This window comes from Sinohyriopsis cumingii, chromosome 1, assembly GCF_028554795.1.
Source record: "Sinohyriopsis cumingii isolate HCF-2022 chromosome 1, ASM2855479v2, whole genome shotgun sequence".
In the NCBI taxonomy this organism is placed as follows: Eukaryota; Metazoa; Mollusca; class Bivalvia; order Unionida; family Unionidae; genus Sinohyriopsis; species Sinohyriopsis cumingii.
The window spans coordinates 82,868,426-83,012,604 of NC_142961.1; the positions used below are offsets into that span (position 1 = coordinate 82,868,426).

The window sequence follows — 144,179 nt, forward strand, 5'->3', positions numbered from 1 at the left end:
TGGCCAGGTGGCTTGGTGTATTTTCCTGTTGCTCAAGGATTGGGAGTTTCTCACTTAGCTCGAGGACTAGTTTGCTGTCTGGTATATTTGGTACTAGTTTGTGTATAAAAGTGATATTACATTTCTGTATGGCTATTTTAGTGGGGTGTGTCTTTGGATGGTTGTTTAGACGAATTGAGTACCTGAGTATCATTTCTTGCCTTCTCAGGTGTAATGGAATTTCCCCAGTGAGAACTTGGAGCTCGTCTAGTGAGGTGGATGGTAGTGTTCCGGTGCACACGATTAGTGCTTTTCCTTGGATGATGTTAAGTTTTTGTAAGAGTGGTTGCTCTGCCGAGTTGTAGACTTGACAACCATAGTCCAGTTTGGATCTTATTAGGGATTTATGTATCGTGAGTAAGGTTTCCTGTTCGAGATTATGGTTTCCATTAGTCTGCAGATATTATTGGTGAGGGAAATTGGTCTATATGAATTTAAGTTATTGGGGTCTTTGCCTATTTTAAGGATGGGAATAACTATGGCTTGTTTCCAGCGGTTGGGTAGTTGACCATCATTCCAAATCCTGTTTAATAGCTTGATAATGGCTTTTGTTATGTTGTTGGGGAGGTTTTTGTAAATTATGTACCCTATTTGGTCTTTACCTGGGGATGTTTTTGGAGCCAATTGCTTTATCCCATAGGGTGATCTCGCAGTTTAGGTTCGGATCATGGGTTTCTAGGTCTTGAAAGAGGTGGTTTTGTGTTTTTATACTTCTTGCCTATATTCTTGAATTTTTTAAAGTATTTTTACTATTGCTGCTCATTTTTGAGAAATGAATGGAATATCAGATTTTTCGTTGTTGTTGGTAGTACCTCTTAATTTGGGGGTTGTGTAGTTTGAAAAATACCAAAGCATTTCGACACAGACTATACTCCAGGGAATTTCTTGAGAATTCCATTCTGCGGCAAGTTGACATTTTGGATAGCAGAATATTGTGTATATGTGGGACAACTGCTTGCAAATTCTGGGTTAAAAGTTCAAAAATGTCATTTTCATATGCGTTTAGGGTAGAAATTGGGATATTTTGTACACTTTATGAAAAACACTTTCCTTAATTAAGGGACGATCGTTCTTTCTTGATACAAATTGGATTTTCGACCAAAACCAACACGTTATCCAATGTTTACAGGAATGCTGTATTGTTGCGCAGAATTACCCGCCCGACGCGCAGAATTGGCAGACATGGTGTGTATATATTTTAAAATCAAGAACGATCAATAAACAGAGAGAGAGAGAGAGAGAGAGAGAGAGAGCATCTAACTGTGACCTTTATTTTTATTTTTAAATTTTGAATTAACAGTAAATATGTTCCAGTACCGTAAATGTTAAATGTCTCTGCACCGTCTTTACACTGTCTTTGCTCGTCTTTGCGTGCCTTTGCCAAGCTGTTTCAATGCCCGTCTTAGCCATGTTCTTACATGTCTTTGCTAAATGTTTAGTGGGACGAGCTGCAGACAACTTATTGATTTATTATACACGCACCCACTCATGTAAAGACGCCTCATCGAATCACTCACTCGCTAAATAATAATTTTTTTTTAAAAAATGCATATATAAGTAACTATCATATAGAACCTGTTTAAATCTCTGGCATAGCACCGGAACACAGTTTCGAGGTAGTATAGTTCGGTAAGTAAATTAAGTTCAACCCGAATACGAATCTATCAAAGAAACTAACTTTACAAGCTATTCACAATACTTCCGGAAAAATGCAATGTGTTTTTCTGCATTTATTCTCAAAATTCTTGACTTTTTCTGACACAAAATAACATAAGTAATATATAAATAATGAGCATACCAGCTTCTAGACGTCGGCTTGCAAGAATTCGATGTTTGCAAGAGTGCATACAATGCTTCAGGGAGCAGAAGAAGTTTCCTGAAAGCCTGTGTTATGTCCCATCTGAGGTGGAATATTGTTGCACAGGCAAAACTGTTATAAAAGTATATGGGGAACCAAAGAAAAATAGCAAGAAAATACGCGATCTTGTATGTACATCAAATTCGAGGATATATGCAAGTGGGGAAGAGCACTGCAATTCATCTGGTAAATGGCTCAAAATTAAAAAGGTAAAATGAAACTGTCAAACAGTATTTTAAGATTTCAAGCAACAGATAGCATGAGCTCTAATGAGCTTTTTTCTGAAATGACATGAAAAAGCAATCAAGAGGAAAAATAAACATGATTTGCAAGATACATAAAGAGTTTAAGACGAATACAGTTGGATAAAATAAAAAACATGACTTAAAAATGCAAGCAAACCATTTTGAAAAGGTAGTAATTAAAATTGTTTTTAGTATTTAGGTAACTAAACAACCATACGTTAGGATGAAAAAAATAAGACTAAAAGTGTGATGAGATGATGGGTAAGTCATATTTAAAAGGAAAGGAGCTAACAGTAGGGGCGTTGATGTTACACAAAACACGAGTCTGATGTTTTATCAATAAAGTTTGATGAAATTTCTGACAACGTGAAATCACCTTATCAGTACTATAAATTAACACGAGGAGTGCAAGCGTGACCCTGACACTCCACTCGATTAGACTTTTGTCATGCATCTTTTATCACTTCAGAATCGTAAAAAGACTGAAAAAACACATATCCACTCAAAAGACAGTAACATACGTAGGCATAACTCGGACGTCCATCGCATGAATCTAATCTGGCAAATTAACCTTTGTTTTCACCATTAAGGTTACAAAGTTTTCCTACAGAACTCCATCAGGCAGAAGTAGCCGATTCTGCCATTAGATGAATAATACTTTGAGAGTAATTTCACAAAATAAAATGCTTAACATGGCTTTTATTTCAGATTGTATCATACAATAATTTTATATGAATTTTCTGAATAGAATTATCTAGTGAAAGGATATTAGAAATGAGTAGGGCTGAAAATCCTACCTGCAGCAACACAAGTTCCTTGCGGTAATGTGTATCATCGTGCTTTTATTTTAGTGCAAGTCTGGACAACCTGCTTTTGTGTCCTTGACTTGCCTTGGTTTGTGTCCAAAATATGAAATTAATTGCTTGCATAATATCATGAGAAACTTTTAAAATCCTTATAGAACAAATTCAACAATGTGTAATTAAAAATTCATCATTGATATATATATATATATATATATATATATATATATATATATACACATACACACACACACATCAGGGCTCAAATTTAACAAATTTCTTTGTAGCCAGAAGGACTAGTATATTGAGAAATTAACTAGTCCTGCCAAATCTTTACTAGTCCTGTTCACAAAGCAATGTCACACAGTTTTCGTGTACGTTTACCAATTCAGTTTTAAATTTCATACAACCCGCAACAAAACTGAATGCTTTCTGTGTGTTTGTTTTTGCGAATTGCATACACCACTTACACCACATAACGTTCCTTTCCTCGTCATAATTCAGCCATTACGCTTTTCCCTATAGTAAGAATTATTCCTCATCATTCTCATTCAACTTTTGCTTTTTTTTTCAGTGGCTGAACACCTTCTATCAAATGCCACATTTTGCCTATCTTATAAGGAGGGAATTGTGCCTTGTTTTGAAATATGAGATGTTATAGTATAGCTGACGCAAATTATTTAAAGCAAGAAAAGTCAGAGCAAGAAACACGTTTCAAAACACATGTCTTTGCCCCCTCCCACAATTAAATGGCCTCACCCTGACAAAGACTTAACTTCAGCAGATGTTATGCATGATCAAAGCAGTGGCTATTGTAAACACAGTTATAAAATATTAGCATCTGAAGATAGTGTTAGTTTCAGCTTGGAAAAGGTGATGTTCCCATCAGACGAAGCCAACTGACACTCGACGCGTTGTATTTAACAGCTCCAATTACGGTATCTTAAGTCGTAAGTTTGGTAATTGTTCCTAATTAATTGAACCTCAATGTATTGTTGATATGAATAATAAGGCGGAAAATGTTCAAATCTTAGATGCCCATGCTCAGAGATTTTAATTCCCAACAAGTGTACGGTATTCTGCTTGGATATCTCCATGTGTATTCAATTATTTGTTCATTCTTGTAAGGGAAAAATATAAAAACTATTCTTATCATCATAGAAAAAATAGTTGTATGGAAAGGATGTGTCAATAACGTAATCGTAATAAATTGATCAAATTCTTATAATTATTTTGATGGAAATGTAAAATATGTAGTTTCATGTTTGTGACTGTTGGAGTGTTTGGGTAGCAAAAAAAAAAAAAAGAACCTTAAACAAAAAAAACTTGCAAACTAATTTCTTTGAATAGTGTTTGCAGTGTTCTTTTGTGTGGTATACTGCTTTTTTAGTTTGTTACTGTGGTCAAGTGAATAACGTGTGATACCACATCATTTTTTCATTTAATTCCTTATCAGATTAATTAGGATCAATTACCAAACTTCCGTTGTTACTGACGGGACCATAATTTGCGCTGTTAAGTGAAATGCACAAAATCGGATGGATTCTTGTTATAGAAACACACCTTTCGGAGGCAGAAGTTGACTTCATCTTCTCATGATAATATTCTATGACTGTGTTTACAATGGCCGCTGCTTTGATTCTTCAGAACATCTGCTAAGTCAAGTCTTTATTAGGGAATGGCATAAACAAACACTGACTATTGATAACCAAAACTTAGTAGCCCATCGGACTATCAACATTGTGAAAGTTACTAGTCCGACATGAAATCTGCTAGCCTTGGGCTAGCGGACTACCGCTAATTTCGAGCCCTGGTACTGAAAAGTAAATGTGCATTATCATTTGTTACGTAATTGTGCTATTTTTGTTTCCACTGAATTCAGGCCAGTATGACCTGCGACAAAGTTATTGAATATATTGAATCTGTGTATGCATATTTTTAATGGAATTACTTGTATTGTGGATTCAATGTATGTGATGAGATTCGCGGGTGAGTACACGGTGTTGATAATCTATTCATGCTGTACATTTGACATCTATATATAAACAGTATAGTTTTCTGAATAAAGTAAAATATTATATATGCCTTTTCTATTTTCACTACAGGTGTATTTCTCATTTAATATGCGTCGATTTAAGATGGTAACTATGCCAATGAAGCACGTATTTTTATGCCCACATTTATTACCTAACCCACTCCCACAAATTTTTGGGGTACATGCATCATTTACACTTAGCTAACTGACCTGGTTGCTTATTATTTATAACATGGTTTAGTCTATAACATGGCCAGGATTTATGGCTCCCAACAATCCAGTGTTATAGCAGGGTCACACTGTGTGTGGGTGTCTATATATATATATATATATATATATATATATATATATATATATATATATATATATATATATATATATGAACTTGTTAATTCTTTGTGAGCTAAAGTTTTTTTTCAAGTGTGTCAGAATGTCTATTTCCAAAAGTTTAACCATGGTTTGTGTTGCTGAAATTAAGGCCCTATATAATTTTGGAATGTTACAGTTAGCCCAAGGTGTATAAGTTGATCGTTTTTGTTGTTATTAATATTTGCATTTGTAATATATTTGCTATCAAGCACATATCGACTAATAAACACACATAAGTAATGATGACAAAAACTTAGAAATAAAAAAATATGCATTTTGTAAAAGAAAATGTAAAGCTTTTATGATAAGATTATCACATTTAATTATGAATTTTTCAGATTGTTTTAGGTTTTTTTGCAACAAAAATTTTTTTCTTATATTAAAATAATCCAGTTAAAAATTTAATTTTGTGCAGTATTTAGATAGATTTTTTCTATCATGATATAAAAAGAACGTGGTAGAATCTGATTTGACATACCTTTAAGTGACAAGTTTTTACTTCATTTGGATTTGTATACATCCATATTCCTTTGGAAGGTTGTTATTTAGACACCAAGAGGGGTGCATAAGGCAAAATCAATGTTAAAGTACGAAGACATTTTTGGATGAAATGAACCGAAATGTGTGATCCAGTACAATCCGGATTGAATGTCATGTGCTGTGTTGTCACAATGAAAGCTATGCATATTGAAAAACAAATTTGTACTACCCTTGATTGTGATGATTCTATTCAACATGCTCTTATTTTGACCCAAGTTTAGCATATGGCCACCATTGTAAAAGTCCATAGCAATGGATAAATTTCATCTGGGAGTTTCTTGGTGACAGTTAAGGTGCAGAACATACAATAATCAGGATTGAATAGACTTTGGTTACAGAAAATGAGTGTTAAATATTGAAAGAACAATTTATATTTAATTTAAAATGAGTAAATGTGCATACATCGTTCATGTGACTTGTACTATAGTTGTGGCTATCCTCTAGTAAAATTACTGGTTACAAACCTTATGTTCAAAAAGTGTCATGAAAGTCTAAGCTCACTTTCAACGAGTTTCACAAGTATTGTGTCAGTTTATGAAACTATGAAAGTTTATTAGTGCAAAACAGTAAGATCTCTAATCAAAGTTCATCAGTGTGTGACAGTAAGATATCCAAAGTTTATAAGTGCATGACAGTAAGATATCCAAAGTTTATCAGTGCGTGACAGTAAGATATCGAATCAAAGTTTATCAGTGCTTGACAGTAAGATATCGAATCAAAGTTCATCAGTGCATGACAGTAAGATATCCAATCAAAGTTTATTAATGCATGACAGTAAGATATCCAATCAAAGTTTATCAGTGCATGACAGTAAGGTATCCAATTAAAGTTTATCAATGCTTGACAGTAAGATATCAAATCAAAATCGATCAGTCCATGACAGTAAGATATCCACTCAAGGTTTATAACATGTGACAGTAAGATATCCAGTCAAAATTCATCAGTGCATAACAGTAAGATATCCAGTCAAAGTTCATCAGTCCATGACAGTAAGATATCCAAAGTTCATCAGTCCATGACAGTAAGATATCCAAAGTTTATCAGTGGATATCAGTAAGATATCCACTCAAAGTTTATCAGTGGATGACAGTAAGATATCCACTCGGAGTTTATCAGTGGATGACAGTAAGATAACCAGTGAAAGTTTATCAGTGTATGATAGCAAGGTGTCTAGTCTAACTGTCATGCAATGTGTTATGCATATTTAATTTATTTTGTGTGCTTGACCTTTTTCCCTTATTGAGGGTATAAATAAATATGGCCTTCTTGTTTTTTATAATTTTTTAAAATGTTGTTTACTGATAATTGAGTTCAAGGTGTAGCCTTGTTTAAAAAAACTTAGAATGTTCTCGAAGCAAACTTTTGACCCACATCCATGTCATTTTATTGTAGCTTAGGTTTTTATATAAGTTTGTTATCAAAATTATTCATTCCTCTAAGTTCAGTCTTTGGATTTTTTTACTGTTGTGTTCTGAACTAATATGATAGAAATCAGTTATCTAAAAAATTATTTATTAGAATTACAAAGTGCTCATTGACATTTTAGACAAAATCACTATCTTCGAATTGATGTGACTTCATTCAGAACATTATGGATTAAATCACTGATACATCAAGCTCATACAAGGCTATTGGTACATCAGCACATTCGTTATTGGAATTCATTGGAACCACTCTGTACATTTGGACTTTGTGTTAGAAATTTTAGGATTATTGCAGATTTACTTCACAAAACTAACAATGAGCCTAAAAACTGCTACAGAGTAATATTTTACGGGTTCGATCCCCAGCCGAGTCATACCAAAGACTTACAAAAATGGTACTAACAGCTGCCTCGCTTGGCACTCTGCATTAAGAGGTTAGTGTTAGGATGGGTCAGCCTGGTGTCAGGATAATGTGACTGGGTGCGACATCATGCTACATGTCTGTAGCATGATGCCCCAGTTCTAGACATCACTATAAACTGTCACACTGCAGACATTGTAGCGATATGACTGAAAAATTGTTAAAGCTACATTAAAAATCCAAATCACACACATTTAACGCTATGGGCCATTTAATGGTGGCTCCATTTAACTCCCTTTATTTTGCACAACATTATTACCAATTTTGTGTCGCAGTTACACTTGGAAGACATTACAATGTTATCTTTAGAACAGAAGAAATAATGCAATTTCCTTGTGCAAAAAAAATCTCATCTAGAACAAATCTGGGCATGGGAACTAAGGTTGAAGACCAGCAAAATCTATCATATTTTATTTCCTGCAGATGCAAAAGACTGATGCAGCCACAGGTACTTGAATTTGTTAGTAAAGAAGGAAAAGTACTGACTACACCCATTCCTATTCTGCAATTTTTTAAAACTTACACAAGGTGATAATTTTAAGTGTTTGAAGTATGCACCATCACTCAATCTATGCTAATTTCATTTATTTCATCAGCACCTTCATTCATTGATTAAATATCTCTGCATAAAAAAATAGGAAATTCCAAATTTGTTTCCATGTGTACAATTTAAGGAGAAATGATGACAGAATTTTATCTTAAGGGAGACATTCCCATTTGTCAAAGATAAAAGGAGGGGAGGAAGAAATGGTTATAGGTCAATATTTATCTAAACATCAACATCTCTTTCTTCCTGCTCCACTTATAGCTTATCTGAAATAACATCTTTGACAGATATCACCTCTAGTTGTATAAGCATTAATCTGTTAGTTAATTCTAAGCATACTCTGCTCCTTGTCTTTGTATCGGTGTTGTTCTGTGCTTCTTTCTGAAGGGGCATATACATAGAGAGCTTTGTCAGCATGAATATATTGGGAAATTGATCTTTGTGACTGTTATGTACAATTTTCCAGAGATGACAGATATTATCTTTTGGATATATCTGCTCCAAAATAGGATTTTTTACTAAACTTCCTTTATTAAATCATCAGTTTACTGACAATTATGCTAAATTTCTTATCAGTTCTATAATGCTGTATAAGAATATTTAGTCCATCAATGCTTGTGCAGACAGAGGTATTAAAATAAATATATTTACTTCTTAATTGCATTTTATAACCCTTATTTTATTAATTTATTTTAGCCCTGATATGGATACATGTATATTGTAGCATATGATCCACAGGGTGAATTTGATTAATTAAAAAAATCAGACTTGCTTTTTACTTTAAATTGTCTGTATTTTAATTAGGCTCAGAATTCTGTGCTTTGTACATTTAATTTCAAAATTCCACTGAAAGGGTCGTGCCGTCTATTTTTTACCCATGCACCATGTACATCTGACTCGTTTTCAACACCATTTATGGGCTCAAAATCTCTCACTGGTATCTCTGTTAACACTTTCCCAGCTCCAATAATCTGATATACTTCATAACTTTAAAAATTATTGTCATCATCATAATCACCAGCAAGTATTTGCCTCACAAAATAGTCATGAACCATGCAGGGAATCATACATTTTGAGTTTTCTAGGTAGCCTGTATTTTAAACACGCATTTTTAAAACTTTCTTCGTGAATGGCTAAAACTATGCCATAATTTTTATTCCTGGGCATGTTGTTCTAATCAAATTTAGTTTCACAACCATTCATGCCGTACTTGAAGAGCCCAGGTGTGGAACAGTTGCTATCCAAAAAACATGTTGCGACAAGAATGGTTAAATAAAAATTGTATTCTTCGTTGGGCACATTTACATATGTGGGACTTTCAACGAATTTGCAGGAGTTATTGTGTTTCACTGTTCTCTAAGCACGCAAATTTGTACAAAATTTTGCATGATTCATGCAATGGCATAACCCTGACAGCATCTCCACTTAAGTACTTGACATATTTAATGACTTTCCCACACAGTCTCTCTGTTGCTCTGCCAATACTTCCATTTTGTCATGCAGAGAATAAGCTTCATTGATTTCTGATTGTTTGTTATTTTTTAATCTGGAGCGGAACAAGCAATAACCACAAATGAGAATTCATTGTAACATATTTCAGTGTGCAACACACCGGTAGTGTAGCTTTTAAATCGACCAAAGGAGTCAAGATACAATTCTATTTCATGTGAAAGTGGTTATTAAATGATGAGTAAAGCACTTCATTATACATGTGGAACACGTTTGGAATGTATAGTATATGCTGAACATACTTCTTTGTTAAGATAATTAGCATGGAATGGGGGTGGGCCAGATTACAAGCGATATCACTTTGTGTTAACTTGTAGATGGCAAGTTGGTATTCTCTAATGATCTTTTTTGTTTTTACTAATAAACATGAGTGCATGTGGCTGCAAATGCTGTTTTAGGTGGATTAGAGTTTTACAGAATAACAAGGCAATGAATAATAATTATTCATGACTGCTGAAGAATAAAATAACATGCGTATGGTAAGTATTGCTTTGTATAGATTCTCCACCTCTTGTATCGATACGTGTATCATTTCAGCAAAAGTATTGATATATTGATATGTCATTGAATCGTTTCACCCCTACAACTGATATTATAATCAATATGCACAAGGCTTTAGTCACCTAGAAGTTGGGAGGGGATTGTGGACTTGAGAAAAGGCAAAATTGACATTGCCTGTATCCAGATATTTGGGTGATCTTACAAGCAACTACTTTGCCTGAATTTCCCATTAGTATGAACCCTGTTTTTTTTTATATATTGGGTTCTGTGTTTGTAGCAAAATTGCTGTTTTCCATGATCAGAATTTTGCATAGTGCTTGTTATTGACCTATATAAACATTTATCACTGCTAACTCATGCATTTTCCATGTGTGTAATGGATCTTACCTTCATACAACCTTAACACTTGTATAATATATTAGCTGTAAACCTTTGGCCATTATTAAAAATAGAGCTTCATTGACAGGAACTAAATTATAAGAAAATGCTTAAGTATAAGACAGAAATATCATAGACCCAGAGCTGGGAAAACGAGCAGCAAAATAAGACACTACTGTACATTATTATACATGTTGAATAGTTATCAGATGTAGTTATTAAAAAGGCACTACTATATTACAATATTATACATGTTGAATGGTTATTAGATCTAGTTATTAGAAAGGCACTACCATATTATACATGCTGAATGGTTATTCGATGTAGTTATTAAAAAGGCACTGCCATATTATACATGTTGAATGGTTATCAGATGTAGTTATTAAAAAGGCACTACTATATTATACATGTTGAATGATTATCAGATGTAGTTATGTTTGTATTTACAAAGATTGTGATGTATCATTGTTGGGTTCAGTGTGATGACAATATAGGCAAGTAATATACAGAGCTGTAGATAAAATATAAAATCTTGGATATTTTACATAATGGTTGGGAACTAAATAAAGATTTAAGAATTTTAATGGGTATTTTGTGAACAGTGCTGAAATAAGTTATGATATCAGAGTGTCATTAAGACATTAATCATGCCTTTTAGATTGAATCAAAAAGCATCGTATTCATGGTCTTTACTGATATATTAGTCGGAGTGATTCTTCTTAGAGTGATCAAGTACTATCATTTCAAATCGAACAAAACATCCGGAACTTGCCCCTGTAGTTTATACAGAGTGATTGCACCATAAAAGAGAGCGAACTCTGATTAAAGCATGAGCATCACTTTGGCATCTTTGAAATGTTAAAAATTTGATTGTTTTGCATTATTTAATTGTACATGTATTACAAATGTTCTGTGTTTTGGGTCAATTGTTATGTGGAAAAAGCACCAATATGCTACATATTTAGTGCTGAGAATACATTAAGAATAGATCTGATTTGATAGCATTTATGAATTTGTACAGTATTCCCCTGATAAAAGGCTTAAAAGAGGACAGGTAATATTTGGTCTATAAAATTGCATATATATATATATATATATATATATATATATATATATATATATATATATATATATATATATATATACTGTATATATATATATATATATATTTGAAGTTATTGATTTTTTTATAATGATTTTTTCAAAAATTATGATTGATACTTTTATATTTAAGATGGAGTAAGTTAGAACAATAATATATTATGTCTGAATTGCCCCCAATTTTTACTTTATTTTATCATTAATGTTTAGTTTAAGCCAACCCAGACCAGTGATCCAGAAGAATTTGATTCAGATGTATGGATCCTATTGTGTGGAGGGAAAAGTAGCACAGATGAATCCCCAACAGTTGTTCCTACAGATTCCATTAAAAAGCCATTTTATGAACCAAACAAGAAGATCAATAAGTATGTTTTGCTATAAATATTGTAAGTCACAAAATGTTTACAGGAATACAATTTTAACTAATTTCGAAAGGCTGAAAATTGTAATAAATGTTTTTTATCTACCTTATATGCCAAGATTTAATGACAGATGTTATTATTGACAGTATATGCATAACAAATTTCCAGAGTGGCATAAAATGCTATTCTTTATAGTTGGGAAATGCTTCAAATGATAAGAGAATTTGTCATTAAAATGTCAAAATGCGAATATATTTGTTTCTTAGATACATGTATTCAGTCACCCTTTTAGCTTTTTCTTTCTTCACTGAATACATTACCTAATTGCATCAACAGTATGAATTAACTTAACAATAAAATGCACCTTTTGACCTTAAGAGATGGGAAGCAGACAAATGCAGAGGAAGTAGGAGTTTGTCATTTTGTGTTGGTTCTGTTGTGTATATTTTTCTTGTTCACATTGGATAAAGCAACAATTTGTGTTCAGTAGTTATTATATGTATTTTGTATTTTAAAAAAAGTTTAATTCACTTTTATTTCAAGTTGGAAATTACTTTTTTCCATGCCAAATCCTAGGAAGACAACACATTCTGTTTGTGTGGTCTTTCTTGAGGCATGGACCTTAACTTTCATATGTCTTGTGTCTTCATTTTAGTTGGGAAGAAGTTGTAGAGCATACATGTTCAGTGGCTTTTCCAAACAAATCTCTGGAGATTGTTCCTCCTGATGAGGATGCTGTTAAGAAACTGCTTAATATTCCTGTCAACTGGACAATGGAACATGATGAGGCTCTTGTCCGACTGATGTCACATCACATCTCCCCAGAGAATGACCAGCTAGGAACCATCAAGAACTATGTTGAGTCAATAGATGTCTCTTCCTATATGGTATGCTAACAACCTGTCTAAATTATCAATATAGACTTGGAATAAAGTTCCATGTCATTTAACTTTTACATGTGTCTTTCTATATGGTATGCTAACAACTTGTCGAAATTATTAATACAGGCATGGAATAAAGTTCCATGTCTTGAGACATTTAGAACCACACCGGTGGCCTAGTGGTTAGAGCATCTGCCTCGGAAGCGGAAGGTCAAGGGTTCGAACCCCGGCTGAGTCATACCAAAGACTTACAAAAATGGTACTAACAGCTGCCTCGCTAGGCGCTCAGCATTAAGAGGTTAGTGTTAGGACTGGGCGTCCTGGTGTCAGGATAATGTGACTGGGTGGGTCATCATGCTACATCTGTGGTATGATGCCCCAGTGCTAGGCATCACTATAAACTGCCACACTGCAGACATCGTAGCGATATGTCTGAAATTTTTTTGAAGCTACGTTAAAAATCCTAATCAGACACACACTCACACTCAAGACATTTAGATGCATCTTATATGGTATGCTAACAACCTGTCAAAATTATCAATATAGACTTGGAATAAAGTTCCATGACATTTGAATTTTATATGTATCTTTCTATATGGTATGCTAACAACCTGTCTAAATTTTCAATATAAACTTGGAATGAAGCTCCATGAAACAAGATGGCCGCTATCGCTTAACGGCTTTAAGCAGCTGTTCCGTTTTTTAGTGCAGTTTTCATGATATTTGTGCTTGTTGCCAGTCTTCATCTACGTTATTGTGTTCATTATGTATTGGCTGTTCAATTCATATGTGTTTCTTCATCTCCTTGTTTTGGAAATGAGAACCATTAGACTTTTTCTCAGCTGTCTTGCTCCACTGTTTTTGAACAAACCATCATCACGTGATACTCGCCAGTCAACCCGTTTATGCTATGATGGACCCTCATTGATTGCTTTAAATGATCACTCCTTGGCTGTCCACACTACATTGTGCTCTAGATTAAACGAACTGGGACCACATTCATCATTACCTAAATGTAAACAGAAGCGAAAAAAAGAAGCGTTGTTTCAAAGCTGGCCAGCGTAGAACAGGAAGAAGAATTTGACCATTAATTTAGATAACCTAATTCAAATCCCTATTAATTCATTAACCTTTGTGTCAACTATCCCAGTGATACCTCTGCATATTGCATTATTCAATGCCTTGTCAGTAGGACCACCGGAAAAGTGCACAGATATAGTTAATTTTATCAATGACCAGGATATTGACATCTTTTTCCTGACACAAACATGGCCAAAAACATCAGGCGATGAGCCCAAGTGTGTGGATCTAACACCCACTGGTTACTCCATCAAGTCATTCCTCCGTAACTCTCGTGGAGGTGGAATTGCTGTCATCACAAAGAACTCCATGATCAAACATCTTAACCACACCACAACATTCAGTTTCGACCACACATCGTTTGAACTAGTCCAAACCACACTCACACTGGAGCAAAGGTCGGTCCATTTTTTTCTGCTTATACCGCCCTCCTCCTAGTAGAAAAAAAAAGCTGGCTGATTCTCTCTTTTTGGAGCAGTTTCTGAATCTCTTGGAGTATGGAAATTCGATAGGTGGCAACCTGATTATTCTTGGAGATTTCACCTTTCACTTTGACTGTCCTGGAAACCCAGACACATCAAAACTCATAGATTTCATTAATGTTTTCAACCTCAAACAGTCAGTTAACCAACCCACCCATAAACATGGTCACATTTTAGACTGGATTCTTCATAGACCTGATGATAACATTCTACGGTCCTCCCTCGTATCCCATGACCTTGCATCAAATCACCTCTGCATTATATGCTGTCTTCACTTATCAGTCCCTAACCCTCCACCTTTACCTGCTACTAAGAGAAACCTCCATATGATAAATAGAACCAAACTAATGCAAAAAACCTCCAATCAAACCTAACAACTTGCTTACCTCCTACAGCAGAACAACTTGATAACTGCCTGCGTTCATTGTTCGACAAACATGCCCCAGCTACCAAGTGCAGATTATCAATTCAAAAGTGTTCTCCATGGTATAGCAGTGTTAGGGACCAGCTTCGCACTGCTAAAAGAGACCGCCTTTAAGCTGAGAGGCTTTGGCTTTCCACCAGACTCACTATTCATAAGCAAATCTATGAAGCCGCTAAGAAGAATGTCACAAATATAGTCCATGCAATGAAATCAGCCCACTACACTACTAAGATCATGGAAAGTTCCAGCTGCAAAGAGCTCTTCGAGATTACTAACAAGCTAACGTCAAGGAACAAATGTACACCACTTCCAACTACCTTCTCTCCAGTCGACCTTCCGGACATGTTTGCAAATTTCTTCCGTGACAAAGTACAAACCATTAGAGATAAGCTTGACAACACAATTTCAATGCACTCGTCACCATACAGTTGGGATACAGAATTTGAGCGGCAGCCATTAGCAACATTTGAACCTGTCTGTACAGATTTTGTACGTACAATCCTGATGAAGAGTGCACCAAATTCGTGTGAACTTGATCCAATTCCAACATCACTGCTGCTTGAGTGCTTAGAACCAGTATTGCCTTCACTAACTGATGTTATTAATACCTCTCTCTCATCCGGGGAATTCCCATCATTTTTCAAAACTGCCATTGTAAAGCCTCTGCTGAAGACACCATCACTAGACCATAAAGATTTAAAGAACTACCGTCCAGTTTCTAATCTCCCATTCATATAAAAGGTCTTAGAAAACGTTGTTCTATCCCAGCTTGTATCTCATCTAAATTCAAAGTCTTTTTAGCAATGTACAATCTGCATATTGCCCCTGCCACAGTACTGAAACTACTCTTCTAAAATAGTTAATAACATTCTCTCTGCGCTGGATAGTGGAAAGATTACAGTCCTCACCCTCCTTGATTTGTCTGCAGCATTTGACACAATAGACCATATATTACTTCACTGTCTCCAGCATGTATTTGGCATTCATGATACAGTCTTACTGTGGTTCAAGTCCTACTTGGTCAACAGGACACGAATTGTGTCTGCAAATGGAATACACTCCAGCCCAGTTGATCTATGTTGTGGTGTTGCACAGGGGTCTGTTCTTGGACCTGTTCTCTTCATTCTTTACACTCAGTCGCTCTCAAGTGTCATAGATCGTCATCCAGTGTCTCACCAACTGTACGCTGATGACACCCAAATATACAAATCTAGCCACCCAACTGAAGTTGATGCTACCATCCAAGGTGTAGAGAGTTGCATTTCTGATGTGAAATCATGGATGACATGTAACAAGCTGCAGATGAATGATGATAAAACTGAGGCCATTCTGATCACAACACAAACACTTTCTCATTCACATCCTTTACCTTAAACAATAAATATCAGCAACACCAACATTAAATTCACACAATTAGTACGAAACCTAGGTGTTTCTCTGGACAGTACTCTCACGTTGCACCAGTATGTCATGAACATATGCAAGGCTTCATATCTTGAGCTGAGACGCATCAGCTCCATTCGCAAATATCTTTCAGTTAATGCCACTAGAACACTTGTGTGTTCATTAGTACTTTCAAGACTGGACTATTGTAACTCAATTCTGTTTGGTTCATCTCATTATCTACTCCAGAAACTTCTAAAAGTTCAAAACACAGCTGCTCGGATCATACTTAGAATACCGCGATCAGAGCACACCTCCCCCGCTGCTCTGTACCCTACACTGGCTATCCATTTGATCCAGAATCAGAAACAGAATGTGTTCTCTGTGCTACGTTTCACTGTTGGACTCTAGTCCAACATACCTATCCGATTTCACCTATGTGTACACACCAGCAAGATACTTAAGCTCCTTTTCTGACAATCATATACTCATTATTCCCACTATGAAAACAAAGTCATATGGACATCGTTGTTTTGCATACCAGGGCCCAGCAACATGGAATGAATTGCCCACTGAACTTAGACACAAAGACACAGTGATCCCATTCAAGAGTGCTCTCAAAACTCACTTATTTCGACTGCAAGAACAAACTTAAAGACCTAATAATGTTTCCTGCCTTAAATATTCTCAGCATGTTTTTTTAATGTTTTCTAATTTCATGGTGTTTGTTTTTGTAATCATATCATTATATGTTTTTTATCTTATAGGTGTTGTCTAATGTTGTAAAGCGCTTAGAGCTTCTAAAGATTAGGTGCTACACAAAGTCCTCATTATTATTATTATTATTATTATTATTTAACTTTTAGATGTATTTTCCAATATGATATGCTAACATCCTGTCAGAATTATCAATAAAGGTTTGGTTTAAAGATTTGGACTAAAGTTCCATGTCATTTAACTTTTAGATACAGCTTATCTGGTATGCTAACTTCCTGTCAAAATTATTATTACAGGCATGGAATACAGTTAATGTCTCTTGACTTTTGGATGTATTGTCGTATATGGTATGCTAACAACCTGTCTGAATTATAAATAAAGGTTTGGTTTAAAGTTCCATGGCTGTTGACTTTTAGAAAATACCAAATTTAATATTTGTCATAATAAATGATTTGCCTTAAATATAGATCTTTCTGGGTCATGGTAGAGAGCATGTTGGGTGAAGTGTTTTCTCACTAATGTCTTCCTCAGGTCTAAATAGGGTTCATATATGGAAAAATAGGGAGATGTGAGTTACTGGTCAAATTTTGTAATGGCAAAATATTTTTAACAACTGGTGTTGTATTGTCTGTGCAAATTAAATTGTATTAAAATGCACAAAATACTACTTGATAAATAGAATTAGTAATTGGAAGGTCATCTGAAAAATACATAAAACTGTTCCTGTAAATAGATGACTGATATTTTTTATAGGAAAATTATCTTGTCCCAATATATTTTCAAATGAATGATTGGATAAATCCATTACTTTCTTCATTGCATTGGTTTCCAAATTTTTTTAACAATAGTGTTAGGTTTTTAGGTTAGATAAAGCTCTGCTCCTATAGTTTCACATTGTTACGTTTGGTAGTAAAATCATAATTCTGTCATTATTTGAGGACACAAGAAACTACAAAATAAGCAAGACGGTAGATTTTAAATCATGTATACTTTAAACATAAGTTGTTATAAAAACTATCAGGACTTTAATTGTTGTTGTGTTTTAACGCCTTTTTTCAGCACACGTTAGGCTATACATAGCGGCCAGTATTAATGGTGGAGGAAGAACCTGGGAAAACCCTGGAAAGAACTTTAAACAATAATAATCCCTAAACTTTTAATAATAATAATAATCCCTGAGCTTTTAATAATAATAATCCCAAAGCTTTAAACAATAATATAATAGGTAAATAAGCTTTGCCATTTCTTGGATATTACAGTCTTTGTAATAAATATACAGTGGTACCTCGGGTTACGAACTTAATTTGTTCCAAAACTCGGTTCGTAACCCGAAATGTTCATAACCCGAAACATTGAAATCAATGAAATAGAGACAATCCGTTTCAGGATGAAAGAATCGTTCTTTTTTATTAACATCCGGTCATTTACCTGACAAAACGCAAAGAATACGTGTACTTCACGTATTAAATAAAGAGAAAGAAAACAACCAAATAAATTAAATGTAAAATAAAAAAAAATTTAGTCCATCTTTCTTACCAAGAAAACGATCATGGGAAATTTGTCACTTTGTTTGCTATTCTGAATCATTAGTTTCAGGAGTTTCTTGGCAGCCAACTGGGAATCTTTCTGCACCAAGAAACTATCAAGGGAAATTTGTCGCTTCCTTTGCTGGAGAATCTTTCTGAAGTGGGCCATCGCGTTTTCATTCATCAGGTTTACTGCCCTGTTAGCAACAAGTTTGTTTGGATGATGGTTCACAATGAAGTCTTCGACATCTGCCCACTTGCTGCAAATTTCTTTAATCCTGGCAGTTGAAACGGTCACTGGCTCCTCATCATTGGACGACTGCTTCTCCTTTAATGTCTTTAGCTGTTCATTCTGAAGATCCACAAGCTCATCTGTAGTGAGCTCTCCACTGTGGTCCTCAGTCAGCTCCTCCAAGTTGTTGCCATCGACTTCCAGGCCCATTTTTTTGCCCAAAGACACAATCTCATCCACTACAGCTGTTGCGTCTGCCTCTAATCCTTCAAACTCTTCTCTCTCTGGTACACACGATGGCCAAACTTTCTTCCAGGCAGACTTCAAGGTACGGGTGGAGACATCATTCCAGGCCTTGTCATGGAGGTTGATGCAGTGGAGGATGTTGAAGTGGTCTTTCCAGTAATCTCTCAGAGTCAATTCGGTGTCATTAGTGACCTGAAAACACCTTAAGAAGAGCTCCTTTGTGTACAGTTTCTTGAAGTTGGAGATCACTTGCTGGTCCATGGGTTGAAGCAGAGGAGTGGTGTTGGGAGTTAGTACTGCGTGGCCTTCGTTTGTACTGTACGCGATCGTTTGTCTCCAACGTTAAACTTTGCTTTCTCTCTCTCTCTCGCCTTCGTTCGTAACCCGAGGCACTGTTTGTTACCCGAGATAAAAAAATTTAGAAGTTGTTGTTCGTAGCCCGAATTGTTCGTGACCTGAGGCATTCGTAACCCGAGGTACCACTGTATTGCTATTAAAACACCCATCTAAAAACATTAATAAATTTGTAGTAAAATTTCATAAAGTGAAATTCATTAAATCTTGAGTTTTTATAAGAAAAACATTTCTCAGAAAGAAAAACATTAAATGTTACGATTAATATTGATCAAGCCTAAAATAGGTAGCTGCGTATAAGTGCTCTTCTCTCTTGCAGGAGGAGTTTGGTCCCAGTTCGCTGACAGATGGAGATCCAGATACTTACTGGGAGAGTGATGGTAGTCAGGGACAACATTGGATCCAGCTTAGAATGAAGAAAGGAACTATTATCAAGTATGTATTAGTATTGAATACATTTAAAGTTTCATTAGAATTGTTGGGAACTATTATTTTCCCATCTGAAGTTCAGACTTCTCACACTTTTTTCATCCATCTCTTTAACATTTACATGCTTCCATTTGTACCTGTAGAGTTGATATTAGTCCAAGTGATCCAGTAGTCTTCATTTGACACACAGATAAGTTGTTATGCTTTCTTTATTCACTTTAGGTTTTGATGGGTTATTCTTTGTGTGGCAAGCATTTAAGGTGTACAGATATATTGATTCATATTTACTTATGGATGATGTTGTATCTGGTAATCTACTACATAATATTGTGGTACTGATCAGATTGGGATACTGTTGTGCCTGGTAATCTACCGTATCTTGTTGGGATACTGATCACATTGGGATACTGTTGTGCCTGGTAATCTACTGTATCATGTTGGGATACTGTTGTGCCTGGTAATCTACTGTATCATGTTGGGATACTGATCAGATTGGGATACGGTTGTGCCTGGTAATCTTCTGCTTCATATTGGGATACTGATCAGATTTGGATGCTGTTGTGTCTGGTAATCTATACTGATCAGATTGGGATGCTGTTGTGCCTGGTAATCTACTGTATCATATTGGGATACTGATCAGATTGGGATAATATTGTTCCAGGTGATCTGCTTTATTAGAATGGGATAATAGTGTGCCTGGTAATCTGCTGTATCATGTTGGGATAATAACCATATTGGGATAATGATCATCCTGGAAGTCTACTTCATCATATTGCATTTTACCAGCAAGAATATCATGGTGAGAATTGATTCTGAAAATGTTTTGATGTTGTAGCTCTTAAAAAGGACATATTGTGATGAATGAATAAAATGAGATACACACTTTAACTGCTTTTCTTGATAATATATTGTACAAATAATAATAGTCTGTATGTGTGCTTTTCTCTTGAAAGTCATCAAGTTGTTGCATACTGGCTGGGAATTTAGCTTAAATAAAGCATTACCATACTTTAACCAATTCGTGTAAATATATTTTAAATGTTGACTCTTTTTTCCCAAGCTGATGTAAAGTAATACACATTATAATAAAATTAATTTTCAGCTCCTTTATTATTGTATGTTTTTCAAAAGATTTTTTTTAACCATAACCAAACAGCATATCAGTTTTGATCAGGTTGTAAATGAAAAGTTTTTGAATTTGATCTTGTATTCACAAAGACTTCATTTAAAGAACCTTCTTATTTTTATAATTGCAGCAGTTTAGTTTTGATTGCCACACTGGTTACTAAAAAGTACTTGATTACAACACAATAAGTATGTCTATTCAATACAGTTACTCAGTTGAATACATGTTTTTGACATATGATCTTATATTGTTTGTTGTTTCCTTGATTGCATCTTTTTATTAGCTCTGCTGGTGATAAAATAGAAGAGCTTAAGATTGGTCTGTTGTCCAATGTCCATCCATCTGTTAGCACAAATTTGTTATTGCTACCATTCCAAAACTACTTGGAGGAATGCCATGAAACTTTACACACACATTCATCCCATGATCTAGTTGGTCCTAGATCAAAGTGCTGTTACAGTCCAATATGTTATCACTAATCATTCAGAGTGGATGGGGTTTTGCTTATGATGTGTAGTTCATCCTAAATAAAATCATGCTGATCCAAGGTACAATATCGCTCCCATGGCATCCATCTTGTAAATCTTGTTGTCACTATTCCTGCATGGATGGTCATATCAGCATAGTGTTTTCACTAAAAGACTTGGTCTAGTTGGTCCTAAATGACAGTGGTGCAGATCTGAGGTCCATTGTGGCCACAATAGTAGCTATCTTTAAAATCTTGTTATTGCTACTTTGAATGGATGATTATATCAGTATGGAGTTTTAATTGAAAGTCTTGTTATGATGTCTAGTTAGTTCAAAATGGATATGGTGCTGATCTGACGTCAAATATGGCACCCACAGCAGCCATTTTGAAACTTGTATCACTCGTCGTACTACCTGGATGGTCATATCAATCATCATGTGATTTGAAATAGAAGACTATTTATGATGTCTAGCTGGTCCTAAATGAAAATAGTGTTTATCTGATGTCCAATATGGCCACCACAACAGCCATTTTCAAAAGCTTGTTATCACTAATCCTAGATGGATGGAATATCAAATGGGTTTTTCACTAAAAGACTTTTTATGGCATCTTGATGATCCTGTATAAACATGGTGCCATTTTGATGTCCAATAAGGCTATTACAGCCTCCATCTTGAAAATCTTCTGATCACAGCTCCTCCAGAACAGAAAGCTATATTCATGTGGGGGTTTTCACCACAAGATTTCTTATGATGTCTCCTTTGTCCTAAATGAAAATTGTGCTTATCAAGGTCTAATTTGGCTGCCAAAGTGGCCACTTAAATATCTTGTTATCACTAGTCCTGAATGAATGGTCATATTATCATGGGGTTGTCACTAAAATACTTCTTAGAATGTTTTGCTTAAATGAAAATGATGCTGATTTGACATTCACTATGTGTCCATCATAAAAAAATCTTGTCTTAGCTACTCTTCTTCAAGGAATATATAGTCATTTTGACATTTGTTTTCATCAGAAGAGTTCTTACAGTATCTATTTGGTCCTAAATGAAAATGAATGACCATAATATGACCACCTCTTTTCCCAAATGGATGGCTACATCAACAGGACCAGTAGACTTTTTGTGATTCCTAGTTGGTCCCAAATGAAAATGGTGCCGGTCATACATCCAGTGTTGCTGCAGTGATGGTTGTTGTGATGAACTTGTCACTACTCTCTATTAGTGGATGATCATTATGACATGGTGTTTTCACCAAAGACCTCTAATGATGCCTTTTTTTCCTAATGAAAATGGTACTAATCTGAGATACAATATGTTCACTACAGTAGCTAATTTGAAAATCTTGTTATCACAGAGCAATATTAGAAATAGTTTCAATAATCATCATTTAAAAGGAAGAAATGGTCTTATCTTGAATTCCTGGAAATTCTTTTCACCCAGTAGAGTGTCACTCCCTTCAGTGACTCTTGTGTTAATTTTAAAGGAAGCTGCAGATAACAGTTGAAGGTTCTGATGACAACTACCTACCTTCCAGACTTATAATTCAAGGTGGGGAGGCAGACAATCCGAAAACCCTTAACACAATTAGTGTGGACTGGTAAGAATCTAATATCTAGTGTATTAACTGTCATGTCAAGATACATATTAAGAAGAAGGAATTTACAGCTATACCAGATATATATGAATGAACTAGAAATGTGCTTAGCAGACACAGTTCCTCTGCCACTACAGTGTATTTCAATGTCTCAGATGCAGTGCCATATTTTTTAAGTCAAATAGAGCAGTTAATCTATCACATGTTTACATAATTAAGTGATAAATTTACGTGTTTCCAGATCTCAACAATATACCAAAGGCCAATATCAAAGTTTGTTTCAATAATTGAGGGCTTTAAAAAGTTATTAGTCAATAGAACTTGTTTTACAAACAAGTGCCATAAATAGAATAAAATCAAACTTGATCTAACTTTTGTTCATGGAAATACTTGTGCTAAATTTGCCACCAGTCCATGTAGTCTTTCAAATATTATTGATCAGAAACAGATGAGGAAATTAAGTTTTTTAAAAAGGCCACAATTTAGTAAACATTTGACAAATAGATTAAATCAAACTTGATTTAAGTTCTGTCAATATGAGACCCTATGTTAAATTTGAAGGCTGTCAAAAGTATTGAGTAAAAATGGAATTGATTATGGAAGGGCCAACTTCCTGATCATACAAGGACCATAAGTCAATAAGATTTTGGGTGAAGCTTGAATGTGGCACGGATCTTGATACAGGAAAGCTTCATACAAAATTAGGTTTCAGTTCTTAATTTCTATCAAAGGTTACATAGCAGAAACGAAATTTGTGATGGATGGAATGGAATAGTATTGAACATGAGTAACACTATATGCTACTGCCTTAAAATATGTTGGGGACAAAAATATTATTATTTTTTGTTTTAGATTAATCTCACTTTTTAGTGTACACAGTACACCTCTCCCTCAATAAGTCGCACACAACAGGGTCCACAAACATAGACCGCATTATAAGCGAGGCACGAGTTACCGAGGGACCTCCAAAAATTGGAAAAAATGCTTTGACATCGAGAAAACCGTGGAGGGGGGTGGGCGACATTAGGGAACTGGGCTGTTTATTGATTGAATTCTCATTTTCGAATCACGTCGATGATAATTTTTAAAAACGTGCTCTTTCTAATGAAGTTGTTCATTATTCTGTTTAAATGACATTTATTTCTAAAATGTCCAACATATGTAAGATCGTTCCAACTGGTCTCAACAACCATCACGTGTATGTGAAAAAATCTGTGTATTACATCACTGCTTTTTGTTTTCTTGATGAGCCTGGTTCCCGTAGTGGTATTTAATATTATGATGCCAAATCGGGAGTCCCAAGAGCAGGGAACTAGACTAACTGTTGATACAACGCCAAACAAGATTCCTTTTTTTCTTCAAAAACACGTTACATTTATTTAGTGTGACAATCGTCTGTGTCGAAACTCAATTTCTGTCTTGTTCAATTAGTACAGTATTGATGTCATGATTTTACTGGAAGTAATAATGAAACTTTTTGTCATCCTTGAGGATATCTCTAAGTGCCAGTTCAAGAATTCTCCGAAACTAGCTAGCCGACAATGGAACATATCTGTGAAATCAAGTTCTTTATTTTACGAAGTACTCATTTCGCTTGGCTGCCTTGTTATCTTTGATCACAGTTATGAAAGAGTTGGTTAATTTAAGGCAGTTTATGTAACATACACAATAACATTTATAAGTGTTCAACTGATCAAATGAAGTGAGTTCACCCAACATACGATAGGGGCTGCTAGATCTTACGTTTGTTGGATTTTCTTTCCTTTTAACTTTTCTTTTATTCCACCTTCTTTATTTGATTCAAAACACATAATTAATGTGATAATACAAAGGATGCCAGCTTTTAATTCAGTGCAACAATAGAACAAATACTTCCAGAAGTCAGTTATCAAAACAAGGTGGGCACTAAATTAGGTTCTCAGAGAAATGATTGCGGACATAGCTGTTATGGTAGATTGATGCATTTCACGTTAATATCAAGAGGACACAGTGCATTTATGACGATTACACTTAAAGGAACTAAAAGATGAAACTAGAAAACAAATTTCAATTGATCATTTTTGTTATTTAATTTGTATTTATTAAAGTACTGCCTTCACTCGGCATAATTGACATTTTCATTGATCAAAATTTCCTTACATATCATTAATTGCGGTGTACTGGGAATGTTGTTTGGAAAGAAAATGTAAAAAGATTTTATAACCTATTTTAAAATTTGATATTTCATAGTGTTTATTCAAATTTCCAGGTCCTATCTAACGTTTTCGACGATAAAATGAGCGATACATCAGTGTTTCCGTTACCAATTTTGATCACGATTTTCTTCAAGTTAAACAAATAGGAATCAATTTTTTTGTGGTATTTTCTGGTTTTAAAAAATGGGATCCATGCCTGACCCCACGTTATAAGCGGCTTCGCGAGTTATCGAGGGAGTGGTGTATTTCTGTTTGATTGTTTTTTTTGTGGTATTTTTTGCTTTAATTTTTTTTAAACATTATCTTTTGGTTTTTTTAAAAACTAGGTGCAGTTTATATAGACTCACTGAGGGTAAAGAAAGTGTTGAGTGACAGAACATAACAAATGCATTACAACTTTCTTACATAGATAATTTAATCAGTATAACTTTGTAGATTTTAGGTGTACAAATTTCTGAACCTTGATAATTGTCTTATTAGCTCATAGAGTAGCAGGGGTCACAATAATAGGTGAAGTGGGTGACAAACTTGCCTAAAAGATTGCCTTCTTCTCTTAGGAGCATGAAAATGACTTCACCCTATGATGTTTTAGATGGACATTAAGTGACAGTAGTTTAAGACTTTTTAGATGCTCCCACCCTTTAGCCAGGTAGTTCCGAGTTGTGTTGTAGCTCCAGGTAAAATGTATTGCATGCATCAAATAGCTCGTGTTGATATCAATTGCACCAACAAACAAATTCTTGCACATTGGCAGGCATGTGCGTTGATAGCTGATTGACTGTTAACATTTTCCCAACTATCACTGCTCGATTTCCACAAGTTATCATTTGATGATGAAAACAGACAGACTTGTGTTTCAAAACTTAAACATCAATTTGTGTTTTAAGAATAGGTTTGGTTAAAAGCCCCCTGTAACTTTATAAAACAAATGAATATGATATGTAATTATAACCATTCTACTGGTAGTACAGTGGTCCCCCTCATGAACACCCCCCACCCCAGTGGTCACCCACTCTTTATGGCCAGAATAATTTGGCACTGACAAGTTTGTGTTCAAAAGTACCCCTCAAGAAAGGCCACTCATCTAATGTGATCAAGGCCAACATATTAGTGCACAAATGTCAAATTTAACCATCACAAGCAGCCACATTTTATTAATAATACATGTCCATAACCAATATTTAATTACGGTAAAGTAAGTAATCCTATTATCTTTCCTGATGTCGGTTTCCGGATGTCAGGTTTTTGTTATTGAAAGAAGTGTTCGCTAAAGTACATGTACCACTAAGGTTATTATTATATCATTAACACCAACGTTTGCAGGAAATGGGGGTCAGCAATGTTTTGATAGAGCTTTGGAATTCACACAGCGGAGTTTTTTTACTGATGATTATGACCGAATGTAATGGTCAAGATCATGATAAACATGGTCAGATAGAAATGGAGTCAGCAATGTTTTGATAAACATGGTCAGATAGAAATGGAGTCAGCAATGTTTTGATAAACATGGTCAGATAGAAATGGAGTCAGCAATGTTTTGATAAACATGGTCAGATAGAAATGGAGTCAGCAATGTTTTGATAAACATGGTCAGATAGAAATGGAGTCAGCAATGTTTTGATAAACATGGTCAGATAGAAATGGAGTCAGCAATGTTTTGATAAATATGGTCAGATAGAAATGGAGTCAGCAATGTTTTGATAGAACTTTGGGATTTGGATTTTATTATTATTATTTTTTTTTAAATTGACGATTATGACTGACACAATTGTCAAGATCATAGTGGGGTCAAACTAATAGCAGAATGTCATAATTATTACATGTTTTTGACTTGAATAAGGAGTAAAACAAAATTCAATGGTTTTATGTTATGTTCTTACTCAAACTACCAGCAGATTGTAATTATATAACACATTTCCTACTCTAAATACTAGCAGATGATCTACATTTATGACATTTTTCTGACTTGAAGTACCAGCAAAATATCTAATAATATAACATGTTTGTGACTCAGTCTATCAGCAGAGGATCAATAATTATTTGTATGAACTACCAATCTCTGAAACTGATCACTGTTATCTAGGTTGTACTTTAAAGATATGTGTCAGTTAGCAAATAAAATTGATTCAACGTTCGGTATTAAGCTTTATATACTCACTTATTATAAGTCAAGTCAAACTGCAAACAACAAAGATCCATAGCTGCTGTAACGTAATGTGCCTGTGGATCAAGATCTGTGTTGTTTGATGTACTAATTACTTTTTAACAAACTACACAGACCCAAATCTACCAGGGCATTATGTGATGGAAGATCTATGTCTGTGCAGTTTGCAGTTGGTTTCATCTTATAAACAAGTATATGCACTATTCCAAACCATATTGTTCTCCTTACAGGGAAATCCATGACACAACTGATATTACGGTATTGGAGAATATGACAGAACACTTTCCTGTTGTTACCATCCGCATTAAAGAATGCAAAGGTTTGAGAATCTGTCTGTCTGCATGGATTTGCTTATATTAGAATTGCAATTTTAACAATATTTCCCCTTCCTCCAAATATTGACTGTTCCGATTGACCTAGTGGTTAGAGTGTCTGCCTCGAATGCGGCAGGTCATGGGTTCAATCCCCGGCCAAATCATACCAAAAACTTCTAAAATTGGTACTAACAGCTGCCTCTCTTGGCACTCAGCATTAAGAGGTTAGTGTTAGGACTGGTTGTCCTGGTGTCAGGATAATGTGACTGGGTGGGACATCATGCTACATGTCTGCGGCATGATGCCCCAGTGTTAGATATCACAATAAACTGCAGACATTGTAGCGATATGACTGAAAAATTGTTAAAGCTACATTAAAATCCAAATCACACACACACACACACATCCCCCAAATATCAAATTTGTTTCATTAAAGTATAATATAATTTTATGGCCAAAAAAGTGAGACTAAACATGCCTAACATATTAATATGTATGGCAATGTTGCAAGGTGTTTAACCATGCTTGAAAACTGGTACTGACTGCAGGGCAGATTTGCATGGTTTTTAATGGTGTTTGTAAACTGGTGCTGTTTGTCAATGTTTTGTGTTTTTAAAATTACTTTTAAACTGGTAATGACTGTCAGTCCATGTTGCATTGCTTTTAATGTCTCTTCAGTTTTAAACTGGTACTGACTGCAAGGCAATGTTGTATAGTTTTTAATGTCACTTTTAAACTGGTACTGACTGCAAGGCAATGTTGCATGGATTTTAATGTCACTTTTAAACTGGTACTGACTGCAAGGCAATGTTGTATAGTTTTTAATGTCACTTTCAACATCTTATGTAGCTATATCAAACTATGGAAATGGGAGCTAAGTACCTATTTGAAGAACACAATGAGGTTTCGGATCCTTCTTGGTCTGGATTGGTATCAAACCTTCAAGCCCTGGATTACAAGACTGCAGGACAAGGAATATTTCCATCCTTGTTATGATATTTTTTGTTAACAGAAAGGAAATACGCTGCAATATCTTCCTGATAATGCTTATACTTCCACATGTAGATAAATATCTATTGACACAGGCTAAGAGACTTCAGAAAATATTAAGTCCTTGACAGTAAAGACATTTCTTCAAAAAGGTAAGCTATTTGTCATGCCAAGGATAAGAACTCGATTGATTAATGGGAAGCTTCCTATAAACTGTTGATCAAATTAACTTTGAATAAAACCTATAAAAAAAAGTGCAAAAGTCATTCGTTCCCCTCAAAAGAAAATTCAAATTTTCAGGTGCATCATTTGGAAAAGCCAAAGTTTGCATGTACCATTCATCTTATAAAAAAAGCCTGTGCTTTTGTATAGGATGCAGACAATTTCTTTAAAGCTTGCTTTTTGATAATATTAAATGAACCAATCAATAGTTGCAAAACTTTCATGAACATCAATATCATTATTTGATCCTACTGGTCATAGACCAAGAAGCTTATGGGATAGCATGTTGTCTGCCATCCGTCATCTGTCCATTATCACTGCTTCTCCTAAGGAGGAATGAAATGAAACATTCATAGAAGGTCTAATTGGTTCTTAATAAAAAAAATAGCAGCTGCCATCTTCAACATATTATTTCTACTTCTTCTGAAGAAATGGCCATATTAGCATGGGGTTTTCACTCAAATTTTTTTTGATCTCTAGTTGGTCCTAAATGAAAATGGTACCCATCATACATACAATTAGGCTGCCATAACAAAAATTGCTACCCCTTCTGGGTGGATTTTCATATTGACATATGGTTTCACCAAAGCAGTACTTATGATGATTAGTTGGTCCTAAATGAAAATGGTGCCAGTCTGTAATCTTGAAAATATTGTTATAGTTGCTCCTGCTCAAAGGAAAACCAAATGATTTCACTGTATGACGAATGAAAAAGTTTTCAACATATGACAAATGAAAATGTTTTCACCATATGATGAGTTATATTGTGTAGCTGGTCCTAAATAAAAATGTTGATGTGACATCCAGTATGGGTGTAATGGTGGCTGTTTTGACAATATTGTTATCATTGAATGCATGCCCATATTGTCATGGGGTTTTCACAGAAATGAAAATGGTGCCAGTATTGCATCCAGTATGGTCACTGCAACACTTGCCTGTTAAAGGCACTCTTGGTAGTTTCTGGTACTGGTTTGAATTTAAATTTTTGAAATTTAAAGATGGCAAATTAGGGATTACTGTATGTCTTCCCCACATTTTTACTAAGTGTTGGGGAAGTCTGTCCTTTGTACTAAATCTTTCTTCAGTTTTAAATGAAAATTCATAAAACTGTTGAATATTTACCAGCTCCATATGTGGAATACACACAGAGTGCAAATACTGCCATATTAGACAGTTTTTCAGTGAAATTTATTATTCAAGGTCAAAGGCCATGATAAAGAATTTTTTACTTACAGGTGTCTGGTGAACATGTTAACTTGGATATGTAAGAAAATACATGGAGTTTGTCAAAAATATAGTTTCAGTACTTGGCAATTAAACCACTGAAGTTATTCTTGGAAATTCTTTTCAGCCAGTAGAGTATCAATCACTTCGAGTGATGTTTATTTAGACAGGTTGTTTTATTATATGACAAAAGGAAAGTGCCCCATGTTGATGTGGATGTCAGCATTTTAATGAGTTACAGGATATATTTAACCAGTATATGAAATGAAATTTAATGAAATAGAGGTTGCAACATATCAGAAATGTTGCTGCCTGAAAAGAGATTATGGTATGCAAGAAACAGTGGCCCATAAGTGTAATCACACACACACACTTGCACGTGTGCACACACACACATGCAGTCAATCCCAAGCTTATTGGCATGCATTGCAAATGGGCTTATCAACTGTATAATCACATGATGACCATAGATTTTCAATCTTTATATAGTCACACGATGACCATAGATTTTCAATCTTTATATAGTAACACGATGACCACAGATTTTCGACCTTTGAGAGAAAAATTTGAAGAAGATGTGATCCATTAAGGATCTCAGATTTGTTTCAGAAATGACAATTAACTTGTACTGAGTTAACTGTTCATTTACTGCTTGTTTAAATTGTTTATTATTTAAGTTTTTAAATTTCCTTATATCTTAATAAATATGGCATTTGTACATGCATTTTAATAAACATCTTGTCAATTTTATTTTATCACAATGCATTTATTGTGTGATGTATCATATGTGAACATGCATTTTAAAATAGATATCAGCATGGTCTATAATTTGTCTTTAAACTAATGTTACTACTGGCATTGTAGTGTTTCTGATCTGTATTGTTTTACTGTAAATATCTGTACCTTTCTATTAAAATGTGTACTATCTGCACCTATATATTGAAATATATACCATCTGTGTCTTTCTATTGAAATATGTGCTATCTTTGCGCCTGTCTATTGAATTATATATTATCTGTGTGCCTGTTGATTGGAGTATGTATTCTCAGTGGGCCTGTCTATTGAATTATGTACTCTCTGTGTGTCTGTTTATTGAAGTATGTACTGTTTGTATGCCTGCCTATTGAAGTATGTACTATCTGTGTGCCTTTCTCTGGAAATATGTCATATTTGTTTTATTTCACGTTGATTAAAAGCTTGTCCATAGCTGGTGTTTTTATGCTGTCCAAACTATCAACATTAAATAAAGTTATTGTATGTTGTATCTTGGTAGCACAGGTGTAACCTGACATCAGTATATGGAACTTTATTGGCATCCTCTGTTGTATAATTAAAGGTGTTACAAGATTTTCATTTCTAAACAGACATTCTCAGAACCCTAATCTTTGTTTTTTGTCTTGGAATCTGTTTCAGAGTTAATGTCTTAATTACCTGAGGTGCAATAGTGTATTTGAGAAAAATTCAACTTTGGTTTGGTTAATTTGCTATGTACACTTTAAGATGAAAATATTCATTGTTTTGCTATCTTTAATGTAAATGCATCCAATACGTTTGGAAGCATTATTTACCATCAGATACTTTTAATATTTTCTTTACAGCAGGCGGCATAGACACTCGAATTCGTGGGATAAAAATTACATCCACAGAAGAGAGAGCCCATGGGTTTGATAGAGATTTTTTCAAGGGAGATAACTTGGTACGCTACCCAAAATTAGAGACCTATTCACCAGATGAATTGTATAGAAGATCCACAGTTTTACAAAGGTGATAGAAAATTATAGTAATATTATCATGACTGTAATGTTACAAAAGGATGGATATGTATTATCACTGTATATTATCATGACTTTGTTTTATATATATATATATGTGTGTGTGTGTGTGTGTGTGTACATTGTGATCCCGCAAAAACACAGTAGTTGAGAGCCATAGAATCCGACTGTGTTATAGACCAAAACATGTTATAAGCAACCAGGTCAGTTAGCTGAAGAAAATAATGCATGTACACCCCAAAAAATTGCGGGTGGGGGGTAGGTAATCAATGAGGGCAGTAAAATACGTGCTTCATTGGCACAGTTACCACCTTAAATTGATGTACATTAAATGAGAAATACGCCTGTAGTGAAAACAGAGAAGGCATATATAATATTTTTTTTTTAATTTAAAGAAACACAGATTGGTACATGTATGTGAATACTGTTTATATATATACATATCTAATGTATAGCATGAATAGAGTTTCAACACAGTGTACTCACCTGCGAATCTCATTATATACATTGAATCCATAATACAAGTGATTCCATCACAAAATATGCACAGAGATTTAAAATATTCAATAATTTTGTCACATGTCATATTGGTCTGAATTCAGTGGAAAAACACAGCACAATCATGTAATGAATGATGAAGCACATTTACTTTTCAGTACATCCCAAGTCTGTAAAAGTTTTGTGTTTTAAGCTGCTGTTGGTAGTGTTCATAAGCATAAACTTTTTCCCTGCAAAAGGAAACTTTCACGGCATAGTTAAGGTGTTCCAGTGATGTTGGAAAATGCAAAACTCCATCAGATTCCATTACTTTTATTTTAGTTTGGTACTGACTTCCTTTGAAGAAGAGTTCTTTGTTTTTATTGAAGGTTGTAGTTGACTTTCTTTGTTGACAGGTGCATGCATTATTGAAGTCACCGCTGAAGGACAGCTTTGGAGAACCAAATAAATGCTGGTTTATTTTTGTGGTGGCAACATCAAATAATTGTATTGCATGATTGAGACAATTTTTTTCATTTGCTGAGTACGTTTTCATAACAATCGGTGCTTCAAAGGTAATCAGTTTCCTTTGAAATTTCAGCAAACTATTTTATCTGGGTACATTTTTAAAAAGGAATTGGCCGTTATTTGGTCTATTCTACAGTCAAACCCACTTATCTCGACCTCGGTTATCTCGACAACCCGCTTATGTCGAGCGTTTTGGTCCGGTCCCGAAAAAATTCTTCTTTGTTATGCTATTTTTTACCCGCTTATCTCGACCTCTGTTAAGTCGATAACCCAGTTATGTCGGGCATAACATGTGGACCCGCTTAATTCGACGAAATGCAACTTTTTAACGTCAATCTCACAGAAATTGTACAAGAAATAGTCAGCAAAAGCGATCGATTTTCAGGCACAATTTTGGTCCGTTACGGCAGTAGTCACGTGTTTATTTCATATTCTTTCTATTTTTGGTTCGTAAGAGTAGCTTAATCGATTAGTTTATTAAGAATATATCATGTTCACTACATAAAATATTCAAGGATTCACAAAGACAAGAGTGTGTACAAATTACAATGTAACTTTATTTTACGAAAACGCAGAATCTTAGATGTCAGCTACATGTGTATTTTATCATTTCCCTTTTATTTCTTAAGGTACATTTCAGATATGAATTATGTTCCGAAGTACATGTATACAAGAAACAACAATCAAGGAGATACAAGTAATGAAATATTATGTACATGTACACATTAATAATCAATGTGCAGACGGAAAAGTGCTGATCGGCTGAATATTCAGGTCATGAAATTGCTCCATATGCACGTAATATCATGACGATTTATTGTATAGCATTTTATGACAAAATAGCCAAACATGTCAGCAATATTTTCAAAATATCTAGGAATTATAAACTGAACATAATGTAGTGGAAATACAAAAAATTACCTACACGTACATGTACAATAAACGCATACTATATATGAATAAAAAAATGAATACATGTACTTTTTTCATTTTGAATCTATACATCTATAAAACACACAAGTACATAAACATATCATAATGTGCACTACATTATTTTTGTAGAAAATATGAAGTAATATCAGTCTGCTTTTGTTTACTCCGGTGCTGATTTGTAACAAACGATTCAAAAGCACTTACGTTTTCATACATATGCTCGGCACCGTCGACACTTGCCACAAACAATTTCATTTTTTTAATGCATTCAGCCATTTCACTGTAGCTTGGGATAGTGATAGGCTGATCATCATCATCATCATCATCATCTTGCTTGCATGATTGTATCTGCTTCGTTGTCACCGATTGGATTATTTCCTCATCAGTAAGTTCACCATAGGCATTGGCATCATCATCCACGTGAACATAATTAGAAAATTCATCCCGAGCAATGCCTATGGAGTCCGCAATCTCATCAGCCATCGCTTCAAGACCTATTTCTGATTGAGGCTCTTTAATTTCTTGTGCAATTAAACACTGCTGGTGAAATTCGTCATCAGATATTTCCGGAAAAATACAATGGAACCAGCAGTTTTGAATGGTTTTCGGCGATACACTGTTCCAAGCTGCACGGGCATACATGATGGCGTCTAGCAGAGTTGGTTTATAGGATCGCTTTTCCTCAACTGCAAGCAAATAATTGCAAACTAAAGCTTTCCGATAATGGATTTTAAAAGCCTGAATTATTCCTTGGTCGAGTGGCTGAAGCTTACTGGTAGCATTGGGAGGAAGAAAATACACTGTGATTGCTTGTAACCCTTCTACACGTGGGTGAGCACGGCAGTTGTCTATTATCAATGCGATCTTTCGTTTTTCAAACTGTAAGTGGCGATCTAACTTGCGTAACCAGCTGGTAAAGATATCACCTGTCATCCAGCTATTTGACTGGCTTTTATAGTCAACGGGGAGAGAAGACCTATTCAGGTTTTTGAAGCATCTTGGATTTTCTGATTTTCCTATTATTAATGGCTTGATCTTGTCACTTCCATCCATATTTCCGGCCAAAAGCAAAGTTACTCTCTCTTTGGATTTTTTTCCTCCATGGCATTTGTTTCCTTTGAAATCCATCGTCTTGTTAGGCAGACATTGCCAAAATAGCCCCGTTTCATCAGCATTGTATATATCGCATGGCTTGAACTTGTCTAAGATTTTTGGCAAAACTTCTTTATGCCATTCCTTAACAGCCACATCTGAAACAGATGCACTCTCTCCACACACGGTTTTAAAACATATATTATTGCGCTGTTTGAAACGATCTAACCAGCCGTGTGATGCTTTCCATGTTTCGTGTCCCAAGTCTTTTGCAAATTTCTCAGCCTGTTGCTGGATACGAGGGCCATCTACTGGGATATTTTCGGCACGGACGTTTTTAAACCATTTTAGTGTTGCCTCGTCGACATCATCGAACTTTGCGGAACGCATTTTCTTTCTATCGGGACCAAATTGTCCAAGTTCATAAGTAGTTTTGATTTTATCAGCATTTTTCTTCCAGCCTGAAATAGTGTTTGATGGAATGTTGTACTTGTTTGCCAAATCAGCACACTTTTCGCCTTTTTCAAGTTGTAGCAAAATTTCATACTTCAGTTCAATGTTTTGGTTTGAAAGCTTTCTCTTTTGGAACATTTTTTTCTCTCTCATGAAACAGCATATACTGTACATGTACTTGTCAACAGAAAATAAACAGAACAGATATATTTCTAGGCAGAATATCACCCTATATATATGCTCGTATATATGCACGCGAATGGATAATCTCAGGCACTTGGCTTCTATACAATGGCAGTCGAGGCCCCATAATTTAGTTCTCATGCTTGAGGTCTTCTTAATTTTGTTTTGTTTTCTTATTTGTAATATATCTTATTTAGGTCTGGCAGAAAAATTGACTTCCATTGTTTTAATTTATTTTCAAAATTCCTGTGAATACCAGTAAAGGGGAACCCAAGTCGGCAAAAAGAAAAACAGAAAAGAAAATAAGAATCGGCACACTTGAAAGAATCAAAAGTCAGTTTCCAGTTTCCGGTTTGCTTTGCAATAAAATAACCTTTGTATTTGATATCCTGCCGGTAAGTTCAAAGAATTAGTTTACTGCTCGCTACCGGATGTGTTTATTCACCACCCGCGCATCTATTTATTTGCCATCTGGAATCATAATTGATACAAACTCGCATTGATGCCTGCGGGGTAAGTAGTCTACTCAACATTAACTTGCTTTAATAAATACTCTTTGTAACCTATGCTAGCGAAAGGAGTGTCATTTGCACTCACAGTCAATGTACATGTACATGTACATGTATTTTCAAAAACATATATTGATCTTTATCTGCGAGATACTGTCATATATTAACCTGGATATAATACAATCTTGGTTATTTTGCACCTAACACTGCGTTATGCGTGAATGGCAGGTGCCTGAAAGCAATCGGTGGATGTTTCTCTCTCACTCTCTCGTTTGTGATTTTCTTTGATCCATTTTTCAATCTGATAACATATTCAAACCTCTGAGTACAACCAAACATGATTTGTTTTTCAATATTCACATCAATTATAAAAATGCGTCGTGTGTTATCTGACATAAGTGATGCACACTACAGTAATGGATGCATACGCTACATGTGATATAAAGAGTTCATAGATATATTTTTTCTTTAATAAATTACTTATGATGATAAAAAAGGAATAAATGATAACAACACCAGGTTAGTTCATTTCATTTTATTATCAATTAAGCGTTTTGTTTATTTTATTGTAACATGCAGTGGGAGGGGATTCCAGTAAACACCAGCAAGAGACAGGAGTAATGCTCAAGGACATTTTTAAAATTACCGGTTTTTATGAACCCGGATATCTCGGGACCCGGTTATGTCGACGATTTTTTTACACCCCCGACGTAATCGAGATAACCGGGTTTGACTGTAGTTACTGTTCCTTCCTTCCTATTGAATAAACCAATAAGTATGATGTGGGGTTTTTTTTGTGGTAGCAGCTTGATGCTGCCTTCCATGCATGCATCAGAAATTTAACAAAGGGGTGTTCTGAAGGATTTAATTCTGACTGAATTCATGGTTCTTTACCATCCACATACAGGTGTCAGTCTTCGTAAATATATTAATTACTAGCAAGTGGCCAAAAATCTGATGAAAGATAGATTACAAGATAATGCCTCGTCCAGTTGATCTCCGTTCCCAGAAATTCCAGCAACAAAAAAAAGTGGCTATCTCACAAAATACAGAACTCATGCTAGATGTCAAGATGAGCGGATTATGATATAACAATGCACTGTTTAGATGGTGTGTCAGTATGGACAAAGAATTGGTTTGTGTAACAGTAGATAAATTTCAGTGCATATTATATCCAGTTTGCAGCCTCCTTTCATGGGGCCTCTGAATTTCTCCATCCAAACCAATGGTTGTATATACAAGTTTAAACATCTATGTTTGCAACATTGGTGAAGCCTTATGCAATCCTAGAATAAACGTTTTACATGTTATTTTTTGTACTTTTAAGAAGAAAAAACTACTTTTTCATGTACAAGAAAAATATGTATAAAATTTTAGGAGCCATGCCACGATCAGCTTGTATTATTCATATGTGATCTCTTCCCCAAAATGATAATAAACTATTTACATTTTTTGCATAATTTTAAGAAAGATTTTTTTGTGTACGTGAAAAATACATGTATATGAAATTTCGGGAGCCACACAATGACCGTGTTATATCTGACTTCATGTTATAATGGAGCGTGCTATAGTGGGGTCACACTGTATATGGTACATTTACAGAACAGTTTCTCAATATTTGAAGCTATTCTTACCTTTTTTAGGGAAAGAAACATGAAAACAAACAAACATGTAACAAATATGCTGATCCAAAGACGTAAAAATGGTACTAACAGCTGGCTCACTAGGTGCTCAGAATTGAGAGGTTAGTGGTAGGACTGGTCGGCATGGTGTCAAGATAATGTGACTGGGTTTGACATCAAGCTACATGTCACAGCATGATGCCCAAATGCTAGACATCACTATAAACTGCCATACTGCAGACATTATAGCAATATGACCTGTAATTTTTTAAACAAAATTAGATAATAAACATGTGAAAATGTGTAAGCTACATGTCTATATTTTTTTATTGGTCAAATAACAAAATTCTATTAAAAGTAATCAAAGGTTGGGGAATACATGTAATACATGTTATGTAAATGGAGAAAAAATTGCTTTGACCTAATTCCAGGCAAAAGACAAAGTATGGAGAAGTTGTAAATGAAATGCTTGATGTAAATGTTGTTCGAGATAGTAAGAAAGAAATTATAAGGAGGAAAAAAAAAAGATGACGAGTAATACACAAAATACTTGTCTTTTTTTAGTGGCATCATAATAGGAAAAATATAACCATAATAATTAAAGGTGGGCTGATACATGTAAATGTGTGTTATACATTTGGAGAACCAAATCGCTTTGACCTAATTTCAGACTTAAGACAAAGAAACAGAAACGATGTACAAAGAAATACAATATACTCTTGTGACGTAATCGAGCTAACACTCTTCGAGACTAAATGGGATTTAAGAAATAAAAACGTATGTGAGTGACAGTGAAAAAAATGTACTATCCTCTCACACTAATGATTGTAAAATGGAGAAACAGGACACTGAAATAAATACCAAGGTTCGTAGTATGGATCCAATGGAAAACAACGATGAAGAACAAATAGATCATTATTTGAAATATTCATTAACTCTATGCTGTTGTCTTAGATAGTCAAACACTACCGTGTCTCTTGTTTCTATAGCCAACCACTATACTGACATTTCTCTTTATAGTCAAACCCTATAATGACATTCCTGTTATAGTCAAACACTATAATGACATTTCTCTCTATAGTCAAACACTATAATGACATTTCTCCCTATCGCCAAACACTCTGACATTTCTCCCTATATTCAAACACTATAGTGACATTTCTCCATTTAGTCAAACACTATAATGACATTTCTCCATATAGGCAAACACTATAATGATGTTTTTCATACATATGACCAATGTTTACTTGACACTTCATATGATGCTCTTGACCCATTTTCCCGGCTCTGTCACTTTAACCACCCAGGCCTTCCATGCACACATACGTTAGCACTTCTCCTGGTGGTCTTTCATCACTACTGCAGTGGCCTCTAGCTACATCTAGTCAGCTCGCACCCAGTTAACCAAACCTAGTTATCTGCACTTAGCTGAATATGAGAAAACAACTTTCCAAATAATTTGTTTTCTGATTATCATTCAAGTTAATAACATCTGAGCGTTTTAAAGGAATCAATATCAATACACCTGACATATTTCCTTATGTACGATTTTCTGTAATGTACGAATGACATACCATTGATTGGCTAAATAAAAAATCTGATATACTAAAACTCTAATATCTATACAGACATCTTCAATATTAGTTACAATAGTGACAAAATAACCTACAAACAGGAGTACTGCACATATGCTCATATCCGTGTCAATAATCTGAACTGTACTATCTCTCGCTACCAAATTACATAAACCATACACTCTTGGTGAATTAAACTAAAAGTATGATTGGACAACACAAGCATATAACATTGAACATGTTTTGCAAAACTGAACATTAATTTGAACTGAAAAGAAGGTAACTCACCAAAAGTCATTGGCTCAAACTAGGCAAAATATAATGGTGATCCCACTCCAACAGCTAAACGTACAAAGAGCATCCCTCTAATGGCTGTCCCTTTCAAGATCCTTAGGTAACATACATAGTCGCACACGGTAACATATTATGCACGTGCCCCACAAGCAATGTAGGCATCATGCGATGCAAGGAAAAAGTATATTTACAAAATACTATGGTGCGCCAAACACATCACCATAATAATACTGGAATCTATTGTAGTCTAGCCAAGCCATATCAGGTATTTTGTAACACCCCATAAACCAGAAACGACAGTATTTACTAAAAATTATATCCTGATTAATATTTATATGGAGAAGGTAGTAAAAGGAAAAGTTTCATGAGAATGATACTAACAAAGTATTGTACAGAGTGACCCCAGTAAGAAGTGTGTGCTGTTTTAACTTGACAAGGGAACCACAAACGCTAAATTGTTATGGTCTTTGACTCATTGCCAGAATGATGTTAGTTCATTTCCCATTATCAGATCAGCCCATATCAGCTGCCATGATTGTCTTTGGCCAGTGCACTTGCTTTAACATAATATAGCCTTCCAGATGTTACCATAATATTAAATGCAAAGCCATACAAAGATAAAGTCAAAGAAAGACAGTTGAGGGACCCCGGATGGCCGAGTAGTTTAAATTGTTCACTGTTACCAATCACTGCCATTTCACGTCACATGGGCTGGAGTCTCGGGCTTGGCCAGTGTGGTTATGTGAAAAAGAGCTGCCTGTAGCTTCCAGTGTGTTGGTGGTTCTTACTAGGATTTTCTCAGGTTCTTCCTGCTGCAGTTATACTGATCATCACATATAGCCTATCTTGCACAGAGAAATGGCATTAAATCTGACCCCCCCCCCCCCCCCGCCCTGAACAAACCTGAAGAAAACAAACAAACCAGTTGGCTAGACAAATGCTAACTTTAATGATCCTAGTTTACCCATCTTTATGCATGTTTCTTCATTTTTTGTTCTTAGGACTGTGCATTAGTTTTGGGTACTCCCATCCAGACTTGACCTCAGTCCATAGTTGTTCTCCGTGACAGTAGACTGCATCATCTGTCACTTAAGATCTATCTCAACAGCAGCAGTTGTGGTGTACCTGGACAGTATCTTACAGAAACACTTAATATATTCACTTCTTGTTAAAGATATAACCTGTTGACTCTTCATCCTCACTGCTATGGGCTTTGATGTTGTGAACAGGGAGAAGGCAGCCTCTCCCTTTCCAAGTATTTCGTTCATCTGGTATTGAGTTCTTGATTTCTCCTGATTTAGTTCACCTTCAGCCAGATGCCTTGAACAGATTATCTAACTTGCATTGATCTCCAAAAAGACATGGATTTCAGCAAGGCACATTTACACAGAATGGGAGGATATCTGACTGGGCCTAACTTGGGCCTGATCATTCATGGTGTCAAATGGAATCTTTCCGGGGTTCTTATAAGTTTGATCCTTTGACTAGAACATGCACTGAAGCTACTATTAAGACATAATTCCTGATATCCTCTTTCAGGCAGAGAGAATTGTAGGCCGTTTCAGTTGACCCAACTCTCTTCAGTTCTGCTCTAATCAGCATTAATAATGTTGCATCAGAATTCATGCCATTTGCCATCCATGGGTAATCTGAAGGTGTTTATTTACTCCCTGTGCTTGCTAGACAAAGCCTTGCATTCCAATGCAAAACTGTTAATAAGAATCATTATCAAGACTGGTACACAGTCAGCTTTCTCTAGCTTTTATCTTCATGGTTTATCCTCACAGATAAAGGAACTGAATTTGGTAGGTCTGGTGGCAGTTGCTTTCACTGGATTCACTGTAGTTTTTCCTTAGTAAGGAAATGTCATAATGTCTAATTACTCTTTTTGTAAGGTTTCACAGTTACCACATTTTGCTAAAATTCTTATCCCTCAGTTGTCCTGGATCTCAGTGGAAAGTGGTTTTACACATCACATGAGGATCTGTACTAATGTGTTTTCTGAATGATGACCAAGGTAGAGGTTGTATGCTTGTTGATTAGGCTTAAACTGAAAAATATGTACATACTCTTTTTGTTTTAAATCTGTCTTGCATATAGATGGGAAAGTCCCATTTTATTGTGTTTTCATGAAAGGGCTGGAATCAGAAAGTAGCAAACTCTGATTCATCATGTGGCAATTGGTAATTATTCTCTCAGCAAATAATTTATGGTAAAACTATCCTATTAATGTGTTGATGCTTGAACATTAGAATTTTTAGGTTTGTTAAAGACTGTTGGAATAATACGAGATCCAAATAAGAGACTTTCCTGTTCTGAGTTATGAAAACTTTTACAAGCCAAATTTTTTTGATACTGAGACAGTTTAAGTAGCATTTGCAGGTCAGTGTTTTGAGTGCATGTTAAGTTTTGTGCTCCTGCCTTTTCTTGACTTTGCCGCCTGGTGAGAGTGACAATTCATTGATAAAGCTCTTTTGTCTGTGGGCCTAGTGAGAGTGACAATTCAGTGATCAAGCCCAGTTTAGCTGTGGGCCTAGTGAGAGTGACAATTCAGTGATCAAGCCCAGTTTAGCTATGGGCCTAGTGAGTGACAATTCAGTGATCAAGCCCAGTTTAGCTATGGGCCTAGTGAGAGTGACAGTTCAGTGATAAAGCTCTTTTGTCTATGGGGCCTAGTGAGAGTGACAATTCAGTGATAAAGTTCTGCTGACTGTGGGGCCTAGTAATAGTGACAATTCAGTGATAAAACTCTGTTGACTTGGGGCCTAGTGACAGTTCAGTGATTAAGCTGTGATGCTTATAGTTCCTGGTGAGAGTGACAGTGCATTGATAAAGATGTGTTGACTACGGTTCCTGGTGAGAGTGACTATTCAGTAATAAAGCTGTGTTTAGCCATGCCACCTGGTGAGAGAGTACAATTTGTTGCTGTTTTCACAGTCTGGCAAAGATTATATGTTTCTATCATATTACAAGATGGACTAAATTTTTATGTTAAAATCACCAAGAATCAAACATTCGGGTTTCAAGATGTAACCTTAATTCTTTTATCTTCAGATTGATCGATCTGTGAATTTAGATTCATGCCATTGTTTATGTACAAGTAGATTGCATGTAGATGCACAGGTTCATGTACAAGTTGATGTACATATTGATATACATGTTGATATTGGGCATACATGTTGTTAAGAATTTATACTAGTACAATTACCATTAGAAATTTTATTTGAAATACTGGGAATTCAATTTTCAGATGGCATATATTTTCAAATGTCATATATGTTTTTTAAATACATGTTATGAAAAAATGTAATATTTAACATTCACAGAAAGTGTTAACTTTCATGTACATGTACCAGCTGGTGAATCATAAATATCACTTTTATGTGAAAATATCTCAATAAGTTACTGACTAGTAAATTAGTCCTTTGTTCATTTGGATGGAAAAAATTACCAATAGTCATCTGTTTTCTAAAATATTAATCTGAGATTATTTGTGGATATATTTTTCAATGACATGCGAATACTGATGAAGAATATCAGGTGTGTCTCTCTGAGTTGAACTAAGTTCATCAACATACATTATGGTATACAATGGTAGTTAAAGGATATTTTTTCAATTATTTGGTCAGAAAAGAACAAAACAAAATATTTCTTTTCATGCCATATTTACTTGGAACTTGCAACCCGTAATTTTGAAATGATCAATTATGAATGATGTGTGATATTAGATTTTATACCTTTGTTATTTAAAGAATGACCAATGTTTACTTGGCCTCTGCACATCAGGTGATATAAACATCATAACTGAGCTAATATTCTCAGACAGACCACACAAACGAAATGATGTAGTTTATTAAACATTTTAACAAAGGAGCATTTTAAAAAAGCCTTTGGAATATAAAATATTTTATCCATTCTCTACTTTACAAGGGTCTGTGGTCACCTATCATTGACTATTGCTCACCTTTCATTGGTAAGTGGTCACCCAGTAATTAGCCAGTGATTTTCTCTGGATATCCTGACTTTCTTCAGTGGTTGATATAAGTAATTAACATTAATATTGATTATTTATCTGTTAGCCTTATATAATCATTCTTGAATAATTATTTTCAGGAAATAATCCGTTAGATGGTATCCTTATACTGTGTAGCTTACCCTAACATTGCTATTATTTCTTATTGCAGATTTATGACAATTGTGGATAGTGTATTACAGTATGTTGTACCTACATGGGAATACTCAACAGGATCTTATAGTTCATTAGAAGTAAGTTTACTCCGTGTGTTTGGGGTTTTTTTTGGGTTTTTTTATGTACCGGTAAATCATATACATTACTCCCTGATATAGAGATAACTTAACCTTGCCAGTGCCAAGGTATCTTGGGACAAATAATGTATATATCTAAGTTTCAAGAGTGTCTGCACATTCTAGCGCCATATATGACCGGATACCAAAACATCATTTTTTTGGTGAAGTTGGAGGTTGTTGTGGTAGTATGGGTGCTGGAACATGCAGGCAGGCAATAGTTGTCTTATCTCACATTCAGAGGTCCTAGGTTCGATACCAAGCAGAAACCCAGTATGGAGCAAATTATTGATATGCTTGTTTAGTGCTAGGGTAGGAAATTTTTTGTACTATTTGTGGTAATCAATGTCCCGACATTCGTCAACCATAGGGATTTTAATATACATCCTCGTAATATTTATATATAAGTATATAGTCTTAAGAGTAATTCTCCTTAGGCCAGTGCTTGGAGTAATGCTACATTACTCCCTTAATAGATATGACCTTGTATGCTTTCAGGTCCTAAAATACATTTTGAAATAGGTTCCTAAGATAAGGGCTTAGAAAGCAAACTTCAATGCACCTACTCCCTAGGGAGGGGCTAAGAGCTAATTTCAAGATATCTACTCCCTAAGGAGGGGCTGTGAGAGCTGATTTATCAAATAACATCAACCCCTTCTACGTTTTTGCATTCAGCTTATTTTTTTACCAGATGTGGAGCATTGTGTTTTATAGAGTTACAGACCTTGGTGAGGGGATCTGTCGAAGTACTATACCTTAAGCATTTCAAATCATTTTTCATTCTGTTCAGTAGGTCAGTCTATCTTTTAAACATTGTGTAATATTTTTTTTCATTTTAGTATGTTAGACAGCTTCTTCCACTTTCCAAGAAGAGATTAACATTGATAGAAACATTTTTAAAAGAAACTTCCTCTGAGTAAGTATTCTTTCTCTTTTGTTTTGTAGTTTATATATATGCCTGTTTCCGTTTATTTGTACATGGCCCATTTCTGCATATTTGTACATGTATACAACTGAACTTGAGAAACTCAGTTCCTTCTGACCAGCCAATATTGATGAGTAGTGGTAATTTTTGGTACCGAAAAGGTATTTTGGATGAGAGAGAATGTCTGCTGAGGCAAAAGACAGTTTGGGGGAAAGGCTTCTTTTCTCAACATTTTCTCACTTGCTCTTATCTGGATATATACATATACATATATAGGGCTGCATTGTTTACTCACGTTAATGATTTTGTTTAGATGATGTAAATATTTACAAAACTCAGTAAATATAAAAGAACATACTTCTGTTAATGTTTATATCCAGTTGCATTTTATCAGTTTTTTCAGCGGTACATATGTGTAGCAGTATGAAACAATATTACCATGATGTTTTACCTAAATTGTCAGAAAATGTATTAATAAGAGGTAAAAGACATATGGTAATTAAAACATTTGCATAATGAGATAGGTATGGTATGAATATTGTTAGTGGGTTACTTGTAAATAGCTGTCAGCAGTTAGGCTAAAGTGCAGATCAGGGGAATGTTTTAGTTTTGAATTGGTTAGATTTAATGGCTTGGTACTGATTATTGTATTTCATGTACACATTTGGGCATTTTGGTAAATATTGCAGCTTTTATAAGAGATAGTTGTCTTTTGCTATTTTGTTGGTTTAAATGGCATGTTTATTATGTTATTGGTTGTATTTTGCTGAGGAAATGGGAACTAAAGGCCAGGTAAATGTAAAGGCAGTTGATCAGGGCTGGCTTGGATGTGTATCAAACCTGTGACCTGGGATAACAAGTCTGATGGTCTACCAACTGATTTCCTTTGGCTCTCTTATAAGAGATATAAATGTATAGATCGACATGCATATATTCATACTTGTATATCAGAGACAAGTTTACACTTATACACATATCATAGACATGCATAGACTCAATAACTTCTATCATAGACATGCATACATTTGTACTCATATCATTGACATGCATATACTTTTATACATATAAACATGCATATGCTTGTACACATGTATCATTGACATGTATATTTATTCACATAAAGACATGCATGCACATGTACACAGGTACACATAGACATGCATTTACTTGTACACATAGGTATATATGTATTTGCACACTTAGACATGCATATACATACATACATACACATAGACATGCACACTCATACATGTGTATCATAGACAGGCATACACTTGTACATATATGTCATAGGCTAGGCATACACTCATATCATAGACATACACTTGTACACATATTAGACATACATTCACTTATACACACATATCATACACATGCATATATTTGTACACACATCATAGACATGCATATACTTTTACACATGTAGCAAATATACTTAACATTGTATCATATTTTAAGTGACATAATAAGCATTGTTAATTCAGAATGCAAATATAGCTGCATATTTACATACAAGGAAGAGTATTTTTGTGTGAATGGGAGTTTTCTTGTAATTCATAATATAGCTTCAAAAGTTCAATGATAACTGTCTTGCATTAATGCATTATGGCCCATAAGACAGGGAATTAAGATGGTTGTATGATTCTTTTTTACCCAGTTTAAAGCATCAACAATTTTCTCAGATGACACATAAGATGGGCCTTGCCAGCATGGGGACCTTGTTGTTGAAGTTGTCCAGCCAAAAAGTTCATACGGGGATCTTAGTGATAGAACCATCTGTCTAGCCATGCCACCGATGTCTTATCCCTACTGTACCAGAGATTTCAATGAGAAATCGGTCTGTTCAGCCAGGTCTTCAGAGCGGCTGGTACTAGTGATTGTCGGACCATCTTATATGCCGCTAGCATCCAGGCCAACCACACGCATATCACACCAGCCAGCATTGCTGGCTATGTCAGACTTTCAATTACTCACTTCCTAGCATCAGTGGAGAGTTAGTGACATTGCCAAATAGTTTGTAATTAAACAAATGCCTCTTCCTTCCAGTGAAAGCTGGGAAACAGGATATCACCCCTCAAGCCCTTGTTTCTTGGCTGAAATGGGTTATATGCTCAATATATTCTGAGACCAAAGCCACCTCATGAAGATTTGAAATGGGTTATATGCTCAATATATTCTGAGACCAAAGCCACCTCATGAAGATTACAGCTCATGAGATTCAAGCCATCTCTGCAAGCCTCACATTCAAATGTAATGTTTTGATCCGAGATATAGAGGAAGCTGTTGGCTGGCATGCAGAGTCAACCTTCTTGAGTGTCTGTCTTAGAGATTTAGCATCACAGAGGAAAATCTTGGATCTGGTCAGGCTGGTGGCAGCAACCCAGATGGACACCAGACCCAACTAAATTGATTAATACAGCCTGTTAACTGAAATTTTGTAGGTAAGAAGATTTCAACATCATCTATGTAACCAAAGATAAAAGTCACAGGTCAAGGGGAGCAGGGCACTATTGATCATGTACTAGGAGAACAAGTTATGATTGACATGGAGAATCCAGCTATTCTTCCCCAGAAGGATACCCAAGGTAGAGGTTGGAAGCTTAGCATCCCCTCCTCCTATTACTTATTCTCCTGACGTAATGTTATTGGTGAACGTATTCGAAGGCAAAAGCAAATTTTAAATAGATTGTGTTTCGCTGAGAATACTTACCTAATCACCTTACTTAAAATCGTCCCAGCCACCCTGTCATGTGAGCATCCTCATTAGCATGTCACTCGGCTAAAAACTAGCAACACCTGATGGTGTCAAGGGGTGGTAATTGGCAAATGTTACTGCCCTTTGTCTATTTAAAATAGACAGGTAAAGACAATTTTCATCTTTTAATAGGGCTGGAATCATGAGGTAGCAGGCTAATATTCCTAACATAATGTGATTGGGGAACATATTCAAAGAACATAATTCGCTTAAAAATTTGCTTTCTTAATGTCCAGCTCTTGTTGGGAGAGATTTGTGCAAAAAGAAATTCAGCCCCTTAGTCATGAAAAAGGATGATTCAAGCTAGAAGGACCTTCAGTTTGCAGGACAACAAATTTCTTGCCTTGCAAGCCACACTTTCTGCTATTAGTCTTCTCTGTCTCTTCAAGGAAGAATGTTTTCTTCTGTTAGGATCAGAGGTTATCATTCCATGAATCCTGGCACATTTAGACATTGTTGGAGAGGGGATCTTGGCCTTGACAAGGACCTCTCAAACATGCTGTTCAATTTGATCTGATTTGGCCCCAGTCACTTTTCCTGCTATCCAGATTGATCTCTCTTGTGTTTTTACATGACTCAATTCTGATTGTTCAGAATTCATGTCTGGAATGTCACTGGAGCTACTGTCATACAAGGCATATGTTTTAATAATCCTAGCTCAGTGAATGAATCACATGCCCTCTCTTTAGACCAGAATTATATTTATATGTTCCGTCACTGTAATGACATGACCAGGCTTTGTAGCTAAGAACAGGTTGCTGTCTAAAGATAATCAAAAAGTGACTCCATTGGCTCTCCGTGTGTGTTACTTTAAGAGAGGCAACGATGCAGGAGCTGATATATGGTGTCAAGTGCTATAGTAAATGAACTGAAAGCATTCGTGGGGCCTGATGATGAATCTTTTGCCGTTTAAAGCAAACGAAGCAAGATGCAACTCTCCAAACCATGACTTCACGTATTTAGTGGCTGATACGATCAGAATACTCTGACATTTCATAAAATTAGACAGTGCCCCATGATAAGTTTTGCACATGAAATTCAAGTCATCAATGCACCTTACTTTCAGATGCAATATTTGGGTCTGAGACATCACTGATGCTTTTGGCTGTCATGTGCAATTGACCTTTCAAGCTCTTAATGATCTAGCACCGCAGAGATGAGAACATAATCTCATGGGACAAATGGCTGCTGCCCAGGTGATCAGACCCAATTAACAATAACTCAACCTCATCATGGGCCTTGAATTCCTAGCTTTTGCTGGATTCATCCCAAATTTTTTCTTGGTTAGGAAATGCCCTTCTTTTTCTCATTATTTTTTGTAGTCATAGCAGTTTACCTGACCCTCATTTGTGTTGATGAGCTTGGATGCTCATGTATTTCATATTCATATAAAGTATTCTTTGAACGTCAGTTTGATTGCATAATGTATTTGACAGAAAAAAGTAATTATGTTTCTCAGACAACTTACCTGATCACACTACTATTGCCCTTAACTCTTCTCTTTGCAAATATGAGTATACTTATTGATGTTTTGCTTAAACTAAATGACATCTATTATATGTGTAGCCACCAAGTCGTTTCAGATGGAAGTAATTATATGATCTTGGTAAGATTTAGTCATGCATGCTATTAGGCTGTATGATATTTCATTGGGAAAGACATTTTTTTTGGTCTTTCCTTAAGGAGTGGAATTGAGAGGTAGCAGTGTTTACTTATAAAGATCAAGTTATGTCAAATTTTAGGAAGAAAAGTTTGCATTGAAATACTGTTGAAAGTATTTTATTAAACGTCTCCATTTAGTTCACTAAAAATAAAATACTGATTTAATTATGATTTTAAATGGTGACTGAATACCCCATGGGGGAAACGAAACTAAGTTTCAGTAAGGATGAGCAGAGTAATAGTTCTTAGCATTACATCATTGGTGCTGCTATTCATTTAGCAATTATCGCTGTTAATCTTATCACTGATTATCCCAACTGGTGATAATATTCTTAATGTCAGGTTACTTTCGGAACATCAGTTCTAAATAGAGGACTACAATTTTATATACTTTCAAATCTGGGTGCTTGCTCTCATTTCACCCTTGCCATTTACTTTTTTGTTAAAAATTAATTCCAGCCTAACTTTTTGTTCCAAGTGATTTTCAGCTTGCCTTAAATACATCTAAGTAGCTAATTATTGTCAGTATACTATAAGTAAACAAATTTTATTTAGATAATATTCACACTAAGTCCATCCTTTTACTATTTAAAATTACAATGTGTATTAAAAGACACATGGATAAAATAAACATCAGACATGGCAGGTTAAGGCAAACCAGGTGTTGAAGATTAATAACAATGTTTTATTGTCTCAAAGTCTCTAATTAGTGGCTTGTCAGCTATATTCAAAGTTCACTGTGTGCACCCAGGGGTGATATTGTAAGAAGATAATAATAATAATAATGAGGACTTTGTATAGCGCCTAATCTTTAGAAGCTCTAAGCGCCTTACAACATTAGACAACACCTATAAGATACAAAATATATAATAATATTATTACAAAAACAAACACCATGAAATTAGAAGAACATTAAAAAAATGAAAAACATGCTGAGAATATTTCAGGTAGGAAACATTATTAGGTCTTTAAGTTTGTTCTTGCAGTCGAAATAAGTGAGTTTTGAGAGCATTCTTGAATGGGATCACTGTGTCTTTGTGTCTAAGTTCAGTGGGCAATTCATTCCACGTTGCTGGGCCCTGGTATGCAAAACAACGATGTCCATATGACTTTGTTTTCATAGTGGGAATAATGAATATATGATTGTCAGAAGAGGAGCGTAAGTATCTTGCTGGTGTGTACACATGGGTGAGATCGGATAGGTATGTTGGACTAAAGTCCGACAGTGAAACATAGCACAGATGACAAATTTTGTGTTTGATTCTGGATTGAAAGGATAGCCAGTGTAGGTTACAGAGCAGCGGGGAGGTGTGCTCTGAACATGGTACTCTAAGTATGATCCGAGCAGCTGTGTTTTGAAGTTTCTGGAGTAGATAATGAGATGAACCAGATAGAATTGAGTTACAATAGTCCAGTCTTGAAAGTACTAATGAACACACAAGTGTTTTAGTGGCATCAACTGAAAGATATTTGCGAATTGAGCTGATGCATCTCAGCTCAAGATATGCAGCCTTGCATATGTTCATGACATGTTGGTGCAATGGGAGAGTACTGTCCAGAGTAACACCTAGATTTCGTACTGATTGTGTGAATTTAATGTTGGTGTTGCTGATATTTATTGTTTGAGGTAAAGGATGTGAATGAGAAAGTCTTTGTGTTGTGATCAGAATGGCCTCAGTTTTATCATCATTCATAATTACTTTATTCCTTATGAAACACTAAACCACTATACAAAATTAACATCCATTATTCTTGTAATTTACTTGTAGATAATTGTTTTATTACTTATCAAATGAAAACACAACCATTATACAAAAATTAACATCCATCATTCTTGTAATTTGTGACAACTGTAAATGTATATCAAGTCTGGTCTGACTATAGTTCCAATATCCACATGACAAATGAAGTGTCTATTTGTGAATGAAAATGAGTAATATTTTTATTTGATATTTAATTTCTTGATCTTTTTATTTATTCTTGTTTGTGCATTATTAAATGCAGTATTTTTTCCATACGTCTCTCTCCTTGTACATTCATTTATTCATTATTCAGTCATTCTTATACTACTCAGCTCTTACTACTTTTTCTTCATTTGTTTGTACATTCCCTTTCTTAAATACATATATTAATCAAAGGCTGACTGGTGAAATCACAGATTGAGTTAGTTATATTACTAATGACATTAATTAAAGGATGACTGGTGAAATTTGGATTGAGTTAATTATGTCATTAATGACATTAATTTAAGGATGACTGGTGAAATCATTGAGTTAATTATATCATTATTGATAGTCTAATAATGAAAGAAAAATCAGTTATATAAAAAAAACCTAATGCCCATAGTGTTAATCAAATTGAAACTTCATCCATGGATTGATGAAGAATATTTTGTAAAAAATGTATACAAGGGAATTAGAAAACAAGAAACTGTCATTTCAAAAGTAAATTTGAAAATAAATGCTTCTCTCTCTTTGTTTCTCTCTCAGTATTTTTCTTGACCATTATAGCAGTGCATACTCTGGACCATGCTGGCCTCCATTATAGTAATACATGATCTCGACCATGCTGACCTCCATTATAGTAATACATATTCTGGGTTGCTGATCTCCATTATAGTAGTGCATACTCTGGACCATGTTGACCTCCATTTTAGTAATGCATACTCTGGACCAGGCTGACCTCCATTATAGTAATACATATTCTGGGTTGCTGATCTCCATTATAGTAGTGCATACTCTGGACCATGTTGACCTCCATTTTAGTAATGCATACTCTGGACCAGGCTGACCTCCATTATAGTAATACATATTCTGGGTTGCTGATCTCCATTATAGTAGTGCATACTCTGGACCATGTTGACCTCCATTTTAGTAATGCATAATCTGGACCATGCTGTCCTCCATTATAACAATGAATATTCTTTACCATGCTTACCTCCATTATAGCAGTGCTTACTCTGGACCACACTGACCCCTATTATAGCAATGCATAATCTCGAACAGGCTGACCTCCATTATAGTAATGCACATTCTGGACTATGCTGATCTCCATTATAGCAGTACATACTCTGGACCATGCTGACCTCCATTTTAGTAATGCATAATCTGGACCATGCTGTCCTCCATTATAACAATGAATATTCTTTACCATGCTGTCCTCCATTATAACAGTGAATATTTTGTACCTTGCTGACCTACATTATAGCAATGCATAATCTGGACCATGCTGACCTCCAATGTAGCAGTGCATACTCTGGACCATGCTGACCTCCATTAATAGCAATGCAGGCTGCAGTAAAAAGAAAAACATTTTGGTACCAGTGATGTCACACATGTTCTGTGTACTAGAATTAAATGAAAACTCTTAATTCAGCCATGTAAAGTATTGTGTAAAAACTTGTTGTATTGGCTGTATTGTTTAATGACTTGCACCATATCATGAAGAAAAAAAACATTTACCGCCCAAGGAGCTCATATGATAGGGTAATATTAACAATCAACTTCACCTTTAATATGATGAGTTAGTATTCTCAGAGAAACAAAATTTCTTTTAAAATTTCTTTTTGTGACAACTTTTCAGGTTCAGTTAATAATAATCCATTCACCCTATATGAAACTGGTTCATTGCATGCCATCTTACTGTGCACATATATATATATATATATATATATATATATATATATATATATATATATATATAATTAGTTATAGATCTAACTTGTGTCAATAAATTGTTTTTTCAACTGCCCTTTGTTTCAGTAGACCGCCAGAAATGCCTAAGCTATACATAAATAGAAGGGCTGCCATGGAACATAGATGTGATCCTACACAAGATCCTGAGTGTAAAAATTCTATATTCATGCAAATCTATGAAGGACTGAAACCAAGAGACAGAAACTCAAAACCTTTGAATTATAGATGGTCATTTCGTTATGATCAGTGGTGGGAGTGTAAATTTTTGTTGGAGGGGGTCATTGACCAAGGAGGGGGATTTAGAGACAGTCTATCAGATTTAGCTGAGGAACTCTGCCCTTCTTCAACAGAAGGACCAGTGCCATTGCCTTTTTTTATCCGATCACCTAACCAGGTGAGTATAATTAGCAGGTTGTCTTTGTTAGATTTGTCTTCATCACATGACTTGCATTCATGTTATATCTTTGTTTTGGTTACACTGTGTATGTTGAGACAGAGGTATAAACTTTTATGGTGCTGATGGCATTAGTTTTAAGGTCTTGTGTTAAAGTACTGAAAGTAACATAGCTTCTTCATTTGTTGCATTCAAATGAAACTATTATACAACATTACTATATTTCTGAAGTTTGTATTATCTTGTTAAACTAAGACTTCCTATAAACAGCAATCAAGGCCTAGGGTCTGTCAGAAGAATACATCATTGCAAGTACAATAGACAGCAATCAAGGCCAAGAGTCTATCAGAAGGGTACATCCAGGGCTGGCGCTACCATATAGGCAAACTAGGCAGCCACCGACGGCGCTGATTTCAGGGGGCGCTTTTATCCAAATCAACAACAGTTTTGAAAAATAAATAAATAAATTTCAGTTTTATTGAGGGTCGTTTTTTATCCTGGTTTATTTCATACAGGGACAAATAATCGGGTAGATTCAGTCTGACCGAAACACCAGGCTGACCACAACAAGCAAAATGAGTGAGTGAAAATCACACGTATATGAAACTTTCAGGATGTAATTACGTTCACGTGTTTTTATAGGCCACTGGTTTTTTTGGTTGGGGGGGGTGCACTAGAATCTAACCTTGCCTAGGGCTCCAGATAGTCTGGCGCCAGTCCTGGGTACATCATTACCAGTACAATAAACAGCAATCAAGGCTTAGGGACTATCAGAAGGGTACATCATTACAGGTACAATAAACAGCAATCATGGCTTAGGGACTATCAGAAGGGTACATCATTACAAGTACAATAGACAGCAATCAAGGCCAAGGGTCTATCAGAAAATTAGCAGGAAACCATCATAACTCTGTGAAAAACAATTTTGTTCCATTCTAATATGGAATAACTTAATTGCCTACAAGCATTTGGGACACAACTTTAACTTGTATTTATCATAATTAGTCCAGAAAATTTTACTCACATTTAATTTTGGTATTATACCATCGATATGTAATTTATAATTTGGGATGCTGTGTATTTTGCTCTTGGTTAATTTGCACAATCTTAAATTACATAGTGCTTGAAATTATTAAGAATTAATTCAAAAGTATTTTCATTTTGTTACATTTGTTTTGTTATTCCAAGCCTTGAATGTATCTATCTAACCATGTTCTGAATGTTTGATTAGCTAAAAACTCCTTATACTGCCAACCTCATTACAATGTCAGTTTTAAATGTGGACAAATGTTTGGTACTGTACTAAGTTTAGACTTATTGTAGAGAATAATGTACAGTGAAATGTATATTTTGCTAATTAGTTATTTGTATACATACATTCGACAGTTTGATCATATGCATTATATAGTCTGTATGAAAAATATGTAATGTATACCCTCCTTGTTTTGCAGTTTTGTGAAGACTCTAACATCAATAGAGATGTGTACATTCCAAATCCTTCATGCAAAGATTTCTCTAAGTATGAATGGATAGGTCAGCTAATGGGTGCATGTATGCGGGGAAGGGAAAATTTGGTAAGCAAATGAATGTCTGTTTTTATCCAGATTACATGAAGATTCAGTTGGCAAAGTTCAGAAATTTACTTTAAAATAAGGTTATATTTCATACCCTGATGTAAAGCCTGTTGGGGCAGGGTAGCATTCCAGCAAACATTTTAAACACTATAAGCCATTTACAATCCTTATCCATTCTAATCAGTTACATTATAGTTATTTTCCACCAAAGTATATAATACAGTGAGATATAGCTATTGTTATGGCCGTCAGTCTCTCTGTCCATAGTCTGTCTTGTAAACATTTTTTTTGCAGAACATAACTCTAATACCAGTAATAATTGTCATAAGAATAAATACTTTATTTGACAAGGGTGACTCAGATATTACAATAAACTGTTTTCCCCTGATGCCCTCAGGATAATCAAACTATTGTAAATACAAGAATTGGAGAAAAAAAATAAAAAAAAATAAAAATAGTAAAAATGTATACATTTATCAAGTATAAAAGCATAAAGTATACATGAAATACATAAATTTCAATTAAAAAAATCAAGACTGGACTTTTTATAAATCAGTTTTTTGAACAAAGACACTGCACCAATTATTATTATTATTATTATTTTATCAAGATTGTTTTTGTGTGTATTATTCAACAAAATCATAAATATGCGTATATGTTCTGTCCCAAATTTATGTTCCATTAGAGATTACTATATCCTGCTCACTTCAGTCAATCCAAGAAATTAAATCACCATGGACTTTAAATAATCAAAGGTCTTTGTTTTTTTGCTCCAGATAAAACAATTATTTCACTACTGATTGACAGCTTATATGTGACTTTAAAATAGAGGACTGATTCTTTGATTAGCCAGCTTGTGCAAGATTCATTTGGAAATGGCTGTTTGTTTTAAAAATAATACCTGGAAAAGCAAGTGGCTTAGCTCACCAAAATTAAAGACAGTGAAGAACATGTGATGAATAGGATATCAGAATAAGCTATAGCTACTTTTTTGTGTCCCATGAACAACACCTTTTCTTGTCTTAAGACAAGTCTTAAATATCAAATGATACCTGGCCATAATACAAATATATATTTCTTCTCAAAGACAAACTTTTTTCTTCAGAAATAGTTTTAATTGACAGGCAAATAAATGACAATATCGAACTATACCTGTCACATGTGCACAAAAGGCGATCTCTATTTATGCTGCAATAACACAACTGCTTTTCCCACCATCCAGCAAGTGAATTGCTTTGATCCTTTATCCTGATGATAAAAACTGCATCACTTCGAATTTGACATATTGAAAACTTTCAGTTACACTGGAGTACAAGTGAGCTAAGATAAATATCTGCATTTCAATTCACATGATATTCTTTTGTCTAAACATCACTTTCCTCATGATGGTAAAATTTAGTTTCCACAGACTGAGCGGTCACTGTAGATATGCATCACTGAGTGCTTAAGGCAATGAGAAACCACTATTTGACTAGGAAACACCTGGCTGCTCCCCATGGAAGGTGGGTAATAGTTGCTCCCTATGGAAGGTGGGTAACTTCTATATGTAGGACAGTTATGTAGGAAATTTGCCATGGGGAATTAGAATGGACGTTGTGAACAGGTGACTGCTGAGTAAAGGTTATTATTAGGACAGGATTGACTGTATCTTGGTCTTCTTGTTGTATGTAATAGATAGAACATAATTAAATAATTTCTCCCTCCTTTTTCAGGTTTTGACATTACCATTCTTTGTCTGGAAAAAGTTAGTTGGGGAGAGAGTGACCTGGAGCAGGGATTACCACACTGTGGATGCAGCTGAGGTAAAAATCCTTATATACAATAATACATAGTTGGCCTGATTGGGGAAGTCATTCATAACAGGCTTATCTTGCATAATTGCCATTCATCAAGCATACAAATTCATCAGCATCTTTTGTGTTCTCATTAATTTATATAGAACAAAATAAATTGCTGCATATTATAAAACAATTCAGTTGAAAACCAAACAATATGCAATTCCAGAAGGGGAATGAATTTCCAAAAAAATTGTTTTTTCTTCAAGGCATTATTTCCACAGATATCCTGCAATTTTGCTTTCAGCTACTGTTTTGGGGGTTCTGTATAGAGATAAATTTGGGGGTGGGATGGGAAAATCCTCTCCCATTAAAAAAAATAGAATGTTTTTGTAAATGTTGATAGGGAAATGTCATAAACTACTGTCATTAGTGTATGCAAGGCTGTTTGACATAGTCTAACAGTTAAACTTCTGGTAGACTTTTCTTTTTTCATTGATGTAAGACTGTACAAAAGATTGTCATTGTATCCATCCTTGCATGCAGACGACAACTTGAAAGGGAGATATTACTTTCCTTTGTCATAAAACTTCCTTCCTCACAAAGAATTGGTCTAATGAATCATCTGCTTTGTGATTCACTGAGAGCACCCATATATAATACAGGGCTCGAAAATTAGCGGTAGTCCACTAGCCCGAGGCTAGCAGATTTCCTGTCAGACTAGTAACTTTCATAATGTTAATAGTCCGATGGGCTAGTAGTTTCGGTTATTAATAGTCAGCGTTTGTTTACGCCATTCCCTAATAAAAACTTGACTTAGCAGATGTTCTGTAGAATCAAAGCAGTGGCCATTGTAAACACAGTCATAAAATATTATGATGAGAAGATGATGTCAATTTCTGCCTCGGAAAGGTGCATTTCTATAACAAGAATCCATCCGATTTTGTGCATTTCACTTAACAGCGCAAATTATGGTCACGTCATTAAAAACGGAAGTTTGGTAATTGATCCTAATTAATCTGATAACGAATTAAATGAAAAAATGACGTGGTATCACACTTTATTCACTCGACCACAGTAACAAACTACAAAGCGGTATACCACACAAAAGAACATGGCAAAAACTATTCAAAGAAATTAGTTTGCACATTTTTTTGTTTAAGGTTCTTTATTTTTTTGTTGCTCACTTCCCAAACGCTCCAACAGTCACAAACAGGAAACTACATATTTTACATTTCCATCGAAATAATTATAAGAATTAGATTAGTTTATTATGATTACGTTATTGACACATCCTTTCCATACAACTACTTTTTCTATGATAAGAATAATTTTTGTATTTTTCCCTTACAAGAATGAACAAATAATTGAATATACATGGAGATATCCAAGCAGAATGCCGTACATTTGTTGGGAATTAAAATCTCTAGCATGGGCATCTAAGATTTGAAAATTTTCTGCCTTATTATTAATTTCAACAATACACTGAGGTTCGATTAATTAGGAACAATTACCAAACTTACGACTTTTGATACTGTAATAAGAGCTGTTAAATACAACTCGCCGAGTCTCAGATGGCTTCGTTTGATGGGAACACACCTTTACCAAGCTGAAACTAACACTATATTCTGATGCTAATATTTTATAACAGTGTTTACAATAGCCACTGCTTTGATCATGCAGAACATCTGCTGAAGTTAAGTCTTTGTTAGGGAGAGGCCATTTAATTGTGGGAAGGAACAAAGACGTGTTTTGAAACATGTTTCTTGCTCTGACTTTCTTATATAAGGGACACTGTGCCATTCCTTTTCTTGCTTTAAATAATTATGGCATTTGATAGAAGGTGTTCAGCCACCGGAAAAAAAGCAAAAGTTGAATGAGAATGATGAGGAATAATTCTTGTGATAGGGAAAAGCATAATGGAAGATTTCAGAAGAAATGGACAAAAGACAGGGAATGGCTGAATTATTACGAGGAAAGGAACGTTATGTGGTGTAACTGGTGTACGCAATTCACAAAAACAAACAAGGGGCCCCGAGTGGCCGAGTGGTCTAAAGCGCTCTTCGTTACGGATCACTGCCATCTCACCTCTGTCTGCGGCGGTTCGAGTCTAAGATTCAGCCAATGTGGGCATGTGAGAAAGCTTGCCAGTAGCTTCTCGTGGGTCGGTGGTTCTTTCCGGGGTTTTCCGGGTTCTTCCTCCACCATTAATACTGGCCGCCATGTATAGCCTATCATGCTGAAAAATGGCGTTAAACCCCACAACAACAACAACAACAACAAAAACAAACACACAGAAAACATCCAGTTTTGTTGCGGGTTGTTCAAACTTTAAAATTGAATCGGTAAATGTGCATGAAAGCTGTGTGACATTGTTTTGTGAACAGGACTAGTAAAGGTTTGGCAGGACTAGTAAATTTCTCAATATACTAGTCCTTCTGGCTACAAAGAAATTCGAGCCCTGTAATAGCATAGTTTACAACCTGTAAATGAAATTGAGTTTGATAAAGACAAAAATTAATCTTAAAATATTGATTCCCCAATGATAGGCTTACAAATTTTGAATGACACATTTTAATGCATCAGATTGAAACAAAGTTAGGGTATGCATTAGTTAAATGTCCTAATCCAGGAACTAACTGTTCATTATATTTTAACAACTCTTGGATCTGCTATAGATTAAGGAGTTAATGCATACTATTGAATGTTAAATACAGATAAGCTTAATGGGGTTCAAAAATGGACAGAAGTTATCTAAAACTTCGTGTATGCACTTCAGCTGATTAGATTTTTTTGCTGATAACCCAAAGCTCTGTCTTGGTGGTTATCTTTTTCCTGTGATAGAGGAGACCAATTTTGAGGTAGGCTTATTTTCAACCATAAACAAACTTTTCTTCTGCATATTTGATATATCGGGGACAAATATAAAAAGTCCTGGATTTAAAAAGAGTTTTGTGGCAAACACCAATTAGGGAAAAGATCAGATGGTCTTGCTTTGATTATACAGGTCATTAGTAAGCTCTAAACATGACTATGGCAGGGATCAACCTGTAAATCATCAACCTGATACAGTCAGGGACTTAGACTTTGTCAGGACAATCTCAACTTGCTATCACACTCCAATCTGACAATGAAATGGAAATTTTCAAGGATGTGATTGAGGTAATATATCATATATCAACAGCCAAGTGCCCTCTACCACCACCACAACCAGCATTGAAGCAGATGTATGATAAAGCTTCTTTCAATACCAGCAAAGAAGATGAAGCCCCCTCTTTCAGGCTTTTTCCAGTTTCCATAAATTGCTGAAACACTGGCATCTTTCAGACATGAATCATAATGAGAAAGTATTCTTTTTGGTGAGCCAGATGCAGCATACTTTTACTCCACTAATATTGATCTCACTCGGATACTTGCTCTATCAATGTTCTGAGCTTAGTAAAATACATAACAGCAGTAAATATGTCTGCCCCTCTGTTCTTCAAAATTGATCAGTTTGTTTTTAATGCCACTTCATAACTGATTAGGAACATTGTTACACAGACCTGCCAATACTTACGATTAAAAACTACAAAAAAAATTATCATTGCCAAAATATCCGGACAATTGGTTCATCCATATTTTATTTGGATCTGGGTTTCGTATTAGAATTTGTGAAATTAGTCAGGGAACCAGACTAACTTTACAGCAGCACCCCATATGCTTTAAACTGCACCTATTTGTTCATGTGAAGCGTCTGCATGATCAAACTGTTGATTATAGAGTTTTTAACAATGGCATCCAGAAAGTGATGCATGTTTAAGACGAAAGGGAAAATAAGCTTTTTGAAAAGTGTTAATAATCAACACAGAAAAATAAAAAGAGTATTCAGATTGTTGTGAATAAAAGCTGGAAAAGGCACGATTATATTTATTGGACATCACATGCCAGTTTGAGTATGTTGCGGCGGGAGATATGATTGCCATCATCATATGAAATGGAAAAGAATTTCCAAGAATTATGTCAAGTTGAGAGAGAGCAACAAGCCATTGAGCTGCATAGAGTTTTGGAACTAGAGTTTGTCCACCTGTGCTAGAGGTAAATAAAGTCTACACGTACTTAACAAAACTTTTCAGTTGAACATAATGTTTATTGTTAAAGCGTCAAACTTTTAATTGCGTTTTCCAGCTTTACAAGAGCAGTTATTGATATCTTGTTACACCTTACTGAAAACAGGTCAATCTTACGGAAAAAAATCAACTGCCTTACTGAGACTGACTTGTCAGGGTTGGCAGGTTTGTGTTACAGTGTTGGCATTGCTTCACTTGGTGTCCATGACCATTTTCTGCCAGAAAAGAAAAGTAGTGACTATGCTAGCCACATAGCTAAGGTCATTAACAGAGCAGTACAATGGCCAACAATCAGGTGATTCCATGCAATCTGGACCTGGTGAGACAAGATGCTTTTTGATGCTCTTCTTCACTTAAACCACATCATGTGGCAGTGGTGAGCTCTTATCTTTATGTGTAGACTTTGAAAACTATTTCTGAGAATATTTGTTTTCACTTTCTTGATCTATCCAGAATTTAGTGGAACAGTTTGTCAAGTAACATTGCAACTGAATTAACAGTGTTTGCAAAGCTGTTCACTCCCAGTAATTATGCAGTGGGATTTTGAAACTATTTTATATACACTTGTCATTTATAACAATTATGCAGTGATTTTGGCTAGTTTGCATACTCTTTGCATGCCATTTAGAACAGTTATGCAGTGTTTTGGTTTGCATTTTGGTTTGCATACACTTTGCATGTCATTTATAACAATAATGAAGTGTTTTTTGCCTGTTTACGTACACTTTGCATGCCATTTATACTAATTTTGCAGTTGGTTTTTTGCTTGTTTACATACACTTTGCATGCCATTTATACTAATTTTGCAGTGTTGTTTTGGCTACTTTACATACACTTTGCATGTCATTGCTTATCTTATAGTGTATGGTATTTTACTTGTCCTCATACCTGACCACTTGCATTTGAACTCACATGAGCTAAGTCTTATAAATGTAACTACCTCCTTCCCACCTTTAGCACTACTTATTTCTGTTCTCACCACTTATTTTCCTATTTACCCTAGCAATGTTTGTCTTTACTTCATACCATTCAACTTATTTAATAAAAAAACTACCTTTGATGGCTTGTTTCTGATGTGCTAACGATGAAAACTCAATTTTAGACGTATGTGCAGAATTTGCTGATTACCAGGTATGACGTTCAGTACTATGAAATATGACTTCGAAGTAATAAATTATGCCTTAGTTTATGCTCTTGTGCTTTGAATGAGTTCCATTCTATGCAGAGAGGTGGGGGCGAGGGGGCGCTCAAGCCCAAGAAACCAGGAGAACCAGTGGCCATATGAGTCACTTGTAAGCTTCAAACATTCAGTTAACCTCATGTAATATATTACAGGTAAAGATGGTGGATAGTTTGGGTGCAATGGACATTGAAATATTCAAGGCAGCTGAGCGGACATGGAGCATGACGCTTTGTGATGGCAGTGTCACTGTGATCAAGATGGATGACGACTGTAATCCCATGTTACTGAAGTATGAGGACAGAGAGAAATATGCTGCTGAAGTCAGGAAAATTAGGATGATAGAGTTTGATGATCAAGTAGGTTTTCAGAATTACAGTTACAGTTTTTTGTTTTCTGCTATTCTGTTTCTGTGCCAATACAAAGCAGTCATTAGATTTACAATTACATCACAATTCACTATCTACCTCAGAATTTTTTTTGTTTGTTCATAAGGTTTTGTTTTCAGGATGTAGACTTTCTATGCTACTGTCATTTTCAATAGAAACATGTTAATATTGTTTAGTTTTTGTTCACATCTTTGTCAAAATTAACTTTTCTTATTATCGTTTCTAATATCTTTGAGACATTGTATGCCATATTTTGTGTAGAGCTTCAGCATACATCTTTAATTCATAATTATTTGGTATTGAAGTCACAGTACTGTGTCTTTTGAATTCAGTTAATTATTTGGAAGTGAAGTCACAGTACTGTGTCTTTTGAATTCAATTAATTATTTGGAATTGAAGTCACAGTAATGTGTCTTTTGAATTCAGTTAATTATTTGGAATTGAAGTCACAGTACTGTGTCTTTTGAATTCAATTAATTATTTGAAATTGAAGTCACAGTACTGTGTCTTTTGAATTGTCACTTTGTATTGTAGAGAAAGTGTTTGTTGATTTTACTTAAATTGTTGGTTTCACTTTCTTTCTGTTACATTATTTAATAGCTAGATTTGTAACAGAAATTAAGGGCTCATCCAGAATCTGTTTTTATTTAAAACATTTCCGAGATATTAAAAATTGTATTTAATATTTAAATTGACTTTGCTTTGGTACTTAAAATGTTCCAAGTGAAGATTTTAATTTTACACATTTGAGAGATCTTCCTTGAAACCAGGGAGCATTTACAAATGCAAACTCAAATGGAGATGCAGATAGAAGAAAGGGAAATGCAATATTGATTAAAAGAATTGGAACTGGTAGGTGGATCACTCTCTCCCCCAACCCCCATCCTTTACACACAAGTTCAGGTTTTGATGTTACCAGACATATTAGGTTAATACACCCTATTCAGGAAAAAGAAATAGATAAATACTTTCATCACTTGAGAAAATTACTGAAAACGTGCAATGGCCAAGAGAGCATTGGACATTAAAGTGTATTTACTGGCAAATCTTGTGAAGTCCCTGATTTACTGTCAGTACAGTAGGGTTAATGGTTAAGTAGTATATCTTGAAGGGTTATGAGTTGGTTCCTGAGGTTTAGGAATTGTAGAAAAGAAACTTGATAAACACCATTAATGTCAGAAAATTATCACTTATTGATGATTTTGACAAGCCTGTCCCTATTAAAATATTAATGGACACAGTAGCCTCTCAGAGTCTTTTGTTATCAGATACACTGCCTTTGAGAAGTCGTCTAGTGAAAGTGTTCATATTCAATGAATAGAACATGGCTTTGTTTAATGTTCCTCTGTTATGTCAATTTGGCATCAGACTTAGTTTCTGTACCCATGTCTGTTGGATCAGTGGTTCTTTACCTGTAAAAGGCATTCATTTATTATTAAGCAGTGACCTAGCTGGAGATAAGGTCATGGTTAGTCCACCAGTACCTGACAAGTCTTGCTTTGATAAAAGAAATTGATCTTATTGAGAGTGAAAATCCTTGATTTGAATCCTGTTACAGCAGTTACCAGAGCTATAGCAAATAGAGCTCTTGAGAATAATGTTGAACAGAAAATTATTCCCTTAGCAGACACATTTACTGGTAATTTTTTTATGAGGTCACATTAGTGCCTTGTATTGATCAGTCATTAGGTATTGATCACAGTGATCCAATTTTTATCACTCATTTTCTCTATTCTAATAAGGGTGACAAAATGCAAATTACTCATGGTTGAACAGGAACAAATTCCTGAGAGCTCCTGTTTATTTCAGAGGACTATTAGTGAAACTGAAGCCACGGTGGTGTAGGAAAGATAGAGAACTTTATTGGATATACCAATACGTACTCTACAGCCAGTAGGGATTAACATTGTGGTCTGATTGGGAGAACAGTCATTTTTAACATAAACCACCTGAGGTACACACTTTTGACAAGTGGTCAGTGAGCTATAAAGTTGTTGTTGTTCTGAGGTCATATAGACAGGAAATTCTTAGTCTGGTCCATGAAACTCCCTTGGCTGGTTATTTAGGAGACAGTGGACTTATAACAAGATCTTGAATAATTTTTGTTGTCCAAAACTTACAAGTGATGTTTCTAAATACTGTAGATCTTGTCACACTTGTCAAATGGTTAGACTTCATATTATTTCTTGTTGATCTTTAATGAAAAAGGTGGTAATCACCTCCAGTTTGATGGCTTTGGTGACATTGTTAAATCTGCTTAACACTACTTCTTCAAAGTTGACAGTTATAGCAATATGGACTTTTCACTCAAAGACTACACAAATTTGTTGTTGTTTTTCAATGAAAAGGTACCAGTTAGACATACAGCATGGCTGTCTTGATCAATGATGACCATCTTGACATTTTTTCAGTCACTATTCCTTTTGAAGGGATGGTTGTTTTGACAATAAAGAAACACAAAAAGACACTTTTTTTATAGCATTGAATCTGATCTAACCTCAAGAATAGGTACCTTAACTGCTATCTTGAAAATCATTATATGGCTACTCCTCTTTTATTGTTGGACTTGTCAGCATTGGATTTTTAACCAAACACTGCGTGTTTGTGGGAGGGAGGAGGAAGAGGGATTTTGGAATAGGGATGTGGTGGTTTCCAGCAATTGAGCAAATGAACAGGAACACTGATACTATGCATCTATGCTGCATATTGTTAACTTGATTAACATGATTTCTCCCAGATAAATGCCATCCGTCGGGGTCTTCTGAAAGTAGTGCCGCAGGCTGTACTGGATCTATTGACTTGGCAGGAACTGGAACACCGGATCTGTGGTAATCCAGAGATCACTATTGAGGCCCTCAGGAAAGTCAGTATGTATTAACAGAAAATATTTGTACCAGAGTAATTTCCCTAACTATGCATTTATATTATTATCAGCAAAAATCTAAGTACCATATAGTGGGGGGTTGTGTACATAAAATTATTCAGTATTATCCAGGAGGAAAGTTTTAAATTTTGGCACAAAAAAGTTTTAATTTGAGCTACGGCATCTAGCAGTATTTTGTAATCGAAGCAAAACTTGTCTTTTTAGCATTTGCTGAATTATTCTTGACTACACATCACTCTCTTGAAGACAGGTCAAAATGGATTACTACCATTAATGAGGGAAAACTCAGGGATAACAAATACTGCAGCTTGATTATTTCATTTAATTGACATTGCAGTCTGTTTAGTGGTGTTTGATTAATCTCAACTGTTAGTTGGGATAAGAAACAAGAACACTTCCTGCCGTTTTTTTAAGCTTGCATACTCACAGAGCAGGTTGATGCACATTCTGTAAACAGTCCATAGTTGGAATTTTGTTGTGTCCCTGTGAACTCTTTATTCACAATAGCAAGTTGATTCACATCCTGTAAACAGTCCATAGTTTGAATAGCTAGTCAATTCACATGGTGCCAACAGTCCCTATTTTGAATAGGTTATAGCCCTGTGAACTCTTTATTCACAATAGCTAGTCAATTCACATGGTGCCAACAGTCCCTATGTTAAATAGGTTATAGCGCTGTGAATTCTTTATTCATAACGTCATTGATAGCAATTATTGAATTTGACTTAATTGATCATGAAGCCATTCAATTATATATTATCCAGTTAAGGTATCAAGGACTGGATGCCAGGAGGATATACTTAAGAAAGATATACTCTAGAAACTGTTTGTAGTGATTGTTTGGTCATCTGTGCATTGTATGAAGAGAACAGAGACTAAATGTAACCTTCTCATTGAAGAAAATGTAGAACTGTTTCATTGTACTTTATATCCAAGTTTTACAAATGATAAAAATGTTGTCCTTCAGTATTTGTTAGTTAAAGCTGTTTTATCTTTAACATTAAAACAAAAGATAAAGGAACTTCAGTAACAACTACAGTAATATATGTACCTTATGTTGACACTGTGTGCCACTTTATCAGTTGTACATTACCAAGCAAACCCTGATTGGCTAATTGGTCTGTGTGTATGATAACAGCAAGCCGTGATTGGCTAATCAGTCCGTCTGTATGATAATAGCAAGCCCTGATTGGCTAATTGGTCTGTCTGTATGATAACAGCAAGCCGTGATTGGCTAATTGTTCAGTCTACATGATAACAGCAGTGCACTACATTGTGAACTATACCTGGGACTTTTTCTGAGAAAATTTGAATAAAGGATGCAATATTTCTTGAATTATGGAATGAAGGTTTCAGTAGTCTGGGACGTGTTCAACCCATCAATTATGCTGAAACAGTCTAATCTGAAACACTGTAGTCATGACAACATGAACATCACAAACATTAACAGTCTGATCTTAAACATGTAGTCATGACAACGTGAACATCACAAACATTAACAGTTTGTTCTTACACATGTAGTCATGACAGACATTAACATGAACATACAGACATTAACAGTCTGATTTTAAACATGTAGTTATGACAATTTGAATGTCACAGGCAATTTCTTTTTGATGTAAGCATTTCTTATTTGGAAACAACAACATGTACATAAAGGACATTAAAATAGTGTGCCATAGAGACTTCAAAAATGTTAGTTTTATGTTATTGACATTGCAGACTGTTGTTATTTGATTGGATCCAAAAAGGAAAACAGAGGTTGATCTTTGCCCGCCTCCATCCCAAGCCAGTGTTTTCTGAGTTTTATTGGGAATTATTTTCTTTGGCCAAAGTTTATGAGCATCAAAAATGGGTGTTTGGCTCATTGAGTAAAGATACTAGTTTAAAACAAAAGTAAATTGTGAAACAAATAAGGTTTGGGGGAGGAATATTTTATTTATAAAAAAATTGAGCTTGTTCTTCATTTCAGATTTATTACAGTTTCATTTATCTTTCAGATTTTTTTTCTAACAACAGAAATGTGTATCTCTGATTTGAAAAAAAAATCATTTTTGTCTACATATTTCAGTTGGCTTTATTTTTTTGCTTCAATCATTCTATCCAATTCAAGCATACCTGTAGATTGAAGAAATTATAGACTGTTGCTGGAATAAGCTAGTTAATGATTGTTATGCAACTTGATTAGCATAACATTAACTTGACTCAACTCAAACAGTAACCATAAACTTCTAGTCTTTGACTTGTTTGTATCTATTTAGGTTTGCAGCTACACTTATAAAGTATAAATTTCAAAACTGTTAACTGGACATCTTTGCTTTTTGGTGTGGGTTTCTCTTGGAAGTTTTCCTTTATATTCATGATTACCTTGTGTTTTTTAATCTATTTTATGATTGGCTTGTGTAAATGTGTCAGGTGTTTTTCCCAGTAAACATAAATGCCACTCCAATAACCAGTTGGGTGAGCTTGCTTTTAGAAGGCTAGTTTGTTTTTTTTGTTTTGTTGGAGTAGCCCCAGCCCTAGGTCAGCATGGATTAGATTACCTTATTTTCTTAGTTGTAGGGGTCATTCACATATGAAGTCAGGCAGTGAATGGGGGAATGGGGGTCAAAATTTTATGACGATGTGTGACGAGGGGGGAGGGGGTGTTGAAGAAATGTGATGTTGCAATAAATACGAGTGTGGAACACTTCTTTAAAAAAAATATTAGTACAAAAAAATATTTTGTGACCTGCATCCTCAGTCCATTTTTATCTGTAATAGATAACTCTCTTGTGGACGACTTATATTGTTATCTCAGATGAACTATTGGGTAATTGTCATAACCTTTAACTGGTTTAAACTGTTGTTGCTTTTAATTATGTTATTCTTTTTTTAATATAATGTAGTACACTCTTTAAAAACAAAATATAAACTAAATAAACTGCAGGCCTACTGGTGATTAAACATAGATTTTAGAAAGGTTAAACATTAGGCTAAAAATTATCACCATCCTGGCAACAGTCTGACAATGAAAGACACACGTGTTTAGTAAGTTAAAAGACAGTATTCAGTCCGCAGTGAACGTTTAATCTTTTAATATTTGTTATGTGAAAAAAAAAATGTAATTAGTTGAGTAGCACCAAGGTTGGGTCCTGTGTTGTGCTGGGATGTCGTACATTAAAGGGAATAAATATATTAAATGTTAGCTTTTATTTTCTTCTTTTTATTGAAAACGTTTTGTTGACACCACTGAAGTGGTAGATTATAAACGGGCCTACTAGTACAAAGAGTCTTTGAAGCTTGATGACATTAAAAAAAGCAGTCTAAAAAAAAACAGGATGAGGGGAGAGAAGAACTTTGAGGACTGAGCCAGCGTGCAGCACTAGTAAAATTTACAATATTGAAATCATACAACATAAGGTGTCCAGTGTTACATTAGTTTTAATATTTTCATTACTTTTTTGGCAGCCCATAGCAATGGATAAAAATAAATTGTATCAGTCTTTATTTAATGCTTATGTGTTAACATATCCTACAAAAATAAAAAAGATGTGCCAAGATGAACTTATATAAAGTGGAACAGGATCAACAGTGACACATATTTGGCTGAAAAAGTTAACCATATGTTGCAAGAGCTCAAGGTGATCTCCATTACAAAAAAAGGATCACTTCGTAACTTTTGGACAAAACAAGCACCATCAGTTTCAAAATATGTTTCTAGTCAGGATAATTTAGAGTCCAATGAACTACTGACTGATGTCTTGAATATCATTACTTCTGAAACATTCCTTCTACTTGCCATTTTGCTTCTCCAAGAAATGCTCCTGTCAATTACATTTGAAGTCCCAAATTGATGTCATAAATTGTGACCTCATTGGTTTGTATAATTGGCAGAAACAAGGACTACTTTCAAATGAGCAGAACTTAAAGAGTTAAAAGAGAAACAAAAAAGAAAAACTGAATTGGAAAAAAATCTAAAGAAAAAGATTGATGATCAATTAAGATCCCAGATAGCAAGGGATTTGAAAAAATCAAAACTGAATGCTTTATTGGAAGATAATCCTGAACTGTGCACAAAACTGAATATCAGGACCAGATGTGGTCAACCAAAAATTGAAGAGGCACAACCATTGCTTTTGCAAACTTTACTTTACATTGCAGTGCATGGTTCAGCTTCTCGTAAAAAAAAGACAGTTCAAAGTCTATAGAAGTATCAAAACCTTAGATCAGTTGACAGAGCATTTAAAAAAAGATGGTTTCAATATAAGTCAAAGTGGACGATACCTTCGTCTCCTTCCTAAGCGTAGTTCGTCATCAGAAGGTAAGCATCGTGTGACCTCTGTCCCAGTAAAGTTAATTAGAGCACAAAATGGATATCACAAAAAAAAAATATTGATGGCCAGTTTTGCACAGCTACAGTAAGACATTTGGGAGAACTATCTTCCATGCTTGGACTGTATGAGGTTTGTTTTATCAGCAAGGATGATAAATGTCGCATCCCAATTGGTCTGGTTGCTGCCAATAAGCAGAGTCAACTGCTAATGTACATGGAGTATAAAGTAAGCCTTCCTGACCATGACTGGGTAGCTGCTGCCCAGCACAAGCTTATACCCTCGGTGTATGCCAGCATTGAGATCCATCACAACGGTCTTGGAAACAGACGCTGTTGGCTTTTCTGGCCCAGCATTTATAGCCATCTTTATCTGGAAAACACTCCAACAGCACTCAGCCATGGATTTGACTTTAAAAAGTTGTTATGTCTGACAGTTTGATACAATAAGCAGGACTGGTATTGATAAATTGGTCAAGCCAATTTTCGTGTTTACTATTGATGGTGGGCCAAATAAAAACTGATGGTATCAGACAGTTATTAAAGTTTCTTGAAACACGATCTTGACTCTGTCTTTGTTGCAACAAATACTCCAGGACGAAGTGCTTATAGCAGAATGGAAAGAAAGATGGGGCCAATGAGCAGGGAATTGAGTATATTAATATTACCTCATGACAACTATGGCAGTCATTTAGACAAATGAGGTAGGACAGTTGACATTGAGCTAGATAAGAAAAACTTTTAATTTGCCTTAAAAACGTTGGCCAAAATATGGTCACAGTTGACTGTAGACAATTACCTAACCATTGCTGAGTATATAGATCCATTAAATTCAGAGCTCATGGAACAGGATATATTATGTAGAGATCAAAACTGGTGTGACACCCATGTCTGTTCAAGCCAATACTTGCTTCAGATTGTGAAGTGTGACGACAACATTTGCTGTTTGAAAGCATGAAGCTCATACTTCAGCATGATGAAAGACTGATTTCTTCCTCCTCCATTACCCTTTGTTCAAACATGTGAAGGGCTTAAAGTTCCAGAACGAGCAACAGGTGGAGCCCTGTACAAATTTCCATCCTTATTTGCAACTCAAAGTCTCAAAACGGAAGATGTTCTACCTGGGTCAGCAAACAAATTTTGGACAATTCCCTGCAATCTTTGTTGCCTTTCACTTCAATTTGTGCTGAATGAGAGAATTTGCAAGATTTACTACATGTACTTCAGCTCTCTGGTGATGCTGCACTGTCACTCAGTCCTTCACAAATAAATAGCAGTTCCATCAAAGCACTTTAGACCAATGAGAGTAGCTGCTAGAAGGCAACATGAAACAATGGTCATACAAGCAAAAGTGGAGAATGGAGAGAGTGTGGATTGAATTGACCAGGAGGAGCTTGATTTGGAGGGAATATCCCTTCCAATAAATGATGTTAATCTAGAAACAAATGGATTTCTTGTTTGTTCAATGGAGGAGCATGTTACTTTGCCTTGGGATATTGATAACTATGAAGAGAAGTAATTCATTTACAAATATTTCAGATTTTAAACCCATAATTTTTTTTATAGATTAGTTGAAACTTTAATGTTAGTAAGAATTAAAGTGATTGATATGTATAATTTACATTTTATTTTGTTTTCTGTTTAAAATTAAATTTTTAAAAATAATTTTATAAACTTTTAACTAGCCTAGCAGTCCTTATAAAAGCCTGATTAATTAAACACTTTTTTACATAAAAGATTGTTGTTTTGTCTACATAGTTAACTGATTTTCAATACATTTAGTTTTCAGTATTACAAGAAACTGGGGGGAAAAAAGGTGTAAGACACTTGTGACGTCGCATAGAGGGGGGAGGGGTTAAAAAAAATTGCAAACATTGCGTGATGTCATATGTGGACGACCCCTTATCCCTCAGTGCAGAAGTGGGGTGGGGTGGGTGTCTTTATTTTTCATTCATATGATTCTAGTTAGGAATCAGTGTTAATTTGATCTGGTGGGTTTTAACCCTTTTTCCAATGTATCAAATATTGATGCACTTAAAATTTTACTAGGTTTTGCAGTATTTTTCTTGGGGTAAAGATAGAACTTGTCTCATTTTTCCAGATGTTATTTTTGTTTAGAGTTTTTTTTTATATATCTTTAATGGTAACAGTTTAGGGCATACAATAGCGTTCACATGCTTTATGTATGTAGTTGAAAACATTCACAATGAACAGTAAGCTCTCATTGTTACTTGCACATATTTGACCCCATCCTTTAGAGGTGTCTGTCTTTGTCCAGATCTAAACTAAAAATTGAATTTGTTCCTTAACAGGAGGAGAAATAAATATCCCTTTATAATATAAAGAAAAGAAACGTTTTAGTGATGTCAGCATTGCATTAGTTTGAATAGAACATATGGGTTTAAAGCAAAATGTATTTTTTTTTCTGATACTTTTAGACCAAAAGTATTTTTCCTTGTTAGACATTACCCAGTCACATTATATTAAGAATATAATCCTTCTACCTCATGAATCCAGCCCTTCTAAAAGATGAAAATCATCTTTTTCCATAAATTTCAATAGACAAAGGGCAATAACTCTTGCTGTTTACCTCTCCTTGGTACTGCCAGGTGTTGCCAGTTTTTAGCTTCACTACTGTATTGGATAACATCCTCCAGTTTATCCTTTGACAGTCCAAGCCATTTTGTGCTTTAATTGACTCATCCTTTTGGATTTATTGGGTGGATTAATGATTCTGCTGCAGGTTGTATACATTCTTTTTAGCTTCTGCTAGAGATGAATAATTTTGTCACCTTTAGGGACTGTGTCCTTTTAAGACCATGTCACACCACACTATCATTGACCTCTGCATTGTCTTTACAAGTTAGAGTGACTTTGACTTTTTTATTTTCTCTGTTTCTAACGAAGTTGGTTTTAGTGACTTTGTAACATGTTGCATTGCTAAATTTTTGCTTTGTTTTTCCTTTATGCAGTTTCAGTAGAACAGTGAACAAAATACTTGAAATGCATGAGTAATGCTTTAAGTCATGGCACATGGGGTTCATATTGGATCTGTTGGATCCACCTCCTTGAACCACCGCACCATTACAGGCCATCCAGCCGTCACGAACCATACAGCTGACTTGTCCAGTATGGTAGACCTTTTGAGAAGACAACCCAGCCAGCTCCAACTCAATGGGGGCAGTGTTCCCCAGTTTTAGGCAGCACAGTGAGAATAAGTACCCACTCATGTTCAAGCATGGCCTTTGGGCCTGTAAGTCGGGGTGCATAGGGTTTGTACTGGATCCACTGGAAATAATTCATAACAAAACCCCATTGTCACTGGCAATCCAGCTGTTCCAACAGTGGAACCTCTTCACTGGCAGATCTGTTCCTCTAAATGTACCATCAGCAGCATGCCCATTCTATGATGGAGATTTTTCAGTGAGAAATCTGTCTGACCAGCCAGGCCCTTGGAGTGGCAGGTACCAGTGATAGCCAGCCCATCTTCTATACTGCCAGCTTCCAGGTCGACCATTCTCTAGGCAAACAAGTTGGCAGTCCCAGCAGTGTCAGACATTCATAGGTTCACTGCTTGTCAAAAGAGAGACCTTGTGACATTTTCATAGGAATGGAATTGAGTTCTCATACCACCTGGTCTGGCTTCTCCAAAGATACAGGTAGACCCAGCTGGGCCTCCATGCACAGTGAGTATGACAGAACTCCGTCAAATCCACCATCCTTCACATCTGATTCAGATCCAGCCTTGGAACAGACTAAGTTTAGCTTTTAAACCGCCATGGAAGACATTTATAGGGTGTTTGGCTAATTCAGAATGCCCTCCACCCCATACTGCTACTCTAAAAAATTAGTAGATATCAATGAGGAGGAAGATATGGACTTAAAGCAACCTTCAGTACTGATCTCCTAGCACTTGACAAGAATATAGTAGCTGTTCATACGTCCACTCATCTGATTTATAAGGTGGACAAGTGTGCTCCAAGCCCATCAGAACTGGTTCTGGATGTCATTTTCTTCTTCATTGTTGGATTTAGCCTCTTTGGCACCTTTCATACTTGACAGAGACACCTGTCAATAGCCATGCTTGGAAGGTGATGGTCAAGATTGCTAAGGTCATTGACCAGGACTGCTCACCATACCATGGCCAATACTTTGACGGGTTCAACCAGTTTACTCCGGATACAATGTGTCACATGTCTATGATCCATGTCTCTCAAACCTTGTCATACCGTCCCTTTCCGGACAACACTGTTCTGGTTACCATTGTTTTGGAGGTGCCACAGTTTATCAGTTAAAGCCTTGGGGTTTTACTGAGATTATGGATTACATCATCACACTGTTCCAATTGATGTCATCTATGACAGCAGCATACTTGGACAACATCCTCCAGAAACATTGCATGTTTTCTACACCAAGGCAGGAACAATCTCTTCTCTTTTAGATTATCCAGGCTTTCTGGTGAAGTGGGAAATGTCAGATCTCTGTCCATCCCATAATTGTGTCCCTCTGGACATGGAATTTTTAACCTACCAAGATCTAGTGCAGCTTCCTCATGTTTGCATAATCAGAACCATTAGGCCCATCAAATCAGTTTCCAACAGTACATGGATTTCAGCAAGAGATTTTTTGCAACCCCTTGGTTTTTTCAGTGCAACAGCAGACATGATCAGCCATCTTTTTCATGCAGACACTGAGAGCACTATGGTGCCCCTTTTTAAGTACCCTTGATCAAACAGTCACGATCGCCTCTGAGATTTGATCATTCCTGCATCAGTGGTGCAGCCGTGGTTGGCTGACCTTGGGAATCCTACTGGAAAAGCCCCAAGCAGAAATAATGTTAGGTACCAATGCCAGCATGTACTGTTGGGATGTCCACCTGTTGCCAACCTTCACTACCAGCAGCCACACATGGGAGCAGGGGGAACGGCCTCTACAGATCAGCATCCTAGAAATGAAGGCTGTCATCAGTGCCTTTCACTTCTGAAAACATCTATTCTGAGGCCAAATTTTTAAAGGTTTTCATTAGGTCCAACAACTCTGTGGTGGTGACCTATCTCCTCAAACATTGAGGCATTAATCACCTGACCTGTGTGTTATGATTTGGCAGTTTCTATGTTGGTGCAACAATCTCCATTTCAATGTACAAGTACGACACATTCCCGTCAGACTCAATGTCTATTCAAAAGAGGTAAAATCCTTCACACAGAATAGTCTTACTATCTATCAGTCATCACTTAGATTTTCACACCATGCCTCAATGGTTGACCTCTTTGCAGCAAGGTGGAATTACAAGACACCCACCTTTGTCTCTTCAGTTCCAGAGCCAAAGGCTTGGGCCATGGATGCACTGCCAATCATTTGTGAGGGCTTGTGGGCATTTATCTCCCCTCCCATGATGCTGAGACCAAAAATAATCCAGAACTTACAGGGACAAAATGGCAAGATGATTCTGATAGCTTCTCTCAGATGATACTAGTCCTGGGTCACTGATCTACCCATTGTAATGATAGATCCATCCAGGAAGATTTCAGGCAGCATGAATCTTTCCCAGCAACCACGGTCATGGGTGGTCCATCCATATCTGGAATGTCCTCTTCTATATGCTTGGCTATTATCAGGACAGCCTTGGAAGACAAACTTTTCAAACCTTCGACTGTAGAGTGATTCTCAAGAGCAAGAAAGCTCTCCACTATGAAGGCTTAAGAGGGAAAGTGGCACATTTTATAGGGACAGGTGCCATACCAACAACATTGTCCCTCTGCATACCTCAAACTGGAAGACTAATTCTTTGGCAATTTAAGGAGAAACAATTGGCCCCAATCTTTATCAAAGGCTACCCCATGACATTGGATACATTCCGGCTCATGGCAGACATGATTTTAGGTGTGATATAGACCTATTGGATTGTTTTAGTCCTTTTTGGACGTAATCATCGAAAATCTCTCACTCTATTTCCAAATTAGGTTTTAACATGGCTCAATTTGAATCTGTTTGAACCTCTAGCCCACACTTTGCTAAAGTCATTAGCATCCACATCATGTTTTCTGATAGCTTTAGCATCCATGTGCAGGGTAAGCATGCTGCTTGCTTTTTATGTCGAGCCGAACTCTCCAGTTCAGATTGGAGGGTTCGGTGGTTTTCTTGACACAACCAGTCTTTGTAGCCCAAAATAGGTTACCATCTGTTGGTAACCAAAGAGTCATCACTCACTCACTTTCTTCCATAGACAGGTCAAGAACAGCAGGTATGCAAGGTCCTGTTCACATGCTCAAGCATTACTTTTAATACACAGAGACAAGTTCCAATTCCAGTCATGTAACAGATACACTGTCAGTTGAATGTAATACAATGGCTTTGCTGCCACACTGCAGTTCATGCCCTCACCATTCTCATTCTTCCAGCCCATCCATCCATACATCCATCCATCCAGCTATAAGATACCAAGCTGGTCATAAATAAACTAAATGCAGAGAGGAAATCCATAATTACATGCAACCACATCATTTTATGTCAAAATAAAGCCCTTAGTGATAAATTGTAACAGACAAACAATTTCCTAGTGTTTTAAATCCAAAGAATGACAAATAAGTATATTGGAGGGAGACATTTAATATATATATATATATATATATATATATATATATATATATATATATATATATATATATATATATATACACACACACACACACACACACACACAGTTACAAACTTGAATTGTATATTATTTAACACTTACCCTTATGTCTGTGAAAAGTCTTATGTGTATTGACACTCCTTGATAAGATCCAAGCGATCACTGTGTTGCTAAAACAATATGCAATATGTCTCGTATAAATACAGAAAAATTGTACAGAACCAGAGGTAAAGTACATGTTCACATCATGCTATATCGGTATCTCAATGTGAGCGACCTATGGCAAGATGTATGTATTGCCCAGTCACACACAAAAAAAACCAAGAAAAAAATATAAACTACCCAGGTAACACTGTATGCATCTAGGAAACCAATTACCAAAATTGTTCTTAGGCATTACCAAATTATTTTCTTGCCTTATTCTGTGACACTCAACATCCTTTCTTCCTATAACTTATTCTTCAGTGTAATGTGATTGAGGAATGTGATCGAAGGAGAAAATAATTTTTTAAGTAAATTCAGTCTCTGAGAATACTTACCCAATCACGTTACTTAAAAACCCTCCCATCTACCCCACCATGTGAGCATACTGGTTAGTATCTTACTGAGCTAAGACTAGCGACACCTGGTGGTGCCAAGGGGAAGTAATGGGCATGCATTATTGCCCTTTGTCAATTAAAATAGAAAAAGACTATTTTCATCTTTTAGTATTGCTGGATTTGCGAGGTATCAGGCTAATAGATATTCTCAGAGAAACATAGTTTACTGAAAAATTTGCTATTTCATAGTGCAGTTATTGGCTATCTCATAGTGCAGTTATTGGCTTGAAGTCTTGTCTCATTTATGTGGCAGGTATTTACACAACAGTCACTTATATATCTCCACAAACTGAAACAAATTCTGAATTATATGTCATTTATTAACTGAATCCATTTATCTAATATTGACCTTTATTACAATCTCTACTCACTTATAAGATGAGTACAACTGCAAACTGCACAGACCTGCATAATGGTCAAGCAGATCTGGGTCTGTGCAGTTCGATATGAGTAATCAGTTTAACAAACAACATAGACCCTAATCTGCAGGTGCATTATGCTATGAGGAAGATCAGGGTCTTTGTTTTTTTGCAATTTGTTTCTCAGTTTGAGTTGACTTATAATTGAGTATGTATGGTAGATACATTTTTAGTGGCAATATATTTGTGTGTGATAAAAAAGAATAAATTTTATTGCTGTCACTTCAAGGACATTTGCAATCTACTCATTCTTACAATAATGGAGTTTCAAAAAGGCTGAAAAAAGAAAAGTGTAAAAAGAGTTTTAAATATGCACGACTCATTAGACCAGTTATATGTACATGTACATTTAAGATGTATTTTTAAACGTATCTAATCTACAGCTCACTATGATGATGTGGAAGAGAAAGATACAAGAGTGAAATATTTGTGGGAGGCCCTGAAAAATTTCTCTAATGATGATAGGAGTCGCTTTCTTCGCTTTGTGACTGGTCGCAGAAGACTGCCTGCTCCTTTGTATATATCCACTGGAAAAGGGTATGTTAACATTTACAATAAAACACAGCACCAACATGGATAAAATAAAGTAAAACACATTCAGCACCAATATGGATAAAATACAGTACACTACAGTCTGCACAAACTTGAATAAAACACAGTAAACTATAGTCTGCACCAACATGAATAAAATACAGTAAAACACAGCACCAGCATGGATATAATATAGTACAATACAGTCTGCACAAACATAAATAAAACACAGTAAATTACAGTCTGCACCAACATGAATAAAAGTCATTAAAACACAGTCAGCACCCACATGATTGGATAAAATACAGTAAATCACAGCACAAACATGAATAAAATTCAGTAAAATACAGTCAGCACCAACATGGATGAAATGAATTTAAACATTGTATGAAATGTAGCATTTTATGGATATAGCCAAGTACCTGGCTTTTTGGGAGTTCCCAAGGATTCATATTTGGACATGTTTTCCTGTAATTGTGAAACAGTGAGAGGGAAAATATCTTAACCACTTACTTTTCTTTATTTATATTTCCAGGCAGTCTTTGACTTATTATCAGTGGCAGATACAATCATTTCTTTTTCAAATACATGTTACCAATCCTAATACATTCAGAGTACATCCACTATCTCACAAATCCTGCCTTTCCAGGCCTGTATTTGAAATAGGAATGCAAAAACATTCTCTGCTTGCTAATGTGGAAGTCAGATGACAGTGCTTTGTCTTTGGATAGAGAAATTGGAGTCATTTCATCAGTTACTACTGTCATTCATACTTAGAAGCTTGCTCTTTCTCTGGGCTTGCAAAAATCAAATCCAAATGATGGCCTATCCAGATAAGTAGTAGATATGCAGCAACACAGCTAAACCAACTAACGGCTACAGTGATCTTTCTTTGGTTATCTACTGCTGGAATCGGTCACCAGATGTAACCTATATTAAGATGACAACAGCTCTGGCAATGTCTCACCCCATATCTATACTTTCAGCTCCTGGGACCCAGTAGCATGATTGATTTTCCCATCATTCCCAGTCCTAATTTCAAACATGGAATGTGTCTGGCATGTGACTATGACAGCTCCAGCACTAGATCTGACCTGTAAGTGAATTTTATCAAGTATGTCTGACAACAAAATCAAATCCAGTGATTGATTTACTTGATATACCCAGTCCCAGCTTCAAGACACAGGCACCTAGCCATGACATTTCCAGCTCTGGCTCGAATCTGAATGCCTAGTATAATGTAACATTGCCTGTACGAGATCCATGAAAGTTTAGTGGCCTGGCTTTACTTGATACCAGCCCTATCATGACCAGATACCAGCATAGGTCATGCATATAATGAATGCCTGGAGATAACTGTATCTTAACCTGGACAGGCTTCCAGCCTTTGTTCACTGTCTTGCAGCCTGGTTTGCCTGTATAGTTGCAGTGTGCACAGGAGGCTTTCCTGTCACCCCACTCTTCTGTTTGCAAAGATTCATGCTCACTTTCGTGATGTCCAGAGAATACTCAGCCTTCAGCATAAAGATTGATAAGGTTTTCTTTCTTCTGCCATCTAAGTCATATGTGGCCTCTTAGCAGATTCCTGCATCCATTCATCTCTTAATCAAAATAGACCATCTGTCCCTCAAGCAACTATCACACTGTGCCCAAGTCAGTGATATACTTTGTTGCTTTGAGACACCATTTTAAGACCCAGCTGTCAAAAGGCCTTTCCTTTTGCAGTGGTGACCTAAATTGATTTTAACCTGCCATCCCAGCTCTCAATAGAAATATTGTGTGCCTGGGACTGCCAAGCATTCTTTGTATGTAAACTGAAAGTCCTTCTCAACATGCTACAACTCTTTTGAAATGTATTAATGGGGTCCATGTTTGACTTGATTTAAATGGCTAACTTTTCAGCAATTTGAACTTAGACTAAACGTATTTGGTAAGAACCTGCCCAATACTTATGCTAAGGCATGACATGTATGCTAATGAAAAATTTCAACACTCATTTACCCACTGACATAGCTGTATCCATTAATCTTCAGTTGGTGGAAAGAGATTTATCTCTCTTCTCATCCTCTGTCATGGAAAAATGACCACAAAGTTATTTTAAATTGCATAATGTCACCAAAGAGGAAGACAGATACAGGAACCCAGCACTCTGTTCTCATGCCCTAGGAGAGATTATAAAAATAGGAAGGATCCCTTTAAAGCATGCCTTCTATTCCAGTTCCCTTGATGGGGAACTGGTTTCTGCATGTCACAAATGACTAAGCACAGGGGAAACAAGGACCAATTTCTTTTCAGTTCTCTGCCCATCAGCTCTTAGCAAAAGTAATGCCATACTTAGACTACCTTCTGACATTCCTACAGGAGGAAGAATTCATAGCTTTTCCATGGAATAGAGAGACATAACCCAACTAACTCTTGGGTGTTACAGTTTGTTTCAGAAAGCCTCCAGACTACATTCTTTGACTCTTGCCTATTACCAAGGACTCCCATCGCTACAGATATTGTGTACAAGAGACCCATACAAAACATGCTCTGAAGCAAGAATCAATGCTTTCTTTCTGAAAAGGACAGTTGATATTGTTTTCAGTGAAAACTTGCCAGGATCTTATTTAATTTTCTTAATTGGATAGCTAGTGGTAAGGTAAGGTTTGTTTGAAAATGGATTTAATCTCTCTTCCACTTATTTTAGGGAAAATGTTCAGATTTGACATGCTAAGATAAGTTCTCAGTGATGTTCAGAAGGGCAGTTTCTGAGTCATTATAGGCCATCAAGATGCATACCTTCACATATCCATTCACAGGTCTTCCCAGAATTCTTAAAGTTCATGTATGGGGATGAAATTTATTAGTTCAAGACACTTGGTTTGGTCTGAATATTAGTCCTGGGGCCTCATGACAATTATGGACAGAGTCATGTCACTTTTTAACAGCTCTATGTCTTAAACATCATGCTAATTGGTGAGAATTCTACAAAATCACAAGGTCAGTAATTTGTTTAATGATGACATGCAATTACTTGTTTGCTGCTTTCATTTGGATTTCCTGTCAAGAAGGACAAATTTGACCTCATTCCATGCCAGCATTTTGTAGATTTGAGCATGGTGCTCAAAACCCCCTAGAACCAAGCCTGCATTTGTGGGAACATGTCTTGAAATAATCACAGTGTGGTCCATTATTTGCTTGAAAATCAAATTTCATTGTAGAAATACCTTCACATCATGTTGTCTTATCAATAAGACAATGGATCCTTTCATTTTGAGCTTCTTGTTCATAGGACCAATGCAGATGATCCTTCTGTCCCACTGGGTTACATACAGTATGAATTTCACCAAACAGGAGGACTTTATGTTTGCCTTGTGGCAAACATCCCACTGCAGAAGCAGCCAGTGGAAGACAAGATCTGTTCAGACATCAGCATAACAGGCTTGTATACAAACTTCTGCCCTCCTTCCTAGAAGAGAGTTTGGGTAGGAGTGCTCATTGCACATTAAGTTGCAGAGATGAAGGCAATGGTGCATACTTTTGAATCATGGCAGGAGATGCTGTCTGGGAAGGACATTTTCATTCAGTCCAACCATACATTGTTACGTGTTTATGCTCTTACAAAACATAACAGAATTTGCAAAATTTAACAAATAATTTATTTCCCCAGAAAAAACAAGGTAAAAATGACAAAAAGGAACTTAAGGTTTTACGAATCAAATCCAAAATTAATCCAAGAATTAAAAAAAAGTCCTGTTATTAAAAAGTCCTAAATGAATCTGAGTTTGAGTCCCAATGAAATACAAAATAGAAGGCAATGATATCTGTTGGAACCTTCAGTGTGCTGTTGTGTCAACAGTCCCTTGTTGAATCACATAAAAGTTTTATCCAGTTTTGAATTCTGAAATTATTTCAGTGAATGTCTTTGTCCACGAATTCTGTATGAGTACTTAAATATTTCCATGGAAAAGAATCACTTGTATTCCATAAAATAAAATGTCAACTCAAACTGGTCACAGCAGAACACCTTTAAGTGTCACTGGTTTAGAGCCCAAATGCCCAAATTCTGTCCAGAAAACATTATACACTAATTTAAGATGCAAAACAGATTCCCAGATGAGGGTCACATGGTCACTCTTCAAGAATAAAATAGAAGCTTTTTGCATGCCTAACATCACATATTCACAGTATGGCCTTAACTGAAATCAATGGTTCTTACTCTTGGAAAGAATAATAAATTTTAAAAAATTAAAAAGTTGTTTACCAGAACCCTTCTGAATCAAGGTCAGCAACGAGATACAGTGTTTCTATATTATAACAGTCCAGTCAAACAGAACTGAACTGACTTTCTGAAAAAAATTCAAATTCAGTAGACACAGTTACCTTATAAAAAAAAGAATTTTTTTTTTTTAACTAACAAACAAATAATTAAATTGCGTATACATAACAATATCTTCAAGTACATTAAAAAGCTAGGGGGAAACAAGTCACATGATCTCTGCTTGGCATATTCCAGGAAGGCCCAGTGGACTCCTTGTTCCTATAGATTCATCTCAATCATAGCAATTGGTTCTGTCTACCCTCTGCCTTCAGTCAAATTCTGCATCCATTGGGGTTAACTTAAGACGTAGTGGAGCACAAAGCTTACAACCTTTGTATCTTTAGCCCCAGATCAAAGGCCTTGGCAGTCAGTGCCCTTTTCCTGAACTGCACTTTCCACCAAACCCCTCCGATTTCTAGTTCTTGCAAAAATCAAGGGAGTTGAACTGCTGTTTAATCCAGATTGCTTCTTGCAATTGTAAAAAATCATGGATTGATGAGTTATTAAACTTTGCAGGAGAGATTCCTAGAAAAATCCTACCTTCTACCCTACCTGCTCAGACACCTATGAATGCAGCTTATCTCTTTAAATGTCTTAGTTTGCCTACTTACTTTTTGGGATCTTTTAGAATAAGTTGCTGTCACTATTTAGAGCTACTGCTCCACAGTCTCAGGCACATTTCAACATTGAAGAAGGGAGAATACAAGCCAGATTGAATACCTCTTGGACTGTTTTTGTGAACATTGACATGTCTTGACCAAAGCCTTTGTTTAAAATGAAATCTTCCATGTGCTGTGATGTAGTTGAATAAAACATGTTTTGAACCAATGTTTTGAGCATTCTTGATTTTGCTTCTTATTTATCCAAAACTTGCTTCCTAGCTACTGTGGATAGAATCAGTGAGATACCCCACACACACACATTTCAGTCATTCTGAACTATATGCAGTTAGGCCACCAGGGTTCATTTTCACTCAGGATCCTACTTTCATTTACAAGATCAGGTTTTTCCCAATGGGGAATCAGTCGTTTTTTTTGACACCTATTTGCTGCTAATACTCTTCACTCCAGTGGAGTGTACAGGACCTTGTAAGAGTTCTGAAGTGGTACCTAAAACAAACTGAACTAATCAGAAGATGGAGATCTCTTTTGTTCTTACCACTTCAAAAAGAAAGACAATATTTCTACTCAAGCTCTGTTGTTATGGATATGATGGGTTATGTCTTTGCTTACAAGGAACTAACCCAAAACCAAATAATGCATGGCACATACCAGCTCAGTGTAGTTAAGGTATTTGCCACCATCATAGTATCTGAATGCAACTTCTCCCTAACTGACAGCATTCAAGGCATGAGATGGAGGTGAGAGATGATATTTTCTATCCTTGGTCTCAGAGACATTTCATCCCAAAGGGCAGAATTTGACTCGATGGGGCCATTATCAGCAGCACAAAAACCTACCTTCCAAGGTTGTTCAGCAGCTTCATAATGTTGCAGGTACTCAACTTCCTTTGTATTTTTGTGAGTAAACATTTTTCTCCTGCATCATGCATATACCATGTGCTAACACGGTCTTGTATCTCACACAAGACTCAAGACTGCTTCACATACATTAGGAGACAAGAGACAGAGCCAGTTCCTGGGTAAGAAAGATGAAGTTCCCTCCTTCATTTATCTATTTGCCTAATATATTATGATAGTTTAATATATCTAGAATTGAGACTAATTTTTTGAGTAAAATATTTCTTCAGAGACACTTACCATTACTACCACCACCACCATCCCCAGACATTTACATCTCTGGAAGAGTGTGCTTATCCACTCAGTAGTAACTGTTAATTTGATGAGTTTCATGCCAATTCCCATTTCCAAGGAGAAACACTCATCCCACTTTCATCGTGCCATGCAGATGACTTTTTTGCACTTATGTTCCTAAAATAACCCCAGTAGAGCAGGATTTGCAAGGTAGTGGATGTTCTCCTAAGGCATTATGATCAGGTAAGTATTATCAAAGAAACATAATTTACTCTAAAAAAGAATTGATGTCTTGCTTTTGTCACCAATTCTTATGAAATACATGTATATCTTCTAACTCATTTTAATGTTATTTGATCTTCAGTTGATTTTTCGTCAAATTAAATATATTTAGGCATATATAAGGAATATATTATGTTGGGTTCATAATTTAATAAAGTCTGATGCATTCTGACCTTGCCTATGATAGCTTGAGTGTATCATTATTAAGTTAATAATTTCATAAGGTCTGATCACTTCTGACCTCGCCTATGACAGCTTGAGTGTATCATTATTGAGTTAATAATTTCATAAGGCCTGATGCATTCTGACCTTGTCTGTGATAGCTTGAGTGTATCATTGTTGAGTTAATAATTTCAATAGGTCTGATCCCTTCTGACCTCGCCCATGATAGCTTGAGTGTATCATTATTGAGTTAATAATTTCATAAGGTCTGTTTCCTTCTGACCTTGCTTATGATAGCTTGAGTGTATCATTATTGAGTTAATGTTGTAAAGCGCTTAGAGCTTCTAAAGATTAGGCACTATACAAAGTCCTCATTATTATTATTATTATTATTATTATTAATAATTTCATAAGGCCTGATCCATTCTGACCTTGTCTATGATAGCTTGAGTGTATTATTATTGAGTTAATGTTGTAAAGCGCTTAGAGCTTCAAAAGATTAGGTGCTATACAAAGTCCTCATTATTATTATTATTATTAATAATTTCATAAGGCCTGATCCATTCTGACCTTGTCTATGATAGCTTGAGTGTATCATAATTAAGTTAATAATTTCATACGGTCTGATCCCTTCTGACCTTGCCTTTTGATAGTTTGAGTGTATCAATGTTGATTTGATAATTTCATAAGGTCTGATCCCTTCTGACCTTGCCTTTTGATAGCTTTAGTGTATTATTGTTGAGTTCATAATTTCATATGGTCTGATCAATTCTGACCTTGCCTGTGATAGCTTGAGTGTATCAATATTGATTCCATAATTTCATAAGGTCTGATCCATTTTGACCTTGCCTTTTGATAGCTTGAGTGTATTATTGTTGAGTTCATAATTTCACAAGGTCTGATCCATTCCAACCTTGCCTGTGATAGTTTGAGTGTATTATTGTTGAATTCATAATTTCATATGGTCTGATCCATTCTGACCTTGTCAATGACAGCTTGAGTGTATCAGTATTAGGTTCATAATTTCATAAGGTCTGATCTATTCTGACCTTGCCTATGACAGCTTGAGTGTATCAGTATTAAGTTCATAATTTCATAAGGTCTGATCTATTCTGATCTTGTCTATGACAGTTTGAGTGTATCAATATTGAGTTCATAATTTCATAAGGTCTGATCCATTCTGACCTTGCCTATGACAGCTTGAGTGTATCAATATTGAGTTCATAATTTCATAAGGTCTGATCCATTCTGACCTTGCCTTTTGATAGCTTGAATGTATTATTGTTGAGTTAATAATTTCATATGGTCTGATCCATTCTGACCTTGTCTATGACAGCTTGAGTGTATCAGTATTAAGTTCATAATTTCATAAGGTCTGATCCATTCTGACCTTGCCTATGACAGCTTGAGTGTATCAATATTGAGTTCATAATTTCATAAGGTCTGATCCATTCTGACCTTGCCTATGACAGCTTGAGTGTATCAATATTGAGTTCATAATTTCATATGGTCTGATCCATTCTGACCTTGTCTATGACAGTTTGAGTGTATCAATATTGAGTTCATAATTTCATATGGTCGGATCCATTCTGACCTTGTCTATGACAGTTTGAGTGTATCAGTATCTGCTGTATATTGGTTCATCCTACTGTACAGATGTACAAAAATCAATATCCTAAGGGCATTATATGGTTCATCTTGCTGTACAGACATACACAAACAACTTAAGAGATTATCGTTGTTATATATATATTCCTGTTTCTCTTAAAGGGTGATCTGATGTCTGTATATCTGAGATTTTTACCTCCTCCCTATTCCCCCAGGTTGGTTTGCATCAGTAAGGTCTTTGAGAAGCTTTCTTACAATCAGATGTAAGAATGATAAGTTTACAGTAGCACATGTTTTGCTACCATGGTTACTAACAATATATACTTAGTTCTTGTGTTGTACAGATTGTCACTTTGTTTTGCTCAGCCATTCAGTCACAGAGTCTTAGAAAATTTGCAGTAATTTATTTTGAGATTTTAAGCAAAGCAAAAACAAAGAGTAATGGTTAACATATTTTTTCTCTTGCAGTGATATGATAGACTGCTTGCCAGAGTCTTCAACATGTGCTAATATTTTATATTTACCCAATTTCTCAAGGTAAGGAATGGAAATCTGTTGCTATTTATAGTTTATACTGTAACCTTTTTTTTTATACATGTCTGTATTAATGTGTAGCCTTTCATATGCTGAAAAATGGTTCAAACAATACAATAAAATAGTATAAAACTGAGTCACCAGATATCCAGGACTAGTCTATCTACATTTTTTTAAAATAAAAGTTACAAATATTATTAATAAAGAACACTTGTTTACTTATTCCTATTCCAGTGAAGGAGAAAGGGGAATTGACTAAGAATTAGTTTTACTGCATTCTTGATGTGATCTGAGATTTTTTTTCTCTCAAGAATATTATTTGTTAGCTCTACCTGTGATAGATCAGAAGATCTTATGGGAAGGCCTCTTTTCAGTCATCCTTTATCCATCATCCATTTTTCCATTAGGATAGTATTGTTGTTTGATGAGGATTGTCATGGAACTTTACACATTCATCCCATGGTCTGGTTGGTCCTAAATAAAAATGGTGCTGCCGCTGACATCAGTATAACCACCACAGCAGTCATCTTGAAAATCGTTTTGTTTGTCCCAAGGACCAGCTGTCCTTGATGAAGATGGTACCACTTGGACAATCAGTACAGATGCTCCAGTGGCCATCTTGAAAATCTTGGTTTCACTACTCATAATTGGATGGTCTTATCAGCATGTGGTTTTCACTTTAAAAATTCTTACAATGTCTAGTTGGTCCTTAATGAAAATGGTACATTTTTGTCATTTATTGTGGCTACCCTGGCAGTCATCTTCTACTCCTGAATGGAAAGTCATATCTGCATGGAGCTTTCATTAGAAAACATGTTGTGATGTCCAGTTGCTCTTTAATGAAAATGGTTCTGTCCAAACATCCAATATGGTCACCACAGTGGCCATCTTGAAAATCTTGCTATTGATATTTTCTTTTAAATCAATACCAAGAATGCCTATATCTGAGCCAAGAATGATCATCAGATCAAGAGAGAAAAACACATTATAGAATAAATTGGGATTATATTCATGGGTACTGACCTGGAAGTACTACTTTTGACCCAAGTCCTCTTGAATGGATAGTCTTTTCAACATGGGGTTTTCACTGAATGGCTTATGACGTCTAGTGGTCCTTTTTTGGCCACAATAGTAGCCATCATGCTGTTATTGCTGCTTCTCCTAAATGGAAAGTCCATTCTGATGGTGTTTTGACCAGAAGACTTCCTATGATGTTGATCTGACATTTAGTATGGTAACCATGGCAGCCATTTTGAAAATCTTGTCAGTATTTCTCTTAAACAGAAAGTCATGTCGTGGAGTTTTCACAAGAACTGTTTTTGTTGTCCGGTTGGTCATCACTTAAAAAGGTGCCAGTCTAAGAGCCACTATGGCCACAGTGGCAACTGTCTTGAAAATCTTGTTATTGCTACTCTAGAATTGATGGTCATATTGACACAAGGTTTTCACCACAAAATTTCTTACATTATTTAGTTGGTCCTAAATGAAAATGTAGCTCCACAGATATGGCTGCCACAGTGAACTTACTGAACATATTGCAACTAACTGTCCTGCATGGATGATCTTATATTGCCTGGGGTTTTCAACAAAGGTCTTCTAATCGAGTTTAGTGTATCCTAATGAAAATGTTGCAGATTTTACTTCTAATATGGCCACCACAGCAGCTAATTTGAAATTCTTATTACTCCAAAAATTTCAAAGATAGTTTCAGCACTCAGAAGATAAAAAGAAAAAATGTTCTTATTTTGAATTGGAATTCAGTTTAAATAGTGGAATATCAGTCCCATCAAGGGGTGATGTCTTTCAGTGGACAAGTGGTATAAGGCACTCATCTCCACCAGTCACTGCCAAATCTCCTCTGTCCACATTGGTTCAAGTCTCAGGCTAAGTGGATCAGTGGTTATTCTTGGAGTTTTCCTGGGTTCTTCCTCCACCCATTATACTGGCCACCATGTATAGCCTATTATGTGCTGAAAAATGCCATTAAGCCCACAAAAACCCAACTTTTTAGGGTCTCTTGTTTCCGTGAATACAATAGATAATCCCTCCCCCCACTTATCTCCTCCAGAAAATGAAATGGTAGGTCCCTTGTCATCACATTGCATGTTTTTTTTGTGTGCACATATCATAACTTCATCTGACTAGGTCAAGGTAAATTTTTTAAAATATTTTATTGTCATAAGCTGTGTCCTAACTTTATAATCAGACAGGCATGACATATATACTTTTCATCAGATTTTTTTGGAATAAAATGCATTTTTTTGAGGACTGCATTGCAACAGTGTTTGATACAGGGTTATTGAAGAAAGCAGTATGTTCTCTTGTTCCTCTATCAGTTTTAGTTACTGTTTTGGTGCCCTATTAAGAGGCTCAGCTGTGACCAGACTGAGATCCCTTTTTAATTTTTAAGTAGGGGATAGTCTCTCAAATTGCTAAATCCTAGATCCAGCCTGTTTTTCTTCATGAGAGCTTCACATCAGAATATTCATTTGCTATCATTATTGTTTGTGCTTATTTTTATTCCCAGTGCCAAAGTTGCAGAGGAGAAGATACGCTATGCTGCCTACAATTGCATGGATATTGATACAGACATGAATCTATGGGAAGACTAATCTTTGCAGAGCAGCCAGAGATTTGCATTTTATATTGATGTCTTTCACTTACTTGTATTTCAGTGCTATATAAAAAATAAACCATGAAATTTGTTAACCTTGGTATGCACATACTGAAATAATGTTCAATCTTTTTAAAGCTTTGCATGACCATTTTTTTTCTACCTTTGTAAGTATTACATAAACACAGATGTAGCAGTCTTGCTGGTTGCCAGTTATCCATCTATTATCCATCATATCAGTTCAGTGTCTGTAATACATATTCATTTTTTAGCTCATCTGGCTGTACATGGTTGTGTCCATTTGTCAGTCATCTGTAATCTGTCAGCATTTGCCTGTTACCACTATGGAGTCAATATCTTTGATGAGATTTAGTCAAACTTTAAATATAGGTTTATATTATCAGTATGTTTGACAGGTTCAGATGAGTGAGATCTATATTGTCTGTACTCATTCTTAAGTTGCGTCAAACTGCAAACAGCATATATCATCATCTGCTGTAGCATAATATGCCTGCAGATTAGGTTTATGTTGTTTGTTCCATTAATTACTCCTAAGAATCTGCTCAAAAAGATCTACCATAACAGTATGCAATGGCAGGTCTGAGTCTGTGCAGTTTGCAATTAGACTCAACTTATAAGCATGTATATAGGGCACACATTAGTATGGTGATCTTGTGTCTGATTGGCTGACCTTGTTATCATTCTGGGGGCCATATTTCTTATCTGAATTTGATTAAACTTATATTATATACTTGTATCATAAGATCTCAGACAAGGTTGACATTAGCAAGATCAACAGATATTAATGATCTTGCATTTAATGGCTGAGCTTATGACCATTTTGGAATCCATATGCTGAATTCATTATTAATAAAACTTGGAATATATGCGTATTAATGAGCTGATTTTGCTTCAGATTGACTGAACTTGTTGCCACTCATGAGACTGTATTTCTGATGTGATTTTGAGTAAACTTGGAAAATAGATTTAAAATGCTAATATCTTAGATTGGTACAGGTATGAGCAAGAGCAACATATATTGATGTAGTGATCTTGCATTTAATTGACTGAGCTTGTCAACACTTTAGCAACTATTTCTGATAAAATTTGTATCGAACTTAGTAAATAGGCATATATCGTAAAGAATGAAATTCATCACAACTTGAAATAATTTTCAATTTGTATGCTATGTAATCGATTTTATGTATCCTTTAAAATACCTTTCTTCTCTCACAAAGAAAAGCAAGGAAAGTGACCCATGATATTGTTCAGGTTTGGCGTTACACCAAGTTCTTCCCCATGCAACAATTGGCAAACAGATAATAATGCAAAATTTTGGAATACAGAATGAATACATTTTGATAGAACAATCATAAAATTTCAAAATACTATACCACAGGGATTTAAATGAATAATTTAGTAATTTATAACTGAAGGCCAGTTATAAAATATGCATATAACAAGTAACATGTTTAGTAAATTTAAATAGAGTTCATAAAACTGATGAATCATTATAGTCAGGTGACAGTATTATAACAGTAAGTTGTTAGTGGATTTAGAGATGGTAGAGCACAGAAATGCTTAAGACTTAAATGCTTAAAGCAGGATGAGCCCAAACAAACTAAACTGTTGTTACAGGGTAGCGTTGGCCTTTAAACTTCTGGTGACCATTCATTGACTCACCTTAAGTCCAAGAGGTCCTTGATTCTCTGATAAGTGGGGAACCTTTACAACAAGAATGGAACTAGGGATGAAATGCAGACTTATATTTAAGTTTCAGCTGGTTTATTAACATTAATAAACTTGTATGGCATTAAAATTTCAAGACTCAAATATCAGGTGCATCACTTCCAAGTAATAACTCTTTTTATATCACAGTGGTTGTGTGCAGTTGGGCAAACAATTAATTTAAGTAACAGTTTCTATGATAGAAGTTGATATTAACATTTATCAATGTCAAAGTTTATTGTTCAGATGTTATATTAAAATTATTGTTTAGTGATAGACTTTTTGGAACATTGGCTATCCTTTCATTAACTTCGTATAGGTTAATTTCAAACAGAGCCTTGAGAAACACTCAGTGGCTGTAACAAAAGTAACTAACAGCATATGTACAAAGCCTTGAGAAACACTCATTTGCTCTATAGTCAAACCTGCACTTAATATTATTACTATTATTATTATTATTATATTTCCATAGACTGTGTACATGCTTTAAGTCACTTTTTGAAGCTTCAGGTGTCATTTTGGAGAATTTGATTACACATACCTTTAAATGCATTTATTCATTTTATTTTGGGTCTTGTCTATCAAAATTCATGAAGATTATTGTATAATTTCCTCGAAAAATACTTCACAGCAAATTCATTGATAATGTACTTCAACATTTTTAGGCACAGTCAAGCAAGCGGGCTGATCTCGTTTAAACCGATTTTTTTGTTGCGCATTATGATGTAAGAAGGAACGTATCTGCAATTGGGAAAAAGTTGTGCTACAAACAAACAGAGATGCAACAATGTTGTCATTTATAAACAAAGCCTGTGAAAACACCGACATGAAAAAAAATATCAATACACAAGTCCAATAAATTGGAGGCAACTATGTAACTTTGTATGTGTCTTCTGTATGGTATGTCATGTCTTTTATTTCAATTTGTACATAATGCCTGTTTTTCCCATTCAGATATGTGCTTTCATACACATAAAACACTAGAAACACAGCTGTCAATTCATATTTCTTTTAGTTTAATTTTACATCATGCTAAGTTATCATTTTTAAGAAATGTCATGTACATGCTAAGAATAAAACTTATTGTATGAACTCCTCTATCCCATTCATAGTTAAACATCCATACAGGAGATGAATGAAGATGTGTGCAACTTCTTGTTCACATGATCATACATTGATTCCCCTTGCACTAGTAATAGTTCAATCCAATATTGACTTTCTTGACCTATTGTAATGCCAAATTAAAATTGTAAAAGTCCATATCAATCTATACTTTTCATCTGGAAATTTTGTTATGACAATTAATTTGTAGATCACTCAAAAATCAAGATTGAGTAAACTTTGTTATAGCTATATTACGAATCAATTTTAAAAATAATTTTAAAAAGTATCAATAAATACGCTAACGTGACCTGTGTGACTTGTAGACAGAGCTCTGTAGCCTTAATAGAATATACCACTTACAACAGGTAGAGCAGGTAAGAGTGTTGTTGTAAATGGCAATGCTGTTACAAAATTTTGATGTGACAGAAATTTGTCATTTCAGGTTTTCTTTGTTAGCTTAGTGTGATGCAGAGACTTGTGAAAAAGATGTACAGTAAACCATGTAGAAAAAATTAGTCAATGGTGTGACAGTGCTTCATTTACATCCGTAAACTGCCTTTCCCTATTTTCAGACATAAACATGTCATGATAAATAAGCATAAATGTAAACATTTTTGTAAAAAATATAATTGTTCAGATGTAGATACTAGTGTACAGTAAAGAGGAGACTATTCAAGACAAGAGAAAATTATTTGTGCTAAAAGTGTTATACCATAAACCAATATAGTTGCTGAATTTGACTCTTGTGTCTTGTTTTCTCACTCATATTATGCTCAATATTCCTGACATACAGTGGTCTTTAACTACAAAGTATCTCAGTATAACAATGTCTATTTTATTAAGTTGAATATGGTCATGGGATCCTTTTCCTTATGAAATAATTATACTACCATATTTACTCACTTATAAATCGCGTAAAACTTCACACAACAAAAATCCTGATGTGCTGTAGCATAATGCGCTTGCAGATCAGGGTCTATGCTGTTTGTTCTACTGATTACTCCAAACAAACTGTACAGAATCAGATCTGCCTGCGTTTTATGTGATAGCAGATCTGGGTCATTGCCGTTGGACTCGACTTATAATTGAGTACGGTAGATATATTACATACCCTTTAATCTTACGCTATTGATATAGCCTGTATCATATACCCAGTTTTAACCAGTTTTGGTGTTTCAGTTATCTCTGCATTTTGATATTCTTAGTTGTACTGACATGTCAATTCAGACCTGCTTTGAATTCCATTGACACAAGATAGTGAAAAAATGTATGTTGAAAACAGAAAAGAGATGGTATGTAATAAATATAAAACCACATTCTTGTTTTTGTTCTGAGTAAGGAGAAATACCTCATTTGAATGTGTCCAGGCCCAATGGCCAGTCTTGATGTATCGATATGCTACATCAAATAATATTTGTGTGCGTGTGTGTGTATATATATACACACACACACACACACACACACATAAGGCACCTACAGCAATAACACACTGTACTTCTATGCTTCCTTAAGTAGTGTTATAGTAAGATCCCTTAAAACATTGTTATAGTGATGGATCACCATAGCTATAACACAGTAGACTTTAATGCTTCCCTTAAACAGTTTCATATTAGTCAATTGCCATATTTTAAGGGCAATTTTCAAACAGTTCTTTCTTTAAGGAGGTAAAGAAGAAAAAAGTTAAATTGCTTGATTAAAAAGTTTTAAAAGAGAAGTGTCAATAATTTTTCAGAATTTGAATAAGAGGACGGGTGTACTATCAACATCAGGCCAACAAGACAAACTTGTGCCTCAAAATGATGGAATGAGAATGTGCAAACAGATGTTATAGAAAGAATATTTACATGCATAAATGCTTTTACAATTGCAACAAAAGTTCATAAATTTATGCATTTTTTTTTTCATAAGTGTTTACATGAGCATGTTGATATTCACAGTTATCATAACAGAATTTGAATACATGTTAGCCGTATGGATCAAATGAGAGAGGTTCAGGGGTAAAATACAGCACTTGAGAATCTGCATACATAAATCAGAATGTTGTGATCTGCTTGCACGTTTTCCTTTATGTTAAGATTACTTGAATCTCAGTGTTGGCCATAATCACAGTCATTGCTCTTCAATATGCATGAAATTTATTTGTATCCCTTTAAAATAAGAAAAAATAAAAACTTTCATGTTATGGACTCGGGTTGCATTCTTAAGTGTTGCAAAATGCAGCATTGGGATTAACCCGTAGATTTACACCAGTCCAACTCAAAAGACATCTGTTGTGTTAGAAATTTGGAACATGTATATTACAGTTTCTTTGTAAAATCATTACATAAATTACACATTTGGCATTGCAGCCAAATATGTGGAAAGGATGAATTCCATAATTAATAGTTCCCTTCTTTTTCATGATGGAAGTCTGTGAATTACTGTTATTTGTGCTGTTACTCTGATAATAATTATTAGTGTGATGTGTGATAGCGTTAGTATACAACAGTTTAACGATGTTTATGATGTGATTACTTTTTTGATTTGCAATGTAAATTTATGAGGACAATATATAGAATGAAATAAATATTGCATCAGTAGCTTTCATGGCTTTTGTTTCTTTTGAACAAGATGGAGAATCAGAATATATGCTTACACATTTTTCCTTCTTGCACAAAAAAGTATTGAAAACACTGCACTTAGCATTCATAGGAAGAAGGGTATGACCTAGTGATTATAATAGAGATTTTGATACATACTATAAAAAGGGTATGACATAGTGATTATAAAAGAGATTTTGATACATACCATAAGAAGAAGGGTATGACAGTGATTATAATAGAGATTTTGATACATACCATAAGAAGAAGGGTATGACCTAGTGATTATAATAGAGATTTTGATACATACCATAAGAAGAAGGGTATGACAGTGATTATAATAGAGATTTTGATACATACCATAAGAAGAAGGGTATGACATAGTGATTATAAAAGAGATTTTGATACATACCATAAGAAGGGTATGACCTAGTGATTATAAAAGAGATTTTGATACATACCATAAGAAGAAGGGTATGACATAGTGATTATAAAAGAGATTTTGATACATACCATAAGAAGGGTATGACATAGTGATTATAAAAGAGATTTTGATACATACCATAAGAAGAAGGGTATGACCTAGTGATTATAATAGAGATTTTGATACATACTATAAAAAGGGTATGACCTAGTGATTATAATGGAGATTTTGATACATACTATAAAAAGGGTATGACCTAGTGATTATAATGGAGATTTTGATACATACCATAAGAAGAAGGGTATGATGTTGTAGTTATTTTATAGAACTTGCATACCATAGTAGACATTAGTTCCCTGAACATAGGTCACCATTTAAAATAGATACCTCTGATGCAGCATTCACTGTACTCTGTCATTTTGTCATTTAAGAATAACTAAACTTGGTGATCAGAACTATTTTTTTTATATTACAAGACATCGGGACAGTTGTGAATAGGAGATGACTACCCAGAAAGTATTTTTCACATAGAAATTAAGCTTAGTAAAGGCATAAGATGAACCAGCTGTTGGTGTATATCAGTTCTAATCCAGGGTGGAATATCTGTTTCCTTTCACTGCCAAGAACAGTTGAGCGATATATAGTTATTTATATTAAGGCTAACACTACATCTCCCCTCCCATGTTAAAATTTTAATGAAATGTGATCTGGTGATTATATTTTTAAACAAGCTGCTGTCAGCTTCATTCTTACAGGTTCATGGTGATTTTGACAAACTTCTGAAACCTGTGATATATCCATTTTGCCTGATTGATACTGGCTTGCTTTTATCAAAGTCAGACAAAGGATCAGGGTTTGAAAAATTCACTCTGACAGGCTCTGATACTGTTGTAGGCATGTGATTTAAGTTTCTCCTATTACACCATATCTCTCCCCTATCTGTTCCTACCATGTAACAAGGTCTAGATGCCTCAGATTTAACAATGCCTGAAGAAAAATTATCTTTGATCCATACCTTATCCCTACCTGATGTTTTTTCATTTTAGGTGTGGTGTTGACAGCCATAATGTCTCTTTTTCGTTTGCTTCTGATAATTTTCCAATTTCTTCAGTTTCTTTAAATCAGGCATTTTTGGCTGCAAGTTTTCTGTGCCACTGACAAGAAGTTTGTAATTTTCTTCCAATAATTAATTCAGAAGGGCTGTATCTATTTGATAATGGTGTTGCACAATGTGTCAAAGAACTATGTAAGGGTCATCTGCCTTTTTTAGCATTCTTTTATATGTTTGAACAGCTTTTTTGGCAAGACCACTATGGATTTTTTTGACTACTTGCAGCTTCCCACTCGGGGTCCACATTGGACTCTTTGGACTCAGACCCATTGAAGCTGCTAACTTGGTTTAGGCTGTTCTTCAGGGCTGAATTATTTGGGTTGCAAAGTTTGGTAAGAACCCAATTATGTTAGTGTATTTTCATTTGTTGGCTGGTTTTCAGTTCTCTCCAGATTTCATCCTCAAACACATCCCTTGACTGTTATCTGAGAAATCTTTTGTTATTTAGAAGTGTCTGCCAGTGTCAGCGTCTGAGTCCTCAGTGTAGATGCTGGAATTAAAGGACATTTCTACATGTCTCAGAATGCATTAGGTCCACACTTTATGACACAGCACAGCCCTTTTTAAAAGTCTTCACACCAAAGTGGCATTTGCCTTTTGCATTCCTCCAGAAAGGCCTGCATTCCTGTATTATCAACTGTTGCTGGTTTAATTCTTCCTGATGCAAGATTTTCTGACACTGACACAACAGACCGTAATATATACTTTATAACCAGCTAACCTGTTCAGTCATTCCCATTTTGCAAGCTGATACTGTACCTTGCAAGCAAATCTTCAACTCTTCTTCCAAGAATAAACTCTTTTTCTTAGATCAAATTATCGTATATAAGTTGTGTTATCTTGTACAAGAAGCTTCATCACCTTATTGAAGTGACTGCTAAAGTCTGCCTCAGATGTTGTAGATCACGTGTTCAAAACCCAGCCAAGTCATGCTGAAAACTTGGTACTAACAGCTGTCTTGTGTGGTGCTCAGCATAAAGAGGTTAGTGTTAGGACTTGTTGGCCTAGTGTCAGGATAATGTGGGTGTGACATGATGCCACATGTCTGTGGCATGATGCCCCAATGCTAGACATCACTATAAACTGCCACACTGCAAACATTGAAGCAATATGGCTCAAACTGTTATAGCTACTTTGAAACCCAAACACACACACACCTTATTAAAGTTGTCACCAATATTAAAGATTCTTCCATTGCTGATATCAGGCATCATTTGATCATCCTTTGGTTGAACAAAGATAAAATGTCATCAGCCTCACTTCCCATTTAGTAAATCAAGGTATTCAGTTGAAGTTTGTCCTCTTTTTTTCAAGTCCAGATGCTTGATGAAAGTATTCAAAGCACTGAAACCACTTTACCTAGGTTTCAGGTGTAGGAAATTCACATTTGTCAGAATTTGTGAATTAAAATTGACAATTTCAGTCTTGTGTTTGTACTGGTGACACCATGTAATGTTATTGTGTTTGTACCGGTGACACCATGTAATGTTATGGTGTTTGTACTGGTGACACCATGTAATGTTATTGTGTTTGTACCGGTGACACCATGTAATGTTATTGTGTTTGTACCGGTGACACCATGCAATGTTATTGTGTTTGTATCGGTGACACCATGTAATGTTATTTGTTATTTACAGTAGGCAGTCTATACCATTTATTAATTACAAGAGATCAAAACAGTTGGGAAGGGTAGACAAGGCTATCCTGAAAGTAATTTTCTCATAGGACTTTGAAGGCATAACATAAACCAGCTGTTGGTGTATATCATTTTTTATCCAGTGTGGAATGTCCGGTTCCTTTTACTGCCAAGAATAGTTGAGTAATATTTAAAGCTTATGAGTTGAAGGCTAACACTACATACTCCTTATAGAAAGCATCCTCGACATAATGCTTTAAACAGAATTCTGTATGCAGTTGAAGGACTTTATGCAATACAAATAGAACATGAGAAGTACACAAGTTTATACTTCAACATTTTTGAGAATTTTAGTTCTATAAGAAGTAAACAGTCTGAAAAAAGTAGACATTTAGGGAATGTGACAGCCTTTATGCAATCTAGTTTAATAGAAAAAGGTACTGGGAGACCAACTTTTGCGGAATTTATTGATTGTGGTTGTTCTTTGTTACAGTTGTGAATAATTTGACTTTGACATTTTTTTAATGTTTTGTTTACATTTCATCTGAAGGACCACTCATTTACGAAGAGAATGAAAATAGTTTTTAATTAATGGAAGTAAAACTAATACAAATTTCCACTGCTTGGTGTTTTAAGGATGTTTTAATAGCTGTCGTGGTGACACACGATGTGATTCCTCTAGATAATGATTTACTTTGGCAGTTGAAAATTACTTTGTTCCAACATCATTAATCTTCAAAGCAGGTCTTAAGATAAAGAGGTAAATAATTTGGGAAATGTTAATGCACACAGTGGTAAACCTTCAAAACAGGTCTTAAGATAAAGAGGTAAATAATTTGGGAAATGTTAATGCACACAGTGGTAAAAATTACTCCATTATTAACCCATTTATTAATGCTATATTTCAGTCAGGCAATTTCCCACATGCATAGGGAGAGAGTGCTATACATGATCAACAATTACCATGGTATTTCACTTGATGCACAAGACAAGGTATTTACATGCATCTTAACTAAAAGATGAACAGCAAGGTCGACTAGAAGGGAGATAACCAATAAATTTCAGTCTGGTTCCCAATAGGGATACTCTCCTCTGAATAGCATTTTATTCTTACAAACTTTGGTGCACATATCTCTGAGTAGACCTAGTGGCAGATTTTATTGCCTTTTCCATTATTCCAAGGCATTGGATAGATCACTCAAAAAGTATTTAACTTTTAGGTAAAGGGGTAATTAGATGAAAATTTTTAATTAGCATCAGTGTATAATAGTCTCTCTGAATGTGTCCAAATTGATGAGCAGTAACATCAAAGTATGATAGTCTCTCTTCATGTGTCCAAATTGATGAGCAATAGCATCACTGTATAATAGTCTTTCTTCATGTGTCCAAGGCATCACTGTATAATAGTCTCTGCATGTGTCCAAATTGATGAGCAATGGCATCACTGTATAATAGTCTCTGCATGTGTCCAAATTGATGAGCAATGTCATCAGTGTATAATAGTCTCTGCATGTGTCCAAATTGATGAGCAATGGCATCACTGTATAATAGTCTCTGCATGTGTCCAAATTGATGAGAAATAGCATCACTGTATAATAGTCTCTCTGCATGTGTCCAAATTGATGAGCAATGTCATCAGTGTATAATAGTCTCTGCATGTGTCCAAATTGATGAGCAATGGCATCACTGTATAATAGTCTCTCTGCATGTGTCCAAATTGATGAGCAATAGCATCACTGTATAATAGTCTCTGCATGTGTCCATATTGATGAGCAATAGCATCACTGTATAATAGTCTCTGCATGTATCCAAATTGATGAGCAATAGCATCACTGTATAATAGTCTCTCTACATGTGTCCAAATTGATGAGCAATGGCATCACTGTATAATAGTCTCTCTACATGTGTCCAAATTGATGAGCAATGGCATCACTGTATAATAGTCTCTCTACATGTGTCCAAATTGATGAGCAATAGCATCACTGTATAATAGTCTCTCTACATGTGTCCAAATTGATGAGCAATGTCATCAGTGTATAATAGTCTCTCTGCATGTGTCCAAATTGATGAGCAATGGCATCACTGTATAATAGTCTCTCTGCATGTGTCCAAATTGATGAGCAATGGCATCAGTGTATAATAGTCTCTCTGCATGTGTCCAAATTGATGAGCAATGTCATCAGTGTATAATAGTCTCTCTGCATGTGTCCAAATTGATGAGCAATAGCATCACTGTATAATAGTCTCTGCATGTGTCCAAATTGATGAGCAATAGCATCACTGTATAATAGTCTCTCTACATGTGTCCAGACTGATGAGCAATGGTATCACTGTAAAATAGTCTCTCTGCATGTGTCCAAATTAATGAACAGTAGCATCACTGCATAATAGTCCCTCTGCATGTGTCCAAATTGATGAGCAATGTCTTCAGTGTATAATAGTCTCTGTGCATCCATCCAAGTTGATCAGCATTATGCAAACATTTTTCATTGTAATATAGGAACAAACAAAAAGTTGCAAAGTCCCCTGTTTTCTTAAGCTATTTGCAAATGATTTATTAAACTCAGAGATGAATATAGACTTGGAATATTGTTTCATTGATATACTTGACAGTATTGCCATGTTGTATACTGTTACTAATTGTACATATACTATGCAAATTGCAATCTTTGATACTGCGCATTTTTTATTTTTTCATTTTCATTTCTGCAGTAATGTAGCATTTATGTTGATGTTTATGTACTCTATTTGCTTGTACGTGTATGTGTATGTTTATGTGTATGATTATGTGTATGATTATGTGTATGTTTATGTATATGTGTGTAAACATTAGCTTGTATTAAATACCTACATAATAGAGGGTCTCAAGGTAGAGTGGAACTCATTTGTAGCTAATTTAGTTGCCCACTGAAAATAAAGCCTTCATTATTATTATTATTATTATTTCTGTCCTGTGATGTTATGCATATACTGTACATATGGCATGCTGATGATGATGTAATATATTTAGAACATCAAATCAAAGTTGTGGAATAATGGTATGATGAAACAGGTATGACAGTTTATCTTGATAAAACTAATATTATTGTTTGTAGAAAGAGGTTTTCTAAGGAACAATCAGCAGTGTTACTCTCATGGTCAGAAAATTGAAACTGTATCATTATATAAATACATGTATCTGTGGCTTCAGTTCACACCCAAACTCATCTGGACTGAGGCAAAAGAAAAGCATTCATTTAGGATTTATGAGTTTCAAGGTAAAATTAAATATATACCAGTTTTTTATTCATTTTTAATGTCATGTGGCAGAGCCGGTGGATAGGAGTAACTAAAGTTGGTTGAAAATGTTGATAACAGATTTTGTACCAAAAACTTAACATTACCACAAAATACATTTTCTACATTCTCTAGGGGTCACTGTGGCTTATATTGTCTGTATTCAATATTTTACAAAATGTTTTAAGTAGTGGACAAAAGTGACCAGAATGACCAGTTACAGGTATCATGGAAACTGTTATGAAATTGATCAAATTAATTTATAATTTAGTACCAGTATCAGAGAGTTATTTGGTAGATTTGGCTTTGGATACATGTGGCACTCACAAGACATGGAGATGAAAACCTTTTTATTTTGTAATTTAAGCAGTGTTTACAAGAAAATATATTAGCACCTCATGAAGGCAGCTATGCCTATTTGATGCCCAATGGAATAATGAATATAGTATGGTCATGATCTGTCGATTTTATTCAGATATAAGATCAACATTTCCTATCAGATTGTGAATCTTATCCTTCAGATTAAACATTTTATTCACTTCAGAGTCTGCAGATCAAAAAGCCACTATTGTGAACATTTTTTTGCGTTCTTTACCATACTTTTCAGACAAGAAAAACAAGTTCTAGAAAAATTACCAATTTGATATATTCCTAACTATAATTCTGTTGTTGTTTTTGTTGTTGTTTTTAGGGTTTAATGCCATTTTTCAGCACATGATAGGCTATACATGGCGGCCAATATTAATGGTGGAGGAAGAACCCAGGAAATCACCGGAAAGAACTCAACGACCCATGAGAAGCTACTGGCAAGCTTTCTCACATACCCACATTAGCTGAACCCGAGACTCAAACCTACGCAGACAGAGGTGAGATGGCAGTGATCTGTAACGGAGAGCACTTTAGACCACTCGGCAACTCGGGGCCCCAACTATAATTCTAATAATAATGTATTGTTTCCATGTATTTTTTTTCCCCCCATCTCTCTTACTTTTAATGCAGGAATATTTCAAGGCATCAGAATATAATTTAGCTCTAAGTATTCTAATGATTGTTGAGGCACTCTTTCTTCACCGAAACCTAGCTCAAGACCAGGTATTCCAAGAGTAAGTAAGAAAACTAGCTCAGGACCAGGTATTCCAAGAGTAAGTAAGAAACCTAGCTCAGGACCAGGTATTCAAAGAGTATGTAAGAAAACTAGCTCAGGACCAGGTATTCAAAGAGTAAGTAAGGAAACTAGCTCAGGACCAGGTATTCAAAGAGTAAGTAAGAAAACTAGCTCAGGACCAGGTATTCAAAGAATAAGTAAGAAACCTAGCTCAGGAGCAGGTATTCAAAGAGCTAGTTAAAAAAACCAGCTCAGGACCAGATATTCAAAGATTAAGTAAGAAAACTATCTCAGACAAGGCATTCAGAGATTGAGTAAAAAAGCCAGTTCGAGACCATGTTTTCAAAGAGCGAGTTATGAAAAGAAGCTCAGGGTCAGGTATTCAAATGGTAAGTAAGAAAGAAGCTCAGGGTCAGGTATTCAAAGAGTAAGTAAGAAAACTAGCTCAGGGTCAGGTATTCAAAGAGTAAGTAAGAAAACTAACTCAGGGCCAGGTATTCAAAAAGTAAGTAAGAAAAAAATCTCAGGGTCAGGTATTCAAAGAGTAAGTAAGAAAAGAAGCTCAGGGTCAGGTATTCAAAGAGTAAGAAAACTAGCTCAGGGTCAGGTGTTCAAAGAGTAAGTAATAAAACTAGCTCAGGGCTAGGTATTTAATAATGTGTATTTTTCAGGACAATAGACTCACTTAAGAGTTATTTATTTTCATCCCATGAAATATTTAAAAGAAATATAAGTTAAGTATATTACATTATGGCCTAGTCAGCCCTGTAATTTTCACAGAAGCTGACAGATCACACCACCTTATATCATATTTACAAGATAATGATGAAATGGCAAGAAAAACTTTATTTGGAAAACCAGATGTCTTGCAAGACTAAAAAGCATCTGAGTTTCTAAAGTTTCTTCATCACTGCACATAACTTTTGCTTTACTCTTCTCTCATTAGCATGTTTCTTGTTTAAGGTGCTTGATCCACACTTTCTATACATTACTAGCTTTCATTTGAATAAACAAGATGAACAGTTTTTGCTTTGTTTTGTTCATTCTAACTGCAGTTTTAACACATTATTTTCTATATCATGCCCAGGAAATAGGAGATAAGATTTCCCAAGGACACACTTAGGCAGCCAACCTAGGCTGGCCTGATTGGTATTGAACCTGCAACCCTTGAATTATGAATCCTGTGTTCTACCACATGAGCTACAACAGCTCCAAACAAGAACAAATAAATGAAAAAAAATCTGATTGAGCATTTTAGAAGTAAAATTGTTGTTTAATGAGGAATGGTTTATTGGCTTTTAATTGGATGACCTTGACCATGATTAAAAGTCGAAACATCATAGCAGCACACTTCATATAAAATGTATTGTCCCAATTAATAATATTATTGTGAATATAAATTAAACTTTTCATTATAAATATGATTGTAGTTTGTTTCAGTCTGCCCATTCATGAAAGTTGTTCAGATTTTTGTGACAACACGTATCTGTGGTGAAGTATGGGCCACAATTAGCTGTTTGATACAAGACACTGATAACAAATTAAAGTTCATTCTTTATGGTTATGCCCCTGAATAAGTAAAACATTTGTGGAATTATAAACACTCATTGTAACATTGTTTGACTGCAGATTGTCTGGTGAATTCAGAATTTTGAAGATCAAGCCATTATGCCTGTTAATTATCAGTTCCCTGACAATTGCTTGAGGTCAGCTTGTTCTGTCATTCAGGTATAAATTATATTACAAACAGTTAAAGAGTTTGTGTTTTACTTTTCATCATCAACATCTGACAGTTATTTTGTAGGAGTAGTATCTGTTTCACTTGTAGAGAATCAAACTGTTATCTTCAAGTTAGATATCTTAAATCAAACAAGATAAATGAACAGAATCATCCATGGTTAGAATTCAAGGCAAAGCATTATTTTGTAGAACGTATTTCCATATTTCATACAGAATGTAGATTAAGTTTTCTTAAAAAAATCTTTAGAAGTGTGTTTATGTGTGTTATTTTGGATTTTTAATATAGCTTTAACAATTGTTCAGTCATATCACTGCAATGTCTGCAGTATGGCAGCTTATAGTGATTTCTAGACATGTAGCATGATGTCCCACCCAGCCACATTATCCTGACACCAGGTCAACCAGTCCTAACACTAACCTCTTAATGCTAAGTGCCTAGTGAGGCAGCTATTAGTACCATTTTTATAAGTCTTTGGTATGACTCGGCCGGGGATCGAACCCATGACCTCCCGCATCCAAGACTGAAGCTCTAACCTCTAGGACACTGGAGCAGTCTTGTAAGATTTTAGAACAAAATGGAAGGAGACTGTTTTCAAAGGAAAGCATAATGAAGGTTGAAACTGTTACACAAGTGTTATGTATATCTATATTATGTATATTAATTTCATAATAATGATTTTAGTAAATATCATTTAGTTAATGACACTTGTAATGCTAGTATTCTAACATTGTAGTTTGCATTTTTGAAGATAAGTCATGTGTTTTAAGGTTGAGTAGAATTGGATCAAAAAAACATCACTCGATCCAAAAATGATGTGTGTTCTCATAACAGGAGGTCATGGCTTTTTATACGAAGGATCCTGACTTATTTCCTGATTGGTTAGATTGATACAGCTGATTTGTTTACAATATTTGATTATTTTTAGATAATAGTGATTCATTTTAAGGCTTCATATTAGATTGCAGTGCTGCTGCGTATTATCTTCTGATAAAAAAGGATTTGTGTGCAGAATTTCTCATTCTAGACAATTTACTGGACATGGAAGAGATACATTGAGTATTTTGATTTAGTTCTTTATTTAATATAATTTTTTGGAACCACAGTGTTTTTACCATTTATTCATAGACATTCAGATTTAAATAGTGGTATGTATTTATTGTGAAACTTTCAAGGACATTTGGATTTAAATTTTCTATTGAATTTACTGTGAAACATTCAAGGACATTTGGATTTAAATTTTCTATTGAAGTTACTGTGAAACATTCAAGGACTTTTGGATTTCAAAACTAATTCTTCTATGGTGTTAGTACAAACAGACATAACAGTTTCATTCAGAACACATTCGGAATGAATTCAGATTAATTGGATCATTTGGAATTTATAGAACTTAGAGGAATTTTAAGAATTAATTAACCACAGAGTTGTTTTTTACTCTTTCTCTTTGTATTTTAGGGAAATAAATTTATATTTTAAATTATACAAAATATGTTGGTTGTCACTCTTTCTTGATATGTGGTTTAAGCCCCTAGGTTCTAACACAAGACATTAATAGAATAATTTACCAAAAGGTAACAATTGGCAGTCTGATAGTAGAGTTCATAGCATTTTGAAAATTTCTGATACATTTATACTTAGGCAGCCACTGAAGGGATTGAGGAATATCAGACACTCCTTTGCACACACGCAAAAATGCTCATGTTAAGTAAGGGACAGACCAGCTGAAAAACATTGTCTGGTAAAAAAACTGGATGAATGGCCACCCATATCTGCACTGAATCTACCATAAGGTTGAATGCAATAAAAAAAAAAAACAACAATAACAATGATCTTGCATTTTGAATATTATTGATCATATCCTGATGTTAACACTGCTTAAAACTATTAAAAATCATTGAATTTTAATGAGAAATAAAAGATATGATTACTCCTTCATGTTTAAATTGAATATATCTCCATTGATGAGTAAAACTGCTGTCTACAATATTGATTTAACCAAAGGAATCACCATCTGTTGCTGAATCTGGCAGCTTTTGAGGAATTTTAGACATCACAAACTGGTCTTTACATAGCACTGAAAGAACAAAGTAATGTCAAAGGTTCATAAAAACAGACATGATGGAGTCTTTTGGTCTGAATGTAGATTTCCCTGAATTTTAAATATTCCTTCAAAATACGCTATATCAGCAGGAGGGTTTCACTGGAAGAATTCATAGCTGGTCTTAAAAAGACACTATTGTGCTGATTTGCTGTACAACCCTGACACATCATTAAAGAAAAACTATGCTGATCATATGGCCATCTTGAAAATGTTATTGCTGCTGACGTGCAATATGCCATCATTGCAGCCATATTGAAAATCTTGTTATTGCTGCTGACATACAATATGCCATCATTGCAGCCATCTTGAAAATCTTGTTATTGCTGCTGACATACAATATGCCATCATTGCAGCCATCTTTAAAATCTTGTTATTGCTGCTGACATACAATATGCCATCATTGCAGCCATCTTGAAAATCTTGTTATTGCTGTTCCTCTGAAATGGAAAGTTCTATCAACATGGGCTTTTCACCAGGAGACTAACTATGATATTTGGTTTGTCTTGAATGAAGGTGCCCTGCTTATATCCAGTATGGCTGCCACAATTAACACATTGAAAATCTTGTCACCAATTCTACTAAATGGATAATCATACTGACATGGGATTTTCACCAGAAGTCTTCTAGTGTTCTCTAGTTTGCCATAAAGGAAAAAAGGTGCCAATCTTACAGACAGTATGGCTGCCAGAGTGACTCATGTGAAAATTAATACTGCTCAAGAATATCAGAGATGGTTTCAACACTCTGCAGTAAAATGAAACATTTGTATTATCTTGAATTATAGTTTCAGTCCATTTGAGAGACTCTTGTTTGTGCTTATATTACAAATGCACTTTGTTTTTGGTTTAATATAATGGGAGAACACCTGTGAGAGTATTTTCAATATATGCATATTTCCAATTGTGCACTGATAATCTAGATTTTTCAGTACCTTTGAAAAAATCACTTTTCTCTCACCTAATTAAGGTATTATACACTTGTTTTTCACCTCGTCAGTCCTGGGTTTGATAACCAGCTCAAACAGCTGCAATTATTAAGTACATAATTGGGGGTTTCTTTTGGCTCCTCATGTGTCTATCCCATTCATTCTTCTTCATCTTCTTCTAATTCTTCTGTGAACTCTTTTATAGTTGGTTGACTTGGGCATTTTGAATATTGTTCCTCTTGGCATTAGGAAGAGCCTATTGATCTTGGGGTCAAAAGGTCACAGATCAAGGACACAGTGACTGAATGAAGAAAATGGTTTTTACATCCACACACCTTGACAAAAGTTGGAGGAAGTCTTGTCCTTTGGGTACAGAAGCAGTTCATTTGAGGGACAATGGTAAAAGGTCAAGGTCATTGTTATTCAAAGAAAAATGGGTTTTGCAAAATTGTCCAGAGCAAGGTCATAAAGCAAGATGGCAGTTAGAGTTGAGGTCAAGTATCACAGTAAGGTCATTTTAGCTCCAGATGGCATTCTTTGATCAGAGATCCAAATCATTGAGACCCACATCTCAATAATCATCAATGTCAACCATGCACTACTAGTTTCTTTAAATATAGTGAACTGTTAAACATGGAGCCATCATATAATGTGCCACTAACAGTACTCAAGTTTAGAATATGCTCAGATTAACAAATTTAATAACTCTGAATTATCATTGATTGTTTTTATCAAATTCACACCCTTTTTAATGACTACAAATATATAGCCCTTTGACAAAACAAGGACCTAAAACATTCAAAGGCCTGTTTTATAGGATGAAGTGAATTCCAATCTCAAAAATGAACTGATTTTAAATGCTGAATTACTAAATTTTATATGTAATTTTAAACAATAAAAAATTTACATACTGAAGGAATATTGCCTGTATTAATGCCCTGTGTGGTTCATACAAGTTGAAAATGATTTTTTTTAATATCTCTTGGAGAAAGCATGTAACATTTCATTAAAGTCTTACTCCTTGAAGACACTCAATTCATGATCAGTATGTAGTAATAGTAGTATTGTATAAATATATGCGTTCAGTGTTGGAATGACTTGAATAAAAACAAAGGCACGTATAATAAAAATGTAGAATTTTTTAAAAAATGATGCTTGAAATAATGAATTTAATCACTTAATTTTTAGTCTGCTTTGTGGTCAGCTTTTTGAATAGTTCAAGCAGCGTTTTGACTCGTGTTATTTAGTTTTCTTTTATCTTATTTGGGTTTATCTTAGTACCATCAGGATAGGTATGTCTTAGAATTTACTATCGTACAAATATCTTGGGTTTTGTAAGCATCCCGACTTCGTGCACACGGAAAAAAAATATATGCGCAATCTACAAATTTCAGTAATTGTTATGATATATTGACATCTACAGGCCGAAATGCATTTCATGATTCTAAGAATTTGTCAGGTGAATGTTATCAGTATAACACTATATTTAGACATTTGTTTGTGTTGTCTATGATATATGAATAAGTTTCATTTTGGAAAAGTTGGCTTTGGCAGCGTCTCCAAAGTGGTCGGAGACATTGACGTTACCTGTTTTCGATGACAATGATGTCTCTGTTTTTATAAATCATTTCGTAGTTCATCATACCACTTATCATTACCCCGCTTACTTTGACCATATGACATCAAGTCAGAAGGTGAAATGTGACTGATCATATTATGGGAATTACAATATATGTACAAATAATAAACTAGAAAAAAAAAAAAAACAGTCGATCGTTTTTGTGGTTTCTAACACGTCAGTAAAAATTGACCATGGAGAAAACTTTAACGTGAACAGTTGTAAAGTTAAGATGATGACCATTATTCGGTATTGGCTGTTGTAAAGACATTTGTATATTTGCTGTCTTGGACGGTTGCAGAGTTTGTTTCTAGATAACTTTGAGAAGTTTTAGATTTTCTCAATCTTTTGGCAAAGTTTTAGAATCTAACGGAGAAAAAAATGCGGGAGTTTATGAAATATTTGTCTATTTGTATTTATCATAATGTCATCTGGAAATTAAGATCCAGTGCAGCTTATAGTTTGTGCTATGTTCATTTGCTGTCATATGGTCAAAATACATCGTTTTATAACCAAATTAATACGATGAATCTAAAAAGCATACATCATCTCCAGACAGGCTACTAAGTACAATCTTTGAATTATATTTTGTTTAAGAAACTGAAACATTTTTGAGGTTGACTAAGATGGTATTTGTTTGCAAATTATAATAGTCTCCTATTTGGGATAGGGAGTATCAGGTCATAGGTCATTGGTTCAATGTTGCAAAATAAAATTGATGATAAAAAAGAAAATCTAATGTAATAATAAATAGATAAGGCTGCTCACCAAGTGCACAAAATCATTGCCTCCACTTGGGATTCCCCAGTCTCACATCAAGTATTTTAAGACTTAATACACTTCCATACAAAACGAGCATGTAGACTTTTTCATTTATCATCTCTTACATATACACACCCAATCACAATTACAAGTACACAGACTATATGTTGGTTGAAACATCCCCAAAGTTCTTGTTGAAATTTTCTGAGCAGTGAGAATGATCTTTATGCATCAGTGACACATACAGTGGCAACACTAGTTATTATATCAATTTTGTCATTCTTAATGGTAGATGACAGCTGTATTTTGACCTTTTGCCTCCAGAAAGGAGTTACAATGCCATTCCACAGTAATATTGGAATAAACTATGTATTCAAATCATCTATGAATAATCATGTACTGTATACCTTGACTGCTTTTGTGGCCTAAGTGGTTAGAACATCTACCTCAGATGCAGGAGGTCATGGACCTGAACCCCAGCTGAATCATACCAATGATTTATAAAAATGGTACTTGGAGCTGCCTTGTTCAATGCTCAGCATTAAGAAGTTAGTGTTGGGTCTGGTTGGCCTTGTGTCAGGATAATGTGACTGGGTGGGACATTATGCTGCATGTCTGTTGCATTATGCCCCAGTGCTAATTATTACTATAAACTGTCATACTGCATTGTTGTGATTGACATTAAAATTGTTAAAGCTACATTAAAAATCCAAATCACACACATACCCTTGATACTCATGCTCCAGGATTCCCACTCTGTATGTGGATATGGCACTTGTGATAGGTAAGGTAATGCTATGTTGCTTGCACATGGACAGCACTATAAACACATGCTTTTACACATTAGATAGCCAGGCAGTTAATCAGTAGCCAATATCTTTAACTCGATCAACCTCAGTCTCGCCTGTAGGTGTGATGAGACTACCCTACTTGTGAGCTCTGTTTCATCAAAGTCATTTAAGATACACCCAAGTGGTTGGTATTACAAAAAAGCAGACAGACATAGCTCTACTATGATACCAGATAATATGGACTTTCTACTGGCATTACAAAAGGCAGAGGGAAAAACATATTTTTTTAGACCTGATAATTTTACACCAGAAATTTGACTGATGCCGGAATTGGATTTTTTGGTCAGGATTTTAGACCTTTTGGACTGTGATCTAAGGCAGACTGGACTGAACTGCACACAGACAGGTGAAACTTTACAAAATGTAGGATAAGTTGGAGATTGTAAATAAGAAGTGGCCAGGAGACCAAAATGATGGGTCCAGTAAGCAAAAAAAAAAAAAAAGGAACTCCAGCTTTTACCCTTCTGCACAAAAATCTCTAGGGCTGATTAGGGTAACAAAGATTACTCGAACAGTATTTTTATGCGATGCACTGAAGTGTATAAAGTGTAATAGCTTTCGTTTCATCAAGATGAATCTCAGATTTACCAAATTCCAACAACCCAGACGAACAAAGAAACAATTTAATATACATAACAGTTTACTCAAATGACCTCATCATAAAGCACAAACCCACAACTGTAAAAAAAATTTAGTATTTAATGTTGAATACTAAATAACCCTTATAATCTAAAATCAAGAAAATTAACACATAGATGCATAACATTAGGCAGAATGGTCATCTATTGGCAATGTGGTCATCTATTGGCAGTGTGGTCATCTATTGGCAATGTGGTTATATATAAGTAGCATGGTTTTCTATGGGCAGCATGATTATCTATAGGCAGCATGGTTATCTGTAGGTTGTAGGTCAGCTGGTACTGTGCTGGGGGAGATTTGTCTTATGGTACCACTTTGGAAGCCTGTTAAGTTATGTGAGTGGCTTTTGATTAATTTGGTCTTTTGTGCTTTATTTATTTCTCACTACACACAAAAAATTTTCTTTCACAACATATAAGAAAGTATAACATATAATGCAGTTTACCTTATGTTTCATCATAACCGACATTGTGATGTGTTATGTGATGGACAAATTATACAAGATGAAGAAACAGGAAATGATGGGAACATAAGTTACAGTTTAGTAATTCACTTGTGTTGCTGCAGTAAAAATAAAACTTTAATTTTTTCAGCGTCTTGTTCCAAGAACCTGTGTTCCCCACAGGTGCTTTCACAAGACAGTAGTAAAGTACAGACCCTTGATTCCAATTGTGATAGAACAGACTGGACGGGGAGAGAGAGCTTATGACATCTATTCCAGACTTCTCAAAGACAGAATCATATGTGTTATGGGACCTGTAAGTTTGATCTCTATCGGTTATGATACTGTATATGTAGATAACTAGGGTCAAGTGAAACAAATGATATTTCCTGTAATCTGACCGACCCTACTAAAATCCTAGTGACTCTTTAATTTAGGTATTTAGTATCGACCACTTGGGATACTCCACAATTCTTCACTTTGACAGTTGGAACTAATTAAGAATATATGAATTCATATGCATGAACAGATAATTTCAGAATAAAGCCTACTTTCGGACCCAACATTTGTCAATACCATTACATGAAATAGAATTTGTTTAGTTGGCCTGGATTGAAAATCTCAGAGGTAATTGTTTGTTTAGTGGGGGCTGGGTTCAAGAGGGCCCACAGTGGATGCCTTTCCTTCAAGAAATGGACATTTTCTCGCTTTAAAATGTTTCAAATCATATATTTATATCTGAAGACACTATTCATTTTTTAAAAAAGAGTCTGTTTGATAAGGAGCATTCACTGTATTCATGGTGAACAATTTTTAAGTGCCTGAGTGTGGATTCAAACTGAAAACACAGCTAATAACTTTGGTGTGTGGATTTAAATTGAAAACACAGTTAATAACTTTGATGTGTGGATTTAAACTGAAAACACAGTTAATAACTTTGGTGTGTGGATTTAAACTGAAAACACAGTTAATAACTTTGGTTTGTAGATCCAGATTGAAATTGAAAGTCAGTGACTTTCATGAATATTTGTTGATTTCCATTATTTGAATTTTGAAGATATATTTTACTTCAGCTTTTGTTTTAAAATTCATCTTTTTGCCTCAGTTTCTGTCTTCAATTTGGAATTTTACCTTTGAACACAAAATGAGCAGGTGAAATGGTTGAACACTTATTTTAGAACCATAATTATTGTGTTAAGATTTGGAATTCAACAAACCATTCCCAAGATTATAAACTGTTTTATAGTTATGTATGGTGTTTTATTCCTTTACAATTCAGAAATAAGCCACAGTGAAAGTAATTCCTTTTTTAGGCTTTTTTATGAAATATGCTTATGTTTTTGTCAGTCGTATTTTCCAGCAGAATTACTGAAAAATGTTCACCAGAGAAGACTAGAAGTAGCTGTTGGTGTTAATGAAAGTTATGATTATCACCAGGCATTTTTTTAACACAGTCCATGCTGTTGTAATACCAACATCTGGTATCTGATGCAACTTTATGTCTTAAACTGCTGGATGGAAATTCACTCAGCTTGACAGCAAAGAGGAATATTATTTTTTGACCCTGTTGTTCCCCTTGGGATCCCTTAAAAATGATGGGGGAATGGATTAAATACATATCATTTTAATACAGTTTCTATTACAGAAACATTTGCAGATATATTTGATAAGATGCACTGGATTTTAGGTGGCGACTTCTGGGTAATAGTTGTGCAGGGGAGGAAGGGAGGGAGAAAATGTTATTATTAAATGATACTTTTGTCAGATTAGGCAAGAAAAGGAAAGGGTTGTGAAGGATTTACGATGGTAAGCATTTTAAGTTTCACATTTATGTGAATGAACGAGTTCTGTAACAAAAATCATAAAAAAACTTCACAATATGCATCTTAAAATGAAACACATAAGGGCAGTGTGGGAGGGGCATGCTAGTGTTAGCTTTCTTCAGCTGTTCTTTGGCCTGTCTGTCCATCTGTCTGTCTGTTGATTCATCTGTCCAGTAAATAGTGTGGGGTGGCATTCATTTCTCGTGAACACATTTCTAATAAATAAGTTGTTTTCCTTTCAGTGTTTAAAGGTGACTGAAAATATTTGTGCCTTTTGAAGGACTTTGACTGCTAGTCTGTCAGTTTACACTTTTAAATGTTCAACGTACAACAAGATATACGTAGATTTTAGGATGGTGTATATTTGAGTGAGAGATTTGATGATGTTACTCACTTGATGGGCTTAATTTTTAGGCCAGCCTATTAATACTATAGTTGGTTATACGTATTATAATAATATATTTAGTGTCTTAAAATATACTTCTGTTTCAGATAACAGATGATCTGTCTAGTATTGTAGTTGCACAGTTACTGTTCCTACAGTCAGAGAGTAACAATAAACCAGTCCACATGTATATCAACAGTCCAGGTTGGTATTCACTGGCCTCTTTTATATAATTTTGTGATTCATGCAAGCACAGGGGTCAAGCTTGACTCGATTTTTGAGGGAGAAGTGACTTCTCCTTTTGGACAGAACAGGGAGGAGTGAGAGCTTAACAGGGAGAAGTGGACATGAAGGATTAAATGATATTTCTAAACGCATTTGGAACAACCCCTGTACCATGTACAAGAGGGCAAAATGCACACATGTCTTCAGATCACACTGTTCGTCCTCATTTCTTTGTTGCAGATAAAACATTACTGTAACTATTCGTACATAACACACTAAAATGCATAAAATTACAGACATTGCTCATTTATAGTCGTTATATGAACTAAACCTTCTTTCCAACTGAATCAACACAGATGAGAGTGCATCTGTTTTTAGAAGGAGGGGTTTTCGTAATGTAATCACTCACTTTATTTAGCTTCAATACAACAGTCCGTTAGTAGGATAATTGCAAGTTTATGGTTTATTTATTTCTTTTCGTACTTGTATTAAATTTAAGCATTGATTAAATATTATCTGCTTCACATTTTTTCCGTATTTTCACAAATACAAGTCAAAGTCAGAAAACAACTTTGACCGTACAGTGCTTCTCGCAAATTCCACAGCATAGTATTGTCCCATAAATTTCTGACCTATATTATTGCATTTTAATGTTAAATCTTAAATAGCATAATACCTAGGCTTTGCTTTCTATGCATTGTATATTTTTCTGAATATATTTGCCCAGTGATTTATGAAAACAGATATTCTAATAAACTGGTACTTCCCAGACATAGTGATGTCTGCCATTATTTCCACATTACTGGTACACTTACAGTTTCAAACAAAATTTTTGATGAAATAGTGTACCAGAGGCAGTTAGAATACCCAGATCACCAATTCTGAAAACACAAATTTCTATTTACATACTATTGTTAAAGTTTTGAAACACAAGTTTGTATGTTTTTGTCATCACAGGATAACATGTGTAAATCAGGTAGTGATAAGGGTCTAGCTGCTAACTTACTCGGGAAATGGTTAGTGGTTAGTCAGCTATCAAAACACGCCTGTGAATGTGCAAGAGTTTGTCAGTCAGCATAAATGATATCAAAACTAGGCCATATCTACTGATGGCTTGATGAATATCTTTTGCTACAACACTAAAACCAACCTGGCTAAGGCGAGGGGCAATCTCAAAAGATATGGTTATAGTCTATGTACCTCTAAAAAAAATCACTGGGTGAAGTCGTTTTCACTTTCCTAACAGAAGAAGGCGAAGTTTACATTTTTTAGGTGACTTAGTTGCACAACTCGCCTGGTAGCATGACCCCTAAAGCATATGTTTGACTTACATTGACCAAACTTGCTAAAGGGCTTGTACTTATGGCAAGGAAAAAGTCAACTAATGATGGCATTATGTTGATGATTTGGGATGTTTCTCTCAATAATGATGGTGTTATTTTGATGTTTTAAAATATTTCTATCCAACAAAGATGGTGTTATTTTGACAATTTGGGATGTTTTTATTCAGTAATGATCATGTTATTTTATCAGGGTTCATATGGTTTTTGAAGGTCTTTGACAGTTTCAGAAAATTGAGGTAGCATTTTCAAGACCTTGAAAGTTTGGGAAAATCGAGCAGTCACACTGAGGTCTTTAAAAGTCTCTGAAAATTGAAATAAACCCACACATTTTAATTTCTTTCCATAATCAAAAATTTTTTTGTCCAAGATTGTTAGATTCGGATATAGTTAAGTATTCCTGGTTTCTTTCTTTTGATGACCAGTTCAGTTTCATTTCATCATTAAACAATATTGTAGTATTTTGCTTTTGTTGTTTTCTCATATAACATAACTTGTATACAAAATGTTAGCGAAAATATGTCTTGGAAATCAATGTTTGTGGTCTTTGAAAGTTTGAGAAAAGTCTTTGAATTTATCATTCAGAATTCTGTATGAACCCTGTTGATGATTTGGGATGTTTCTCTCCAGTAATGATCGTGTTATTCTGATGACTTGGGATGTTTCTCTCCAGTAATGATTGTGTTATTCTGATGACTTGGGATGTTTGTCTCCAGTAATGATCATGTTATTCTGATGACTTGGGATGTTTCTCTCCAGTAATGATCGTGTTATTCTGATGGCTTGGGATGTTTCTGTCCAGTAATGATCGTGTTATTCTGATGACTTGGGATGTTTCTCTCCAGTAATGATCGTGTTATTCTGATGGCTTGGGATGTTTCTCTCCAGTAATGATCGTGTTATTCTGATGACTTGGGATGTTTCTCTCCAGTAATGATCGTGTTATTCTGATGGCTTGGGATGTTTCTCTCCAGTAATGATTGTGTTATTCTGATGACTTGGGATGTTTCTCTCCAGTAATGATCGTGTTATTCGGGTGACTTGGGATGTTTCTCTCCAGTAATGATCGTGTTATTCTGATGGCTTGGGATGTTTCTCTCCAGTAATGATCGTGTTATTCTGATGGCTTGGGATGTTTCTCTCCAGTAATGATCGTGTTATTCTGATGACTTGGGATGTTTCTCGCCAGTAACGATCGTGTTATTCTGATGGCTTGGGATGTTTCTCTCCAGTAATGATCGTGTTATTCTGATGGCTTGAGATGTTTCTCTCCAGTAATGATTGTGTTATTCTGATGACTTGGGATGTTTCTCTCCAGTAATGATCGTGTTATTCGGATGACTTGGGATGTTTCTTTCCAGTAATGATCGTGTTATTCTGATGACTTGGGATGTTTCTATCCATTAAAGATGGTGTTATTTTGATGATTTTAGATATTTCTATCCAGTGATAACGGTTTTATTTTTTGGTGATTTGGAATACTTCCATCCAGTAACAATGGTGTTACTTTGATGATTTGTAATATTTAAGCAGAATATTCATAAAGCCCCCTGCCATGCACTGCATTTAGAATCATATGCATAAAAGACCCCATTCCTATTCACAGTTCTATCCATAATTATCTGTAATTCTATATAATTCCATATTATCTTGTCCAGTAAGAGTTTTTTTTTATCAAGTAAACATTATTTGTACTTTCTTGATTTGACAAGTCGTTTTTTTGTAGTTTTCTTGGCTACAGTCCCTAAAACAATAATCTTCAAACCTCTTCTCAAAAACTGATGAACAAAATTTGACTTCATTTAAAATGAAGCATCCTAGCACGAAGGCCATTAAAGTTTGTACAAATTATGTGAATTCATTGTTACTAAAATTAGAAAAACATAAAATAACTTCTACAAAAAAAAAAGAAACCCTTTTCGTACTTCTTTCAAACCCATTCAAAAGAAGTTGACCAAATTTCAAAGAAAGCATGGATGCATAAGACCTTTCAGTGATGTACAAATGATTTGTGAATTTGATTTTTAACGTAGCTTTAACAATTTTTCAGACATATCGCTACTATGTCTGCAGTGTGGCAGTTTATAGCAATGTCTAGCACTGGGACATCTTGCTGCAGACATGTAGCATGATGTCCCACCCAGTCACATTATCCTGACACCAGGCCGACCAGTCGTAATAGTAACCTCTGAATGCCAAGCGAGGCAGCTGTTAGTACCATTTTTGTAAGTCTTTGGTATGACTAGGCCGTGGATTGAACTCACGATCTCCTGCATCCAAGGTGGACGCTCTAACCACTAGGCCACTGGACCGGAGTGGTCATAAATTAATTTAAAGCCTATAAGTGACAGTATGGTATTACCCATGTTTTCTTGGTTTGAGGTTAATGTCAGGCAGATGAGTGACATCAGGCCTTTTGATGCCTATTATTTAGAATGTACAGTAATGATTAAACATTGTTAGATTTTCATGTTCATTTGTACTGTTTATTTTGTTCCATCAACAAATCTTAATTCAGAGCACACACTATGTCTCTGCAGGTGGTTCTGTAACAGCAGGTTTGGGAATTTATGACACAATGCAATACATTCAGCCACCCATATCCACATGGTGTGTTGGTCAAGCATGTAGTATGGCCTCATTGCTTTTAAGTGCTGGCTCACCAGGCATGAGGTATTCACTACCCAACTCCAGAGTCATGATTCATCAGCCTTCAGGACATGCAGTGGTAAGCTTTATTTTACTTGTCTGTCTTTATTTTTAGCTTTGTCCATCTTTAAAAAAATAAATTAAAGGTGATAGAGCATATGTAAAGATGAATGAAAAGTTACGTTTTGAGATCACATTTGCTACAAAATAAATCATAATTTATCCGATTGTGTGGTATCCACTTTCTGTATGAATTGCTGTTAGTAGAATTATTTTTCATTGTATAAGTTGATTAGCTTGATAACTGTCACTGATGTATTGGTCTGAGACTGACAAGTAAATGCTGAGGAATTTTTGATAGCCAGCTATAATTATCACAGTGTTGCAAAATTAGGTAGTTGGTTAATTCAGTAAAGCTTGTCTTGAGAGACCATGAGTGAAAAAAGCAGAATGTGTTTTTTTTTATAGACATGTTGTCTCTCAAAACAGGTCTATACTGGATCACCTGTTTTCAAGTTTGAAATTTAGCTGGGTTTATAGACATAATACCCACAATGGCTGTAAATTAATTTTATTCATTCATAGTTCTTATTTAAAAAAATTGCTTGCATTTATTTCAAAAATAATTTTTATAGCTATAAAGATATTCTGTTACCAAAATTATTCACATTTATATTTGTGAAGATGTTAACATGTCCATGATTAGCTGTAATGGTTCTCATTGGGCTTGGGGTAAATGCATATACACACACCAAATTAATTCAAAGAGGTAATTTTTAACTGAATAAATTTATTTATAGAGACAACAGCGAAAACAGTGAAAAGCTGAATTCACCCATGAGATAAATGGATTATCTTGATAAGACATAATCACCATGCTATGGTGAATAGATGACGTGATCTCTGATAGTAGTACCTTTGGATTGTTTGTGGATTTTACTAACTGTAACATCAATCAACCTTTAAAACGACTATATAGTTAACTCTATCTGAAAATACTCATATTAAGAGATAAAGACCTTATTCATTATATATTAACTCCATGATATGGCCCATTGACAATGTACTTAGTGTATTAACTCTATGATATAGCCCATGGACAAACAATATTCTAAGGGTATTAACTCCATGATATGGCCCATGGACAAACAATATACTCATTGTATTAACTCATTGACAATGTACTCTGTGTATTAACTCCAAGATATGGTCCATGGACAAACAATGTACTTAAAATATTAACTGCATACTATGGCCTATCGACAGCCATGTAATCAGTATTCAACAGTGAAATCCTGATGAGAAGATCTCATTATGAGATTATCAGAATTGTGCTAGTTTTTCACAAAAGAAATAGAAACAACTAAAACCTCTTGACTATGTTCATCCATGGCTGCTCAATTTAAGAAAGGACTGGTTAAAAATAATTGGGAATTTACATGACTTTGCACTAGTTACTTATCCTGTAATATCTTTATGGACAATAGCATACAACACTGCCCATAGTTTTAAGGAAACCAGTATCCAGACTCAACTCATTCATTGCAGACCATCATCAGTGATTCTGGCTACCGTGGATTAAATAAAAATCAATAATCAGTGTTAGAAATACATTTTTTGCCTAAAACTATGGCCACTGGTCACATTCAATAGGTGGATGCCCATGACAGTACATTTACATGATAAAATCAATCTTTGTTCAACAGATTAGGTTATAAGTGACAGTTAGTTACTCTTAGGTGTCTTTTTATTGTAATTCAGAAATTAAAGTATTAGTTATTATTATTCATACTTTACTTGATTGTATTCATTGATTTATTAGTTATCAAGTGACATTATGTACATGTATAACAGGTAGGGAACATTTATGTTCTGATGAGACATTTCTAGTGTGATAAAGATGTTTTCAAAACTTTTAAAATGAAATTTGCTGAAACATTATGTTTTAAACAACTCTTTGTTTCCTTTTAGGGTCAAGCAACAGACATCCAGATACAAGCAGAAGAAATAATAAAATTGAAGAAGCAGATAAATAACCTATATGTAAAACATACAAAACAACCATTGGAAATAATAGGCAAGTTGTCAGTAATCTCAAAGTTATTGTTGTAAAACATACAAAACAGCCATTGGAAATAATAGGCAAGTTGTCAGTAATCTCAAAGTTATTGATGTAAAACATACAAAACAGCCATTGGAAATAATAGGCAAATTGTCAGCAATCTCAAAGTTATTGATGCATGTTGACTTTGGAAATATTTCTACTGCAGATATTTTGGTATTATTAGTGTTCCAACTCTCCTAAAAATCCTAGCTTGGAACTCACCTGGATTTGACCAAATGAGGCTCGAGTTGACTCAGTTGAACTGGCTGTTTATGAGCATGATGAGTGTATTAAACAGTCAAAAATAAATCTATTCTGTTGTGAGAAAGTTGTCTGGGGATAGCAAAGAATAGAACAACAGGTACAAAAAAATCTTTTTTATTAAGAACTATCTTTACAGTTCAACTCGAATTTAGAAAACTTCAACTTGGAACTCACTTGGCAGGTATAGATCAAGTTGGAATCCAATATAGTGAATTCCTGCTGGAATAATATGTAACATTTCAGAAAGTACATTTCAGTTGATGAAGTTGCTGAATATCTTCATAAAAGTTCTATTTGATACACTATGAATCTGTTAACCTGTTCAGTCTTTTCTATAAAAAATATTCTTTTGAAGAACTTTCCATGTTTGTATTATACTTTGTGGGTAATTTTGTTAAATTTACCCAATTATTGTATAGCAATGTACAACCACTTGCACCTGTCTTATCATTCTTGTATAACCGTACAAATGATATCACAATAACTTGACTAATAACTGTACTTCATAGTGTATTGAGACACTAGGAAGCAGCTGAGATGCATTCACTCTCAGTTGATCCGTTATCATCCATTTCAAAACAGAACATAATTGTTTGTGAAGAAACACATTTTTTATGTAGAGTGATAAGTTCAGAAGGATAAGATATTTAATATTATTATTTTGTCCACTTCCCTTTATTCATGAATGTTAAGTGTTTATATTCATTTTGCAAATCCATCCTGGGTACAGTTTGAAACAGAATACAGCATTACATGCTGTGTAAATGTCTGTTGGTTGCTAGCTAGTGTTGTCATAGTGATTATGTCATCCAGTTTTTGTTCAAGGCATTCTGCAGAACAATATTCCAGGAGATGAAGAAGAATAAGAAACTGACCATTGCTACTTTATTAGAATAAGAAACTGACCATTGACACTTTATTAGAATAAGAAACTGACCATTGCCAATCTGTAAGTGCATTTGGAAGTAGTGCATATATTCTACATTGTTTTTGATTGAAAGAGAGAAAACTACACACTTTGATCCATCATTGGCCATATTCCATTTTACTTTTGTGAGAGATGTTTTGCCAGAAAGGTTTAGGTTTAAAAACTGCCAAGTTCAAGCCAGGTTTAGCTGACATTGTGCATCACAGGAAAAATCTCTTTACTCTGATATCAATTTCAGATTTGAATATTCTTAATTAATATTTGTTTCAGCACTAGTTTTAGTTCCCTGATTAATTTTGTGTTCATGACATTTCTTTACTTCATTTCTATTTAAATTTGTCCCTTTCATTATTTACATCATAATAACATCTGAGATATCCCATGTTTCCATGAACCTCTGCTACTCAGCTTTTTTGCTAGCATCATGATTACAAAATCTTGGGGGCCCTGAGTAGCTGAGTGATCTAAAGCGCTCTCTGTTACGGATCACTGCCATCTCACCTCTGTCTGTGTGGGTTTGAGTCTCGGATTCAGCCAATGTGGGTATGTGAGAAAGCTTGCCAGTAGCTTCTCATGGGTCAGTGGTTCTTTCCGAGGTTTTCCCGGGTTCTTCCTCTGCCATTAATACTGGCCGCCATGTATAGCCTATCGTGTGCTGAAAAATGGCGTTAAACCCCACAATAACAAAAAACAACAACAACAACAAATCTTGAGCTGCAAACATTTTAGTGTTTTAATGACATTGAACATGCATCACTGTTCTGTTCGTGAGGGAAAGAATATATTTTATAGAAAATGATGTAAGAACTGGTTAAATGAGAATGTTTTATGGGCTGGAGGGACACAAGTATGTATATGGTATGGGCCTGGGGGGGACATGAGTAAATGGTATGGGCTGGGGGGGGGGCATGAGTAAATGGTATGGGCTGGGTGGGCCATGAGTAAATGATATGGGCTGGGGGGGCCACAAGTATATAGTATTGGGGGGGGGCCATGAGTAAATGGTATGGGCAGGTGGGTGGATGATAACAAAAATAGAATTTAAAATATTTATTATTCATTGCATGCATAAATATCTGTGATATTTTATTATCTTTTTTCTTCAGTTCAAAACATGGAAAGAGATAAATTCATGAATCCTCTAGAAGCAAAAGAGTTTGGTCTAATAGACCATGTGTTGGAACATCCCCCATTATTGGAAAATGAGAAGAAGGCTTCCTAGCTGCTGCAGCTATTTATTAATGTGATCACCTCAGAATATGACCTGCATGGTGAAGTTATTTTTATGGCAGTATTTTGGAACTATTTGATCAGTATTTATATATTTCATGAAAATTCCACCAATTAAAAGATGAGAAGAATGAAACCAAAACTATGAGAAAAATTTGAAATTTTAGAACGTTTATTGTTAGATTTAAAGTTCTTTATTTGGCTATTTTGCACGTTATATCTAATCTTCAACTTAATAAAAAAAATTCAGTGAAAACCAAATTTTATTTTTCTTGAGTAAACATACATGTTATCCAAAAATGCAACATGCAGCTTAAATAAATGTTCAATCTGCAATCACAAAACTTCTGTATTTATTTTGCCTGCTATTGGCAGATTATCCAACTTTTTTTCTAATTATAGACTGCTAATCCACAGCGGCCAATTAAAATATCATGTTACCAATGAAGAATATCAAAGATTTTTTCAATTCTCCACTGCTAAAAGGAAGAAATGGGCTTTAATATCCTGAATTCCTGGAAATTCTTTTCAGCCAGTAGAGCATCAGTGCCTTTTGAGACACTCTTGTTTTACTGTGTTGGAGCAACCTTGAAATCATGAAGTTCATTTCATATTTTGTGCGCATGGTTTATGTTAGCCTTTCTTTATGAAAGTTTTAGATTGGGACTATTTCTAGATTTCTGTTTAGGTGTGATTTAAAGAGTGCAATGAATAATTATTTCAAATTTCCACAGAAAAAATCCACAACAGGCTTTGATAAAAATAGAACTTTGGTATAGATTGTCTTGCAAAAGGGTATTTGGAGGTTCCATCACAAAGTTCTCTCATACCTGCGGAACACTTGGTGGGATCAAAGTCTGCAGGTATCCTGGAGCAATGCCATGATGCATTTTAAAAGAAGTTATCATTTCTGTATTTTTATTGTGCTGTTGAAACTCTTTCCCATTTCATCTCCTCCAAAATTCTAGAATGTAGAGTTTGTTACCCCACAAAATGAATCTACCTGTTTCAGCTTGTATTTTTTTTCAATTCTGTCTTTTCATACTGGGTGCATTTATCCCAGATAATATCCCCATACTCCAGAAGAGGTCTTGTAAAGGTGAAATAAAGAAGTTCTAATGATTTTCTATAAAGTTTTCAAACTCCATAGTATATCCAACCTTTTCTTTGCTTTGTAGTTTTTTCTTACAGTATATACCAAATTAAGGATCCATTTAAAAAAAAGCTAGTTCAAGAGTAATAATTTGATTGACTTCTGCCAACAATGGACTGTACAAAACAATGTGTGTCATCTCACCTTTGTCACATATAGTACAAATAATTTTTGTTCTATGTTAAATTCCATGACCAAACTTAGTGGATGGCTTGACCAAAACTCATTTAGGCCTGCTGGTCATTAATGACTATTAAACATGTGGTGGAAATATAATATACTATTCAGGATACTCTTGTTAGTTTTAATTATTATGGGAAAAAGTTTTGAAGTTACAGTTTGTGTTAAAATTTGTAATATGTAGACAACAGTTTAAAGTTTTTCTTTACGGTTATGGTTATATATTGATGTGGAATTGTGCATTTGCAATTTCACTGCTTTGTAATTGTGAATTATTTCCTGCCCTTTTAAAAAAATATACAATTTGTATTATTTTTATCAAAGATTTATTGTGAAAAGTATGAGAATAAAGTTTGTTTTATGTTTGCTGTATCAGGTCAAAAGTTTTGCAATACTCTTGCTAGTTACCTAAAGGTCAAAGTTTGTATTGCTTTCAGAGGACACAAAACAGTTTCATATGATCAACAATAAACATGAAAGGTGCGTTTTTAGTAATAACCCATCTGTCCTTCTATCCATTATACCTTGGTTTAGTTTTTGCATTAATTAGGTTAAGTTTTCAGGCTTTCTCACTTATGAGAAGTATTTGAAAACTTGTGAATTTTTTTGGGAACTTCTTTGTTTCCTTGAACCAGTCAATAAATTTAAAAACAATAGATAGACAAAAGGATGTTCTTTAAAATGTTATGCACATTCAGCATGCTGGACACCTGCAAATATGCATGTTTACTGTAAAATCTGTCAATGACAGTGACCTAAAGGATACAGTGAGGGAGAACAATTCTGCCACTGAACAAAGAGCTTACTGTAATATCCGGGTGTTCTTCGGGTACTCTTCGACTCATATCAAAGTCAGTTTGGATAGAACTTATAGATGTAATTCTCTACTGTATTCTACAGTTTTGAAGTGGTTTTATCATTTTAAAGATGGTTGCTAATCCACTGAAGATGACCCATGTTCGAGAAGACTTGTCTGCAATTAGTGAGTGGGAAATAGAGGGCAAATGATATAGATGGTTGATAAACAGTGGAAGATCTTTTTGTTGTCATGGAGACTACCAGTAATTTGAGAGCAGTCTTTAATAATTTGAAGAACCAAATGAAGCTCATAAAGGTTTGTGCAAGATGGGTCTCACATTTGTTGATGGCAGATGAAACACAGACTGGATGAAATTACCAAACAGCTACTTACCAAATATGAAAAGAGTAACTAGAGACATTTGAACAAGATTGTCACAGGTGATGAAACAAGGATTTACTTTTTTTTTAACTTGACTCTAGAAAAAACAAAAGTTTGAGTCTGAGAAAATAAGCAAAGACAACAGAGCACTCAACTAGCCTGTGAAGATGGTTTTTAATGGATTATTTTCAATTGCAAAGGCCATGTCATCCAGGTATCTTTGTTGGACTTGGCTAGTGTTACTGAATATTTTTTATGCCTTCAACCCAAACTGTTACCAAAAGTTTACCAAGCCACCTATCCATGCACTGGTACTTTTTATAGTACACCAGCATATAAATCCACCATTGGGCAGGCTTTCTAAAAGCACAGAATCAAAACTTTGCCACATCCCACAAACAGTCCTGGTTTAGCCCCAAGTGATCTTTTGACTGAATCTTGTTATCAAAGATTCAGTGGGATATGAACAACATACCAAAATGGGATTTAATAATTAGACAGGATAAAAAGTGTGTAGAGGTGCATGAGAAATAATTTTAGGTGATGCACTGACATACGGTTCATTAATAATGAACTTTGTTGCACAGTGCACTAATATTTAGAACTTTTTCAATCTTACTGTTATGGCTATTTACCTTTGGGTGTTTTAATGAGTCCTTGGACTTAAAATAAGCGACAGAAAGAAGCAAAAACACAAGTTTTATAAAGCTTAACAAATAATTTAAGTCTCTATGTTATAAAATACAAATTTAAGAGGCGCTTAAAGTATTGTGAATTATATCCAAAATGATCCTAAAAAGTTCTATCACAAAATCCAACAGAATATTGTTTTCAGTGTTGAATATGCTGATGTGACAACTATCTTGATGTGTCACAATGGCATTGTCCAAAGTTCTTTAAATGAATTCACAATAATTCCAGAATAATATTTTAGTCCAAAGTCAATGAGCACTTTGTAATTCCAGTGAATAATCCAAACAAATGAGTCCTCTCAGATTAAATCAAAGCACAATATTAAATACATCTGCAGATTCATATTGAAACAAACACACAGGAAAATAGGAATGAATTATTTATTCATTTCAGCCAGCTTATACACAACTTATGGCTCTAGGTTGCAGTATTTTCCTGTTTGATCTACAATGTAATGCCTCCCACGTGACTTATATTGCAACAAAACCCACCTGACTTATTCATCCTGTGGGAATTGCTGAAAACTTGGAAACAGGTTCGTTATTAAGATTGAGCTTAAAACTTGTCAACAATCTCTTTATAGCTCAATGCAATCAACAGTCGTGGACCAAAATATAGCTTTACTTAACACCAACCCTCATTAAAAAAAAAGATTGGTACAATAAAACTTTCTTTATAAACTAGTCAAACATCCATATGATAAAGACAGTAATAAAATTACATTAGGAAGATGTTTTATGAATGAAAAAATACACACAAAATAAAGCAATATAGAACTTTATGCACCAGAAAGTGCATCTGTTGTTACAGTATCTTTTCCCTTGATGTGCCTAATATCACTGTTGTATTCCTGCAGCAACAAACTTTTTCCCAACAATCTGATTTTTTGTTTTATTTTGTTAATGAAAGTAAGGAGGTTGTGATCACTGAACATAATAAATGAAGGAGTTTAATTAATATACACTTTAAAGCCAACAACTTCTTTGGTGCTTACTTAATTGTTTAGAGAAATAGCACACTGGATGATCCACACTATTTTATCTTCTTGAATTAATACTCGGACAGCCCCTATATCATTTCCATCAACAAACATTATAAATGCTTAATTGAAATCTGGAGCTGAAAGAATTGGTGCACCCTTAAGTATGGCCTTTAATTTATCAAAAGGTTTATGTCATTTGCAAGATGAATAAAACTTGGATCTCATGCTCTCATTGGCCAGGTGTTCAGCATTTATGGAAACATTTGAACAAAATTTTTGATAATACCCAAAATTCTCATCAGATCTGTTTTACTGATAGGCACTGGGAATTCACATTAAAATTAACTTCATCAGGTTTAACTGGGCCAACTCCCACAATATGCCCTAAAAATGTAACACTAACACAGCAAAACTCTCTTCAACTTAAATTAATTGTTAAATTTGTATCACTGGGTAAATACAAAAATTTGAATGGTCTCAACTTGATCTGTCCAGGTTTCACCATACATGATAACACATCACAGCTATCTATACGAGATGTTCTCATGTACATGAAATGGAGGATAGTTGAGGGAGAAATGGCATCACTTAATATTGATAAATTTGACCTGGAATTGCAAATGCCAAAATTTCTTTGCACTTTCCTAGAGCAGTATCATTGTGTATGTTTTGCCTTTTAATTCCTGATATATGTTACAGCCACTTTCCCCTATGACTTTTTACATTTAAGCACAAAGTCACATACAATGTGCAACCTGCAGATTGACAATACACAACAATGAAGTTTTCTGTCAGGCCTATCATTGTTTGCAACTATACTGCACAGAAACAACAGAAACTAGGTTATTGATTTTTATAATACAGTGTAGCAGAGCTTAATTTTCTGTGGCAGAGAAATATAGTAGAGAATATACTGAAGAATGGAAGCAGTGTGTGTTTGTATATATATATGAGAATATTTCGCAGATCAAAAATGCAACAGAAAAGCTTAAATCACTGTTTCGTTTGAATGTGTAATGTATATGAATATTATTTTCATGATTCTGGTTTGAAAGGGTCATTTACTAAATAACATTAAATGCTAATAATTTTATAGTTGTAGATTTGTACTCTAAGATGATGTTCTTGTAAACACAATGCATTGATTCATTCATAGTTTCAAGGCAGAGTTGTACTCTTATCCAAGTAAACATCACATGATTTTACTTCACGATACAAGTTCTTGAAAAGCCAGGTTGACCTGATTCCTGATTTGTCAGCAGCTAGGAATTCTGCCAAGTACTTGACCTTGTTGACAAGTGTATTTCAGAATATTCATTTGAGCCATTTTCTGTTTTCTATATTTCGTCAGGGTTTTGAATATGGGATGATTAACTGGAATGACTCATTCCTAACATTAATATCAGTCTCAGAAGAGACTGAATTGTGTTTAATCGAGAGGATTCATTTATCTAACTCAGTCATTCGTTGGAATTATGAGGTGTTTGGACTGTTCAGATTTAATAGCTGCTTCTGAATTATTTGATTCATTTAAAGACATTTTGAGATTATATCATCGTGATTCATCACTACCATTAGTATACATCAGTACAATTGTGAACTTCAATTAGAATACCACTGGAAAACTTTTGAATTACTTGATAGTTTTGGACTTAATAGAACATTGAGGATCATTACTTGATCAATCATATGGTAAGTTGTTCTTACTAAAAAATTTCACTTTCTAATGCAGGGAAATAAATTATATTTTGAATTTACAAAACTTGTTAGTTTTCACTCATTATTTTGCTTTGTTTAAGACCAGTGAGTCATAAAAAAATACAAAATACAGATTTAATAAAGAGGCTCAACAGACATTACATTTTTGGGCCCTGAGATGCAAAGTGGTCTACAGCGCTCTCCGTTATGGATCACTGCCATCTCACCTCTGTCTGCGCCGGTTCGAGTCTCAGATTCAGCCAATGTGGGTATGTGAGAAAGCTTGCCAGTAGCTTCTCGTGGGTCGGTGGTTCTTTCCAGGGTTTTCCTGGGTTCTTCCTCCACCATTAATACTGGCTGCCATGTATAGCCTATCATGTGCTTAAAAATGTTGTTAAACCCCACCACAACAACATTACATTTTCGAATACATATCTGGAACACACTGATAAATTTATTAACTTAGGAATGATCTTAGAACAGCAAAGATACATGCTTGGTCCAGCTTATGAGCAGAAAAAGATTAAAAAATTAATATCCTGCAAGAAAAAATGAAGCCACTGATGCTAACTATACACCTAGCACATCTGAAACAATATCTGAAGTGACTTACATGAGTGAATCCTCTGATGATATGAGCAAATATTCAAGAAGTAAAGATCTCCACGGGCAAATAAATATTTGTATTTATATAACAATGGCATCAACATTCACTAATCAACAGCATATGTTTTACGAAATGACTTACAACAATGTCGAAGAACAGCAGTGTGAGCCCTTAAGGAAATTAGCAATGGCTGTTATCACACAAAAATTGCCAAAATATTGAGTTAATTTACAATATTGGGTACGTACATCAGTTTGACAAAATTTATGTTGGCATCATACCCAGTAATGTGTCATCTGAGGTTATTTCCACAGACTCCTTTTTTTAAAGATATTTTATCTAATGTCACAAGGGAATTTCACTATGAGGTCCCTGAAATAAGGTGCACTTAATTATTGTTACTACTGGCACACTCCGTAAGATTTTGTATAAAATATCACTGGAGGCTCATAACGAGATAAAATGGGAGCAATTGGAAATATATCTTGGGTTTATGCCCAGTTAGACAAACCTTTACATACATGCAAAGTTCAATGGCTGTAGAGCATTATAACTGCAAAAGCGTATGCCGTGGAAAATGTAAACTATGCTGCAGAACATGCCACTATGAAAATCAAATTTGCTGGTGTTACATACTGGCCCTAGTGCCCAACATCGTCTTAAATGCAGCATCATTGTCAAACTGCATAATCAACTTTGCCGGCCATGTCGATCTGTTAATGGATATTATTACATGTGTAGGCAAAAACTGGCACAAACCTCTGTGATTACACCAATACCTGTGACTGCATAAACATCTGTGACCACACAAACTCCTGTTACTGCACAAATATATGTGACTTTACAACACTTGACACTGTTGAATCTGACACATAATAAATGATATAATAGTTAAAACTGAAGTGATTATAGTTTCTGATCCTGGTAGAGTACAGAAAATAAAACCAGTTGTCGATGGATTTTCTAATTAGACGAAGTTTTCCACTTTTATAAGGCATACGAATTGTGCATCAGCTAAAACAAATCATACAACTGCGTAGAATGCAAATACCAAGCTGTATGAAAAAAGCTGACATACTTGAATTATTGAGACCCATAGTTGTACTGGATCAACTTGCTGTCCCAGATAATCTATCATTGGTTGCTAATACAACAATGGTTGCTAATACAGTGATAGGGAACAACAACTGAAACAATTTGCATGTGACAATAATATACAAATACCAAGCTATTATACATGCATCATTAAATGTGTCTGAGGATGAACAAAACCAATCAGCATGAATAGAACTGCCATATTGCAATCTGCTGTTGCTACTGAACCTGCCGAGTATGTTCATGGACAAAAATGTCTTATTACACGTCTTATTGTTACTGAGATCGCTGAAAAAGCACAGCAAGTATTATTACCTGAAGTTAAGTTTCAAAAGCACTGATTTTGTCCATCAATAACTTTTCCAATGCAAGCAAAACTCAGATTGTCCCAGCATGGTGATCGAAATGTGTTTCCAAATTCAGTTTCTACACTGATCATTGGCCCTGCTTGATCAAGAAAACACTCAACTATTGTTGAATACAATTTTACAATGGTTGACATGGGATCTGTTGTATGTGATAGTGCCATCAGCTGATGATCAACTGTGTTATGATGTTCTCAATGATTTTAAGGAAGCACTAAGTGGCAAATCCAAGATAACAAAGTCATCTACCATTAATTTATTTTCCAGAATCGATGAAGCACCTACCATTGACCATTTGAAAATTGCAAATGAAAATAATCTTGTCATATATGACAATGTGATGCTTGAAAATCGAATCAGTCTAGCATAAAATTTTCATAAGGTTGACATAAAAACACAGACATGATTTATTTACTCAACAATACATACACATTCCTAATGTGATCAGTGACAACTATATTTTGTGGTACTGATGTGCATGGCCTTGCAAACATTAATTGGACATGATGTGCCACCAACCACTAACAACCCATATAGTATTCTCACCACCGACTTGACTGGTGGGTTAGGATAAAACAATTTAAGAATCATAAGAGTCATACTGAAACTGTCAGGTTCTTTCTGCTAATGATGTCAAAGAAGAGTATGAAAATGATGCGATAAAACTGCTTGTGAACACCAGGAACTAATTCATCATGTATAGCAGGTCGCAAAAGTGTCAAAGATGTTGCAATTTTGACAAACTGCATGAGAAGATCTCATTGTAGGCTTTGAGTAAACATTTGCATTGTTGATTAAACCAGCAAAAGAAACTGGAACAGGCCAAGGACATTAAAAAAGCAACAAGGGGCAACAGTGGAACAGGTAGGAGTACTAACTACATGTATAACAGAAGAACTGGGTCAAATTCGTAAAATAGCTAAATGCACCAAGGATACTAAAAAAGCAACAAGAGCAACTAAAAGACTATTGTAAGTTTGGCACAGGTGAATGAGGAAGTCAAAGAAGACATCAGTGAAACTGGAAAGATTATAGAATTAAAATTACTTCCATCACCTAGGCAAGAGCCAACGATGAAAACACAAAAGCAACATTTTAAGGAAGAAGGTCACCAGTGGATCTTTGAATACCCAATTGAAGCAGGCATGTATATACTCCCCGCTCCATTAAAAAATTTATTGTTCAAAGAATCACAGAATATAAAAAAATGTATAGCCCCAGTGGGTATATAGAAAATTGACTGGTTTTAAAGAAGCTTCTGGTGAGCTGTATCATTCTGATATTCAATATTCACTGTATCTCAAAAAGGAAAACTTACTCAAGCACATCAAGCAATGATAGATTTTATGGAAAAGTATATTCGAGAAAACAAATTCCTTGGTCACAAACACTGCAACCACAAGCTGAAGCAGCAGCTGCACCCAAATCCAAAAGTACACAGGAATAATATGCAGAATGACAACATCACCATCAACAATAATTTATAAGACAATAACAAAGACAAAAATATCTAAGACATGCAGCGTGTTGCACCCAGAGCAAAGAGTTAACTGTGCCTCCACCAGCAAAACCCAAAGAACTTGAAAAACAGCCATGTAAAGGAAAAGGTTTAACTAAACCTGCAAAATGGAAAACACCCACCTAAACCAAAGTATATTTAGACTTCAACCTACCATATATGGAAGCTTATCGAGAGCAACGTGTATATGCGGAATGATATGAGTAATGACAGGATCTCCAAGACATGTACCAGCCCCATTTGAGCAAATCTACTCCATCACTGGTTGTAGAAAAACATGAAAAGAGAAGAGAAGGCCTTGGTGGACTTTGTGACCCTAATGACTTCATGGATCGATCAGACACTCTTGTGGGATCAGTTCATGCTGGCAATAACACACCAGAATTCATTAATGAGGCCACATTCTATTGTCAGCGATTGCTCACCAATGACATAATGTACAGAAAAACATTGTGCATTGATGCATAAGCTTGTTGAGGATTTCAATGATGTATGACACTGATAAGGAATTCTGAGGTGACTGAAACACTTTATGTTTAGAGCAAAATCTATGCTGCGATGCAATAGGTTGTTGTAAATACAACCCAGAGCATGAACTCGATTACAATCTCATCAACAAAATCATAATTTAATATGATGTTTTCTACACCTGTTCCTGCTTGGGAATAATGCACACTTGAAACTGCATTAGCATTATTACAAGTTTATTACAGTTGACCTAACATTTGATTAGAATCTTTTGGTGGTCTGCCTGCAAACTCATTTGTGTTTTCGATGGATGTGGCACAACCTGGCAAGTAGTTGAACTTCCCCAGGCACACATAACATGGATTCAATAAATGAGGAAATTCCATAGAGAATTTTGTTACTGTAAAGTCTACAATTTTCATGCATGAACATGACCACACACTCAGCTCCTTCATCTCAATTAAACAAGCACTGTATGAGGTTGACACTGCATGGTCATCATTAAGAACTATTCTCTGTTGGCCTGAAAAAAATGAAATTTCTGAGAGCAAATGAATCTTATGTGCCTGATATTGTCAGAACTACCTCAACAACGCAAATCAATTTAATCTTATGCCATCAGTGGTAGTTATGAAAGAGGAGTTTCCTCATGTGTGGCTGTTTAGAGTTATATATTGTTTGGGTTTTCACCAACTGTGGAACCAGGTGATTCTGATATCAATTCTACCCATGTTGCCTGTGTTTCTTTCATGTCATAACAATCAGCTGATGCATATTCATTTTACCTTTGTGTGATCAAGACAGGCACATTGTAGATATGTTATTTAATATAATGACAGTTGTTTGTGGTCATGTAAGACCCATGTGTGTTGTTAATGCGAGTAAGCCCATTTGAGTGACATTACAGAACTGGCCTCGGTGATATTGTTCTTGGATTATTCACAAGCACACCAAAGGTACTTGTGCAATTGACTTCATGCACTGCACCAATTGCTAAACAAGTTGCAAAGTTAGTTGATAGCATAAAAAGTGTAACCTTGGACCATATGAAAATTCAGGGATTGCAATTGGTTCAATTGATTAATGATCTGAGCACTGTCAAAAACAGCTGAACCAAAGCAGTTATGCTACCAATGACAGAAACAATGCATGCTGCAATTGGTAAAATTATTAATGAAGTAGCTCAACAATGTTAGATTTGGTGATTGCAAATCTGGCAATCGGGAATGGATTATGGCCATCACACAAAAGGTATTAGATGAAACTAATAATGTATAAGTGGAAATGTAAGTTTCACCATTGCTCAATTCAAAAATACATCCAATCCCAAACTGACATAGGCGCATCTGTGTTGGTGGAAAATGAGACTTTCAGTATTACTCATACATGGCTAAGATCCTGATCAACAAAAGTAGAATTACAAGTGCATGACATGTCTAGTTTCTTTCTTCCATGTGAGGTTTTCTTGGAAATTGAGAGAAACTTGTATGCAATGACAATAGTAATGATTCCACTGGAGATGTCCAAATTGGATTGGGCAACAACGGTATTATGGCATTGTTTAATAGCACATGTCTATTATCCATTCTTGAAATAAAAATAGAAATCTAAAGTTTAAATGCCTGTAAATATTTTCATCTCAAGCAACAATGGATATTTCATAAAAATCTGGTACATATATTTGTGGCAGTACATTACAGATCCTCAGCACAATTATATATGGCTATGTGGTGCAAAACAAACATAATTTGTATACTATGACTGTTTTTCTCAGACCACAGTGCATTCTGTGCTTACAGATTGACTGTTTGATACTATTATATTTAGCCTTATTTAAACTTAAAATAATTATAATTGACCTATCTCACAGAAATGAGAAGTACCTGATAACTCAATTTTTTTTTACTTACAATAATTATAGTTGACCTATCTGATAGAAATGAGAAGTGCTTGAAAAGTGAATTTGATTTTTTGGCATTATAAACAACACAGGAAAAGTATACCATGATCCTTGACTCCCAAACTATTTACTGTCAAATTTGAGCAACTAAAGCAAACTAGGTTAATAATTAATTTTCTATTAATTATTTCTGATAAATGGATAAGGACAATTATACCTCAAGTATTTATCCAAACGAGAAATTTCTTCAATATTGTGGGTTCATTGAAATATTTCAAATAACTAGAGAGATTAGCAAGTTTAATGTTACACTACCAAACAGACTTGGGGGTTTAGGTTCTAGGAGCAACAAATGAAAATATTGTCATAAAGGCTGTGGAGGTGTCCCATCCCATCTGACAGGGTGGTCTAGTGACCCCTGGTCCCTGGCCAGTTTTATTACATTTGTAACTCGGAGGGAACTGGTAATACATTCTAGTAAAAAGACAATAATTAGTCATATTTGGAATATACCATTAGCAATTTAGTCATAAAATTCTGTTTCAATTTACTGGTAAACATTTTGGTTGTCTGTTATTAAACTTAGAAACCAAAAGTATCAACGAACATTTTGGACTGTCTCTGCCTCATATCATTTGTTTTGTTTTCTTCTGGTTTAGTCGAGACATTTCACTGTCAATTAATTGTTATGACTGAAAACTTGGATACATGCTGTTGAAAGTTTGATTATGTAGTAGTTTGTTACAAGCATGTTGTTGGTGTAGATAGCTGGTATGTAACTGGAGTATGTAGGTTATACTGGTGAATGTTGTTGTGGGGTTTAACGCCATTTTTCAGCACACGATAGGCTATGTATGACGGCCAGTATTAATGGTGGAGGAAGAACCTGGGAAAACCCCGGGAAGAACCACCGACCTACGAGAAGCTACTGGCAAGCTTTCTCACATACCCACATTGGCCGAATCCTAGACTCGAACCTACACAGACAGAGGTAAGATGGCAGTGATCCGTAACAGAGGGCGCTTTAGACCACTCGGCCACTCGGGGCCCCTACTGGTGAATGGAGAATACTGAAGGCTGGTATATAAGAGTAACAAATGAGTCTTGACAAAATATGTCATTTATATATAATATAAATAGTTTATAAAAAAGTATATCATGCATATTTGGTACCACTTTCATGTAGCCTGATTATGTAACTTTTTTCATCTTTCATCTCTTAAAAGAACCGAGTAGTTGCAGTCATGAAGTTACAGTACCTATTTACATCACAAATTTAACACTTACAAATAAATAATTACTTTCCTTTATATGGGTATATATTTAATGAGACAAACATAAAAATAGGTATGTACATTGCCTATTTACATCCAGTAATTTAACACGTACAAATATATACTTATATTCATATATATTGGTATATATTTAATGAGACAAATATAAAGATATTCATGTATATGTACATTATTGAAATGAAAAATACCAGTATGTAACACCTAACTGCAAACAGCATAGACTTATATATGCCTGACATAATACACCAGTTGTCTTTGTGGATTTATGTTGATCACCGAAAGTCCTGAATACTTCAAACCATGCGGACCCTGCATATTAAATTACATCATAGCTGGATCTTCACTCTTTTGAAGTTGGGAACTCATTTACACTAGTAAATATGGTACAAATGGGTTTTAGTTACAGATGCCTATTCTGTTACACAGTACACTTGGTATGTAGTCATGTGATTAATTGAATTTTCCATCCAAATCTGTACTCCTTATTTCTCAGAGACCCCATGACCTTGAGTACAAAACGGTATTTTACTTAAAGAAATAATCAATCCTCCCTATACAGTTACAGGCCAAGATTAATTGCCTTGTGTTTGCAGCCAACATAAAGACAAAAGTTAAAAAGAAATCAATTTGTTTTCTTGGGATATGTTCCTGTAGTTTCTTAAGGATGGCAATGATATCAAACAATTAGTAACACACAACAATCTGTCATATAATAAAAAGGTTAGTATACAAATGTCAATAAAACGTACATTAACAAGTATTTAAAAAAAAATGCTGAAATGCAGTACAAAGATAGCCAACTGGCATAACAAAATAGGCCACAGTGATTGGCTTTGCATATGGCTTAGTGGGGTTTCTATTGTATCCATCATTTTATGATCAACATCATCATACCAATCAGAAATCTATATTCTTCCATTTATTTAAGTTATTTATTCTTTATTTACTCCCATCACTCCAACAACCAGTTTTTGTTAGTATTATCTATACAGAGTTTAGTGTCAAAGAAAGCAATACAATACTTGTTTCCCAAATTTTCTCGGCTTTATTTTCAAATCATCTTTACAGTTCTTAAGTTGATCATCTAAAACAGGTGTGTGGATAAATTCTGAGTAAGCCAAAGAATGTTTGCCCCCTGAACACATGGTTTTGTCTCATGGTAAAATACTGGTTTTCATGACTAAGAAATATCAACACAGTATATGAACACTTTTACTACTGTCAATGATATGCTATACAACACCAATTCTAAGGCACCTGCCATTACAAAAATAAACATATTTGATTCTATTGCTTGAAGACTGCACCTTATTGTAAACAATGTGTTCAATAAATTAATTCAATATAAAACATAAAAAGATTATCAAAAAGTTAATTTACAAAACGCATTTTAGGAGAAAATTATCCAATCATTTAAATATCATTTACAGTAAGCATATTATTGTGAAATAATCTGTAAATTGTCAAAGCAAATGAAGACATGGGAAGCATTATTTATTTATGAGTATTTTCATTAAATAAATCATGGGAAACAATATTTTAAACTATTACAGTCCATTTCTGTAAAATGGCTGTACTTTATTGATATGACATAGCTTTTGGTATACATATATAAACAACAAGAAGGGATTTGTTTTTGGATTCAAAAACATTGCCCTACTGCCTCCTTTGCCAATTCATTCTGTGACACAATGGTACTTAGCTGGGTCCATGAAATGAACTTTGTTAAGAGTGTGCTGCAGAAAGTCCCAAATTATCAAAAGGCAATATGTTGTGCCTCAAAGGAAAGTTGCTATGTGACAAAGATATTTCAAGAACCATTGGACCAAACCTGATCCACTTTATCTGCTTTCAGTTCTGGTGACTATATACAGATTTCCAAGGTCACAAGTTCATATTTGATGCACAGGAGTGACATTTGCTTGTAAGATGCATATATCTTGGAAAAATTTTGTGATGACAAATTATATTATCTTTAGATATTTATAAGAGCATTAACGAAATTGAAAACTGACTAAAAAGGAGCCATTTAAATTTGTCTTTTAAAGAAACATGTAGTTTATGTAAAGGTTTAAAAAGATAGAATCAAACTTCAATAAAAGAATGGTAAAACATGCAGGAATGCAAATAAAAATCAATGAAAATTACAAGCTGTCCTGTAAACCTTGAAAATTGGTCATGGTCACCACAGCCTACTACAGTCTGGATCACTAAAAAGCATCTAAATATCCAATTTGGTCAGGTTTAAATCCATTATTCTCAAGATATCTTACTGGCACCCCTCACCAACCTATGATGTATAAATTCCCAAAGGATACAGAATGTTGTTCTGTAGCATTGAAAATCTGCATAAAGTCAGAGAAATATCAATGTATTTTGCCCTCCCAACACACTGTATACAAAATTTTGTCCAGTTTTGTAAAACCATAATTAGGATAACTTGTTTAAAAGCTTGATATTCTTTTACTTATTTATAGGGTGATTCCTTCAATAAATACAAATATCCTCCCCATGACCTTGAAAATTAGCTCATAGTTACTAAAACCTATCAAATTTTGGGACTGTCTCAAGGTTTGGTTCAATGTTGTTCTTTTAGACATTTTGTTTATAAAATTTGTGTGTGCACCCCCCCCCCCATTTAAGTGTTTTTATAAATTCTTTGACTTTGAGACTTGGGTCAAGGTCACCAAATGCTGAGTTTAAGAATTGGGTTAAGATCACCAAATGCTAAACAGACAATGGGACAAGGTTGAGTTAAACCAAATCTTTTAAGTTATGTCTGGTTTACAAGCTGTCGTTTGACACAAGGTACAGCTCTGCAACCTGGAAACAAAAAGGATGTTTTAGAGCCCACTGTATAATCCCTCAGCTAATTAAGGTCTATTCTAGTTTGCCACAACCATCTTTGAAATAAATGGTATATATCTTGTACCAAAAATGCACATGTAGGTAACTTAAAAAAAGATAATTATAAAGTTGGACCGTTTCTTTAAATTTACAACTAAGAGCTTGAAATATATTCTGAATTTAATGTGACCTCCCACTGGGTTGAGTTTAAGCATATTTCACTTATGGAAGTGAACATAAATAAGCATGGCAAATAAACTGGAAAAAGTCTACTGGTTAAATAGAACTGATGACATTAACTGTATTACATAGTGATGACCTGAACAAGTTTTTCTATACTGTTCTGCATTGATTTCTATCTAAAATTAATATCTGAATTTACTGTATTTATTTAACTGCAAATTTTGGTTCCCTTCTATAAGCTGTTATACAAATGAAACATTCCCATGTCTTTGAGATAATAATCTTCCTAAGTAAGTATGTAAAACTGCCTAATTAAAATGATATATATAACAAATTTAAATAGTATAAAATTAATATTCCTTGTGAAGCATAACATATAATTATAAGACAGATTTAACACATTATTGATACAAGTAGGAATTTGTGGCTATCAAAAGGTTCAATGAGTTTTAGTGCATGAAGTTTCTATATGAACTAAAAAACATACCAATTCAGAACCATGTCACATGAAACACCATACCAACTTAGTACTGTGTCACATGAGCCACCATATCAGCTCATTACTGTGCCATATGAGCCATCATACCAACTCAGTACTGTCACATGAACCACCATACCAACTCAGTAGCATGTCACATGAAACACCATACCAACTCAGTAATACATGACAAGCATTTAATAGGCATACTCAGACAATATCAATACTAAGTAATTTGCCAAAAGGAATGTCCAGGAATCAAAGATAAGAACATTTTTTCTCTCAATTGCTGAGTACCGAAACCATCCATGATATTCTAGAGAAACACATACATTCCAAAATTTGGAAACAAAATGTTTTCTTACATGTCTAAGTTAACATATTCACAAGTTATCTGTAATTGCCGGCCAAAATTCATTGTCTTGGCCACTGGCCTTGAACTTGATGTATTGGAACAGAAAATCATTCAACTTGTCTTTCAGACAATGTCAATATAGCTAAGATTGGTTAAATCTACTATTAAATATTTTCTTCAAAACAAAACAGTTATTTTGTTCAAAGTTTTCTTCACATATATCCACAGACTGGATATGACATAAATCTATTTTTGTGTTAAGATGCTTTCAAGTTAGTACAAATAAAACCCCAAGTCAAGACCTCTGATCTTAAATTCAATGCCAGTGTGCTATCAATTTGTTCACTGTCAAGCAACAAAAAATAAAGTCTGGTCAAAAATTACTTGTATGTGTACAAGTTACTGTGTTCATAAGCTCAATGAAGTACAAAAATGCAAAGAATGGCTTCTGATTTGACCCCAGTGTCAACTGGGTCTGATTGTAAAGTCTTTTTAAAAAAACGGAAAAGATGTAAAGGTGGTCCGATCTTCATGGTCTCAATTCCAAACCAATTAAATATTGCAAGAAGTGTTTTAGTGAAAATCCATGTCAATGCTATCATTCATAAAAGAGGTGTAGAGATAAGATTTTCAAGATGGCCTCAATGCTGTCATACTGGAGGTCAGCTGAACACCATTTTCATTCAGAACCAGCTACATGTTACCATAAGTGTTTGAGTGAACCCTTGTTTATGAGACCAATTGTTCAAAAAAAGGAGCCCTATAAAGAATTTCAGGATGGCCTTAAAGGCAGCCATTTCTGGGGGTTGGATAGGCATCATTTAAAAATAGGAATAAACTATACATTGCAAGAAAGCAGTTTTTCGTTTTAATGTGTGTGTGTGATTTGGAATTTTAATGTAGCTTTAACAATTTTTCAGTCATATTACTACAATGTCTGCAGTATGACAGTTTATATTGATGTCTAGCACTGGGGCACGCCACAGACATGCAGCATTATGTCCCACCCAATCACATACTGACAGCAGGCCGACCAGTCCTAACACTAACCTCTTAATGCTGAGCACCAAGCAAGGCAGCTGTTAGTACCATTTTTGTAGGTCTCTGGTATGAGTCGGCCGGGGATCGAACCCATGACCTCCCTCTGAGGCGGATGCTCTAACCACTAGGCTACCAGAGCGTCTCTTTCACTTTAATGTTCATACAACCATCTTTTCAGGATAAGTAGCTTTTACCATATATATATACTATACATTATATGGTAAGAATATGGTAAGAATGTGTTTCAGCAACAACAAAAAACATAATAATAGGATAATCCCCTCAAGAGGAGTTGCGATAACAAGACTGTTATCACTGATCAATGCCATTTTTATTTAGGACCAACAAGACACCATAAGATGTCTTTCAATGAAATCCTCATTTCAATATGACCATTTGCTCCGGAGGAGTAGCAATAACTACATTTATGACCGACATCATATTAGGTCTTTTAGTGAAACTTAATGTCAATAAGATCATCCATCATGAACTAACAAGATTTTCACGATGTCCAGCATGACAGACATATTGAGTGTCAGATCAGCAGCATTTCTAGACATCATTAGAAGCACCATTTAATTTAGGACCAACCTGACATCATAAGAAGTCTTTCAGCAAAAAAACTCCAAGCTGATATGACAACCCATTAAGAAGTATCTATAACATGATTTTCAAGATGATCACCATGGTGGCCATATTGGATGTCAGATTGGTACTATTTCATTTATTACTAACTAGATGCTGTATGTAGTCTTTTGATGAAAATTCCATGTCAATATGACCATTGATTGGGATAAGCAGTAATAATAAGAGTTTCAAAATGGCTGTCAAAGGCCTTACTTTTCATGTCAGATAGGCATTACATTGTTTTAGGATGAACTAGATAGCATTAGTAAGTCCTTGGTGAAAACCCCATGTTGATATGACCTTCTGTTCTGGAAAGTACTGATAACAAGATCTTCAATAAGGCTAATATGGTGACTATACTGAATAAAAGGTCAGCATAATCAACTAGATGTTATAAAAAGTCTTCCATAAACTATCTGGATATGATTTTCAGCTAAGGAGCAGGTAGAATAACAAGATTTAAATTACTATTGCCATAGTGGCCATATAGATGTAAGATCAGCACAATTCAGGACCAACAAGATATCACAGAAAGTCTTTCTGTGAAAACCTAATGCTGATATGACCATTCGTTTAGGAGTAGTGATAAGAACATTTTTAAGATGGTTACTGTGGTGGCCATATTGGATGTCATTTTCATTGTGTGAACAGTTTCATGACAATCCTCAAAGTAGATTATAGGTAGCAGTTACATACTTCAACTAATAGATGGAAGAGGGATGACCGACAATAGCCCAGCCCATAAGCCTGTATGGTGTATGACCAGGATAGCTATAATACTGGCATTATGTTATCTCCAACTATCAACTGCTGAACAGGTTAAAAAAAGATACAATGAAAGATGGTTAAAATCTGTGTTATTTTTGGTGCCTTTAAAATTACATTTATGGCAAGAAAAGAAAAAATCACAAATGAAATTAATGAAACTTACATAAAAGTGTACATTAACATGAGAACTGTAATTATAGTTTACTAACAGGTAACTACAAGTACCTGTTACTTTTATTTTAGCTAAAAACTGTCAAATTAATGTACAAGAATTTGATATGCTTTTGGAGGTATTTTGAGTTAATCAGATACACATAAAAGTGACAAACAATGGTGCTGAAGACACATATAAAACTAATAATGTCAGTAAAATTTAATAAGTACTGTTTGAAGTGTGTCAGGTCCCTATAAAATGAACTTTACAAACATATGTCATTAATGACTAGAGACTAGCAAAACAGATAAGCACATATTCCACACTGTATAACTGCAGACCGACCAATATGTATGCAATGAAAAAATTCACAAATTTAAAACAGTTTCAATAATTGCAACTGTGGCATAAAAAAAATAATATTCAGATCATTTACATATGCATACAAACATGCCAATCAAATTTAATTGTCTTTATCAATTTCAAAGTTTTGATCACAAAAAGACCAAGTACAAAATGTGCAAAAAACATTTTAACTGTAAAATAGCTATAATGTTACGGAAATCTAATAGGTCATCTAAATTTGTCAACCTGACGTGTTATAATCATGTTGACAAGGTTTTAAGTAAAAATAATGTTCAAATATTTATTAAAAGATTGGAAACAATTGTGGTAAAGACCTGAAAATCTAATCAGGTCATCTACATATGGATACAAATATATATAGAAATATGCTAGCAATATGTGATTTGAGTTGTTTTTGAATAATGTTGTTAAGAAAACTTCTTGGGATAGAAGAACAGATGGATATAACCCAATCCCCTCCAGCAGGCAAGCAGTCAAAGATATTTAAAATGATTTCATATGAAGGAAATTCTTGAATGTTGCAGCATCATCCATTCAAACTTTTCTATCCTTATTTATATTTGTATTGAATAAACTTCGTTATATTCAAGAAAGATAATTATTTTCGAAAAGCAGTTAATCTTAATGTGTAAATATTATCCCTAAAAGGCATTTTCTTACGATGCAGCTGAGCCTGAGCTTGACTTATGAACTGCAAAAAGTTTCAAAATTATGGGTCTGTTTAACTGTGATAGAGTCTTGGGGGATGGTGTGGGGAAGGTTAGACACTTGTGTAGTTTTCACCATTAAATAGGTATATAATCAAACTGATTTAACTTTCACTTTCTTTAAATTAATATATCCTGCTGTATCATGTATTGATATTTTCAAATGAAAATTCAGATTTTATTTTAAAAACATTGTGCTAATGAATCAGTCTAAGTTATAATAGAAATTTTTCAAGAGATATGTATAAACTAATGGGTGAACAAACTTCATAAATGAAACGGAACAGCTGTAAATGTTAGTATGATGTATCACATTATAAAATGGCAATGTATCCAACAATAACAGTCCAAAACTTAAAAAAAGAACACTTTTGCACCTAAGATTCAGTGAACTAAAGACAAATAATGTTAGAAAAAGGTATGCCCATTGGGTGCACCCCATTCAAGATTTTTGGAACACTGTGACAAAAACTTTTGGAGAACCACCATCCTGTGCTCAGTATGCAACACTGCTTGAAACTGATTTGTTCAGAGATGCAACTGACTAAAATTCATTGATAATGAATTAGAGATTATAACTGTAACATGAAAATGAATTAGAGATTTTAACTGCAACATGCAGGATGTGCAGAATAAAACTGAAAACTACTGTTGTGAAGATACATTCAATAAATTAATAAAAACTCTTAATATTAAGTTCTGTTATACAACAAATCAATCATAACTCAAAGGGGACAAAAACATGCTCTGTACAAATCTGTTCCATCCATCTGGGGATGAATAGTTTTCCTGGGTTTTAACTATGATCAGTGTGAATATGGATAAAATGTAAAACCTTTTCGCACAATCATGCATAGTGACAAGTTATGAAATTAAAATTAAACACTGTATTTCAAACTTGAAATAATGAATACAACCTTGAACAAATACAAATAAAAACAAAATGTAAAACTCACATTGTATATTTAATGATGATGTAATGTACTATGATAGGCTTCATTAAATTAAGGTCAACTTGCTGTAGAAACATTATTTAAGTACTCCACTATTTGACTGATAACTGACAGAACAATAAGAGTACTATGAATGGCACATTATACACATGGTTTAATTAATCTCTATGTGGGGACTACGAGGGCATGGCAGACTCTGAAAATTATTGAACGTTTGGTCTCAATGGCCTGGACCTTTTGATCTTGAACTAACTTACTGTGCAGAAAACAGATGTTCTTGTCAGACATGTTCTGAATGTCATATCTGACTCTTTAGAGCTTAGAATCTAAACCTATATGCTAGCCATCGACACAGTTTGGTTAAGGAACTTACTCTAAAACAAAAGTTAATTTGTAAAACCTATTTTGTCTTTGAACCATAATGAACCTGACCTTTGACCTTGGAACCTACATTCAAAATCCTCTTCCATACCTTATGTGCATGCCCTCTACATACTTTGTTCATCATATATGGTCTGAGTCATTATGGAAAACCATTCAGGTGGGGGAGGGGT

General features: G+C 34.9%; 2 protein-coding genes across 5 annotated transcripts; both read left to right on the top strand.

Annotated features, from left to right (window-relative positions):
• Positions 1-1,721: 1,721 nt before the first annotated feature.
• LOC149807244 (E3 ubiquitin-protein ligase HECTD3-like) lies at positions 1,722-94,435 on the top strand. 3 transcript variants are annotated; one of them, XM_089963985.1, is made up of 17 exons: positions 1,722-2,106; positions 11,981-12,135; positions 12,788-13,019; positions 19,777-19,892; positions 22,967-23,080; positions 27,667-27,755; positions 31,785-31,950; positions 43,808-43,889; positions 44,768-44,844; positions 53,032-53,359; positions 54,811-54,933; positions 56,646-56,735; positions 62,153-62,356; positions 65,124-65,253; positions 77,621-77,774; positions 86,345-86,413; positions 88,938-94,435. In XM_089963985.1, the coding sequence occupies exons 1-17, from the start codon at positions 1,828-1,830 to the stop codon at positions 89,020-89,022; spliced, it is 2,493 nt and encodes an 830-aa protein (XP_089820111.1). In that variant the 5' UTR covers positions 1,722-1,827; the 3' UTR covers positions 89,023-94,435. The 3 variants fall into 3 exon arrangements, with proteins under 3 accessions (XP_089820111.1, XP_089820118.1, XP_089820126.1); XM_089963992.1 differs by having other exon boundaries at positions 53,035-53,359; XM_089964000.1 differs by having other exon boundaries at positions 31,788-31,950.
• Positions 94,436-108,114: 13,679 nt separating this feature from the next.
• Positions 108,115-122,355, top strand: LOC149807245 (ATP-dependent Clp protease proteolytic subunit, mitochondrial-like). Of its 2 annotated transcripts, XM_089964015.1 has the most exons (7): positions 108,115-108,210; positions 111,215-111,379; positions 113,379-113,475; positions 117,377-117,564; positions 119,457-119,526; positions 119,657-119,692; positions 121,888-122,355. In XM_089964015.1, exons 1-7 carry the CDS (start codon positions 108,181-108,183, stop codon positions 122,001-122,003), a joined length of 702 nt encoding a protein of 233 aa, XP_089820141.1. In that variant the 5' UTR covers positions 108,115-108,180; the 3' UTR covers positions 122,004-122,355. The 2 variants fall into 2 exon arrangements, with proteins under 2 accessions (XP_089820141.1, XP_089820134.1); XM_089964008.1 differs by lacking the exon at positions 119,657-119,692 and having other exon boundaries at positions 119,457-119,562.
• The last annotated feature ends 21,824 nt before the right edge of the window (positions 122,356-144,179 follow it).

Coding starts and splice junctions, on each gene's coding strand:
- LOC149807244 (XM_089963985.1), top strand. CDS start 1,828: ATGAGCATACCAGCTTCTAGACGTCGGCTTGCAAGAATTCGATGTTTG. Junction 44,845..53,031: donor TTAAAAGAAACTTCCTCTGA/GTAAGTATTCTT, acceptor CCTTTGTTTCAG/TAGACCGCCAGAAATGCCTA. Junction 56,736..62,152: donor ACACTGTGGATGCAGCTGAG/GTAAAAATCCTT, acceptor AATATATTACAG/GTAAAGATGGTGGATAGTTT.
- LOC149807245 (XM_089964008.1), top strand. CDS start 108,181: ATGCATTTCATGATTCTAAGAATTTGTCAG. Junction 111,380..113,378: donor TCATATGTGTTATGGGACCT/GTAAGTTTGATC, acceptor CTTCTGTTTCAG/ATAACAGATGATCTGTCTAG. Junction 119,563..121,887: donor ACAACCATTGGAAATAATAG/GCAAGTTGTCAG, acceptor TTTTTTCTTCAG/TTCAAAACATGGAAAGAGAT.